This window comes from Rutidosis leptorrhynchoides, chromosome 3, assembly GCF_046630445.1.
Source record: "Rutidosis leptorrhynchoides isolate AG116_Rl617_1_P2 chromosome 3, CSIRO_AGI_Rlap_v1, whole genome shotgun sequence".
NCBI lineage: Eukaryota > Viridiplantae > Streptophyta > Magnoliopsida > Asterales > Asteraceae > Rutidosis > Rutidosis leptorrhynchoides.
In genome coordinates this window covers 537130779-537274957 of record NC_092335.1, presented here as the reverse complement: position 1 = coordinate 537274957, position 144179 = coordinate 537130779, and the positions used below count along the sequence as shown (strand labels likewise).

The following is a 144179-nucleotide window of genomic DNA, read 5'->3' as shown; positions in this document are numbered from 1 at the left end:
TATAGAGCAGCAGTAGTCCGAGAAGGGGGGTTTCCCCAGCTATTCTAAAGGGTTCTTCACCCTTTTGAGCATCAAGATTGAAGAAGGGATCATACGCTACGATAGGTACTCTCGGTTTCATTTATTTTAGTGATAAGATTATGAATTCCTATTGTTTCGATTGTATCGTTGTAACCTTCATTATTATGATTGGCTAAAGCCTTGTGTGTTTACTTTAATTTAAGATTTATGGTTTGGGATTGTTTTATCTTTTAATGTTATTTAAGTTACTATGATGTTTGATTGATTAAATTACCATGTCCAACCAAAAGAACCATAGTTATGCTAGTTTGGTACTTTCCTTCAATTACATAGATTGTTAACTACATGTGACACTAGCAACACAATCTATGCTTCAATACTTTTAGTAATCTAGACGGGTAAACATATACTTAATTGACGACTTTGCTATATGTTTAGATCGGTAATTGAATAAGTACTAGAACTACATAGTCATGAATTTACCTCAAGTGATTGTTGTAATTTAGGTTTTACGTGAGTTTAATCAGGTTGGGTCTAATTAATCTAATCAATCTAAATCAATTATGTTCTTCCATAGATCCATTGTTGTAAGTATCCATTTACTCTAGTTCAATTATACAAGTTATGAATTGGTTTATGTGAGTTTATCAATGTTCATGGCTAGTACTTCAACACCTAGTGATTTAGACATCTACATGTGAGTGTAGGATGGTAATTGAATGGTAACTAGATTTTACAATAGTGTAGTTTATTTAGAGTGATCTTAATAAACTAGGTTTTATGTGAATTCAACCAAGGAAGAGTCTTATTGATTAAACATAGGTAAAGAAGAACTAATGACAAGGTTTATGTGAATTTACTAAGTTTATAGTTCTCGGTTTATAGATATTGTGAGATTGATATGAACCATTTACTTGTAACTACAAAATAACGGGTTTAAGTATAAAAGAACAATCCTTATCATTTATCAAGAATTGAAGTAAACACCGCCTTCTCATCCTTGTTATTTATCTCATTTTATTTCCCGTTTGTTACTTAACAATTCTACAATTAAAACTCCCCTTTTTCTTAGAATAATTAACTGTTTTTGAAGTCCTTAAAACAAACTTCTCCCTGTGGATCGAACTGGTCAATTTACTTGCTAGTTACTACATGGTCGGGTTTTAGTTGCGTGTATTATGTGTTAATTATTAAGCATATTGTCTACATTTTAAAGGTTACGTCTTAACACATTAAATTTTTGGCGCCGCTGCCGGGGAGCGGTTTTGTTTAAAAGATTTTAATAGACTTTTAGTTATTCGATCCTTTCGTGGGAAGTTATTTTCACGAAAGTTACCTGCTTTATTTTTGTTTTTGTTTGTTTTGTTTTTCTTTTATGGTGTGATTGCAGCTAGGTTACAGGTATAATATGGCTGGGTATGATTATATAATTTCAGAAGCCATGTATGATGTCCAACAATCAGGTGAATCATCGGTTTTCATGGGTATGAATGATGATTGGTATATGGGTTCTTGGGAAGCTAGGGTTGAACCAAGAGGTGTTTATGAGACTTATAGAGGTTACTATATGCCCGAGGAGTGTGATGATAGTCTTATGTATCATTATACCCCTATGGACCAACCATGGGATTATTATGAAGATAGTAACTTATCCTAGGATTCATCTCAACAACACTTTCAAATTCAACAAGGAGAGGAGAGTCAGTCGAATTTAGAAGATGTAATTTTAGACTTCATGAGAAACGAGACTGATGTGACAACCCGGAAATTTCCAATCAAATTTAAACTTTAATCTTTATATGTTTCCGACACGATAAACAATATTTGTTAAGTTAAATTTCAATAATTTTAAACTATGTTCATACATTCATTCAACCTCGACCAAGTTCCAACGATTCACGAACCATTAAACGAATATGATTATATATGTATATGTGTATATATATTATAACTTGAAACGTAAACAAAATATTAGATTAAATACTTTATATGATTGTATCTGTTTCAAAATGTTTATCAATGGAATTAGAAGATAAGATCAAATGGTTGAATTATCAGATATATTGAATTACGATTACAAGTCTCTGTTGAAAGGCCCACGTTGATTTGAGAAATCTTTCCATTTTAACAATATTTGGAAAATGGTAAAGTGATTTATAAATAAGAACAAATTGTCAATCATTGAGAACTAGACAAAGGATAGTAGAAGATTGAATCTCATAAAGACTCGATTGATCTATTTAGTTTCAAACGTACAAAAATGTTTTCAGTTTAAAAACAACTTTATTATTAAAACGTATATAACTTTTATAAATATCTAGAACCACTTTTGATAACTCATTACTTAACTAGTATGATAAAGATAACGATATTTATATTTTATTTTATTAAATATATATAACGATTTAAATTAATATTATATATATTTATACGCGTATTATATGTACATAGTTTTATACTTTTACTATACTTAAACTTTACCTTTACTTTATTTTTACTTTACTTTAACTTTAATAATTCACTTTAATAATTCATACTTTAATAATTCACTTTAATAATTCATATTTTAATAATTCACTTTATAATTCATACTTTAATAATTCACTTTAATAATTCAAAAATCTATTATAAATAGAATTCAATAGGTTTCATTATTTCATAGAAACTTGAAAATATTTTTCTCTAAACTCTCTCAATCGATTTACATATATATATTTACTCCGTATTATTTCAAGATATTATTAGTATACATAAAATATTACGACGGAGTGCTGTCCGAGTGGTTTCGAAATTATTTTTCGAGTAGGATAGGATTAAGGAAATTATGGGTTATAGCTATGGAGGTGATTGAGTATGGTTCATGGGTATGCTCGCGAGGTCAATATAGTGTTTATCATTTCCGTTGCGTCTACGTACCTTTCCTGCAATATTGAATCTCAATATTGATACGTGAGTACTCATAATTTAACTTTTACATACTAATAGTGTATCCCTGACTAGTGCTCGAGTATTTAGGATTATGCATGCTTGTACTTTTGATATTGCCCTTAGACAGGTTATGTTGAATCTTGAATTATTTACACTTGCGGTTGAGATAAGGTATAAGATATGCATGTCCTTGGAAAGCTAGCGAAAAATTAAGAACTTTTCCTTTAGATATCGAATGGTTTCGATGAACGGATTAGAAGTTATAATCAATTGAATTTTCGATATTTTTATTAAAAATGATTATTATTATCGTCGTTTTTATCGTCGTTCTAGTTTTATCTTATTATTATCATTATTATTATCTTTATCAATAAAAGGGATTTATCATTAAAAATTGTTATTTTTTTTATTATTACTATCGTTATTATCGTTAAAGTTATAATTAGTATTATTATTATTATCCAATTATTATTATTATTATTATTATTATTATTATTATTATTATTGGTATTATTATTATTATTATCATTATTAATATATATATCATTATTTAAAAATGGTTATTGTTATTGTTATTATTATTATTACTATATTATCATTAAGATAATTATTAGTATTATTGTTAATAATGTTATAGTAACTATCATTATTAATATTAGTGTAATTAAAACAAATATTTGTAACACCTAATTATTTTGATTACTATTATTATCATTATTATGAACACGATATAAAAGACGATTAAAATCTATTAAACGAAACGATTAGGAAATAATGGGTAAGAGTATCATGATGAAATTAAAATATTATAAGATATTGATTTAGATAAAAATTATCGTTCTTATTATTTTTATCATTACTATTATTATTAAAAGTATCGTTAGTATTAAAACTATCATTTTAACAAAAATTATCATTTTAATAGAAATGTCATTGTTACTATAAAATATCATTATTATTATTATTTTAATTAGAATTATTATTTTAAAGATAATATTAAAAATTATCGTAAATATTAAAGATATCATAATTAGAATTATCGTTTTATCATAATGTCATCTTAGTAATTATAAATATTGATATTTTTATAATAATAATTATTATTACAAAATAATACAACTTATACTTACTATCATTATAGATATTATTTTATCAAATAAATATGTGATACAAACATATTTTACTACGTGTAATAACTTACTTTAATAATACCTATCATATTATCTTTATGATATTAAATGAACCCTATAAATTTTATTAGTTAATATATATAAAAGTATATTTTATTATATAAATTTAATATAAAATTTTATTTATTAATAAATAAATTATATTATTTACTCTAATAAATCTTTTAAAAATATTTTAAAAATATAAAACGACGATATTTAAACTATATATTAATCATGTATAGATTTTTGGAAATTATTTTGAGTCAAATTTACTTTTGTTGACTTTTGCATATTAGTCTCGAGCATTAGGATTGTGGTACACTATGACTTGACATAATTTGTTAGACAAATATTGACCAACACATAAATATATATAATTAATTTAGGTTCGTGAATCCGAGGCCAACCTTGCACTTGTTCAATGACGTTATATGTATTTTTACTACGAAATACAGTACGGTGAGTTTCATTTGCCTTTTTACCCTTTATATTTTTGGGACTGAGAATACATGCGTTTTTATAAATGTTTGACGAAATAGACACAAGTAATTGAAACTACATTCTATGGTTGAATTATCGAAATCGAATATGCCCCTTTTTATTAAAGTCTGGTAATCTAAGAATTAGGGAATAGACACCCTAATTGACGTGAATCCTAAAGATAGATCTATTGGGCCTAACAAACCCCATCCAAAGTACCAGATGCTTTAGTACTTCAAAATTTATATCATGTCCGAAGGAGGATCCCGGAATGATAGGGGATATTCTTATATGTATCTAGTTAATGTCGGTTACCAGGCGTTCACCATATGAATGATTATTTTTGTCTCTATGCATGGGACGTATATTTATGAGAACTGGAAATGAAATTCTTGTGGTCTATTAAAATGATGGAAATAAATGATTATGATAAACTAATGAACTCACCAACCTTTTGGTTGACACTTTAAAGCATGTTTATTCTCAGGTGTTAAAGAAATCTTCCGCTGTGCATTTGCTCATTTTAAAGATATTACTTGGAGTCTTTCATAGCATATTTCGAAGAACGTTGCATTCGAGTCATTGAGTTCATCAAAGATTATTATTAAATCAATTTATAGTTGGATAGTGGATATTATGAAATGGTATGCATACCTGTCAATTTTCGATGTAAAGAAAGTTTGTTTTTTAAAAACAAATGCAATGTTTGTAAAATGTATCATATAGAGGTCAAATACCTCGCAATGTAATCAACTATTTTGAATCGTTTATATTGTATATGAACGGGTCCTTTCAACTGAACGGAGCCAAAATTTACAAGAAATACTAGCAGGCCAACAAGAATCCATTGAGCGTTTACAGAGGACCATGAGCTGTCTACTCCAGCAAATTGAAGAAAAGGAGCCGGACACTTTTCTGGCTAATTCATTAGCTGATTCGAGGGGTAACACACAGATACCTGAGGTGGAGAGTGTTGAACCTACCATTATTATACCACCTACCACCCCAATTATGTCCACGTTTGCAATGCTTAATCCAGGAATTGATGAGGGGGAATTGCGGGCGATAGGTTGGTATTCATGGGATAGTGATGATGATGACGTTTTAACTACCGAGGTCGAAGAAATGGAGTCATCAAAGATCATCGACGATGAGGAGTCTAATATAGTGGAACCATTTGAGGAGTCACCTTCTCATGTGGAATTTGTATATCCTCACGAGGTTAGCACTTGGAATATATTAAAAGATGATCCATTTGGACATGATCCACCTGAAAGAATAAATTTTTTGCTGCAAGCCGCACTTAGGAAAGAGTCATGTGTTGACTCTCGGGTCAGGTATTCCTTTTTCAAGAAATTAAAAAAGGAATTATATGATATATTATATACCACCCGAGGGGTTAATGACTGGCTCACGTTACTTTTCGTGGAACTTTTTCCACTAATTTTACATGTCGTCCGATAAGTGTGGGGAAGAAAGACCCCATTAGGTATTAAAAGAAGGGGTCAAGTTGGGTGCACAACTCATTAATAAATATGCACCACATAAAATGAGTATTGTGCTATGTGCTGTAATTTTCAAAGACTGGCATGAAGTTCAGCAAAATACTTGCATGATGATTGGATTGTGATAGCGTTTAAGGAATGGATGATGTTCTTATCGTGACAGCCAATTCAGCGCCATCATCCCGTGATCTTCGGCCTAAAGCCTAGAAAGTATTAACTCTCTTTCATACTATTTGCCCTCTCGAATTTACAATTTTTCTGATTTCATGTAATGAGGGCATTACATGATCTTAAGTGTGGGGAAGGAGTAAATTCTTTCGGGTTTTACAAAAACATGGTTTAAAATGGCTTAAAATGTAGGTTTTACAAAAACATGGTTTAAAATGGCTTAAAATGTGAAAAAATTTTAACTTTATAAATTCATTTGCATGAATTTATTTTGTATAAAAGACTCAAGAAATAGTCAACTAAGGAAATGATCAACACGCTATATCACAAACTTCGCGCAAGGATTCTATGGTACTTTGTTGAATCGAAAACCAAATCCAATACTCATTGAATTAAGGAAGTCAAGTCTTCCAAAATGACGCTCTTGCTAACTTATGTTAGAAGATGTAGTCCAGAACAGCTGTAGGTTGATGAAAAATCTTGAAAAGTCATCTCTATCATCGGCTGGAAATCCACCTCACCTCAGCATCAAATAGGGTTTTTGGTGGTCAGACTTATCCTAACCATGAGATGGATCTGTCTCGTACAATGGGGGGGCGCAGTGCAAATTAGCTATTAAGACTAATGAATCTAATCCCCAGATGGATGATCTCCGTAAAGATCAACCGCATCTATGTTGACCGCATCTATGTTAAAACCAAATCCAATACTCATTGAATTAAGGAAGTCAAGTCTTCCAAAATGACGCACTTGCTAACTTATGTTAGAAGATGTAGTCTAGAACAGCTGTAGGTTGATGAAAAATCTTGAAAAGTCATCTCTATCATCGGCTGGAAATCCACCTCACCTCAGCATCAAACAGGGTTTTTGGTGGTCAGACTTATCCTAACCATGAGATGGATCTGTCTTGTACAATGGGGGGCACAGTGCAAATTAGCTATTAAGACTAATGAATCTAATCCCCAGATGGATGATCTCCGTAAAGATCAACCATATGCTATAACAAATTGAGGTGTGCAAACTCATGGTTCACTGATGATATTTGGACATGATATAGTTTCTTCTAAAACTTATGCTATTTTATGAACTATATTGTGTAAAACCATTTTTAGGACATCCGGTTACAAGTTCCATGATACTAAAATCATGGGGGCAAGTAGCTTGCTAAGCACCGACTGAGGCTTCGGTTTTCAGTTACCCTCAACCGGACTTTGAGGTTAAAACCGGAAAACTTGTTAGTGTAAAAACTAACATGACTATTTTTCAAAATATCAAAGGTTTTTCGCAAAGGTCCTAATTTCCCTAAGGATCCAAATTTTCAAGAAATGTGGACTTTAAAACCCACCTTTCGACTTTGGTGTGATTTCATTTCGTGTGTGTACTCAAAGTGTGTGTATTGCATTGTGAAATAAATAAAAGTGTGTGTACTCTAAAGTTGTGTGTATAATCAAAACGCGTGAGTTTGATTCGTGTGTGAAATAAAAAGTGTGAGTGTGTATAAATTGTGATTCGAGTGTGTTTTCATCAATGTGTGTTCACTATAGTAAATTTCAATTTCTTGTACGTCTTGCTTGAGGACAAGCAAGGTTTAAGTGTGGGGATTTGATAACGCCAAAATTATACATATTTGTTGTCATTATTTCGATCTGATTTTGTATCATTTTATATGTAATTGTTGTACTTATGTATTCTAATAAGTTAAAATATGTGTATAATCCATTACGAGTGTTGAAGCGAAGATTTATGGAAAATATTGCTGATTTTAGAAGATTCTGCGCACCTGCACTGTTTTGGCCATAACTCGGTCATACGAACTAGAAAAAGGGTGAATCCGGAGCCCAGACGTCTGTAACTCAGAGCTCTACAACATCATATTGAAAAATTATCAATAAACAGTACCAGATGCGGCGCATCTGCCTTAGATGCGGTGCATCTGAGGCCAAAAATGTCCCAAAAGTTTCAGATGCGGAGCATCAGACATCAACAAGGCCAGATGCGGCGCATCTCTTCCATATGCGGCGCATCTGAGGGCTTGCCGACAGTTTTAGATGCTTAAACGAGCTGGAATCCACCAAAAATAAAGAGATGCGTCGCATCACCTTTAGATGCGGTGCATCTGATAAATTCTGGCCAGATTGCTTCACTTTTGAGCCTATTTAAGGGAGCATTTGATTCATTCTTTCATACACCACAATATAGATCAGTAGTAGTCCGAGAAGGGGGGTTTCCCCAGCCATTCTAAAGGGTTCTTCACCCTTTTGAGCATCAAGATTGAAGAAGGGATCATACGCTACGATAGGTACTCTCGGTTTCATTTATTTTAGTGATAAGATTATGAATTCCTATTGTTTCGATTGTATCGTTGTAACCTTCATTATTATGATTGGCTAAAGCCTTGTGTGTTTACTTTAATGTAAGATTTATGGTTTGGGATTGTTTTATCTTTTAATGTTATTTAAGTTACTATGATGTTTGATTGATTAAATTACTATATCCAACCAAAAGAACCATAGTTATGCTAGTTTGGTACTTTCCTTCAATTACATAGATTGTTAACTACATGTGACACTAGGAACACAATCTATGCTTCAATACTTTTAGTAATCTAGACGGGTAAACATATACTTAATTGACGACTTTGCTATATGTTTAGATCGGTAATTGAATAAGTACTATAACTACATAGTCATGAATTTACCTCAAGTGATTGTTGTAATTTAGGTTTTACGTGAGTTTAATCGGGTTGGGTCTAATTAATCTAATCAATCTAAATCAATTATGTTCTTACATAGATCCATTGTTGTAAGTATCCATTTACTTTAGTTCAATTATACAAGTTATGAATTGGTTTATGTGAGTTTATCAATGTTCATGGCTAGTACTTCAACGCCTAGTGATTTAGACATCTACATGTGAGTGTAGGATGGTAATTGAATGGTAACTAGATTTTACAATAGTGTAGTTTATTTAGCGTGATCTTAATAAACTAGGTTTTATGTGAATTCAACCAAGGAAGAGTCTTATTGATTAAACATAGGTAAAGAAGAACTAATGACAAGGTTTATGTGAATTTACTAAGTTTATAGTTCTCAGTTTATAGATATTGTGAGATTGATATGAACCATTTACTTGTAACTACAAAATAACGGGTTTAAGTATAAAAGAACAATCCTTATCATTTATCAAGCATTGAAGTAAACACCGTCTTCTCATCCTTGTTATTTATCTCATTTTATTTCCCGTTTGTTACTTAACAATTCTACAATTAAAACTCCCCTTTTTCTTAGAATAATTAACTGTTTTTGAAGTCCTTAAAACAAACTTCTCCCTGTGGATCGAACTGGTCAATTTACTTGCTTGTTACTATATGATCGGGTTTTAGTTGCCTGTATTATGTGTTAATTATTAAGCATATTGTCTACATTTTAAAGGTTACGTCTTAACACATCACCATCCTTAACGGGCTGTCTAGGTAGGAGGATTCACCCGGCGTTGGTGAATATTTTTGAAGGTCGCGTGACGAATTGCGAATTGTTGGGATAATAATTCGCCGTTGACAGGATTCCAATCCAGAGATGGGTGGTCGTGTGCGGATCGATTGATGGGAAAGTTTGTGTTCCCCGTGTGATTATTTGGCAATACCAAAATTTCTTCGTTGAAGGAACAACCCGGTTGTGATGACTGTAAGAAGTACTCGTCGGAGGAGTGTGTCGATTGTCCCGTTGGTATCGACTTGTAAGATTGAGAATCACGGGTTTATTCGGGTGGAAAACAAATGTTTTCACATAAGCGAATGTGCGATCGTTGAGTGGTGCGTTTATGGACCATTGTAAGTACGGAGTTTAACGCGGCATGGATCCTTATCGATCTGGATTAATGCAAGACTTAGTTCACGGCGTAGTTGATCTAGTAGATCGCGTTGGGTGATATAGTTATGGATGTAGCTTGTTGCGAGTTTTAGTCGAAAGAACTTGAAGGGATAATGGTGTTTTCTGTATCTTGACGTTGAGTGTATGAGATACCGCCGGTTGCGGTAATGCTCGCTAGTGATTCTTAGCGTGTGGTGAAATCTTCGGATTAACAGGAGATATTATGAATGCTGAGCCTACTTGTGTTTCGTAGGATCGTAGGGCGTGGTCCTTATTGTATGTAAGGATTATTATAAATTGTTATGGACATCGGGTTTAGAGGTGTCGGAGGACCATAGAGGGTGGGTCCGGTTGGTTAAGTGACTAGGATTACGAGGACGTGATCGAATTTAAGTGGGGGAGAGTTGTAACACCCCATTTTCCTCGTACGTGGTCTAAAGGTACGCATTTTACCTTGTAAACGTTTAATATTAACCGCGAACGATTGTATATAGTTTAAATGTTAGAAAATGTATAAAATGGGTGACCAGGCCTCTTGTCGCGTTCTGAGGCAATATATCGCATTCGAACACGTCGCGATACGCGACAGGTCAAGCTGGAACGCGACGGCTAAAAATTCTTCGACTGTCCAAGTTATATTGTATTAAATTTGTTTGTCGCTTTTGGTGTCGCGGAACGCGACCGCTTGTCGCGAAACGCGACAGATGTCATTGTTTGATGTGACAACCCGAAAATTTTTGACCAAATTTAAACTTTATCTTTAAATGATTTAATGTTTTCGACACGATAAGCAAAGTCTGTAATGTTGAGTCACGAAAGTTTTGGAACTATATTCATGTAATCAATTATTCTTTGACTGTTCTCGAAGATTTACGAACAATATATATATAACTTAATGTGCATATATATATATATATATATATATATATATATATATATATATATATATATATATATATATATATATATATATATGATTTCAAGTTATTTAGTAAACGATAGTAACATTCGATTATTGATTCAATTGATATTTAGATAAGTTAACTAAAACGTTTAAGATGAACCAGTAAAACACTAATTTGCTACAGTATTTTCGAATTTCTACAGTACCTGAAAAGCTACAGTGTTTTCGAAAATCACTATTTGCTACAGTAAAAAAACTTTGCTACAGTAAACGCTATTTCAAAATAAAAATGTATATATGTATATGTATATACTACGAGACGATGATTTATAGAAGCAAATAACCAAAACACTTAATTGATTAAAGCTACACTTCGAGTGACATAGTTTATCAATGATTAAGTTTAATTTTTGATAAAGGTACACGTCGCGTAACGAAAAGTGCTAGTTTTTTAAGCATACGAAAATGCGTTCGAGAAACTGGAATCAGGACATAAGTCGAGTGACAACGTACGAGTCATCGGAACGAAAATTACAAGTCAACTATGCACGTGAATTTAATATAATATATAATTAATTATATAAATTAAATATATTATATATAATTAAATAATATGTCGACAAGAATAAAAACAAACGATTGTGAGCTGTAATTCGATCTCATGCGATTGCATGAGATTAACATATAAACTCCATGCGATTGCATGGAGTGTGATTTCAGGAGATGTCTATAAATTGAATTCGTTTCACTGGCTCGACACACACACTTACATCTATATTACTCCCTCTGTTATTCATATTATTATTATTATTATTATTATTATTATTATTATTATTATTATTATTATTATTATTATTATTATTAGTATTATTATTATTATTATTATTATTATTATTATTAAGATTAATATTATTATTAATCTTATGGTTAGGAGTATTATTATTAGTAGTATTATACATAAAATACTACGACGAGGTCATGAGCGAGTATTTTCAAAACAAGCTTTTCGAACGGGTTTAAACTAAGGAAATTATGGGTTATAGCTATGGAGGTTATGGGTATTACTTGGGGGTTATGACCATGAGTCAAAGGTCAAACCTAGTGTTTATCATCTCCGTTGCGTCTACGTACTTTTCTGCAATATTGAATCACAATATTGATACGTGAGCATTCATATATTATCTTTTATATATTAATAGTGTATACATGTCTAGTGCTCGAGTATATATGTTTATGCATGCTAGTATGCTAAATTTCGTCGTTAAACAGTTTATGATGAATTACGAATTAAATACATATATTACTAATAAAAGGTATATGATATGCATGTTTTTGAAAAGCTGGTGAAAAATCAATAACTTTTCATTTAGAAATCGCGAAATTTCGATGAACGAATTAAAAGATATGGGCAACTGAATTATGATCAACGTTAATTGGAATTGCTTTTGAATCTGAAATTAATATTTAAACAACTTGTCTATGAGATTGATAAATTGGAATTTTAGATATTACTAATCGAGTAAATGAATTTCTATATAAGGCACGTCTCGTTTTGTTGAACAACTGTCAAAATTGATTGTTTTATCATATTTTAAAGCCTTATAAAAAAACTATAGTTTAATTTTACAAGAATTGGGAAACTATGTGAAATGTTAAAATGTTTCGATTGCCCTGATCATTCAACTATAGTATTGAGTCAGATTGACTTTTTGAAACGACTTTTGATAAATTTTGTATGTCGATCTCGAGCATTAGGATTATGATACACTATGACCAGACCTAGCTTGATAAACATTTATTGACCAACATATGTTCTCTAGGTTGAGATCTACGGTTATTTGGTATTCTGAGTTTCGGTCACATTTCGGTGAACGACTTTATGTGCTGCTAAGGTGAGTTTCATTTGCTCCCTTTTTAATTGCTTTTGCAATATATATTTTTGGGCTGAGAATACATGCACTTTATTTTAAACGCAATGGATACAAGTACATACTAAATTCTACACTGAGTTTGAACCGAAAATCCCTTAGCTTTGGTAACTAGTAACTGCCAGTTATAAGAACTGGTGGGCGCGAGTAGTTGTATATGGATCCATAGGGCTTGACATCCCCGTCTGTTCCAGGTATAGAAACCCTAGCCTGAACTATAAAACAGACGTACACTATTTGAGTTTAGTACACGTTGGATTGCGTGTATTGTACATGTTAGTTGCATGTGTGTTAAAACAGGGGTACTTATTATACCGTTAAAGTTTAGTTACCAGGGTGCTCAATTTCGTAGAATATTTTGATAAACGTTTCTGGATGAAACAACTTAAATCTTGTGATCCACCTTTATATACAGATTATACGATACATTAAAACTATGAACTCACCAACCTTTGTGTTGACATTTATTAGCATGTTCATTCTCATGTTCCCTAGAAGTCTTCCCGAAATGTCCCGTTCTTATTGATTAAAAACGTTCCATATTAATTGATTTCGTTGCGAGGTTTTGACCTCTATATGAGACGTTTTTCAAAGACTGCATTCATTTTAAAACAAACCATAACCTTTATTTCATCAATAAAGGTTTAAAAAGCTTTACGTAGATTATCAAATAATGATAATCTAAAATATCCTGTTTACACACGACCATTACATAATGGTTTATAATACAAATATGTTACAACGAAATACGTTTCTTGAATGCAGTTTTTACACAATATCATACAAGCATGGACTCCAAATCTCGTCCTTATTTAAGTATGTGACAGCGAAAGCTCTTAATAATCACCTGAGAATAAACATGCTTAAAACGTCAACAAAAAAATGTTGGTGAGTTATAGGTTTAACCTATATATTATCAAATCATAATAATAGACCACAAGATTTCATATTTCAATACACATCCCATACATAGAGATAAAAATCATTCATATGGTGAACACCTGGTAACCGACATTAACAAGATGCATATATAAGAATATCCCCATCATTCCGGGACACCCTTCGGATATGATATAAATTTCGAAGTACTAAAGCATCCGGTACTTTGGATGGGGTTTGTTAGGCCTAATAGATCTATCTTTAGGATTCGCGTCAATTAGGGTGTCTGTTCCCTAATTCTTAGATTACCAGACTTAATAAAAAGAGGCATATTCGATTTCGATAATTCAACCATAGAATGTAGTTTCACGTACTTGTGTCTATTTTGTAAATCATTTATAAAATCTGCATGTATTCTCATCCCAAAAATATTAGATTTTAAAAGTGGGACTATAACTCACTTTCACAGATTTTTACTTCGTCGGGAAGTAAGACTTGGCCACTGGTTGATTCACGAACCTATAACAATATATACATATATATCAAAGTATGTTCAAAATATATTTACAACACTTTTAATATATTTTGATGTTTTAAGTTTATTAAGTCAGCTGTCCTCGTTAGTAACCTACAACTAGTTGTCCACAGTTAGATGTACAGAAATAAATCGATAAATATTATCTTGAATCAATCCACGACCCAGTGTATACGTATCTCAGTATTGATCACAACTCAAACTATATATATTTTGGAATCAACCTCAACCCTGTATAGCTAACTCCAACATTCACATATAGAGTGTCTATGGTTGTTCCGAAATATATATAGATGTGTCGACATGATAGGTCGAAACATTGTATACGTGTCTATGGTATCTCAAGATTACATAATATACAATACAAGTTGATTAAGTTATGGATGGAATAGATTTGTTACCAATTTTCACGTAGCTAAAATGAGAAAAAATTATCCAATCTTGTTTTACCCATAACTTCTTCATTTTAAATCCGTTTTGAGTGAATAAAATTGCTATGGTTTCATATTGAACTCTATTTTATGAATCTAAACAGAAAAATTATAGGTTTATAGTCGGAAAAATAAGTTACAAGTCATTTTTGTAAAGGTAGTCATTTCAGTCGAAAGAACGACGTCTAGATGACCATTTTAGAAAACATACTTCCACTTTGAGTTTAACCATAATTTTTGGATATAGTTTCATGTTCATAATAAAAATCATTTTCTCAGAATAACAACTTTTAAATCAAAGTTTATCATAGTTTTTAATTAACTAACCCAAAACAGCCCGTGATGTTACTACGACGGCGTAAATCCGGTTTTACGGTGTTTTTCGTGTTTTCAGGTTTTAAATCATTAAGTTAGCATATCATATAGATATAGAACATGTGTTTAGTTGATTTTAAAAGTCAAGTTAGAAGGATTAACTTTTGTTTGCGAACAAGTTTAGAATTAACTAAACTATGTTCTAGTGATTACAAGTTTAAGCCTTCGAATAAGATAGCTTTATATGTATGAATCGAATGATGTTATGAACATCATTACTACCTTACGTTCCTTGGATAAACCTACTGGAAAAGAGAAAAATGGATCTAGCTTCAACGGATCCTTGGATGGCTCGAAGTTCTTGAAGCAGAATCATGACACGAAAACAAGTTCAAGTAAGATCATTACTTGAAATAAGATTGTTATAGTTATAGAAATTGAACCAAAGTTTGAATATGATTATTACCTTGTATTAGAATGATAACCTACTGTAAGAAACAAAGATTTCTTGAGGTTGGATGATCACCTTACAAGATTGGAAGTGAGCTAGAAAACTTGAAAGTATTCTTGATTTTATGTAACTAGAACTTGTAGAATTTATGAAGAACACTTAGAACTTGAAGATAGAACTTGAGAGAGATCAATTATATGAATAAAATTGAAGAATGAAAGTGTTTGTAGGTGTTTTTGGTCTTTGGTGTATGGATTAGATATAAAGGATATGTAATTTTGTTTTCATGTAAATAAGTCATGAATGATTACTCACATTTTTGTAATTTTATGAGATATTTCATGCTAGTTGCCAAATGATGGTTCTAACATGTGTTAGGTGACTCACATGAGCTGCTAAGAGCTGATCATTGGACTGTATATACCAATAGTACATACATCTAAAATCTGTGTATTGTACGAGTACGAATACGGGTGCATATGAGTAGAATTGTTGATGAAACTGAACGAGGATGTAATTGTAAGCATTTTTGTTAAGTAGAAGTATTTTGATAAGTGTATTGAAGTCTTTCAAAAGTGTATAAATACATATTAAAACACTACATGTATATACATTTTAACTGAGTCGTTAAGTCATCGTTAGTCGTTACATGTAAGTGTTGTTTTGAAACCTTTAGGTTAACGATCTTGTTAAATGTTGTTAACCCAATGTTTATAATATCAAATGAGATTTTAAATTATTATATTATCATGATATTATCATGTATGAATATCTCTTAATATGGTATATATACATTAAATGTCTTTACAACGATAATCGTTACATATATGTCTCGTTTAAAAATCATTAAGTTAGTAGTCTTGTTTTTACATATGTAGTTCATTGTTAATATACTTAATGATATTTTTACTTATCATAGTATCATGTTAACTATATATATATATATATATATCCATATATATGTCATCATATAGTTTTTACAAGTTTTAACGTTCGTGAATCACCGGTCAACTTGGGTGGTCAATTGTCTATATGAAACATATTTCAATTAATCGAGTCATAACAAGTTTGATTGCTTAACATGTTGGAAAAATTTAATCATGTAAATATCAATCTCAATTAATATATATAAACATGGAAAAGTTCGGGTCACTACAGTACCTACCCGTTAAATAAATTTCGTCCCGAAATTTTAAGCTGTTGAAGGTGTTGACGAATCTTCTGGAAATAGATGCGGGTATTTCTTCTTCATCTGATCTTCACGCTCCCAGGTGAACTCGGGTCCTCTACGAGCATTCCATCGAACCTTAACAATTGGTATCTTGTTTTGCTTAAGTCTTTTAACCTCACGATCCATTATTTCGACGGGTTCTTCGATGAATTGAAGTTTTTCGTTGATTTGGATTTCATCTAACGGAATAGTGAGATCTTCTTTAGCAAAACATTTCTTCAAATTCGAGACGTGGAAAGTGTTATGTACAGCCGCGAGTTGTTGAGGTAACTCAAGTCGGTAAGCTACTGGTCCGACACGATCAATAATCTTGAATGGTCCAATATACCTTGGATTTAATTTCCCTCGTTTACCAAATCAAACAACGCCTTTCCAAGGTGCAACTTTAAGCATGACCATCTCTCCAATTTCAAATTCTATATCTTTTCTTCTAATGTCAGTGTAGCTCTTTTGTCGACTTTGGGCGGTTTTCAACCGTTGTTGAATTTGGATGATCTTCTCGGTAGTTTCTTGTATAATCTCCGGACCCGTAATCTATCTATCCCCCACTTCACTCCAACAAATCGGAGACCTGCACTTTCTACCATAAAGTGCTTCAAACGGCGCCATCTCAATGCTTGAATGGTAGCTGTTGTTGTAGGAAAATTCTGCTAACAGTAGATGTCGATCCCAACTGTTTCCGAAATCAATAACACATGCTCGTAGCATGTCTTCAAGCATTTGTATCGTCCTTTCACTCTGCCCATCAGTTTGTGGATGATAGGCAGTACTCATGTCTAGACGAGTTCCTAATGCTTGCTGTAATGTCTGCCAGAATCTTGAAATAAATCTGTCATCCCTATCAGAGATAATAGAGATTGGTATTCCATGTCTGGAGACGACTTCCTTCAAATACAGTCGTGCTAACTTCTCCATCTTGTCATCTTCTCTTATTGGCAGGAAGTGTGCTGATTTGGTGAGACGATCAACTATTACCCAAATAGTATCAAAACCACTTGCGGTCCTTGGCAATTTAGTGATGAAATCCATGGTAATGTTTTCCCATTTCCATTCCTGGATTTTGGGTTGTTGAAGTAGACCTGATGGTTTCTGATGCTCAGCTTTGACCTTAGAACACGTCAAACATTCTCCTACGTATTTAGCAACATCAGCTTTCATACCCGGCCACCAAAAATGTTTCTTGAGATCCTTGTACATCTTCCCCGTTCCAGGATGTATTGAGTATCTGGTTTTATGAGCTTCTCTAAGTACCATTTCTCTCATATCTCCAAATTTTGGTACCCAAATCCTTTCAGCCCTATACCGGGTTCCGTCTTCCCGAATATTAAGATGCTTCTCTGATCCTTTGGGTATTTCATCCTTTAAATTTCTCTTTTTTAAAACTCCTTGTTGCTCCTCCTTTATTTGAGTAGTAAGGTTATTATGAATCATTATATTCATAGATTTTACTCGAATGGGTTCTCTGTCCTTCCTGCTCAAGGCATCGGCTACCACATTTGCCTTCCCCGGGTGGTAACGAATCTCAAAGTCGTAATTATTCAATAATTCAATCCACCTACGCTGCCTCATATTCAGTTGTTTCTGATTAAATATGTGTTGAAGACTTTTGTGGTCGGTATATATAATACTTTTGACCCCATATAAGTAGTGCCTCCAAGTCTTTAATGCAAAAACAACTGCGCCTAATTCCAAATCATGCGTCGTATAATTTCGTTCATGAATCTTCAATTGTCTAGATGCATAAGCAATCACCTTCGTTCGTTGCATTAATACACAACCGAGACCTTGCTTTGATGCGTCACAATAAATCACAAAATCATCATTCCCTTCAGGCAATGACAATATAGGTGCCGTAGTTAGCTTTTTCTTCAATAACTGAAACGCTTTCTCTTGTTTATCATTCCATTCAAATTTCTTCCCTTTATGCGTTAATGCAGTCAAGGGTTTTGCTATTCTGGAAAAGTCTTGGATGAACCTTCTGTAGTAACCAGCTAGTCCTAAAAACTGGCGTATGTGTTTCGGAGTTTTCGGGGTTTCCCACTTTTCAACAGTTTCTATCTTTGCCGGATCCACCTTAATACCTTCTTTGTTCACTATGTGACCGAGGAATTGAACTTCTTCCAACCAAAATGCACACTTTGAAAACTTAGTGTACAATTCTTCCTTCCTCAATACTTTTAACACCTTTCTCAAATGTTCACCGTGTTCTTGGTCATTCTTTGAGTAAATAAGTATGTCATCAATGAAAATAATGACAAACTTGTCAAGGTATGGTCCACACACTCGGTTCATAAGGTCTATGAACACAGCTGGTGCATTAGTTAAACCAAATGACATGACCATAAACTCGTAATGACCGTAACGTGTTCTGAAAGCAGTCTTTGGAATATCATCTTCTTTCACCCGCATTTGATGATACCCGGAACGTAAGTCAATCTTTGAATAAACAGACGAGCCTTGTAGTTGATTAAATAAGTCGTCGATTCTCGGTAGTGGGTAGCGGTTCTTGATGGTAAGTTTGTTCAACTCTCGGTAGTCGATACACAACCTGAATGTACCATCTTTCTTCTTGACAAACAAAACAGGAGCTCCCCACGGTGATGTGCTTGGTCGAATGAAACCACGCTCTAAAAGTTCTTGTAATTGGCTTTGCAGTTCTTTCATCTCGTTGGGTGCGAGTCTGTAAGGAGCACGAGCTATTGGTGCAGCTCCTGGTACAAGATCTATTTGAAATTCAACGGATCGATGTGGGGGTAATCCCGGTAATTCTTTCGGAAATACATCGGGAAATTCTTTTGCAATGGGAACATCATTGATGCTCTTTTCTTCAGATTGTACTTTCTCGACGTGTGCTAGAACAGCATAGCAACCTTTTCTTATTAGTTTTTGTGCCTTCAAATTACTAATAAGATGTAGCTTCGTGTTGCCCTTTTCTCCGTACACCATTAAGGGTTTTCCTTTTTCTCGTATAATGCGAATTGCATTTTTGTAACAAACGATCTCTGCTTTCACTTCTTTCAACCAGTCCATACCGATTATCACATCAAAACTCCTTAACTCTACTGGTATCAAATCAATCTTAAATGTTTCGCTAACCAGTTTAATTTCTCGATTCCGACATATATTATCTGCTGAAATTAATTTACCATTTGCTAATTCGAGTAAAAATTTACTATCCAAAGGCGTCAATGGATAACTTAATTTAGCACAAAAATCTCTACTCATATAGCTTCTATCCGCACCCGAATCAAATAAAACGTAAGCAGATTTATTGTCAATAAGAAACGTACCCGTAACAAGCTCCGGGTCTTCCTGTGCCTCTGCCGCATTAATATTGAAAACTCTTCCGCGGCCTTGTCCATTCGTGTTCTCCTGGTTCGGGCAATTTCTAATAATGTGGCCCAGTTTTCCACATTTATAACAAACTACATTGGCATAACTTGCTCTGACACTACTTGCTCCGCCATTACTCGTTCCGACACCATTTGTTCCTTTCATTCTATTAACCCCTGGTCCGTAGACCTCACACTTCGCCGCGCTATGACCATTTCTTTTACACTTATTGCAAAATTTGGTGCAGAACCCCGAGTGATACTTTTCACACCTTTGGCATAGCTGCTTCTGATTGTTGTTGTTGCGGTTATTATTGTTGTTGGGATGATTGTTGTAGTTGCTGTTGTTGTTGTTGTTGTTGGGCCATTTGTTGTAGTTGCGATTGATGTTGCGATTGTTGGGATAATTATTGCGATTATTGTTGTAATTGCTGTTGTTGTTGTATTGGTGATTCTTATCACCGTTTTCCTCCCACTTTCTTTTGACTTGCTTCACATTAGCCTCTTCAGCCGTCTGTTCTTTAATTCTTTCCTCAATCTGGTTCACTAGTTTGTGAGCCATTCTACATGCCTGTTGTATGGAGGCGGGCTCGTGTGAACTTATATCTTCTTGGATTCTTTCCGGTAATCCTTTCACAAACGCGTCGATCTTCTCTTCCTCATCTTCGAATGCTCCCGGACACAATAGACACAATTCTGTGAATCGTCTTTCGTACGTGGTAATATCAAATCCTTGGGTTCGTAACCCTCTAAGTTCTGTCTTGAGCTTATTGACCTCGGTTCTGGGACGGTACTTCTCGTTCATCAAGTGCTTGAATGCTGACCACGGTAGTGCGTACGCATCGTCTTGTCCCACTTGCTCTATATAGTTATTCCACCATGTTAACGTAGAACCTGTGAAGGTATGCTTAGCGTACTTCACTTTTTCCTCTTCAGTACACTTACTTATGGCAAACACCGATTCGACCTTCTCGGTCCACCGTTTCAATCCGATCGGTCCTTCGGTTCCATCAAATTCCAAAGGTTTGCAGGCAGTGAATTCTTTGTAGATGCATCCTACACGATTTCCTGTACTGCTAGATCCAAGGTTATTGTTGGTATGTAGCGCAGCCTGTACTGCGGCTATGTTTGAAGCTAGAAAAGTACGGAATTCCTCATTTATAAAAGCTAATAGTATTTAGAAAAGTCAAATGGAACAAGTTAATCATACAGAATATTAAGAGTAGTTAATAGTATTTCGTAGCATAATATGAACTCATTTATAAAAACTTTTTCTTCATATTAGCATTTTATAAGTTTAAATTCGGGTAGTACCTACCCGTTAAGTTCATACTTAGTAGCTAATATACAATTCAACTACTACAATTCTATATGAAAAACTGATTATAATAATATTTCGCGTTCAAACTTTTATACAATATTTTACAAACTTACAATACCGCTTATTTTACATAAAGCATGAAATATAGCACACAATAACTTTGATACAAGATGGTTGTGAAGATAATTCTAGCTAGTACACAAGTCGTTCAGCAAAGGCAATAAAGACACGTAATTCATACGTCCAGAAACAAGTCATGCATTCTAGTTTTACTAGGATTACTTCCCATCCTTGGTCTTGTGGAACATAACCGTTATGGCCGTTGATAAGACAGCGTATTGTAACGTCGTCAAAGGGACGAGGGTTACGTAATGTCCAACAGTCCCGTAACAATCTAAAAACCTCATTTCTTACCCCAATTACCGACTCCGTCACTTGTGGGAACATTTTGTTTAATAGTTGTAGCCCGATGTTCTTGTTCTCACTTTGGTGAGAAGCAAACATTACTAATCCGTAAGCATAACATGCTTCTTTATGTTGCATGTTAGCCCGCTTTTTCTAAATCACGAAGTCCAATATTCGGATATATTGAGTCAAAATAATTTCTTAACCCATTGCGTAAAATAGCATTTGGGTTCCCCGTAATATATGCGTCAAAGTAAACACATCGTAACTTATGGATTTCCCAATGTGATATCCCCCATATTTCGAACGAAAGCCTTTTATAAACCAAGGCATTCTTGGAACGTTCTTCGAATATCTTACAAACTGATCTCGCCTTAAATAGTTGTGCCGAAGAATTCTGACCGACTCTAGACAAGATTTCATCAATCATGTCTCCGGGTAGGTCTCTTAAAATATTGGGTTGTCTATCCATTTTGTGTTTTTATACTGTAAAATAGACAAAAGTTAGATTCATAAAAAAAAATACTTATTAATACAAGCAATTTTAACATATATCATAAAGCATAAGCACACTATATTACATATATTACACCACACGAATACAACTATCTTATTCTGACTCGCTCGTTTCTTCTTCTTCGGTTTTGGTTCGTTTTGCTAAGTTTCTAGGGATATATGATGTTCCCCTAATACGAGCTGTCGTTTTCCACAACGGTTTAGAAAAACCTGGTGGTTTAGAGGTTCCCGGGTCATTGTTACAACTTAAGGGCTTCGGGGGTTGACGATACATATAAAGTTCATCGGGGTTGGAATTAAATTTCTCTATTTTTATGTCCTTTCCCTTATTATTTTCTTTTGCCTTTTTAAATTCAGTTGGGGTAATTTCTATAACATCATCGGAATTCTCGTCGGAATCCGATTCATCGGAGAATTGGTAATCCTCCCAATACTTTGCTTCCTTGGCGGAAACACCATTGACCATAATTAACTTTGGTCGGTTGGTTGAGGATTTTCTTTTACTTAACCGTTTTATTATTCCCCCACTGGTTCTATTTCTTCTTCCGGTTCCGATTCTTCTTCCGGTTCCGACTCTTCTTCTGGTTCCTCTTCGGGAACTTGTGAATCAGTCCACGAATCATTCCAATTTACATTTGACTCTTCATTATTATTAGGTGAGTCAATGGGACTTGTTCTAGAGGTAGACATCTATCACATAATATCAAACGCGTTAAGAGATTAATATACCACATAATATTCACATGTTAAAAATATATAGTTTCCAACAAAATTTGTTAAGCAATCATTTTTCAAGTAAACACGGTCGAAGTCCAGACTCACTAATGCATCCTAACAAACTCAATAAGACACACTAATGCAAAATTCTGGTTCTCTAAGACCAACGCTCTGATACCAACTGAAATGTCCCGTTCTTATTGATTAAAAACGTTCCATATTAATTGATTTCGTTGCGAGGTTTTGACCTCTATATGAGACGTTTTTCAAAGACTGCATTCATTTTAAAACAAACCATAACCTTTATTTCATCAATAAAGGTTTAAAAAGCTTTACGTAGATTATCAAATAATGATAATCTAAAATATCCTGTTTACACACGACCATTACATAATGGTTTATAATACAAATATGTTACAACGAAATACGTTTCTTGAATGCAGTTTTTACACAATATCATACAAGCATGGACTCCAAATCTCGTCCTTATTTAAGTATGCGACAGCGGAAGCTCTTAATAATCACCTGAGAATAAACATGCTTAAAACGTCAACAAAAAAATGTTGGTGAGTTATAGGCTTAACCTATATATTATCAAATCATAATAATAGACCACAAGATTTCATATTTCAATACACATCCCATACATAGAGATAAAAATCATTCATATGGTGAACACCTGGTAACCGACATTAACAAGATGCATATATAAGAATATCCCCATCATTCCGGGACACCCTTCGGATATGATATAAATTTCGAAGTACTAAAGCATCCGGTACTTTGGATGGGGTTTGTTAGGCCCAATAGATCTATCTTTAGGATTCGCTTCAATTAGGGTGTATGTTCCCTAATTCTTAGATTACCAGACTTAATAAAAAGGGGCATATTCGATTTCGATAATTCAACCATAAAATGTAGTTTCACGTACTTGTGTCTATTTTGTAAATCATTTATAAAACCTGCATGTATTCTCATCCCAAAAATATTAGATTTTAAAAGTGGGACTATAACTCACTTTCACAGATTTTTACTTCGTCGGAAAGTAAGACTTGGCCACTGGTTGATTCATGAACCTATAACAATATATACATATATATCAAAGTATGTTCAAAATATATTTACAACACTTTTAATATATTTTGATGTTTTAAGTTTATTAAGTCAGCTGTCCTCGTTAGTAACCTACAACTAGTTGTCCACAGTTAGATATACAGAAATAAATCGATAAATATTATCTTGAATCAATCCACGACCCAGTGTATACGTATCTCAGTATTGATCACAACTCAAACTATATATATTTTGGAATCAACCTCATCCCTGTATAGCTAACTCCAACATTCACATATAGAGTGTCTATGGTTGTTCCGAAATATATATAGATGTGTCGACATGATAGGTCGAAACATTGTATACGTGTCTATGGTATCTCAAGATTACATAATATACAATACAAGTTGATTAAGTTATGGATGGAATAGATTTGTTACCAATTTTCACGTAGCTAAAATGAGAAAAATTATCCAATCTTGTTTTACCCATAACTTCTTCATTTTAAATCCGTTTTGAGTGAATCAAATTGCTGTGGTTTCATATTGAACTCTATTTTATGAATCTAAACAGAAAAATTATAGGTTTATAGTCGGAAAAATAAGTTACAAGTCATTTTTGTAAAGGTAGTCATTTCAGTCGAAAGAACGACGTCTAGATGACCATTTTAGAAAACATACTTCCACTTTGAGTTTAACCATAATTTTTGGATATAGTTTCATGTTCATAATAAAAATCATTTTCTCAGAATAACAACTTTTAAATCAAAGTTTATCATAGTTTTTAATTAACTAACCCAAAACAGCCCGCGATGTTTGTAGTGACCCGAACTTTTCCATGTTTATATATATTAATTGAGATTGATATTTACATGATTAAATGTTTCCAACATGTTAAGCAATCAAACTTGTTAAGACTTGATTAATTGAAATATGTTTCATATAGACAATTGACCACCCAAGTTGACCGGTGATTCACGAACGTTAAAACTTGTAAAAACTATATGATGACATATATATGGATATATATATAGTTAACATGATACTATGATAAGTAAACATATCATTAAGTATATTAACAATGAACTACATATGTAAAAACAAGACTACTAACTTAATGATTTTTAAACGAGACATATATGTAACGATTATCGTTGTAAAGACATTTAATGTATATATATCATATTAAGATATATTCATACATGATAATATAATAATTTAAAATCTCATTTGATATTATAAACATTGGGTTAACAACATTTAACAAGATCGTTAACCTAAAGGTTTCAAAACAACACTTACATGTAACGACTAACGATGACTTAACGACTCAGTTAAAATGTATATACATGTAGTGTTTTAATATGTATTTATACACTTTTGAAAGACTTCAATACACTTATCAAAATACTTCTACTTAACAAAAATGCTTACAATTACATCCTCGTTCAGTTTCATCAACAATTCTACTCGTATGCACCCGTATTCGTACTCGTACAATACACAGCTTTTAGATGTATGTACTATTGGTATATACACTCCAATGATCAGCTCTTAGCAGCCCATGTGAGTCACCTAACACATGTGGGAACCATCATTTGGCAACTAGCATGAAATATCTCATAAAATTACAAAAATATGAGTAATCATTCATGACTTATTTACATGAAAACAAAATTACATATCCTTTATATCTAATCCATACACCAACGACCAAAAACACCTACAAACACTTTCATTCTTCAATTTTCTTCATCTAATTGATCTCTCTCAAGTTCTATCTTCAAGTTCTAAGTGTTCTTCATAAATTCCAAAAGTTCTAGTTTCATAAAATCAAGAATACTTTTAAGTTTGCTAGCTCACTTCCAATCTTGTAAGGTGATCATCCAACCTCAAGAAATCTTTGTTTCTTACAGTAGGTTATCATTCTAATACAAGGTAATAATCATATTCAAACTTTAGTTCAATTTCTATAACTATAACAATCTTATTTCAAGTGATGATCTTACTTGAACTTGTTTTCGTGTTATGATTCTGCTTCAAGAACTTTGAGCCATCCAAGGATCCATTGAAGCTAGATCCATTTTTCTCTTTTCCAGTAGGTTTATCCAAGGAACTTAAGGTAGTAATGATATTCATAATATCATTCAATTCATACATATAAAGCTATCTTATTCGAAGGTTTAAACTTGTAATCACTAGAACATAGTTTAGTTAATTCTAAACTTGTTCGCAAACAAAAGTTAATCCTTCTAACTTGACTTTTAAAATCAACTAAACACATGTTCTATATCTATATGATATGCTAACTTAATGATTTAAAACCTGAAAACACGAAAAACACCGTAAAACCGGATTTACGCCGTCGTAGTAACACCGCGGGCTGTTTTGGGTTAGTTAATTAAAAACTATGATAAACTTTGATTTTAAAGTTGTTATTCTGAGAAAATGATTTTTATTATGAACATGAAACTATATCCAAAAATTATGATTAAACTCAAAGTGGAAGTATGTTTTCTAAAATGGTCATCTAGACGTCGTTCTTTCGACTGAAATGACTACCTTTACAAAAACGACTTGTAACTTATTTTTCCGTCTATAAACCTATATTTTTCTGTTTAGATTCATAAAATAGAGTTCAATATGAAACCATAGCAATTTGATTCACTCAAAACGGATTTAAAATGAAGAAGTTATGGGTAAAACAAGATTGGATAATTTTTCTCATTTTAGCTACGTGAAAATTGGTAACAAATCTATTCCAACCATAACTTAATCAACTTGTATTGTATATTATGTAATCTTGAGATACCATAGACACGTATACAATGTTTCGACCTATCATGTCGACACATCTATATATATTTCGGAACAACCATAGACACTCTATATGTGAATGTTGGAGTTAGCTATACAGGGTTGAGGTTGATTCCAAAATATATATAGTTTGAGTTGTGATCAATACTGAGATACGTATACACTGGGTCGTGGATTGATTCAAGATAATATTTATCGATTTATTTCTGTACATCTAACTGTGGACAACTAGTTGTAGGTTACTAACGAGGACAGCTGACTTAATAAACTTAAAACATCAAAATATATTAAAAGTGTTGTAAATATATTTTGAACATACTTTGATATATATGTATATATTGTTATAGGTTCGTGAATCAACCAGTGGCCAAGTCTTACTTCCCGACGAAGTAAAAATCTGTGAAAGTGAGTTATAGTCCCACTTTTAAAATCTAATATTTTTGGGATGAGAATACATGCAGGTTTTATAAATGATTTACAAAATAGACACAAGTACGTGAAACTACATTCTATGGTTGAATTATCGAAATCGAATATGCCCCTTTTTATTAAGTCTGGTAATCTAAGAATTAGGGAACAAACACCCTAATTGACGCGAATCCTAAAGATAGATCTATTGGGCCTAACAAACCCCATCCAAAGTACCGGATGCTTTAGTACTTCGAAATTTATATCATATCCGAAGGGTGTCCCGGAATGATGGGGATATTCTTATATATGCATCTTGTTATTGTCGGTTACCAGGTGTTCACCATATGAATGATTTTTATCTCTATGTATGGGATGTGTATTGAAATATGAAATCTTGTGGTCTATTGTTACGATTTGATATATATAGGTTAAACCTATAACTCACCAACATTTTTGTTGACGTTTTAAGCATGTTTATTCTCAGGTGATTATTAAGAGCTTCCGCTGTCGCATACTTAAATAAGGACAAGATTTGGAGTCCATGCTTGTATTATATTGTGTAAAAACTGCATTCAAGAAACTTATTTTGTTGTAACATATTTGTATTGTAAACCATTATGTAATGGTCGTGTGTAAACAGGATATTTTAGATTATCATTATTTGATAATCTACGTAAAGCTTTTTAAACCTTTATTGATGAAATAAAGGTTATGGTTTGTTTAAAAATGAATGCAGTCTTTGAAAAACGTCTCATATAGAGGTCAAAACCTCGCAACGAAATCAATTAATATGGAACGTTTTTAATCAATAAGAACGGGACATTTCAGTTGGTATCAGAGCGTTGGTCTTAGAGAACCAGAATTTTGCATTAGTGTGTCTTATCGAGTTTGTTAGGATGCATTAGTGAGTCTGGACTTCGACCGTGTTTACTTGAAAAATGATTGCTTAACAAATTTTGTTGGAAACTATATATTTTTAACATGTGAATATTATGTGATATATTAATCTCTTAACGTGTTTGATATTATGTGATAGATGTCTACCTCTAGAACAAGTCTCATTGACTCACCTAATAATAATGAAGAGTCAAATGTAAATTGGAATGATTCGTGGACTGATTCACAAGTTCCCGAAGAGGAACCGGAAGAAGAGTCGGAACCGGAAGAAGAATCGGAACCGGAAGAAGAATCGGAACCGGATGAAGAAATAGAACCGGTGGGGGAAATAATAAAACGGTTAAGTAAAAGAAAATCCTCAACCAACCGACCAAGGTTAATTATGGTCAATGGTGTTTCCGCCAAGGAAGCAAAATATTGGGAGGATTACCAATTCTCCGATGAATCGGATTCCGACGAGAATTCCGATGATGTTATAGAAATTACCCCAACTGAATTTAAAAAGGCAAAAGAAAATAATAAGGGAAAGGGCATAAAAATAGAGAAATCTAATTCCAACCCCGATGAACTTTATATGTATCGTCAACCCCCGAAGTCCTTAAGTTGTAACAATGACCCGGGAACCTCTAAACCACCAGGTTTTTCTAAACCAATGTGGACAACGACGGCTCGTATTAGGGGAACATCATATATCCCTAGAAACTTGGCAAAACGAACCAAAACCGAAGAAGAAGAAACGAGCGAGTCGGAATAAGATAGTTGTATTCGTGTGGTGTAATATATGTAATATAGTGTTCTTATGCTTTATGATATATGTAAAAATTGCTTGTATTAATAAGTATTTTTTTTACGAAACTAACTCTTGTCTATTTTACAGTTTAAAAACACAAAATGGATAGACAACCCAATATTTTAAGAGACCTACCCGGAGACATGATTGATGAAATCTTGTCTAAAGTCGGCCAGAATTCTTCGGCACAACTATTTAAGGCGAGATCAGTTTGTAAGACATTCGAAGAACGTTCCAAGAATGTCTTGGTTTATAAGAGACTTTCGTTTGAAAGATGGGGGATATCACATTGGGAAACCCATAAGTTACGATGTGTTTACTTTGACGCATATATTGCGGGGAACCCAAATGCTATTTTACGCAACGGGTTAAGAAATTATTTTGACTCAATATATCCGAATATTGGACTTCGTGATTTAGAAAAAGCGGCTAACATGCAACATAAAGAAGCATGTTATGCTTACGGATTAGTAATGTTCGCTTCTCACCAAAGTGAGAACAAGAACATCGGGTTACAACTATTAAACAAAACGTTTCCACAAGTGACGGAGTCGGTAATTGGGGTAAGAAATGAGGTTTTTAGATTATTACGGGACTGTTGGACATTACGTAACCCTCGTCCCTTTGATGACGTTACAACACGCTGTCTTATCAACTGCCATAACGGTTATGTTGCACAAGACCAAGGATGGGAAGTAGTCCTAGTAAAACCAGAATGCATGACTTGTTTCTGGACGTATGAATTACGTGTCTTTATTGCCTTTGCCGAACGACTTGTGTACTAGCTAGAATTGTCTTCACAACTATCTTGTATCAAAGTTATTGTGTGCTATATTTCATGCTTTATGTAAAATAAGCGGTATTGTAAGTTTGTAAAATATTGTATAAAAGTTTGAACGCGAAATATTATTACAATCAGTTTTTCATATAGAATTGTAGTAGTTGAATTGTATATTAGCTACTAAGTATGAACTTAACGGGTAGGTACTACCCGAATTTAAACTTATAAAACGCTAATATGAAGAAAAAGCTTTTATAAATGAGTTCATATTATGCTACGAAATACTATTAACTACTCTTAATATTCTGTATGATTAACTTGTTCCATTTAACTATTTTGAAGGAAATGGCACCGACTACTCGACACACCGTGAATATGAATGAAGAGGAATTCCGTACTTTTCTAGCTTCAAACATAGCCGCAGTACAGGCTGCGCTACATACCAACAATAACCTTGGATCTAGCAGTACAGGAAATCGTGTAGGATGCACCTACAAAGAATTCACTGCCTGCAAACCTTTGGAATTTGATGGAACCGAAGGACCGATCGGATTGAAACGGTGGACCGAGAAGGTTGAATCGGTGTTTGCCATAAGTAAGTGTACTGAAGAGGACAAAGTGAAGTACGCTACGCATACCTTCACAGGTTCTGCGTTAACATGGTGGAATACCTATCTAGAGCAAGTGGGACAAGATGATGCGTACGCACTACCGTGGTCAGCATTCAAGCACTTGATCAACGAGAAGTACCGTCCCAGAACCGAGGTCAATAAGCTCAAGACAGAACTTAGAGGGTTACGAACCCAAGGATTTGATATTACCACGTACGAAAGACGATTCACAGAATTGTGCCTATTGTGTCCGGGAGCATTCGAAGATGAGGAAGAGAAGATCGACGCGTTTGTGAAAGGATTACCGGAAAGAATCCAAGAAGATATAAGTTCACACGAGCCCGCCTCCATACAACAGGCATGTAGAATGGCTCACAAACTAGTGAACCAGATTGAAGAAAGAATTAAAGAACAGACTGCTGAAGAGGCCAATGTGAAGCAAGTCAAAAGAAAGTGGGAGGAAAACGGTGATAAGAATCACCAATACAACAACAACAGTAATTACAACAATAATCGCAACAATTATCCCAACAATCGCAACATCAATCGCAACTACAACAAACGGCCCAACAACAACAACAACAACAACAACAACAGCAACTACAACAATCATCCCAACAACAATAATAACCGCAACAACAACAACAATCAGAAGCAGCTATGCCAAAGGTGTGAAAAGAATCACTCGGGGTTCTGCACCAAATTTTGCAACAAGTGTAAAAGAAATGGTCATAGCGCGGCGAAGTGTGAGGTCTACGGACCAGGGGCTAATAGAATGAAAGGAACAAATGGTGTCGGAACGAGTAATGGCGGAGCAAGTAGTGTCGGAGCAAGTTATGCCAATGTAATTTGTTATAAATGTGGGAAACCAGGCCACATTATTAGAAATTACCCGAACCAGGAGAACACGAATGGACAAGGCCGTGGAAGAGTTTTCAATATTAATGCGATAGAGGCACAGGAAGACCCGGAGCTTATTACGGGTACGTTTCTTATTGACAATAAATCTGCTTACGTTTTATTTGATTCGGGTGCGGATAGAAGCTATATGAGTAGAGATTTTTGTGCTAAATTAAGTTGTCCATTGACGCCTTTGGATAGTAAATTTTTACTCGAATTAGCAAATGGTAAATTAATTTCAGCAGATAATATATGTCGGAATCGAGAAATTAAACTGGTTAGCGAAACATTTAAGATTGATTTGATACCAGTAGAGTTAGGGAGTTTTGATGTGATAGTCGGTATGGACTGGTTGAAAGAAGTGAAAGCAGAGATCGTTTGTTACAAAAATGCAATTCGCATTATACGAGAAAAAGGAAAACCCTTAATGGTGTACGGAGAAAAGGGCAACACGAAGCTACATCTTATTAGTAATTTGAAGGCACAAAAACTAATAAGAAAAGGTTGCTATGCTGTTCTAGCACACGTCGAGAAAGTACAAACTGAAGAAAAGAGCATCAATGATGTTCCCATCGCAAAAGAATTTCCCGATGTATTTCCGAAAGAATTACCGGGATTACCCCCACATCGATCCGTTGAATTTCAAATAGATCTTGTACCAGGAGCTGCACCAATAGCTCGTGCTCCTTACAGACTCGCACCCAGCGAGATGAAAGAACTACAAAGCCAATTACAAGAACTTTTAGAGCGTGGTTTCATTCGACCAAGCACATCACCGTGGGGAGCTCCTGTTTTGTTTGTCAAGAAGAAAGATGGTACATTCAGGTTGTGTATCGACTACCGAGAGTTGAACAAACTTACCATCAAGAACCGCTACCCACTACCGAGAATCGATGACTTATTTGATCAACTACAAGGCTCGTCTGTTTATTCAAAGATTGACTTACGTTCCGGGTATCATCAAATGCGGGTGAAAGAAGATGATATTCCAAAGACTGCTTTCAGAACACGTTACGGTCATTACGAGTTTATGGTCATGCCGTTTGGTTTAACTAATGCACCAGCTGTGTTCATGGACCTTATGAACCGAGTGTGTGGACCATACCTTGACAAGTTTGTCATTGTTTTCATTGATGACATACTTATTTACTCAAAGAATGACCAAGAACACGGTGAACATTTGAGAAAGGTGTTAGAAGTATTGAGGAAGGAAGAATTGTACGCTAAGTTTTCAAAGTGTGCATTTTGGTTGGAAGAAGTTCAATTCCTCGGTCACATAGTGAACAAAGAAGGTATTAAGGTGGATCCGGCAAAGATAGAAACTGTTGAAAAGTGGGAAACCCCGAAAACTCCGAAACACATACGCCAGTTTTTAGGACTAGCTGGTTACTACAGAAGGTTCATCCAAGACTTTTCCAGAATAGCAAAACCCTTGACTGCATTAACGCATAAAGGGAAGAAATTTGAATGGAATGATGAACAAGAGAAAGCGTTTCAGTTATTGAAGAAAAAGCTAACTACGGCACCTATATTGTCATTGCCTGAAGGGAATGATGATTTTGTGATTTATTGTGATGCATCAAAGCAAGGTCTCGGTTGTGTATTAATGCAACGAATGAAGGTGATTGCTTATGCGTCTAGACAATTGAAGATTCACGAACAAAATTATACGACGCATGATTTGGAATTAGGCGCGGTTGTTTTTGCATTAAAGACTTGGAGGCACTACTTATATCGGGTCAAAAGTATTATATATACCGACCACAAAAGTCTTCAACACATATTTAATCAGAAACAACTGAATATGAGGCAGCGTAGGTGGATTGAATTATTGAATGATTACGACTTTGAGATTCGTTACCACCCGGGGAAGGCAAATGTGGTAGCCGATGCCTTGAGCAGGAAGGACAGAGAACCCATTCGAGTAAAATCTATGAATATAATGATTCATAATAACATTACTACTCAAATAAAGGAGGCGCAACAAGGAGTTTTAAAAGAGGGAAATTTAAAGGATGAAATATCCAAAGGATCGGAGAAGCATCTTAATATTCGGGAAGACGGAACCCGGTATAGGGCTGAAAGGATTTGGGTACCAAAATTTGGAGATATGAGAGAAATGGTACTTAGAGAAGCTCATAAAACCAGATACTCAATACATCCTGGAACGGGGAAGATGTACAAGGATCTCAAGAAACATTTTTGGTGGCCGGGTATGAAAGCCGATGTTGCTAAATACGTAGGAGAATGTTTGACGTGTTCTAAGGTCAAAGCTGAGCATCAGAAACCATCAGGTCTACTTCAACAACCCGAAATCCCGGAATGGAAATGGGAAAACATTACCATGGATTTCATCACTAAATTGCCAAGGACTGCAAGTGGTTTTGATACTATTTGGGTAATAGTTGATCGTCTCACCAAATCAGCACACTTCCTACCAATAAGAGAAGATGACAAGATGGAGAAGTTAGCACGACTGTATTTGAAGGAAGTCGTCTCCAGACATGGAATACCAATCTCTATTATCTCTGATAGGGATGGCAGATTTATTTCAAGATTCTGGCAGACATTACAGCAAGCATTAGGAACTCGTCTAGACATGAGTACTGCCTATCATCCACAAACTGATGGGCAGAGCGAAAGGACGATACAAACGCTTGAAGACATGCTACGAGCATGTGTTATTGATTTCGGAAACAGTTGGGATCGACATCTACCGTTAGCAGAATTTTCCTACAACAACAGCTACCATTCAAGCATTGAGATGGCGCCGTTTGAAGCACTTTATGGTAGAAAGTGCAGGTCTCCAATTTGTTGGAGTGAAGTGGGGGATAGACAGATTACGGGTCCGGAGATTATACAAGAAACTACCGAGAAGATCATCCAAATTCAACAACGGTTGAAAACCGCCCAAAGTCGACAAAAGAGCTACGCTGACATTAAAAGAAAAGATATAGAATTTGAAATTGGAGAGATGGTCATGCTTAAAGTTGCACCTTGGAAAGGCGTTGTTCGATTTGGTAAACGAGGGAAATTAAATCCAAGGTATATTGGACCATTCAAGATTATTGATCGTGTCGGACCAGTAGCTTACCGACTAGAGTTACCTCAACAACTCGTGGCTGTACATAACACTTTCCACGTCTCGAATTTAAAGAAATGTTTTGCTAAAGAAGATCTCACTATTCCGTTAGATGAAATCCAAATCAACGAAAAACTTCAATTCATCGAAGAACCCGTCGAAATAATGGATCGTGAGGTTAAAAGACTTAAGCAAAACAAGATACCAATTGTTAAGGTTCGATGGAATGCTCGTAGAGGACCCGAGTTCACCTGGGAGCGTGAAGATCAGATGAAGAAGAAATACCCGCATCTATTTCCAGAAGATTCGTCAACACCTTCAACAGCTTAAAATTTCGGGACGAAATTTATTTAACGGGTAGGTACTGTAGTGACCCGAACTTTTCCATGTTTATATATATTAATTGAGATTGATATTTACATGATTAAATGTTTCCAACATGTTAAGCAATCAAACTTGTTAAGACTTGATTAATTGAAATATGTTTCATATAGACAATTGACCACCCAAGTTGACCGGTGATTCACGAACGTTAAAACTTGTAAAAACTATATGATGACATATATATGGATATATATATAGTTAACATGATACTATGATAAGTAAACATATCATTAAGTATATTAACAATGAACTACATATGTAAAAACAAGACTACTAACTTAATGATTTTTAAACGAGACATATATGTAACGATTATCGTTGTAAAGACATTTAATGTATATATATCATATTAAGATATATTCATACATGATAATATCATGATAATATAATAATTTAAAATCTCATTTGATATTATAAACATTGGGTTAACAACATTTAACAAGATCGTTAACCTAAAGGTTTCAAAACAACACTTACATGTAACGACTAACGATGACTTAACGACTCAGTTAAAATGTATATACATGTAGTGTTTTAATATGTATTTATACACTTTTGAAAGACTTCAATACACTTATCAAAATACTTCTACTTAACAAAAATGCTTACAATTACATCCTCGTTCAGTTTCATCAACAATTCTACTCGTATGCACCCGTATTCGTACTCGTACAATACACAGCTTTTAGATGTATGTACTATTGGTATATACACTCCAATGATTAGCTCTTAGCAGCCCATGTGAGTCACCTAACACATGTGGGAACCATCATTTGGCAACTAGCATGAAATATCTCATAAAATTACAAAAATATGAGTAATCATTCATGACTTATTTACATGAAAACAAAATTACATATCCTTTATATCTAATCCATACACCAACGACCAAAAACACCTACAAACACTTTCATTCTTCAATTTTCTTCATCTAATTGATCTCTCTCAAGTTCTATCTTCAAGTTCTAAGTGTTCTTCATAAATTCCAAAAGTTCTAGTTTCATAAAATCAAGAATACTTTTAAGTTTGCTAGCTCACTTCCAATCTTGTAAGGTGATCATCCAACCTCAAGAAATCTTTGTTTCTTATAGTAGGTTATCATTCTAATACAAGGTAATAATCATATTCAAACTTTGGTTCAATTTCTATAACTATAACAATCTTATTTCAAGTGATGATCTTACTTGAACTTGTTTTCGTGTTATAATTCTGCTTCAAGAACTTCGAGCCATCCAAGGATCCATTGAAGCTAGATCCATTTTTCTCTTTTCCAGTAGGTTTATCCAAGGAACTTAAGGTAGTAATGATATTCATAATATCATTCGATTCATACATATAAAGCTATCTTATTCGAAGGTTTAAACTTGTAATCACTAGAACATAGTTTAGTTAATTCTAAACTTGTTCGCAAACAAAAGTTAATCCTTCTAACTTGACTTTTAAAATCAACTAAACACATGTTCTATATCTATATGATATGCTAACTTAATGATTTAAAACCTGAAAACACGAAAAACACCGTAAAACCGGATTTACGCCGTCGTAGTAACACCGCGGGCTGTTTTGGGTTAGTTAATTAAAAACTATGATAAACTTTGATTTTAAAGTTGTTATTCTGAGAAAATGATTTTTATTATGAACATGAAACTATATCCAAAAATTATGATTAAACTCAAAGTGGAAGTATGTTTTCTAAAATGGTCATCTAGACGTCGTTCTTTCGACTGAAATGACTACCTTTACAAAAACGACTTGTAACTTATTTTTCCGTCTATAAACCTATATTTTTCTGTTTAGATTCATAAAATAGAGTTCAATATGAAACCATAGCAATTTGATTCACTCAAAACGGATTTAAAATGAAGAAGTTATGGGTAAAACAAGATTAGATAATTTTTCTCATTTTAGCTACGTGAAAATTGGTAACAAATCTATTCCAACCATAACTTAATCAACTTGTATTGTATATTATGTAATCTTGAGATACCATAGACACGTATACAATGTTTCGACCTATCATGTCGACACATCTATATATATTTCGGAACAACCATAGACACTCTATATGTGAATGTTGGAGTTAGCTATACAGGGTTGAGGTTGATTCCAAAATATATATAGTTTGAGTTGTGATCAATACTGAGATACGTATACACTGGGTCGTGGATTGATTCAAGATAATATTTATCGATTTATTTCTGTACATCTAACTGTGGACAACTAGTTGTAGGTTACTAACGAGGACAGCTGACTTAATAAACTTAAAACATCAAAATATATTAAAAGTGTTGTAAATATATTTTGAACATACTTTGATATATATGTATATATTGTTATAGGTTCGTGAATCAACCAGTGGCCAAGTCTTACTTCCCGACGAAGTAAAAATCTGTGAAAGTGAGTTATAGTCCCACTTTTAAAATCTAATATTTTTGGGATGAGAATACATGCAGGTTTTATAAATGATTTACAAAATAGACACAAGTACGTGAAACTACATTCTATGGTTGAATTATCGAAATCGAATATGCCCCTTTTTATTAAGTCTGGTAATCTAAGAATTAGGGAACAAACACCCTAATTGACGCGAATCCTAAAGATAGATCTATTGGGCCTAACAAACCCCATCCAAAGTACCGGATGCTTTAGTACTTCGAAATTTATATCATATCCGAAGGGTGTCCCGGAATGATGGGGATATTCTTATATATGCATCTTGTTATTGTCGGTTACCAGGTGTTCACCATATGAATGATTTTTATCTCTATGTATGGGATGTGTATTGAAATATGAAATCTTGTGGTCTATTGTTACGATTTGATATATATAGGTTAAACCTATAACTCACCAACATTTTTGTTGACGTTTTAAGCATGTTTATTCTCAGGTGATTATTAAGAGCTTCCGCTGTCGCATACTTAAATAAGGACAAGATTTGGAGTCCATGCTTGTATTATATTGTGTAAAAACTGCATTCAAGAAACTTATTTTGTTGTAACATATTTGTATTGTAAACCATTATGTAATGGTCGTGTGTAAACAGGATATTTTAGATTATCATTATTTGATAATCTACGTAAAGCTTTTTAAACCTTTATTGATGAAATAAAGGTTATGGTTTGTTTAAAAATGAATGCAGTCTTTGAAAAACGTCTCATATAGAGGTCAAAACCTCGCAACGAAATCAATTAATATGGAACGTTTTTAATCAATAAGAACGGGACATTTCAATGTTACTACGACGGCGTAAATCCGGTTTTACGGTGTTTTTCGTGTTTCCAGGTTTTAAATCATTAAGTTAGCATATCATATAGATATAGAACATGTGTTTAGTTGATTTTAAAAGTCAAGTTAGAAGGATTAACTTTTGTTTGCGAACAAGTTTAGAATTAACTAAACTATGTTCTAGTGATTACAAGTTTAAACCTTCGAATAAGATAGCTTTATATGTATGAATCGAATGATGTTATGAACATCATTACTACCTTAAGTTCCTTGGATAAACCTACTGGAAAAGAGAAAAATGGATCTAGCTTCAACGGATCCTTGGATGGCTCGAAGTTCTTGAAGCAGAATCATGACACGAAAACAAGTTCAAGTAAGATCGTCACTTGAAATAGAATCATGACACGAAAACAAGTTCAAGTAAGATCATCACTTGAAATAAGATTGTTATAGTTATAGAAATTGAACCAAAGTTTGAATATGATTATTACCTTGTATTAGAATGATAACCTACTGTAAGAAACAAAGATTTCTTGAGGTTGGATGATCACCTTACAAGATTGGAAGTGAGCTAGCAAACTTGAAAGTATTCTTGATTTTATGTAACTAGAACTTGTAGAATTTATGAAGAACACTTAGAACTTGAAGATAGAACTTGAGAGAGATCAATTATATGAAGAAAATTGAAGAATGAAAGTGTTTGTTGGTGTTTTTGGTCTTTGGTGTATGGATTAGATATAAAGGATATGTAATTTTATTTTCATGTAAATAAGTCATGAATGATTACTCACATTTTTGTAATTTTATGAGATATTTCATGCTAGTTGCCAAATGATGGTTCCCACATGTGTTAGGTGACTCACATGGGCTGCTAAGAGCTGATCATTGGAGTGTATATACCAATAGTACATACATCTAAAAGCTGTGTATTGTACGAGTACGAATACGGGTGCATACGAGTAGAATTGTTGATGAAACTGAACGAGGATGTAATTGTAAGCATTTTTGTTAAGTAGAAGTATTTTGATAAGTGTATTGAAGTCTTTCAAAAGTGTATAAATACATATTAAAACACTACATGTATATACATTTTAACTGAGTCGTTAAGTCATCGTTAGTCGTTACATGTAAGTGTTGTTTTGAAACCTTTAGGTTAACGATCTTGTTAAATGTTGTTAACCCAATGTTTATAATATCAAATGAGATTTTAAATTATTATATTATCATGATATTATCATGTATGAATATCTCTTAATATGATATATATACATTAAATGTCTTTACAACGATAATCGTTACATATATGTCTCGTTTAAAAATCATTAAGTTAGTAGTCTTGTTTTTACATATGTAGTTCATTGTTAATATACTTAATGATATGTTTACTTATCATAGTATCATGTTAACTATATATATATCCATATATATGTCATCATATAGTTTTTACAAGTTTTAACGTTCGTGAATCACCGGTCAACTTGGGTGGTCAATTGTCTATATGAAACATATTTCAATTAATCAAGTCTTAACAAGTTTGATTGCTTAACATGTTGGAAACATTTAATCATGTAAATATCAATCTCAATTAATATATATAAACATGAAAAAGTTCGGGTCACTACACTTCCGCTGTTTGCTTATATGTTAGACAAGCTTTGTGCATGGAGTCATACATGCTTTATTCAAGAAAATGTTGCATTCACAAAACCATCATCATGTATCTATTTTGACTGCATTGTCAACGAAAGTATTATTGTAAACTATTATTTACGGTGATTGTCCATATGTAGAAATCATCATATGTCGAAAACCTTGGATTTAAATTTTCATTATGGTATACCTTTTCCAAAGAATGCAATGTTTATAAAACGTATCATATAGAGGTCAAATACCTCGCAATGAAGTCGATGAATGACGTATTCGTCCATATGGATTTGGAGCGATCGTCACATTTGACAATTTTGACCCGATTTAAATGGCATCTTTTGGGGGTATATTGGTCTTTTCACTTGTAGACGGTTTTAGATCTAGAAAACTGATACATGAGTTATTCTAACTCATTTATCACACCTCCAACTACACCACATTCAATTTAGAGAGAGAATAAGGTTTTAGTGAGAGAAAGCTCACTTTGGGGAAGAAGAAGGAATCTTGCCTAGGTCTGAGTTTTAAAGTTGTTCCCTACGTCTCTAGCTACGTCGTGATAGTGTTGGTAAGTCTTAACTCCGTGTTTTGAGTTTTAGTTAATTTATGGCTAGGGTTTGTTCATTTGAGACTTGTAAGACCCATTTGGGGGTTAAATGGATAAATTTGGGTTAAATTGATGTAAGGAAACCCTAATGGTTATAACCTAGGGTTTGGTAATGTAAATTGAGGTTTGGGAGTGTTAATTGTGTTGTTAGTTTCTAATACACTTGTAAAATGATGAAAATTGTTAAGGGTTTCAAGTTTGACCAAATTTGAAAGTCTAAGTGTTAAAATGGGTCAAATGGGTAATGGTTGACCTAATTGGGTGAAATAGGTATGAAATGCCCTAAGTTCGGGTTAGTTGGTGTTAGTAGACTTTAATCACTAGCTTTAGTGATTAATGATGAGTCTTGGCCTTTAATGGGCGGTTGTGGTGTAAATGAGTCATTTAATGCAAGCGGGTCATTAAATGCTCAAGTGATTAAATGTTGGTGACTAGTCCAACTAGTTTGTGTAATAAATGTGTACTTAATGAATTAGGTACTTGTTTTGGAGCTTACGGAAGTGTTTAATCACCACCGGCATGATAAGGTGAGTGGAATAATTATGCATGTATGTATGTAATGTATTTATTTGTCTGGACGGATATGTGTTGTCCGAGTTAGTGATATATGTCATTGTACACTAACGGTTTTTATGAACGGATATGTGTTGTCCGAGTTAGTGATATATGTCGTTATACACTAACGGATTTTATGAACCGATATGTGTTGTCCGAGTTATTGATATATGTCGTTGTACACTAACGGTTTTTATGAACGGATATGTGTTGTCCGAGTTAGTGATCTATGTCGTTGTACACTAACGAATTTTATGAACGGATATGTGTTGTCCAAGTTAGTGATATATGTCGTTGTACACTAACGGTTTCTATGAACGGATATGTGTTGTCGTTCCGCCAAGGGTTAGTGATATATGTTGTTGTACACTAACGGTTGTTATGAACACCGATGGGAAATTCGAGTATCATCCCTTTGTATGATTGGTTAACCATGGTTGTGTGAATTTTGTATTGGCATATTTAATTGTGAACTATATGCTATTGGTATTGCTAGCTTATTGTGAATTGGGGATATTAGTTTATGCATAATGTTTGCATGGTTGTCAAATTGCTAGCTTGTATGCGGTATTGTGTAAGTGATTGCAAGTAAGTAGGTTATATATGTATAATTATTGCATTCACTAAGCGTTAGCTTACCCCCTCTCATTGTTTACCTTTTTACAGGTATTGTGATTGTGAATCTAGCAAGTTGTTAGACGAGATGCGTAGGAGCGCTTGGGCTCGATGGGGTAGCTTTCGGATACGGATGTGGATTGAGGATTTGGTAGATCCTCGGGATTATGCTCTTGGTATCGGGTTGGGCTAATGTGTCTTAACCGTGGTGTTGAACAAATGTTTCGAGGTCGTATTGTTTGGTTGTGTCGAGTCAAACCTTGTATGTGAAATACATTCTCGTAAGGATGTATGATGTCATTTGTAAACCAAGAGTCGAGATAAAATGTTAACGTGTTATTATGATAAATTGTATACGGAACACTATTTTGAAATGGTTGTGTACTTGGATGCTATTGGGACCTAACAAAGAAAAAAAAATGTACTCCGTTTTTGATTAAACGGATTGGGGTTGTTACATCTGATACCACTTGTAACGACCCGACTTCGTTTCATAAAACTCGACATGGTTTTTTTTGTTTTTTTTTTTTTTTACATACAGCACCTGGCACGGAGTGCCATCAATTTGGCACGGCATGCCACTTTGATTCTGCCAATGCTTTCAAGCCATGGCACATAGTGCCATCAATCTGGCACAGCGTGCCACTTTGATTCTTCCAATGCTTTCGAGCCATGGCACGGAGAGCCATCAATCTGGCACGGCGTGCCACTTTAATTCTGCCTATTTTGCTTAAAGTTTTATATTCGTACACCACAATTAATACCCCCAAATCACAATTAAGGCAAACCAACCATATTACTTTGTTATAAATGTTGTACCAAATACATTTTCACAACAAAATAAGTTTTACGGCCTTAGGACCAATCTCCGCCCGTTTAACAAATTTGAATACAAGTTTCGACCCAATAAGTTTAAATACCAAACGACACTCGAGCATGGGTTTGGGATTAAACTACCTAAAAACTAGGTCGAACTTCAAAAGTAATCCTCTAGCATAATCAAACGGGGAGTTCGCTAGTCCAAACGTATACCCTTGCCTTTATCCACGCCAGAGCCTAAAAAGAGTAAACAATGACAGGGTAAGCAAAACGCTTAGTGAATGCAATAATTATACACATACATATATAACCTACTTACTTGCAATCACTTACACAATTACCGCATACACGCTAGCAATCTAATTAGCATACTATCGCAAAGTATAACGCTAAATCTCCAATACCACAAGCTAGCACAAACAATAGCATATAACCCGAGCAATATAATATGCTACACTACAACACATAACCATGGTTAACCAATCGCACAAGGGAAATGGTGCTCGCGAAAGACCATCGGTGTTCGTAACAACCGTTAGTACACTTAACACGTCGTACACTAACCTCACGGGTGGCATCTTAGCACGTCGATACTTCACCCCGGGTGGTGTCTTAACACGTCGACACTTCACCCATCATACTTTCCGGAGTAGTGTCTTAGCACGTCGACACTTCACCCCTCATACTTACCGAGTGGTGTCTTAACACGTCGACACTTCACTCATCACGTGAAATGTGGTGTCTTAACACGTCGACACTTCACATCTCACGCAACTCAAGTAAATACATTACATACATACACATATAATTATTCCACGCACCTTTTAACCGGAAAGTGAAAATAAGCAATTAAGCTCCTCAACCGTCAATGAAATCCACCTATTTCATTAACATAAATCAACACACATCTAAATAGAGCTTTCGACCCACCCAAATAGACACTTAGTGCAATTGTTCACCATTTGCACTCACAACGCCAATCTTAGGCCTAAACCACCAATAATCACTAAAGCTAGTGACCATGGATTTAAATCACCCAACTACACATCACTAGGTCATTAAATTCGTGCTAGTGTTCTTTTGACCTAAAAACCCATTTTGACCTAACAATGGGTCAAACACCAATCTTGCAAGTTTCACACCCCAAATCACCAGTTAGTCAATTTTATTAGTAAACTTTATCCAGTGTTAACTCATAACACTAACAATTTCATCAACTAACTCTAAATTACTAATATTAAGTTTATTACACTTTCACCCAAACCATAAACCCCCAATTTCACAAAAATCTAGGGTTTAGTTACTTGCAAGACCCAAATATGAACACTAACACAATTAATTCACAAAATCCGAGTTAGAGACTTACCACAACACTTGTAGAGGTGCTAGAAGGTAGAAACACGAAGGATTAAACCCGATCTAGCAAAAACCCACTTGGAAAGCTTCACAAATCTACTTTCTCTCTCTACTCTCTCTCTAAATGAAAGAGATGAAGATAAGGTTGGTGAATGGGGATAAATGAGGCCAAAATATGCTTTTAATGCTCCTATACTCGTTCTATTGTGAAATTACCAAAATGCCCTCGTCTAATTTTTAATTGAAATAAGGATTGCTGAATCAGGTGCTGGCACGGCGTGCCACAGTGCAAAATTCCCAAAATTTTATTATTTACACCGTGCGAGTTGTACTTTTGGTTTTCGGGTCTTACAAGTATGTGGAATTTGGTTCTATTCTATAATAACTTTGTGGTCTGGAAATTGATTAGTCCGGGACGGACTTTTTTTTTGTTTTTTTTTAACAGTAGTACGGGATTACCCAGGGGAGTTAACCACTCACGCGTTCATCTCTCGCAGTTGCATAACCCGCCTCCAACTGCTGCCCAGGAGGAAACCCGACCCAATCTGAGGGCATGGGCGGTAAAACCCCCTCCCCCACTGCCCCCGCAACGCGATATGCGGAAGGCACCCTTGGGTGGAATTCAAGGGTAAAGGGGTGTAGGTAAAATATATACGAAACTGAAACAATTAAACATATTATCACAAACATAATAGTCTAACAAAAAATATGTATAATAAATAATCATAATAAGAACGAAAAGATAGAAAGATCTAACTGATTTGAAGGTTGAACCGGGCTTGTGTTTGACACAATTCCCTTAAACAGATTCTTCGTCTGTTCTCAGGGTACACCGGTCCGAAGCAGCGTACTGCCAGACTTGAACACTTGCCTGAAAGATAATCGAACGGGGATACCTTTGTTGAGTTTGAGAGAATGGAACTACAATGTGCATATCATTAGTTATGTGCACGTATTCGTTGGTTTTTTGTATCTCACTTGTGCAAGAGCCAAAAGCTCCCTTATATAGCACAAAATATAACTCCAATCATTAAATCAATATTAAACTCACTTGTAACAGTCATAATTAAATCGATAGTTAAATTCATATTAACAACGAAACCGTTATAAATTCAAAAAGAATTCGTAACCAAAAACCATTATGACTGAATTTACTACAAGTATTGAATATCAAGATCAAACAACCAACCAACTGACTTTGAGATCTGATATCCCGTTCACACATTTTCACCTAATTTTCCAACAAGGGGCAACCGTGTGTATGTTGCACCCCTATGAACGAGTACATTAGCTCCCCCATAGAGGGTAAACCTCGAGTAATCAAGTCCTCTGAGCGCGAGACCCGATACCGGATGAATTGTGCATTATGCGCACCCTCTGGTCATACTCCCTTCCTGAATAGTTTGACATAGCCAGGAATCAAATCCGGGTGATTTTCTTCATTGGGCAACTCGGTGACCACTTAGGCAAGCCTGCGTACTCCGTATAAATACTTTCTAATTGTCAATGCATCAATCAATGTTACCATTCAAATGTTTAGAATTTTCATCATCTTTTTAAAACAAAACTAAAAATACCAATAGTATACATCAATTATGTACTACAGTAATTGAGTAATATGTCAAATGTTAAATCAATAAATATTGGGGAGCATCTTCATGGATGCCTTTAACACTTTTTTTTTTTTTTTTTTTTACGAGGAACCCCTACTACGAACGGGCACATTGGCCCCCCGCAGCGGGTAAACCCCGGGTAAACGGCAAGCCAACCCTCCACCGCTACCAGGTAAAGCATCCTCAGGCTATTGGTCTCTTAAATTCGCCCCAAGCGTGCCTTTAACACTTTACTTAACCCCTGTGGCTGATATTTTAGGATATTTAAGGTGATGTACAAACATACCCAACTAAGGAAGTAGTCTTTTAACTGGTGGTGGTAGCTGTAATATATACGCGGGGTTGCAAAAGACGTGAGACGGGGTCGAGACGGTCGGGTCCTAAAAAGGTCGAGACGTTCAAGACGGGGTAGAGACGGGGGTCGAGACGGGGGTCGACTAAAGTTGACTTTTAAATATATAAGTATAAAAATGCATATATGTACACATATTTTAAAGCTAAAAACTTCAATTGATTAATTTGTACCCATAATTGCTATCATCGTCAATTTAATACAAAAAATTCAAACTAAAATACGATATATTTCACCGATTTTACCGATTTTCTGACTTTTCTGAATTTTGACCGACTTTGACCCGATTTTTTTCAACTTTGACCCGAATTTTACAGTTGACTGTCATATTAGACGGTTTTCTTCGAGACGGGACGGGCTAGTCACCAAACCGTCGAGACGGGCGTCGCAACGGCTCGAGACGGGGTGTTTCGCAACAGAGTATACGCCTATAAAGTAGATTACTTGCTTTAACACACAATTTACATAATCTGTTTCATATTTATAGAAAACTAGAAATTTGGTCGTCCCGCTTCGCTGGGCGAAGTTGCATTATTGTTAGCGGGATAATGATCATTTATGTACATTAACAACATATAATAAATTTCTCTAAATAGTTAAAAATTTAAGATTATAAATTAACTAATATGTAAAACTCTTTTCTTACTAAAAAAACACATTTCAGTACCTCATTTATCCTTCCATTTTTAAATATATGTTTTAAAATGTTATACATACGAAAAAAAACCCACATATTAAAAACCATTGACAACCTCACTTACCACCCCCCCACTTGATCAAAACAACAATAAAAAAAAAAAAGAAAAAAAAAATATTAAAACGGCACCCATGGCCTTTGTTGTTATATATAGAGATAAATAATTAAACACATTATTATTATTCCTATATACTAATTGTCGCTCAAAAATATTATTCCTATACATCACCTTTTACGCTTCATATTGTCAAATGAACCCAAGATAAAATAAATATATAGAACCTCGTGTGCAAGGCCTGAATTGAAATTAAATTTCACATCAAGTCTAAAATTACAAAAATGCCCATCTGGCTAGGCTACAAAGCAACATGGGCACATGGCAATCATTGAACCTTCTGTTTTAAAGTGTTTCACTGTTATACACCGGTTATACATACATATAATTAAAAAAGTAAAAAGAGACGTAAGTAAACCTAATACCCACACGCGTCCATCAACTGTTGCTAAAAACGACATGCATTCACAAAAGTTTTAAACATGAAACGACAATCAGAACCCTTTGCTGATATGTATATGTATAATATATAATAATATAATTAATAGTAGTAGTTCTTATGATTTAAAAAGTGTTGAGAATCAATTCGTTATCATTTTCAAAAGCTTGAAAGTAAAATCAAGTACTGATACATAGTTTTCAAGGATGAAACTAATATGAACATACGGATTAATATTAATATCCAATCCATGGAAATTAAAGGCAGGATTTAAAATCCATATAAATTTGATTTTTCTATTTTCATAGCGTCTCAATTTTATTTTTATTTTATTTTTAAAAATTTTTCCTACTTATTGGCCGGAGGTCCACTCGGAAGCAATCTCTCTATCGTCGAATAGAGAGAGGGATGGCTTTCTCGGGTTTTCACTTTGGGTGGAGAAATGACTTGTCTTTATTCTCGGATAGGGAAATGATTGTCTACATCTCACCTCTCACTTGTGTGGTATTGGGTTTTGTTGTTGTTGTTGTGGATTAATATTAATATCCATAATAATAATAATTACTACAGTATTGTCTTACTATACAGTAGTTTTTAATTTGTTTTTAATTTTATTTATAGTATACAACAACTTTGATTTGACTATAAACAAATATTTGTGTTTCACTATCATTGTTTACAAAAAGAAAAACCACCAAATCATATCATTACCAGATTTAAAAATGACTAGCTTTTGTTATTAAGTAATATATCTTGAACATTATCCCGTTGTTAATTACAAAAGATATTTGCTTTTCAAAAAGAAAAAAAAAAAAAATTAAACATTAATTACGGAAAATGGAAAATGTGTGTCCACACTCCACATTGTATACAGATATCATAAATTACTTAACCCAATACCCTCCCATAAATAACTCACCTCCTTTTGGTGTATATATTCTCTCCACATATATCATTATGTTCTTGCTAAATATAGCTAAAGTTTAGATTTTTCTTGGTTTCCCACTAAAGAAATCTACCTTCCTTAAAAAAACAAACAGTATATAATTCAATTTCTTGAAAAAAAATCAAATTTTTATTACAAAATGGAGGTAAAGAAGCCAAGAATAGTGATAATTGGTGCAGGAATGGCAGGTTTAGCAGCTGCCAACAAGCTTTACACATCCAGTGGTTCAAAGGGGCTATTTGAGCTTTGTGTTATTGAAGGTGGGAATAGAATTGGAGGTAGGATTAACACTTCAGAATTTGGTGGTGATAGAATTGAAATGGGTGCTACTTGGATCCATGGTACTGAAGGTAGTCCGGTTTATAAAATAGCTCAGGAATCAAATTCCATGGACTCAGATAACCCATGGGAATGCATGGATGGGTTTCCTGATAATCCTATTACCATAGCTGAAAATGGATTTGTGTTGACTCCATCTTTAATTGATCCTATTTCGAATCTTTTCATGAATTTGATAGATTTGGCTCAAGGAAAAAAGAAAACAAATGGTGTTGGAACTGGGAATACTAGTTTTGGTTCTTTCCTTAAAAAAGGTCTTGAAGATTACTGGGAAGTGGAATCAAGAACCGAAAGCGAAGGAATAATCGGGAACGGGAATTGGAATAGGAAGTTGTTAGAAGAAGCAGTTTTTGCAATGCAAGAAAACAATCAAAGGGTTTATTCAGCTGCTAATGATTTGTTTAATCTTGATTATAAAGCAGAAAGCGAGTATGTTACGTGTCCCGGGGAAAATGTTACTATTGCCAAAGGATACTCCAGCGTCGTAGATTCGTTAGCTTCTAATTTACCATATGGGGTCATTCAGTTAGGCAAAAAAGTTTGTAAAATTGAGTGGCAGCCTAATAATGAAGTGGGAATTATAACAGAAAAAAGCGATCAAGATCGCATAAGACCGGTGATGTTACACTTTCATGATGGTACAACTCTATCAGCTGATCATGTTATTGTTACAGTTTCATTAGGTGTGCTCAAAGCAGGAATTCGTGATCCTAATGGTTCGGCTGCTATTCTTAAATTCGATCCTCCACTTCCAGATTACAAAATTGAAGCCATTTCAAGACTTGGGTATGGTGTTGTTAATAAGCTTTTCTTACAATTAAGTCCCGATTTTACCGAATTAGACCAATTTCCATTTTTACAGTTTGTATTCCACCAAAGTGATTCTGAAGCTAGGAACCCGAAAATACCATGGTGGATTAGGAGGACAGCTTCTATATCACCAATTTACAAGAAATCGAGAGTGTTGTTATCATGGTTTGCAGGAGACGAAGCACTTAAGCTCGAAACACTTCCAGATGAAGTGATTCTTGATCAAGTCTCCACAACTTTATCTACTTTTTTGTCGAATTCTTCAGAAGAATGTAATGGGGATGTGATGAAGAAGTTGTCAAAACTGAATCTTGTTAAGGTTTTGAAGACTCGGTGGGGGAAGGATCCACTTTTTTTGGGTTCATATAGTTATGTTGCAGTTGGGTCAAGCACTTGTGACATGGACAAATTAGCTGAGCCACTGACCAAAAGTGGTTCATACCCACTTCAAATCCTGTTTGCAGGGGAAGCAACACACAGAACTCATTTTTCTACAACTCATGGTGCTTATTTTAGTGGGATTAGAGAAGCTAATAGGCTTCTTGAACACTATCATTGTATGGATTCTTAGAATAACCTATTTTCATTTTAATCTTCATATTTGATTTTTGTTATTATCATCATTTTCTATAACGACCATCAGTGTCAATGTGGGTTTTGGATGTAATGAACTGAATTATCATAACAAAATTCATAGCTTTTGAGAAGAAAAAAAATATATATACGTTATATTTCCCTTGAACTAAAATCTTAAGAGCTTCGATTAAGCGTGTGACATTGCAATACAATAAGAATTTTTTTGTACCTCCTATTTGACAAAACAAAAATGTGTACACATTCTAAAGGTAAGGGAGTGTGTTTACCTCTTAATTGAATGGTTCAACGCTAAATTTTGAACCATTTAACATTCAGCCTGTTTTATATCTGACCTTTGAATGACATAAGTTGCTGAATGTTTCAACATTCAGTGCTAAATCATTGAAATTTAAGACACACTCTTAACCATTAAACGTCTAAATTTTTAAGTATATATTCCTCAAATCATATCCAGAAAACTTAACAAACAAGGATATTGAATTTTCTATTCATGTAACACATTAATAAGATAATTTTATTAAATTCATATCGTTCATCAAAAGTGATAATTAAATAACTTTTTTTTTCATTCAGAACAAAGTTTATTCAAAAACTCTGAATCAATCAATCATTCAGATTTTATAAATTATTAGGCGCTAAATCATTACCCTTAATTAAAAGGAGCCTAAAATCTGATGTATGTATTGATCCAAACCCATAGTTTTTTTCTGGTTGAAATAGTCTCACAGGTCCAACAGTCCATAAAAAATTATATATATGGGCTGGATCTTGATCACTTATTGGGCTTTTTAAAACAAAAAATAGGGTACTAGCCCACAAGTTCTAGAAAACTTAAAATCACCTCTCTCGTTGTTGACGAAGAAATGGAAAAAAAGTCGGCTCCGTCGCCGCCACCACCGTCAGCTCCTCCACAACCACCTAAGGAATCAGTTGTTCGTGGTTATAAATTTGTGTGGCGTATTCTTCTCATTTCTAATCTTGCTCTTGGAGGTTTGTTCACCTGTATCTCCATTTCACACCTTACCGTGTGTTTTTATATGCAGCTTACTTATACCTATATTCACTTTAACTTCATTACTTTTTAGTACGATTTGAGTAGAATTTAGTTTATTTGTGTGATCTGGATATAATTTCAGGGATTTTAACTTTGAGGTTTAATGGAGGTTGTGGTAAACTCAATTTTTTTGGAAGAATTAGACTTAGGGCATAGTTTTAGGGCTTAATGAAATTTTTTAGCATATATTGTTACAATACTGTACAAGCTTGCTTATATATTTAATGTTTTAGTAAGCAGAGTCTAGTAATAAATTTGTTTTAATTTCTGAGATTATTGGACAACACGAACGCGTTTTACATATTTTTCATGTTAGAAAGTTGAGCTGGACAGCATCTGTTAAGCAACGATGTTACGATTCTTCGTTTTGATGGATTAATCAATCATTTGTGTGAGCCATAAGATATTTATGGTCTTTATGATAAGCAATAAGTTCATCTGATATGAGAAGTTTAGTACTAATTCGTCGCCTATCATATGGCTAAAGGATACTGAATATTATGACTTGAGAAACTTGTTATTGTTTAGTTTCGAGCTTTTAATTTGTAACAATTATAGGCGCCTGGTGTATCTAGTTAGCTTACCTCGCTTATGCATGATTGAGTGTTGTTGCTGCTGTTGTTGTAAACTTGGCAGTCTTTGTCTTATACACATACTCTATTGTGACGTTACTAAGCTTTCAAATAGTAATAAATCTCGTGGATTCGTTAGAAGAGTATGTCCCGTTAACTTGAATGATTGTAATATTGCAGCTTACATATTTACAAGGCCGAGAAAGAAAGAAGCAGCGAAAAAAGATAAGAAACATAGTACTGAACATGTGTCTTCTCCCGAGATAAAACCCGTTCCAGATTCTAATGGAGCTCCCTTGGCCCCTAGCTATGAATCTGAGAAGATGCCAGCACCGAGTCCTGAAAATCAATGGTCAAAACCTTTTAAGTGGTAGTTAGAAAAAGATAGCATTTAGTTTTTCTATTTCTTGGCCCTGCTTACCAGAAGATTATGAGGAATGATATGTTGTATGAGGGTTTCTATGTATTTATCGTTTATTATGGAAATGCTTCGTTGACAATTATAAGGAATCTGTAGTGAAGCTGGTGGCTAAAGGTACATGAGTCTTGTTACAAGATTTGAAAAAAATAGAATGACTGTTGATTTATATTTTGATGAAAATCAATGGATTGTTTTGTGTTGTGTTTATATTTATCTTATCATGAATGCATTTTTTTTTTATTTTGTCAATTACTTTTAGTTGAGAGCCTAAAACCTGGAATGAGGATCAAATTTGACACAAAAACATATATCAGTTTCTTTGTTTATAGCGTTAATCTCCAAAGTCCACACTACGAAGGGCAGCGCGATTCTAATTGGTTTTTAACCTTTGTTTTAGTTTGTGATTCTAATTCTAACAGATATATTGGAGATGAATCATGAATGTAGGTTCTAATAGTCCTATATGATTTGTAGTTCGTGTTTGTAGGTGAATCTTCTAAATCACGAAACATGATTTCTAAGAATATACATCTAATAAAACTCATCACGTTAAACATTTATGTCTCACAATTTCATAAATATGATTAATTAAGATACACTCTAAACTTGTCTTATCCTAATACCAGTACCCTTTCCTATAATTTAATTTTCTACGAGTCATTCAAGCCACAACAACCACCTATGCAGTTAACCTGTAATTAGCTAACTCGTTAATGTTTTTGAAGATTGATCAAGCAATCACCGGTGATCCCTCGAACCCAATCATCAAACGCTCGGATCTCTTTATCTTCACCAATCATCTCGATGAAGCAATCGTTGCACGTGTTAACGTCCGTAGAGATTGCACTTACGTCCACATTTGCTTTAGGTATATCCTTTTTATCTATGCTTTCAATACTCGTCTTCACACCATCAATTGCATCTTCAAAGTTTTCTTGGCATTGAGAAAGGCATTCTCGCATTTGTTCCGATGTTTTCGGGTCTTGTAAACGTTTCTTCAGGACGGATTTGAACTCGCTTATTTTATGTTCAACGGCTTGTAATTGTTTGCTTGCAACTTTTGACCCCTGCTGGTTGTTTGTCACAACTTTTTCTTGTACACCAATTTCAGGTAGCGCGAGCTCAAGAAGCTCCGAGAGGGAGATTGGAGTGTCGTCGGATGATGGTCCACTGACAGGTGTAGGGGTACGGGTAGGGGTGGGGGCGGGGGTCGGGGTAGGGCTGGGGCCCGGGCTAGGTTTAAGGCCCGGGGCAGGGGATCGGGCTGCTTCACTACATATAAATATAAATACAAACAATAACAATGAAATAATAGTCAATGTTTGGGTTATGAAGGTCATTGTCTCTAATCTTTGTTTTGATTAGTTTGTGCTTATATAATAGAGACAATGTGAAAAAAGTTAATATTTATCTGGATGGGTAGGTTGGGTTAAGGGTTCTTTGAAGGAAAGGATTGGGAAACCATGTATATATTTTATATTTATAGATAGATAAGATATGGTTTCTATATATGGAATTTTCATGGTTGAGGGTTTGAGGTTAAGATTGTTTGATTAATTTCGTACCATCGAAAACAAGAAAAAAGAGAGACAACATTTGAAGTTACGGTGAATAATGTTCACTAAATGGTGACCTTTGGTTGGTGTCACAAATTAATGTAATCGGATACATACAACTGAATTAGCAGTTAAGATAATAAGGAATAGGTGACAAATGAATTATAAAGATTTTACCATATAAATAAATAAATAGTACAAACTATATAACTGGTTTCAAACGGATGTATTTTAACTTATTTTGTAGAAAAGCGCACTTATAGTGCTTTTCGTATGCAAAATAAACCCTCTAGTAGTTACAAATATCAATTTATTTTGTTTTGTAACCTCTTTTAAACACCCTCTAATCTAATTACAATGAACAACTTTAAGGTCACATTTTGGTGAAATATTTTTCAACAAGCTATACTTATCATCTTGTCTCTCCGCCACACCATCCTTCTCCACTAACACAGCCGCCACTATCCTTACATATCCACCACCTCCAGCCACCATATATGCCAACAACGCCGCCTTTGCAGGCATCATACTTGGATTACACGCTGCAGACTCCATATACGAACCCTTACACACATTCCCATCACAATCAATCAATGCGACCCCCGAACAGCGCATGGGTCTCCACAAACCCCTCCTCTCTTCACAAACCACATTGACACACATGTTTTATCTACATTTCCAGGGATAAAGTTTTCACCTTTTATTAAAGCTAATTCATTGTTATGTTTTCCGAGGATTAGTGGTGTTTCTTGATCTAATAAATCAAAAGGACGAAATACCTACACAAACATAAAGAAAATACAGGGTGCCTTTCTTTCACAAAATGAGTATTACATTAATATATCAAAATACAGCAGTAGCTCCTTTAAATTACACAACAATTAAATTTTAAATTTACAGGTTATAAAACCAAAAGCCACACATGAGGTTACCACAGCTACTGCTGAAGAATCGATCAATTGAATTGAATTGAATTGAATTTTTAAAGTCTTTTTCTTTCAAAATGGACCAAAAGAATGCCTATTTCACGGATGATGGAATCAATGAATCAACAATTAATGGGGGATGAATCGCATTATCTGGCCATATTTTGCTCCCATGACCAGACAACAATAATCACTACCGAACACATGTTTTCTTTTTTACACGTCATATTTCTTAGGTTGTCTCCAGTGAGCCAAACCTCTTGACAAGGAACCAAAAATGGAAATTTTGCTTTGGGCTGCTTTCCTAGCATATAAACGCTTGGCTGCCAAATCTGAAAACTTCTTACCCTTCTCCATTGTCCGTTCAATCTGATTTAAAAGGAAGAGATAAACCAATGTTTTAGTAAAAAAAATCACGTTGCATGTGTTTGTCGATAAGAAGAGCAACAAGATTACGAGTATAGAACATTAACGTGACCAGGGAAAAAGTAAGAGAGACAATAGTTAGAGAATTATTGTAAATCTCACCTTGTGTATTTTCCCATTCTTTAAATGGTATCGGATACCAGACCAGTTGATAGACTGAGAAAAATGGGAACGGATGGCTGATATTGGGTACAAAAAATTATCCACCACCATTGCAACAAACACCTGCTCATTGTTCAACCAGATCTCTTAGGGTCACTACTTAGTAAGCACTAATCGACCATATATATAATACTTTCAAGAGTTTTGCAAGAAAAGGCGGAACAAAAATAACTTTATAGGTCAAAATTACTTTGAGTCAGACAGTTTCAATCATGTTTTATCTCAAACAGATTGAATCAAAAAATCAAACTAGAAAGGGGAAAGTCTCAAACGGCTGCGCATACAACCTCCAAAATCATTATAATTATCATTTATTTAGAACATTATTATGATAAACACGCTTTAGTAACCACTATTAAGCCACTAACAATTGTGTGGCAAGATCGTCATAAAGATATAGTAATATTTTTTATGTAAGAAAAAGTCATAACAGCTTACCAAACACCAATTATAAGCACCAAGAGAAAGCGGAGGTGCCTCAGGAGACAACATGTTGCACAGCCGAACTTCTACTCTTGTTAAATTCCACATTGAAAGAAGTTCAATGGCAGTGCACATGACTAGGCAACCTACGAGTCTCAAGCCTATAAAACATAGTCAGAACATGTCGATAACAGAATCTACAGATTGGAAATTAAACTGATCTACTTATGTACAGCTAGTGTTAACTTATTTTTTATTTATAGCAAGCCAATTGGGTCAGATTTTAACATATATAGCGGACAGGTAACAAGCCCAATGACGAAAACAGGTGCAACAGGTTAAACTCACCGAAATGGAGAAATGTGTTCTTAATGCATGCAACTTCTTAAATCTTATACTCACAATTTAGATAGATTAGTAACTATATAGTTTTGTAACAGATTTTCACAGACTGACTATTTATTTAATAAATAAATAAAAGCTTCTTACAAGGTCAAAATCCAGTACAAAAATATTACTACAAGATTTTAGCCCCAACACATTTTGACCCATAACCCATCCTTTTCAGCCAGCCTATCCACCGCTAACAAAACTGTAATGCATTACTCATTGTTCTCACAGGATTTATTCATATGAAATATGAATACTGCACAATCATCAAGGTTGTAAAAGTCGCTAGTTGGGGACTAGTCGGTCGGAACCTTGTAGGGGCTAATCGGACAAGTCAAAGACTAATCGAATGTTGACCAACTTTGTCTTTTACTGTATTTGACCTACTTTAACTGATTTTGATAGATTTTCAGCGACTAAATTGGACTTTTGACAACTTTGACCGTATAAATCGGTCAAATCAAAGGCTAATCGGGGATTAGTCGGACTACTACAAATATCCAATTAGTCGGTCTAGTTTGGGAACTTATACAACCATGATAATCATGGAAGCCACAAAATACATAAAGGTGGCCAAGTACATGTACTAACATCTAAAACAGACAACGAAAGAGAGAATAACTTACCATTAGAGTTAAGAACATGTTCTTCGGCTAAATTATCCTTAAAATGAAATCTTAGTGCTGCTGCAACGTGAAACATGGCCATGATATACGGGGATACAAATCCCCAGGAGAGGTAGAAGTGCACAGAAAACAATGCCCGGTTCATTATCCAGTTTATATATGATGTGTAGGACTCCAAGACAAATGTTTGTTTTCTCAAGTAGTTCCAGTACCTGTATATACAAAACATACAGGAGATCAATTTAAGTAAATTAGGACTGTGCATCTTAAAGGGATGTTCGGATGTGTGTTTTAAAAGTGGTTATGTAGTATTTAATAATGAAAATCACAGTCAGCCACAAAACAGATTTGCAGAAGATAGTATTTGGATAAGCTTCAAAAATTTGAAGTAACAACAGTTTGATGTGTGAGTATTTGATGTTTTTTAATAAATTAGAAATTAACAGATTAAAAACAGAAAATAGTAACAGAAACATCAAATCATTAATAAAAAGATATTCGATTTCAAGATGAAGCTCAAATTCTCCCTTAAATCACTATTTTGTATCTACAATTGTTTAATTGGACCTTGAAAATGTAAGATCACTGGCAAGAGGATGAGGAAAAACTGCAACGGGAGGTGATGTGATTAGCCTTTTATGAGCACCTGAAAAAGGATACATATATGAGTGATTCAAGATGGCTAGACACAGCATGTAAAAATGCATGCTTTATTATGGGGAAAAAAAAACAAAATCATATAACATCTTCCTGGACAATGCTGGTTCATATATGCTAGAGATATGGATTTTAACAATAAATGATGACATCATATATACAGCTATTTGAGAGATCTAAAGTGTAAAATAACAGTAAATGATGACATCATATTATGCAGTCAATATATATGGAAAGAGATGTGGATTTTAAATCCTGTATATATTTCAGAGCCACAAGATTACACGACTCCTGCTCATAATATCAATAAGACAATAACTATATTACCAGCTATAGCAGCAAGAGTCATATCATCAGAGTATCCACCATCACGGAGTCCAGATACGACACCATGTTTGTCAGTTCTGAAGTCATCTGCGTGCATCTGCAAAGAAAATTTGTCAATATATACAATAATAGATTAATAAATCTATTGCAAGCAGAAACAATGAGGTTGAAAAGTTCTTGCCATCATACAGCCTCCCCAAAGAAAGAACGTCCTCCCACCAGTTGCAAACCCCATTGAACATGGCTGTAAAGAGAACAGTGTTAGAAGAATCGACAAAACTTGAGCAACATAATTACTTAAAAAGGTGAACAGTTAATATATTTGTAAAGCATGTTATTACAAAAAAAATGACGTAATGATGCTCTGTAATAATCTATCTGTAAATAGTGGAGGTGGCAAAATTTACAAGTCAGGTGGTACGGGTATGGTTTTGGATGAACATGTTTAGTACGGGTTGAAACAGGTCAGGTTAGATTGATCCACAAACACTTGTGTGTCAATTATTCAGAAAAAATAAAAACAACAATGTAATGCATGAACTGTGAATACAAAAAACAATATCATTTGTGATTAAGGTGTTGTATGCATAAAGAAAAAAAACTTTAGTCGCCTTTTTCCCCATCTGATGTGTATTGACCCATTTAAAGTGATGGTCAAGATTGCCACCTCCAGTACATATACATATTTAAATACATATGTAAAGCATAAAAGAAAGCTATAGTCCTGAAAGTATGTACCATGTGATACTCATAAATACAGTAGCTTCCCAAACTTCCAGATGGCAAATCAAGTGGGTAGCCTGTTTGGATAAATATCTGCATAAATTTTCTACCAGGTAAAGACGAATATAATTCGGTAGACAAAATGAATAAGATAATGGAATTTCAAGAACTAAGCACCATCTATCAGTAGATGGGAGGAATGTGCATTAACATAATTATACCTCAGGATTCTTTATCATCTCTGCAGTGAGGGCTCCAACTGATCCAGGATGCAGCCTAACATCATCATCCAGAAACAATACATACTTGCTGTCTTTACACATTTTCTCCACCCCAACCTGCCATTCAGAACATAGGACAGATTTTAGGTTATATAAGATGATATTGTTATGCACTTATAGAACAGCTTATGAACATATTCGTGCAAGCAGTCTCATCTGTCATAAGATCTAGCTTTTAGAGACTCAAATATCAAGGAATGCGGGCAAGAAAAATCAAATAAAAATATTGCAACATACCAGCTGATTATGAATCTTTTGACTACATGTCGTGGATGGGCCAGCTACAACTATTCTTGCATCAACATCATCCTGCACGTGTTTAAATAAGTAAGGTCAAGAGCAGTATCTAGTGAAGTTATAATTAATAGAAAAGCTCATACCTTTATTTCCAGAAAGATAAAGAAAAAATTAAAGTAAGAAGTACAACAGAATAACCACCGACTATACAAAAGAGTTGCACAATATTAAGCGTACCTTAAAATCTAGAAGTAAACGAGATACAGCATGATAAGCTGGGTCTTCAGTACTATCTACAATAAATAGGAACTCCAAGGGACCACCATATAGGGAAGTTAACTGCATGCATTAGTCCATATTCTCAAGTCTCAAGCACAGGAAATACAAATATATAAAGAGTTAGAAAGAAGGAAATATACCACACTTCAAAGTAAAAGAAAATAACAGTAAAATATAGTAGGAACCCAAAAGTGAACAATCAGTTAAAATATTCCAAACAATGTGATGATTGAAAATACATTGTAGGTAAGCAGTATCCTGCCCTGCTACCGCCTTTCTTAATAACTATGTCTAGTTTGAGATAGTGGAAGATATATTTAGTTAAATGCACATCCAAAAAAAGACCTTGGAAATATGCTGACAAGTTGAATCCTATTACATGATAATTACATAGTATGTGTTTTGTATGGAACCTGGGTTCTCCAGTTGTGCAGATTATGTTCTCCAAAACCTTTCAAGGGCATTACAACCGTGACCCCCGGCAATTGAACCTGTGTTGAATGTTCTAGATCATTTATATCATGACTAAGAAATGCAAAGTCATTGCCATCTTTCATGCTTTTCTTCATCTGTCTTATTTCTCTGTTTCTGCAAGAGATTACATATAGTGAGATTGTTTTTCGAGTGAGGTTTTATACAAATACAATGGCTCATCTAGCAAATGCCACATAAAGGATAGGATATGGACACCATTTTGGTACCTCACATAAGCTGCACCTGCCCATCCAGCAGCCAAAAGTAAGCATATTACGCACCCCTGCAACATGAATACTTCCTCATATTAACATGCATTATGCTAGTGTGACAAATGAACAGAGAAAACAAAAGAAAGAACAGCAAACTAAACTTCCAAAGAAACCTTAGTACAGAAATTAAATTTTGAAATTACACAAAAGTGCCCTAAGCAAAAATAATCTATAAATCAACAAGGAAGAAACACTCCTCCAAACACCACCATCACCATCCTATGGCTAACAAGCAATATTTAAAACATCAGGTAACATAGCATACTCAACTAGTGTGACTTTTACTGCGTGTATTCACTGTAATATTAAATTGAATTCATTTGTATTACGAAGTGTATAATTTACCTAACATATGCTAGTTAGCAGCATCACTATTACAAAAATATACTTCATTTTATTGTAATCAGCTAATACTTGCTCGCAACATTAAGTTAACATAAATAGAGCAGAAAATTTGATCATAAACATTATACATATCTGCGTGCAACTATTAATTATTTGAACATATTCATTACCAGATCCACACAAAAAATGTAAAACAAAAGAATAATTAAAAAAAAAAAATAGGGCACCTGGATCTGAACAAAAACAGCGAACGGACTACACAAAGCTCTGCTAGTTGAGAACAATAAGGAATCAAACGAAATAAAGGAAGAATTGATCTCCATGGAGAAGTAATAATAGATAAGAATGAGTGAGAGTAATGAAATCTGTAAGGATGAATTAAAATCAATGAATGCCGCAATTTCCGTTTGGAGAAATTAGGGCTAAAAATATATTAATAAATAATAAATTATAATTTATAATTTATAAATGTGTAGATATAGTTTTGTATGTATGTAAAGGTCAGCTTCTCTCTCAGATCGCTACAATCAACGAAGAAGAAGAAAGGAGAGTGATTGATGAGTGCCAGAGAGAGAGAGAGAGAGAGAAAAAAAAGTAAAAAAGTTGTGACCGCGTAATTTATATTTCAAAGGGACAGGGTGGGGATTACAAAACGGTATTCATATCATCCTTCTTTATCCATATTCTTTGTTTTTATGAAGACAAAATAATCAGATTTATACGTAATATATAAATGCATAAGTTTAATAAATAATAAATTTACAAAATCTATTAGCATCGCAGGTTCCGTCACGCAAACTATTCTATTACTTACTGAATAAGTTTTAATATAATTTTATTAAATTACGTTTACAATCATATGCCATTTGTATGTTTATGTTACTATATTATACGAAATACATTAAATAAGATAAATTTTATGTTTATATATTTATATATTCATATTTTATATTTATTTTATATTTATATTTATATACAGAGTATAATAAACAAAAGCAAAATTACATAATTAAGGAGGGAGAAACCAATGTTATATAGAAGAGGGGATGATGGTATTTAGAATATCCAACGAATCTTCCGTCGTCAATCATCATCGATACCATTTATAAATAATATACTCGTAATAATTTATAAATAATGAATTATACGGCGTATAGATTTATTAAAAAATAAATAAATATGTCATCCAATACATCTTTGTTTAGCAGTTTGTGTATTTTAAAGCGTATCTCAATCTCAATAATAATATAAAAAATAAAGGTGTTTATTTTATTTTATTTATTTATTTAAAAAAAAAACATAAACTTCTATAACCAATATATAACCAATAGAGATATTCATCGAAAACGTGAATCCTCTAAAACGTACAAAAATACAATGAAAAAACATAGGAGCTCGACTAAATGAATAACTTAACAAGAGCTCGAGACATTTTCAATAGGCGAACATACGTAGCTAATAAAAATAAAACAACAAAAACAAACTACACGCTACAAAAAGAGGGTAACTAATCGAGGCGTCAACGGAAGATTAGAAACTATCTTAAGCAAATCGAACTCAAATGTCTTTTATGAAGTCGGAGAATTAGTTTATTTCGACACCTTGTACCGACTTCTTTTTCTTTGTTATTTGGCTTAACCGTCACCGAGGTAGGATCATTGGAGTTGATAGGAATCCCTTCGTCATTTTCGGCAACCATATTATTCATCATCACGTCAAATGCCGTATAAGAAAAAGTCAACGAGATGGATTCTCTCGAACTCGTCCCCTTGACAAAGGGTTTCTTACCAATAATACGAAATAAATTCACTTTTAACTGTGCATTAAACACTTTTACTTTCCAATAATACTTAATACAATTGTAGTGTATCTATCAATTTTTAAGTGAAAATACATCATCCTTATAATTTCATGCTTTTCACCTCATTCCCCTGACCCTTGAGATGTGAAACATCACAACATAAAACACCACCATGTCATCATGCATGTCACGTACACATATTCGATATCTCGTAGCAGTAAAAGTATCTACTCAGTACACAGTTACAACACATGACTAATATGTTTGGAAGTGGAACACAAAGAAAGTAGATCCAGTCATCCAGTATGCTCATATTCATGTGCGCACGTGGGTTAGGCAACATCTTCATATTAATTCATGACTACTCACTACATTGAATACTTTTGTTTATGCTATAGCTAAACTTAGCCCCCAATCACGTCAATTGTTATACTAGTTATTTCGAATTTTTCTATAATAATAAAATAAAATGCTCTACATTATTGTTTGAACTTTTTGTATAATTTTTCTGTACGGCTCTATTGAGTCGACAGAAATCGTCGATTTATTGGCGACTTGACTGACTCTTAGAGCCTAAATTAAATTTCAGGCAGGATTTAAAACTCATAGAAATTTGATTCTATCATTTTCATGACGTCTATTATTATTTTTATTTTAGAATTTTTCATTTATTCATTTATTTTTTTAAAATATTTTTCCTCCTTAAAGGTCGGAGGTCCTCTCGAAAGCAATCTCTTTATCCGTCAAATAAAGAGAGGGATGACTTTCTCTACTCTTGAGAGTGTTTCACTCTCGGTGGAGAAATGACTTGTCTTTATTCTCGAATAAGGGAAGGATTCTCTACATTTCACCTCCCCGTACACCATTCATGTAGTATTGAATTTTCTTGTTGTTGTTGTAGTACTCCTATTTCTGAATCAATAAAACCGCTTCTAGAAGAAGAAGACCATACATACAATTAAGACCATTATTCGAGCCCATGTAGCTAACAAAACATGCTTTTTTGAACAGCGATTGGGATCACCTGAGGGGGACTAAACCAATCGTTGCGATCATCTCCCGTTTCGACTATATCAATGCAGCGATAATAACCCCGCCCCCATCGCTGTCCGGGAGGAAACCTTGAAACCGATCCAAAGGCACGACCAAGTAAAACCCCCTCCCCTTTACCCCCAAACGATATGGAAAAGGTGTCATGGGATGCTAATCTGGATTCCAAAAACAATGTTGTAAACATAACCATTACCATCCTCATTTATTATATAGAGAAGAAGTTTACAAGAAATGATGATCATTTAATGATGTCTGTTGAGTTCAAATATATGATAACATTCTTATATGGTTAAAAAGGGAATGTAGAGATGACGTCTTAAATAGATCACGATCAGAAAGAAATTTGAGCCACTCTTAGATATATACATACATGTCAGAATGATTACAAGTTGAACAAGTAAAAAGGGAATGTTCTTGTAAGTTACCAAACATTAAAAAAGAAGGTACGTACAGGAGCAGAGAACCTTGATAAATCGTAACTAAAACTTCTAATCTAAGCCAAAATATAAACCTATAATATAATAATACAGTTTAAGGCACCACCATTTTGTTGCTGAGTATGTATGTACAAGGAAGGAATATCACCCTAATAAGTACGTACTCTACTTCCAAACTTTGACAGTTCCATCTCGACTACTTGATAACAGTAGTCTCTGGTTCAGTTTCACAGAAGCCAATGAGAGTATAGAGTCACGGTGACAACCACCCGAGTCCGTGGCAGCAGCTGCAATAACCGCTTTTCCAGTTGGTCTAGTTGCCAAGGGTCGTCTTTTTGCTTCCTATTATCAACAAGTGAAGCTCATGTCACAGACTAAGTAAACACATTCACATTTCATACAATAAATAATAATAATTCAGATCTCTCGTTAACATATTAAACTGTATATCTTCTTTAACTCCTACAGCCAGCCTGGGTTGTAGCATTGATTAAGAACCAATCAATGCTCTGTTCATAACATACCTGCACGATTTGCACCCCGAAACTAGATTTGGTTTCATAAAATTCATCATTTCCAACTCCCTTAATAGATGGGCCACAGATGCAATAAGTTCGCTCAGGGCTGTATTGCAACAAAGAAAATGTCAATACTACTGATTAATAACAATGTTTGATGAGACAACAAAGGAATAACAAGAGAAATACAAGACCTGCAATGATCCCATCTACGAATTTTTAGGTCGGTCCCACCAGTTAGCAAATCTCCTCCAGGTAACGGCAACAGTGAACGTATTCCAGGTAAACGGGGAAGAGGTTCGTTCAGCTCATCTACTCTATACTTACTATTCACACTCCTCCTGGAATCGCCCTTACTACTTGTCTTGCTAGATGGTCTGGCCAACGCCCATGTGTGGTCAGATATTTCCGCATCATTCTCACTATTTGCAACCCTCAATACCTTTATTTACCATATTAAATATGAACAAATAATAAGCAAAAAAAAAAAAAAGGAAAAAGTTTAATGGAAATTTATAATGTTAAAGACGCACGTACCTGGTGACAACTCCCGTTTTCTGCATTCCACAGAGAAACTTCATTACACCCAGCTGCAACATAAACAAGTGGCCTGACAGTTGTAGATAATGAGGTACTTTGAGGAGGAACAAAAAGACACATATCCGATATAGGACACGCAACAGAATACTGCCACGAGTTAACCGGTATACCAAATCTAAGATCCCATAATGTAAGAACACCACGAGAAGATCCCGATACAAACCAATTCCCGCACGGGCTTGTCACAAGTGCCGACACATAACCCTCCTCGGGAGTCACTTTCGTATTCCACGAGTTTGAGTTTTCTCGCGTGTCACGTAAATGGATTCCACAGTTTTGGGTACTGTAAAGAACCATTTTACCATCGTCACCACTACCCGATGAGTAATTTAAAACGGTGATAATCGCACCTTCTTTAACGTCTACCATTTTTTCATCCACGAAACCGTTATATTTCTCTACAACAGTCCCGATTCCTCTTGATATGTAATCAACTGAAAACATATGAAGTTTGCCATCTGAAGCACCAACAACCACTTGAGTAGAAGATTGAAGCATTGTAGCGCAAAGTGCACGGCTTCCTTTTAAACCATACGTTAGTCTCGATCTAAACGATATGTCTTTTTCCAATTTCCTAGAATCCCATATTCTAACAGTGGAATCATCGGATGCAGTGACGAAAAAGCTATTGTCGGTTGAAACGGCTATGTCGTTGACAGCAGAACGGTGTTCTTGAAGGTGTGCGACTAACACACCACGAGGCCGCCACCCGGAATCGGGAATTACATGGGTCCCACCAAAAGATGGTAACACGGATGTGTCTGTAGGAGATGAGTTGTCATTCAGAGAATTTGAAATACCTAATTCTTGAAAATTGGTACTGATACGGGTCGTCTGATCTGGTTCCCGATCTTCAGACTCGTGTACAACTCTATGAAGCTGTGGAGGACTATTAACGGGATCCTTTTGAGTCGTCATGGATAATGAACTGGACCCGAAAGCATCCAATTGTAATGAAGATTCTGGTGGTGCAGATGATGCTTTTTTGTTATCATACTTGAAATAGTACAATGGTATACCTTCTGAAGATTTTTCGCCAACTAAGCTATTGGCCCCACTTATTTGTGGGGACATGAAACCCGAAAACTTCAACTTATCTGAAAATAAGGGATCCAAAATATCAACCGAACCAGAAAATGACTGCATAGTGCTGCTATTAACAGGCTTACGATCAGTCCACATCTTCATCTGATCCAACTCACGGACACCTTTCTGGTACACGTCATCAATTTCAGATTGTTTCGTTTGAGATGAATTGTACCATATCTTTCTTTGTCTTTCTAACATGTCTGAACTCTTGTTGTTTTCCAAGATTTGGTAGAATACTTGCCTTGAAACCGGCGGCTTCAAACATGAAAAAAGGGCGTTTTCGGAAGCTAAAGATGACGGCTGTCTACGTAGAAAAGGGCGTATAAGAGGGACAAGAAAAACATAGGAATCAACGGCGCCTAAAGTCTCACTACTTGCTGCAATGAACTTTACTGCCGACCTTCTTACCCATTGGCTTGGATAACACAACAAAGGAAACGCGTGTTCGATCATTTCAAGCAGGATTCGTTTTCTTAAAAAACCACTGGTACAAAGAATCGCCAAGCAATCTAACGCATTGACTATTACGCCCTCGGTTGAATCATCTAACGCCTGTTCAAGATACGGTAAAAGATACTCCTCAACACTTCGTTGACCAACAAAGAAGCAAACGTAAATTATCTGATGGTAAAAAACTGATCTTAACAGCTCATCTTGATCATTCAAAAAAGCAGGAAGGATAGGCAATAAAAAGTCATTACTCTGCCTTTGACCAAAAAACCAACAAAGATTACCGACATCTTGTAAAAGCGCTCTCCTAATATTTGGAGTTTGCTTCGGACCCATTACAAGTTCTTGAATAACCTCAGCTATTGATTTTCTCAACTGTGCCAGCTGTGCATCGTTTTTTCCGGTTATTTTTTGCGACTTCTGGTTTAAACTTAAATCATTTAAAACCCCTGCTTCTGTTAAGCTTATTGAATGAATTAGAAAACCATAAGCTGTTAATGCGAGTTTAGAAATATTGCTTGCGTAGCAGATTCGTACACTTTCTTCGGGATCATCGGGAAGCATTGAAAGCATTGGGAGAATATATTCGGGGAAGATTTTAGCATCACTCGGGGGAAAATCCCGAACCAACGGTAGGATGTCGCATAGAGTTTCTAAAGCAGCCGATCTAACGATTGCAGATGAATCCGACAACATTGCGATGACGTATGGAAGAACACGTTGTAACCGATCTTCATCGTCTATGTATAACGAACATGATTTTAGTAAAAGGACTGCACTTCTTCTTAGTTGAGGCATTTTGACGTTTCGTATACAAGAACAGAGGAGTGACGCGATTAAGACCATTCCTTCACAGCTTGTGTTATCCTGTGGTAAGGGTAAAAAGGGCATTCCAAATGTGTCTGACTGATTGTCATAGTCAGACATTAAAGAGGTTAAATCTTTCATTGTGATCTCTCTCAAAAATGGATGGTGATTTCTTTTGAATACATTGGAGATCGTTTGTAGTAGTTTCCCCTGTTTGTGATTTGAAGAATTTTCAGAAAGATGAACATCTTCAACTTTGTTGTTTAACATCTGTTTAAGTATTTCTGGGAAAGATAGCTGACACATGGCTACCTGTATGAAATAATTAACGAGTGGCTTAGAGTTCTATTCAGCTTGGTTAAATGACTAAATTGCCCATGGAAAAAAAGCTTGGATCTTTCTTACCCTAGAATCAGGAGTGATAGGATTTAGATTTGAATATAAATTATGCAGGAACGGAGAGAAGTAGCATGGAAGCACAACACCTGCATAGCTTTGCAGGTACCAGTCAGCAGAACAGCGAGAATCTGGATCGAGCTGAATCATATGAAGAATCATTTTGCGTATTCCTGAGTCTGGAATCTGCACCATATATATTTATGATAATTATTAATAAGGAATTATGTATGAGCAAATTTCCATTTAAAATAATCAGTTTAACTATAGCGGGCAATTTCAACCAAATCATGTTTCATCCCTAATGGGTCAAACATACAGATAATTGCTTACACAAAAACAAAACAAATGGGTCAAACGGTTCGACAGCGGAAAGTATCTCTCAAATGTAATAAAAACTCCTAAACCATCTACTCAAAATAATAACTTTTCATATTCTTAGTAATCACATCTGAATCATATATATGTTTTAAATATATGCATAGGCATACCGGAAGACTTGAACCTACTTCAGCCTTGTTGAGTGGAATGCCTTCTGCTGTGGGTTCTCAATCTATCCTTAATACCAGAACAGGTTCTTTACAAGAAAGAATTACTTCTACCGAAGAAGATTCCATGTATACATATATACAATATACAAATACATACATATATATTGTATATTGTCTATCGTAGTAATATCATAATCAGATTTTAATTTTGTATATTATCACCATTAATCTTTCTTTATTATCATTATCATGGTCTTTAATTTGTTAGCATTATTGTAGAACAGCACCTACTATAAATTGCAGATATTAAATATGACTAATTATATGGAGGAACTGGGTGTAGGTAAAGGGGATTCTAATAGAGATTTTTCAGATTTTTGATTGTCTTAAGGTCAACTGTAATTGCGATTGTATATGTTTATGTACCTATTTATAGATATTTATTATATATTCTATACTTAAATCTTATTTTGTCTATATCTTTATAGTTATACTATAATTATAAAAGATATTAGCTTTATTCTAGGGTAGAGGATTCATTGTCTACATCTCACCTCCCCGTAACTTATTTCCGTAGGATTGAGTATTGTTGTTGTTGGTTGTTGACACAAAAGGCTTTACCTAGTTTTTAAAAAAAATATATATATGTACAGATTCAATGTAACTACGGTAGTCAATAAATCAAATAAACAGATTGCTCAACTATCAATACATAGCGTAAACCAGAAAATTTAATATTACTAGAGTAAATGGCATAGCATTTACAAGAGCATGAAAAAAGAACAAATGAAGATAGCAAATGTGTACCTTCTCCAAATGTTGACTAGGATCAAACTGCCCCCTTCTATATGCAAGTAATTGTGATAGTTCAAAGAGGGGTTGACCCTCAAGGAAAAGTTCTGCAATGACACACCTAAAGCAGCAAGCAAATTAGCAAACTGTAATGGAAGAACACCTCATAACAAAGATTACTGGTTAAGTTGTACACGATGATTATAAATTTTCAGTTTAAAAGCATTGGGCATAATTTAAATGTTCAACAGGGATATCTACGTATGCATCGAAATTAGCTTCTCGCATTGAAAATGTAATATATATTTATACGAATAAAAAGAAAAGCTCACCCAACGGAAAAGATGTCCATAGATGGCCTTAGAGGTGCATCTTGTGCAACTTGAATCTCCCCTCCATGCTCATAAAATCTCTATACATTTAAGACAACGACAGAAAATTCTCATAAAATCTTTGTAAAAATTACAATGTTAGTTCTCTTCCAGTCAATACATAGCTAAGAACATATAATAGTTCAAGAAGAAAAGGAATATTGCCCTCTATGGAATTTGCAATGTCGTGACCTCATAAATACGATGTAGAGAAAGGATCGTTTATGAAGTCAAAAAAAAGGAGCTACTATAAAAAATAATGTAAAATGAAGAAGCAAACAAGATAGAAGAAAAGTAAATTCACCTCTGGAGCAAGATAGCAACGTCTCCTTCCTCCAGTGTCAAAGAAAAATGAGAAATCAGAGGGATCGTCATGAGGGATGTAGGTTGGCTTAAAAGATGCAAAATCAGCAAGATAAAGCCAATTCCAAGAAGTAACCAACACATTCTCACATTTGATATCACCTGCAGGGGTATCCATATTACATCAGGGACCACAGAAACTTAGTGTGTCATAATGGCAAGTTGGGCAAGATGGATAACAGGTAATCTATAGGTTGGCTCAATATGTGGCGGTTCTAGGGGAGCTGACCCATAGAAACTTTTCATTCTTTGTTAGAACATAAAAACCGACGTGTTAATATAATTACAAAACTACACTATTGCAATAATCCTCAAAAACTATTCAAACAAAGCACCGTCGAAGGCTTATGCATTTGAATACAGAGAAAATGACTTTTAACCCATTGGACCAGATTGACCAACTTGATATTTTTCCAATTTAGTTTATTACTTTAGCTTAACCCATTTAGTCTGTTAGAGATAACACATAACCCAAATCGACCAATTTGTACATGATTGAGTTGCAGTTTTCCAGTGGAAGAAATGATAGATAAGAGTTACATATAAATAAACACATAAAATCATTGAGCTCACCATGACAAACTCCATGGTCATGACTCTGTTTCACGGCATAAAGCAACTACACAACATCAAACGTTAGGAAACCTTGTCATTCTCTCGCGGTAACAGTCAAATTATTAATCTCAAGATAGAAATAAATAAGGTCAAACCTGAAAAGCCAACCATTTCTTCTCAACAAGGCTGAGGAAAGGCCGCGTACTCAGTCGATCATGAAGGTTGTTGAAGAAGTATTGTCTCAACAGGTAAGCAGCTTTATCAGTCTCGAGCCAAAACTGCAATATATTTTATTCTTTTTAAAGTTTATCTTGTAAATCATTCGCTAACTAAAGTTATGTAAACACCAGACATTTATTAGTCTAAGATACAATACACGTCATCATCTTCACAACAATAATATAATTCCAGATAACTGAATTCAAATGACTTGCTACACTCACATTAATTCATATTCATATATCATATAAACAATTGTAATTATATATCATACATACATATACAATCCAATGAATTAATAAACCTGAAACGGCCAAACATGAGGGTTCTCAATACGGCAAAAAATCTCACGAATCTGAGACAATCGTCGTTCATAATCACGAAGATCAATCGAATCGCCACGTTTGAAATACACCTTAACTAACACCAACCCTTCATCATGCTTACACTGTATGGATTTCAAAAATCGAGCTCTACCTAACACCTCTTTCAGTACTAAATTATAGGATGACGGTAAGTCGTGCAGGTAGTACTCCGTCGCTGATGCTTGCGTTGTTCGCGCGATCTTATTTCCCATGGTTTTAATCCAAAAGAATTAAAAATTTAACACATTCAATGCGAATTAGAGAAACGGTATTGAGAGTGAGTAAAATTTTACATATTCAGGTGTTAATTAAATTGGAAGATGTTAGGGTTTTGATCGATCGGAAGGAAGAAGATATTTGATAGTACGCGTGGTCGTTACTTCTATGGATTTACTAATTAAATTAAATTATAATTTATACGTAATTACTTGATTATTAATATTAATATATTATAGTATACAGTTTAGCCCTACAAATTCTAAATATTAATATTTTTAATATTTAATTTTAATTTTATTTTTAATAATTTTGATTTTAATATTGATTTCAAAGTAAAATATAATACACATTTTGATTTGTTAGAACTTATGATAGCTTAAATTTATATTTTATAAGCTTAAGCAAGTAGCATCGTTTGTATGACATAAGAACCCAAGTTTATGAAGAAAAAAAAGAAAAAAAACTTTGAAAAAATAATCTAGTTACAGTAGCTTATAAAAGTAAGCTCCTAAGCTTCCTAGCTTATAAAGTTAAAAATTATATTTTTAACCCCTATATAATTATCTATCATATATTTTGTTGTCTATTTTATTGAATTTATAACAATAAGTTTCAGCTTCAGCTACTTTTTATCAAGCAGTTACTAAAATACTCCGTATAAGTTTCAGCTTTAAAAATAAGCTACGGCTACCACCTCAAGCAATAAGTTCCTGCTTCAGCTATAAGCTACAACTCTAGCTGGTAACATTAAACACGCCCTTAAAATATGAATGGAAGTTAAGTAAAAACAAATTACTCCGTAATAATATAAACATACATGTGTTAAATTTTAATTGGTTAATCAAATATTCGACGGCACTATTCTTCCCGCCATGAATGTGACTAACGTCGTGTAGGCGTTACATCTGATGCCTTGATATAAGCGTTTTCCATCGTCACTTTTGTCCAACTGGGCTAACGCCCTCTCCATCACGCCCCATTGCGGGTAGTCTAATAGAAATTTAAAATGAACAATGTCTAGGGATGACAATGGACGCAAAAAATTCGAGATCTACAGATATCCGTACACGTGAGGGCGGGTTAGTTTTGAAAAGTTCACCCGTAGATTCGTATCAGGTAAAATCTTGTACACGTTGATGGGTCGCGGGCAGATGATAGGTTTATTAGACCTGTTGCGGGTAAAATTCAATATAAGTATCTGTAATACCCGTTCAAAAATCCGCGGGTATATCCACCAAATAATTCGTGAACCAACATACATATGCACTTAAATGAAGATTTATTATGCATTTAACCTTATAATTTCAATACAATATATTAATATTATTACCAACAAATGAAATCTTATTGAGTATACTCATTTGAAAAATCCACGTGTATGCCTGTTAGAAAAATCCACGAGTATACCTATAATAGTCGGTTTATTTTTCATGCATTAAGTGGACAGTTAACTTCTCAATGCATTTGAATTTATTTTTTTTCATTCTATAACTGAAATTCTTTATATGAAATCTTTTCAAATTTTCAAAAATTTTAAAAGTTCTTGGCTTCTTGATTTCTTACATTCCAACGTAAAACAAACAAAGTTTACTTTTCAAAACACAAAGTGTAACCTCAATCCTTATATATGAATCATCGCGGGTAAACCCATGACCGGTGGATATCCGCAGGTATAGGCATGGAGCTAAAAATAAACCTGACAATGAAGATCCGCGAGTTAACACGTTGACAAAAGTACTGCGCGTACGGATGATATATCTAATGGATCCGCGCTCACGATCCACTGGTGCTATCCCTAAATTGATATCAAAAAAAGTGATAACGTTTTATTGATAAAAGGTCAAACCGCGTAAAACCATCAAAAGCTTGCAAACCCATATATTCCAAGGAGATTTTAGCCTGCTTAAGGTGCGTTATATAAAATCAAATGATTAATAGTTTGAACGATTGAAATAACCTGAATGAGGTTGCTTCCATATGACAATAAACCGTTTGATAATAATTTTAAACAGACAATGTAAATGATTTACAATTACCTTATTAATCTTTGTCATGAATAAACTTTACAATATAGTTGTTTAATAAGTGTTCTTGATAAAATTTAAAATTAATATTACATAAATTTATGTGTTTGATGGTTAAAAGAGAATTTCAGCTCTCAGTAGTTTATAACTGAATATTGAACAATTTAACACCATATGTCATTCAAAGAATCAGGAAGTCTTCTTTTCTAACCTCTTTCAAAGACTCATCGACCACTTTTTTTCTCTCCATCGCTTTGAATGCGCGAATTCTCCTTTCGTTTACTTGAATGGAGTTTAAGATTTTGATGAAGCTATCGACATCACGAATCTCTTGAAACCTCACAAAGCCAAACCGTTGTCCACTCGACAATCTCTTCTTAGCTAGATACACGTCCCTAACTACACCATAGCAATGGGTTGTGATGGTAGGTCTTTTGTGGATGCAGTTACAGGTAATAAATCAATAAATCCGACCGTTCTTTTACCGACTAGTGATCGTTCTCTTCCCAACAAGGTATGCTCCATTGAAATAAAGGTTGATGATAAGTTTTTTATGTTCAACATTCCCGAGTCATTGAGAAATCACAACTTATTGTTTAGTTATAACAAAGATCAGTTTTCCTGGACTTTGGTAGAAGTGAATAACAAGCCCTTTGATGTCTTTGACGGAGATTGTCGGGTAAATGAGGCTGATTTGGAGATGAATGCTAAGGGGGCTACAAATCAGTTTGTTGGTCTTGATGCTTCTCATGGAATATGAAATGCCCCGTCCTAATCCATCCGGAAAAAGTCCACATCGATTACAAACGATTCACAATAGTTGATTACATCACGAGGTTCTTGACCTCTATATGATACATTTTACAAACATTGCATTCGTTTTGAAAAGACAAACTTCCTTACATCGAAAATTGACGATATGCATACCATTTCATAATATATCTAATTATAATTATCTTAATAATAATCTTGATGAACTCGACGACTCGAATGCAACGTCTTTTGAAATATGTCATGAATGACTCCAAGTAATATCTTTAAAGTGGGCAAATGCACAGCGAAAGATTTCTTTCATACCTGAGAATAAACATGCTTTAAAGTGTCAACCAAAAGGTTGATGAGTTCATTAGTTTAACATAAATAATCATTTCATGATTTTAATAGACCACAAGATTTCATATTTCCATTTCTCATAAACATACGTCCCATACATAGAGACAAAAATATCATTCATATGGATTGAACACCTGGTAATCGACATTCACAATATGCATATAAGAATATCCCCATCATTCCGGGATCCTCCATCGGACATGATATAAATTTTGAAGTACTAAAGCATCCGGTACTTTGGATGGGGCTTGTTGGGCCCGATAGATCAATCTTTAGAGTTCGCGTCAATTAGGGTGTCTGTTCCCTAATTCTTAGATTACCAGACTTAATAAAAAGGGCATATTCGATTAGATAATCCAACCATATAATGTAGTTTCGATTACTTGTGTCTATTTCGTAAAGCATTTATAAAAGCAGCGCATGTATTCTCAGTCCCAAAAATATATATTGCAAAAGCATTTAAAAAGGGAGCAAATGAAAACTCACCTAATGTATTTTGTAGTAAAAATACATATGACGACAGTAAACAAGTGTAGGGTTGGCCTCGGATTCACGAACATATATCATTTGTGGATATATTAACACACGTAATTGTAATCGATCAATTATATATATATTCTTGTTATTAATAATATATTTGTTATACTAAATGTTATTTATATAAATTTAATATATATAGTTTATATGTTTTATATAACTATTACTTATTATTAATAATAAAAACTATATACTAAGGTTTAATATATATTTATATATTAATTGATATAGCTAAACAAATATCTTTTTAATAATAATAATATAGCGTAATGTACTTTTATATAAAAGTATCTATTTATAATAATATTGATAGTTTTAGTGATAACAAAGTAATAATTTTATAAGAATGATAATAATGATATTAAGTTTAATAATAATACTAATGATTATATTAATAATAATAATGATAATATTTATAATACTACTTATTTACTAATAATAATAATAATATTCTTATTTATAACTATAATTCTAATAATATTAATGATAACTAGTAGTTGCATGTTAAAATTTATAATAATAAATACCTTAATAATGTTAATAATAATAATTATGGTTTTAATGCTTATAACTATGATAATAATAATAATATGTGTTATAATACTAATAATAACAATAATATTAATAACATTAATAATAATCATAGTAATAACATTAATGATAATAATAATAATAATAATAATAATATAAATGATAATCACAATTAATAATAATAATGATAATAATTATAATCATAATCATAATGATAATAATATACTAAAATGACAAGTTTACAACTAATAACAATATATGGTATTAATAATAATAAGTAATAACAATAATAATAACAATAATAATAATAATAAAAATAAAAATAATAATAAAAGAGTTATACCTCACTAAAATAGGTTTTAAACAAAAATATGCATTGAGCCGGGATCGAACTTGCGACCTCCCGGTCACACACAAACACCCATACCACTCGACCGTTTCTGTTTTTCTCAAACAAAATGGATTTCGTTTAATTAAAACCCGTATTAAACTTTCTCCCTTTTCTTCTTTGATCCACTTCAAATGACCAGAGATCTAATCCAGTTGATAACTAGTTTTATAGGATTTAGGATGTATACAAAAACGATTATTTATCGATTACATGAATTCACAACAGAAATTAAAACAACTGAGTTGAAACAGATAGTTTTTAAAGAACACGTTAACTCAAAATCAAATTCGAAATTGCAGAGTGTTTGAGACCTCGATCACAACATGAAAAATACTCTAAATCATACTTAGTACCTTTCTGAACCATTGTTTGCTCCAGAAACAACACAAAATGTTCGAATTTAATGATGAACACGTTCATTGACTTTTTAAAATAATAACTTTGACTGTCAAATTCTCACTCTATATAGAAAATTGAGTTTTGATAATTTGCAGATAGTTCAACTAAAATGTTCCTAACACAACTGCATTTTTAGTTTTTGGAAATCATTACGAATTCAAGATTTGAGTATAAAGGTATATATACGGAACAGAACCTGTTTTCTTCATCTGTTATTTCTTTTCTTTTTCGATTAATTCAACAGATAATATGTGGATGTATCTGATATTTGGTAATTGATAAGGATGTTGGAAGAATTGAATGGATTTAATCAAAAATAAGGGATAACCGATTGATAGCTATGTGTCGACATCTTCTCACGAGACTAATAGCAGATAGGAGAGAAAATAAAAAAAATAAAATAAAAAGCTGGTTACCAACTCACACATTATAGATCTGTTTCCATATATAACACTTTAATTTTAATAATTAAATAATTATATTAATAATAATAACATTATTATTATTATGATTAATAAACATACTAATAATTATAATAATATAAATGTATAAAGAATAACTAATTTCTGATAATAATAATATTTATAGAAATAATACAAAAAAAAAAAAATAATGCTAATAATGATGATATTTAAAAATGTCAATAATTAGTGGTAATATTCGTATTATCATTTATAAAATAAATATATTAATACAACTTAAAATAATAATAATAATCATAATGATAGTTAAATTCATAATTTACCTACTAATTATGATAACAATAATATCAGTGATATAACAATTTAAATGTATAAATTTTCATATCTCTATAATTTATATACTAAGACTAATAATATAACTAATATAGATATTAATATTAATAATAATAATGAGAGTAATAACAAAGTATAACAACTACCTTTTTACTTGTACTTACATACATTATCATTATATATTAGCAATTACATAATATTTAATAATCATTTATTATATTATATAATAACTTTTATTGATTCTTTATTATTTATAAATTTTATATATAATACAATATACATATAATAATAATTACTTATAGAAATCATATATTTAAATATAGGTTTATTCTAAGTATAACTTAATTATTTTATGTCCTACTTTACATTTTTAATTTTTAATGTTTAATTTATATCTTAAACTTTCAAATTATTATTTATATACTTTTATTTATATATGTATATATATATATATATATATATATATATATATATATATATATATATATATATATATATATATATATATATATATATATATATATATATACATATTTAGTTACAAATAATGGTTCGTGAATCGTCAGGAATGGTCAAATGGGCAAATGCATTCATGTAATATGTTCTAAAGTTTTCGAGACTCAACATTACAGACTTTGCTTATCGTGTTGAAAACATATAAAGATTAAGTTTAAATTTGGTCGGAAATTCCCAGGTCATCACAGTACCTACCCGTTAAAGAAATTTCGTCCCGAAATTTGAGTGAGGTCGTCATGGCTAACAATAAATATGTTTTCCTGACGAATATGTGCTGATAAATAGAGTTTTTATCATTATTGAATAATACAGATAAAATAATTCGATTATTCGAAGAGCACGAATGAAGCTATCACAAAAGAGTGAAATGAATAAATGAAGTTTCGTTTTAACTTTTGACGTTGCCTTAGTTGAATTTAGAAAAATAAGATGCGTCTTAGCTTTTGACGTTGTTTTGCTTGAATTCCGGAATTCAAGGAATTTGAAGAAAATCTTCGAAATCTAAAAGATTTGATTCTTCGGCGAGTAAGGAAAATAAGATCTCTATAATTAATGCGGAATCTGCCTTGATTTCTTTGTCTGGTATTTTCACTATAAATGAACTTCTTCCATTCCATTACTTTCACCATTCCTATACTTTCTTCCTCTATTCCTACTTCTAAAATATTGTGGAAATGCTCCATCCAGTTCTGATTCTTGATATTTTCCTATCTATGTATTTGTCATCCTTCTTTTCAATCTTCCACCAGAAAATCTGTTTATTTCTACTATTGCCTTGGGGAAATACTATTCTTAATTATACCGTGTCTTTATATTGCTATTCGTATTAATATCTATGGTTTGTAACTTCTGTGTTATTATTGGGTTTTATATCTTCCCTTATATTTCAATGTCCCTGTTTCTGTCTCTTATAATTATTGTCATCCACAGTTAATGCACTCACTTATTTACTGCGATTTATACCCCCTTTCTATTTCGGAGCTTCATGCTTTTGTTTACTTTTCGCAAGTAACGGGCCAGAATTCATAGGTATGGAGTTTCGAATTATCATAATATACAAGATAGAAAGGAAAGGTATTAGCACAATTTGTTTTGTCAAATTACCAGAAATTACGAAAAAGACAGAACCATCAAGAAGATATTTTCTTGATATGTTTAGAGGTTAAGTAGAATGAAAGAATCGTGTAACATGTCACATAATGATGGTATTGTGAATCACTACATTCCATTAGAAACTCAGCATGACTTAATGTAATATAATCACGTTGATCAAGTGTCATTATATTATACTAACTCATGCATCAGTTCCCAACATTACTTCAATAACATTCATATTTTAAGCTCGAAAGTTTATAGATTATAGAAACTAACAGTTTCTATATGATGTAACACTGATAGCACGAAGAGATTAATGATTTCAGATAAGAATAGTTATGAAAATATCTTCAGAAATATGAACTGATATTTATAATGAAGGATACGATGATATCTTGGAATTTCTAATATCGATGGATGATGAAGAAGATTTATCCGTAAAGGTTTAGATTCGGAAGCAAGGTATTAGCTAAAGATTTCATCAGGAACAGAATCATTTGGATTCTTTGAAGTCAAACTTATTCTTTGTGATTTGTCCACGGCTTCCTTCATAGTTTCGCATAATCCGCTTTTCGACACTAATTTTCTATTGAGTGTTTCCAATACAATGGTACACAGGAAGCACGAAGAGGTATATAATTTCGGACGAGAATATTTATGAAAATATCCTCAGAAATATTGAAGATATTGATGATGATATTTTGGAATTTCTAAGTTCGATGGTTGATGGAGAAAGATTTTTCGCAAGATTTTAACATGACTTCGGGGCAAGATATTCTCTAAAGATTTCAACGGATCCAGAATTATCTGGATTCTTTGAATATAGGGTATGGTCCTTGTATTTGTCCTTGGTCTCCTTCATAGATAGCTCAGTCTGTTTTTTAATAAAAAAAATTTTATCGAGCGTTCCCAACACTCCTTTCTTTTTCATCAAACTTTTGGTCGTTTAGACCATCTACCATTTTTTTGTTTCCTCTGCATTTAATGCTATGATATCTGAATCATCGGTTATTAATCCGAGGTGGTTTCAGGAAAATTGTGTTTTTAGATGATTAAACGCTGATGGTAATATGGTGGAATATGAAAGGTTCCCTGGTAACAATAAAAGAGCACGCGTATATATCAACGTTATAATAAGGTTGTTTTGTACAAAAGGTCGAAGTTGTCTTGCTGGAGCTGTGACAAAATTGGCTATTTTGAAGAAGAACTGCAAAGTTATTTTGGGTAATAATAACACTAAAGAATTTAGCACAGTTATGTATTGAACGTTTACTCAGTTTCCGAGAGTTTTTCAAGTGCATTACTATATGCATCAGTCTTTTCTTCCGTAAATGAAGTGCGGTTGGTTCATCCTCTCGATTGAGGTGTCTTCAAGAATCATGAAAGATTTGAACGCAGAATGTAATCGTGAAGATACAAATGATGTTGAAGACGAAATCAAGTGGCAACTTGAAGAATTGTTTAGTTTCATATGTTATAATCAATATTTTAATTCATTTTAATTATTCAATGTTGGTAGTCCTCGATTGATAGTCCACCGTTAGCGATTCAACAATTCATATATAATTTAATATATAATATTCGAATTAATTAATACGTATCGTGACCCGTATACGTCTCAGACTCGATCACAACTCAAAGTATATATATTATTTGAGAATCAAACTCAACCCTGTATAGAAAACTCGATCATTACTGCATATAGAGTGTATATGGTGATTCCAAATGATATATATAGATGCGTCGATATGATATGTCAAAACCTTGTATACGTGTCCCGATATTTAAAGTGCGTAAAATAAATAACAGAAAATTAAATAACGATAAATAAAGTGCGTAAAGTAAATAACGGAAATTTAATGACGATAAATAAAATTGCGAGAATGTAAATTGCGATAAAATAAATTGCGATAATTAAATTGCGATAAATAAAATGTAATACGGAATTAACAGTTAGCTAGGATTTTGTTAGCGTGGATTCTTAACAAAATTTCATAATGTTAATTAGTCTGTTTCTAATCAATTTTTATTGTGTCCATTATTTCTTCATTATGCCACTTGTTGGATTCTGGTAAGTTAAAATCCAAATATGAAATTGAATTTGAATGAAAATGGTTATTCTGTGGTGAACGGATTCGTATATCAGTAGACGTAAATAGGATAGTAAATGACTGTTGAATCAGATTCGAAGAATGTACAGTGTAACTTATTAATGCGAAATCTAAATATTCCTCGGGTATTACCTACCCGTTAAAATATTTTCACCATTAACAGTTTGTACAATAAAAATTTTAATTACAATCTTTATGAAAACATATATACATATATATTTTCTTCAGACGTAATTATGGATTTAATGAGTCAATATGATATTAAACTGATTTGGTTTACCATTAGAACTAGAATACATAATCTCTAAAATATTTAGAGATTACTTAATCGTCATGAAGAAAGAAGATAATCGATGTAGAACGATACGTAGAACAATGATTATACTCGAGGTACATAATGAGATGTTGAGGCATGGATTGTTAATGGTACTGGTGCTGTTACTGATGGTACTGTTGGTGCCGATGATGTTGCTGAAGCTGGTACATTTTGTACCATATTCTCCAGATTGATTACTCGAGCGCGAAGTTCGTTGACTTCTCCTATTATTCCAAGATGATTGTCGGTCAGAATAAGCAGATGAATAAGGTTCAGAATTGTGGATAGAATATAATCTTGTCGAGTTACTCTGGAAATAAGACTGAAAATGGTGTCTCAAACAGGTTCGCCGGTAAACGCTTCAGGTTCATTGTCAAGAGGTGAATTCGGTTGGTGGAAGGGATTGCCTTCTGCGCGTTTCCATTAATTAAGTCGACTACGAATGCATCAGATGAATTGGGGATGGTTGATTGATTGATTCATTCTGGTGACATTGCTTCCGGAGCTTAGTTGAATATCCATGTCGGAATAGCTATCGGAATAGTTATCGAAATCTGAGGGACTCGAACTGGTTGAGGGATTCATCTTGTACAATCAGATGAAGGATTTTCGATAAGAAATAGATTATAGGATGTAGATTAGTACCTTGCAATACATAGTTTACATATATGCATATATAATACTAAAATTCCATAAGTTACGGAGGAATCTACTGAAGCTGTCAGGTAAAGATAACAATAATAGATACGCTAAGATATGAATTTTGTCTATACACTATTCATGCAGTCAATACAATAAGATGTGTCTAGACTAAGAATAATAAGCAGGTAATTTACCAAGGATGATAAACAAATGATTTCTAACAAAAATGATAAGCAAAACTTTTGACATGCAGACACGGTCGAAGTCCAGACTCACTAATGCATCCTAACAACTTATCAGTTAGACACACTAATGCAGACCCGGTTCACTAAGACCACCGCTCTGATACCAACTGAAATGCCCCGTCCTAATCCATCAGAACAAAGTCCACATCGATTACAAAAGATTCACAATAGTTGATTGCATCGCTAGGTTCTTGACCTCTATATGATACATTTTACAAACATTGCATTCGTTTTGAAAAGACAAACTTCCTTACATCGAAAATTGACGATATGCATACCATTTCATAATATATCTAATTATAATTATCTTAATAATAATCTTGATGAACTCGACGACTCGAATGCAACGTCTTTTGAAATATGTCATGAATGACTCCAAGTAATATCTTTAAAGTGAGCAAATGCACAGCGGAAGATTTCTTTCATACCTGAGAATAAACATGCTTTAAAGTGTCAACCAAAAGGTTGGTGAGTTCATTAGTTTAACATAAATAATCATTTCATGATTTTAATAGACCACAAGATTTCATATTTCCATTTCTCATAAACATACGTCCCATACATAGAGACAAAAATATCATTCATATGGATTGAACACCTGGTAATCGACATTCACAATATGCATATAAGAATATCCCCATCATTCCGGGATCCTCCATCGGACATGATATAAATTTTGAAGTACTGAAGCATCCGGTACTTTGGATGGGGCTTGTTGGGCCCGATAGATCTATCTTTAGAGTTCGCGTCAATTAAGGTGTCTGTTCCCTAATTCTTAGATTACCAGACTTAATAAAAAGGGCATATTCGATTAGATAATCCAACCATAGAATGTAGTTTCGATTACTTGTGTCTATTTCGTAAAGCATTTATAAAAGCAGCGCATGTATTCTCAGTCCCAAAAATATATATTGCAAAAGCATTTAAAAGGGGAGCAAATGAAAACTCACCTAATGTATTTTGTAGTAAAAATACATATGACGACAGTAAACAAGTGTAGGGTTGGCCTCGGATTCATGAACCTATATCATTTGTGGATATATTAACACACGTAATCGTAATCGATCAATTATATATATATTCTTGTTATTAATAATATATTTGTTATACTAAATGTTATTTATATAAATTTAATATATATAGTTTATATGTTTTATATAACTATTACTTATTATTAATAATAAAAACTATATACTAAGGTTTAATATATATTTATATATTAATTGATATAGCTAAACAAATATCTTTTTAATAATAATAATATAGCGTAATGTACTTTTATATAAAAGTATCTATTTATGATAATATTGATAGTTTTAGTGATAACAAAGTAATAATTTTATAAGAATGATAATAATGATAATAAGTTTAATAATAATACTAATGATTATATTAATAATAATAATGATAATATTTATAATACTACTTATTTACTAATAATAATAATAATAATAATATTCTTATTTATAACTATAATTCTAATAATATTAATGATAACTAGTAGTTGCATGTTAAAATTTATAATAATAAATACCTTAATAATGTTAATAATAATAATTATGGTTTTAATGCTTATAACTATGATAATAATAATAATATGTGTTATAATACTAATAATAACAATAATATTAATAACAATAATAATAATCATAGTAATAACATTAATGATAATAATAATAATATAAATGATAATCACAATTAATAATAATAATGATAATAATTATAATCATAATCATAATGATAATAATATACTAAAATGACAAGTTTACAACTAATAACAATATATGGTATTAATAATAATAAGTAATAACAATAATAATAACAATAATAATAATAATAATAATAATAATAATAATAATAATAATAATAATAATAATAATAATAATAATAATAATAAAAATAAAAAATAATAATAAAAGAGTTATACCTCACTAAAATAGGTTTTAAACAAAAATATGCATTGAGCCGGGCTCGAACTCGCGACCTCCCGGTCACACACAAACACCCATACCACTCGACCGTTTCTGTTTTTCTCAAACAAAATGGATTTCGTTTAATTAAAACTCGTAATTAACTTTCTCCCTTTTCTTCTTCGATCCACTTCAAATGACCAGAGATCTAATCCAGTTGATAACTAGTTTTATAGGATTTAGGATGTATACAAAAACGATTATTTATCAATTACATGAATTCACAACAGAAATTAAAACAACTGAGTTGAAACAGATAGTTTTTAAAGAACACGTTAACTCAAAATCAAATTCGAAATTGCAGAGTGTTTGAGACCTCGATCACAACATGAAAAATACTCTAAATCATACTTAGTACCTTTCTGAACCATTGTTTGCTCCAGAAACAACACAAAATGTTCGAATTTAATGATGAACACGTTCATTGACTTTTTAAAATAATAACTTTGACTGTCAAATTCTCACTCTATATAGAAAATTGAGTTTTGATAATTTGCAGATAGTTCAACTAAAATGTTCCTAACACAACTGCATTTTTAGTTTTTGGAAATCATTACGAATTCAAGATTTGAGTATAAAGGTATATATACGGAACAGAACCTGTTTTCTTCATCTGTTATTTCTTTTCTTTTTCGATTAATTCAACAGATAATATGTGGATGTATCTGATATTTGGTAATTGATAAGGATGTTGGAAGAATTGAATGGATTTAATCAAAAATAAGGGATAACCGATTGATAGCTATGTGTCGACATCTTCTCACGAGACTAATAGCAGATAGGAGAGAAAATAAAAATAAAATAAAATAAAAAGCTGGTTACCATCTCACGCATTATAGATCTGTTTCCATATATAACACTTTAATTTTAATAATTAAATAATTATATTAATAATAATAACATTATTATTATTATTATTATTATTATTAAACATACTAATAATTATAATAATATAAATGTATAAAGTGTAACACCCCGCTTTTCCGTACACGCTTAAAGGGTCGTGCGAGACTTAAGGTTGGAGTTTAGGCGTGTATTAGAGTGAGCGTTTGGGTTGTATAGTTGTGGAAACCTCGGAATTGTGTTAACTAGTCGAAGGGGCCTGTTGCAGCCCAATGTCGCGCCGCGACAAGTGGGTCCGCGCCGCGGCCCACAAAGCAACTCCAGATCAGAAATCAACTTAAACAGGATGATTTTCCTAGTGCATCGTCGCGCCGCGACGAGTAGTGCCGCGCCGCGGCAGACCTGCAGGTCAGGTCCCGGATTTTATTTAAATTAAAGGATTTTGAGGGGCAAAATAGTAAATGGACGTATAGATCAGATGGGTGCATTAAATCTGGTCCACTAGTTCATTTATTCATTTTCCTTTTTCATTTTCTTTCAATTTCTCTCCCAAAACTCTAACACCCATTTGGATTCAAGGTGAGATTGGGAGAGGAAGGATTGAGGGTTGATCTTTGGAGCAAGTGTTAAAGTTGTTCCTTGTGACTCTAGCTACGTGGTGATAGTCTCGGTAAGTTCTAACTCTAAGTTTCGAGTTTTAATTGATTATGGCTAGGGTTTTGGTTAATAGAAGCTTGTATGACCCATTTGGGAGTAAAATGGGTGAATTTGGGTTAGGTTGTTGTAATGAAACCCTAATGGCCATAACCTAGGGTTTTGGTCTTGTAATTGTGAGTTTGAAAGTGTTAATGATATTGTAAGCATTAAACACTTGTTAGAATTGAAAGAGATGTCATTTGGGTCAAGAATGTGCTAGTTGACCTAGTTTGGGTAAAATGGGTGTAAATTACCCTAGGTGGATGTCAATTGAGGCTAGTAGACTTCAATGCACTAATGTTGGTAATTAAAGTCGAGTCTTGGCCATTAAGAGGGCGGTTGTGGTGTGGTTGGGTCATTTAATGCGAAATTGAGTCATTAAATGCCCAAGTAAATGTAATGTGGTTAATTCCACTAGTTTATGTATTGAATTGGTACTTAATGTATTAGGTACTTGGCTTTGAAGTTTGGAAGCGATTATTCATCATCCTTGCGTCAAGGTGAGTGGAATAATTATGCGTGAACGTATATAATGTATTTATTTGTGTGGTGTGAATGTGGAAGTGTCGCGGTGTTCAAGACACCACATTCTAGGTAACGAGTAGTATTGTCGCGGTGTTTAAGACACTACTCATTGTGTGATTGACTTGTGGTATTGTCGCGGTGTTTAAGACACCACAAGGTCATGAGAGTGGAAGTGTCGCGGTGTTCAAGACACCACTCATTGTATTGAACGAAGTGTGGATTCGTCGCGGTGTTTAAGACGCCACATTGTTGTAAGGGTGAGTTAGTCGCGGTGTTTAAGACATCACCCGGGGGACTAGTGATTACGCGGTGTATAAGTAACACTAGTGGATGTTATGAACTCCAACGGACTTACATGTACCGTTCTCTTGTAAACTTGGTTAACCATGGTTGTGCGAATTGTGCTTAGCATATTATATTGTGAACTATATGCTATTAGTGTTGCTAGCTTAATGTGGAACGTGGGTAGTAGTTTATGCATGATCGATTGCATGCTGTTGAATTGCTAGCTTGTATGTGGTATTGTGTAATTGTATGCAAGTAAGTAGATTATATATGATCATGTATAATTATTGCATTCACTAAGCGTTAGCTTACCCCTCGCGTTGTTTATCTTTTTAGTTGCAGGTGAGGATAAAGGGAAGGGGATTGTTGGACACTAGGTGTCTTTGACGATGTGCTTGTAGGAGCTTTTGGAAGTTGACCACCTTTTTGGGTAGTTTAGTCCCAAACCATGCTCGTTGGGTCGTTTGGTTTATAAACTATCATTGTATTCGGTCAAACTTGTATTAACTTAATTAATGGCCTTTGTGCCTTTTGTAAACATTGGAAATGGTTGTACGTTTTAATGGAACTTGTGATTTGGTCTACATATTTAATTGGCGCATAAATGTGTATATATATATAAAAAAAAAATTTTATCGTACGGAGTACGGGTTGGGTTGTTTCAAGTGGTATCAGAGCGTGGTCTAAGGGATTTAGGTGACTTGAGATAGGCGCCTAGACTTAGACTTTTGTGTGTGCATTGTGCGGGACTTGTAGGACTTTGGGTCGGACCGGGACTTGGTTAGTACATAGGTTCATGTGAACTAATCATGTGTTATTTGTTCATGTTGTGTAGCAAGCATCGAGCGAAATGAACGTTGTACTAGCGAGTTAACGCGACGTGCTCGCGTAGTAATGATTAGCTACCCTTACTACGGGTGCAAATCGTGTCAAACAAGCGATGTACGACGATTGTCGAGCGAGATGGAGTGGTATGGTGTATAGGTATATATGTGTCATGTCTTTAGTTTCGTTGTTTAATCTTTTCCGTTTTATAGAATGAAGATGAGAAACGGACACGACACCGATATTGGGGGCACGAGCGAGGACCCCGAGTTCACGGCCAAGGTTGAGGCCATCTTTCAACGCCAAAAGGCGGAGTTTCGCGAAGATGTTAAGAAGATGTTTATCGAGACGATTGACGAACAAGTCGTCGCTTTGGTTAAGGAGCAAATTAAGATTGCTCTTCAAGAAGAAAATGGGGGAAGGCGTGACTTTTTCTTCAAGAACTTTAGGGATGCTCAACCTCCTACTTTTGAGGGCGATCGGGACCCACTCAAGAGTGCCCGATTCATCTCTGATATGGAGGGGGCCTTCCGTACTTGTGAGTGTCCACCCGACAAGAAGACTAGGTATGGTTGTAGCATGTTAAGGGGTGACGCGAAATTGTGGTGGGATGCTAAGATCCAACTCTATGGTGAAGAACAATGTATGGACTTCACTTGGGAGGAATTTAGAGCGGAGTTCTTCGATGAGTACCGAACTTCGGCCGATCTTACAAGACTTAAGGACGAGCTACGTACTTTGAGGCAAGGGTCGATGGACTTGAACACTCTCAAATCCGTGTTCTTGTCCAAGACGCAATTTTGCCCGGAGTATGTCGGGAATGATAAAATGTTGAAAGAAGATTTCTATCGAACCTTGAATGATAGTTATCAAGAAAAGATTAGCGTAAACGTGGTGAAGAGCTTCGATGAGTTGTTTAATATGGCGAAAGGGTTCGAGGCACTTGTGATGAGGAAAAGTAGCCTTACCTTGGGTAAGAAGAAGTTTGAAGCTACTAGCCAATCGAATTTTTCTAGCAAGAAGTTTAAGAAGGGCTCCGAGAGTGTGGGGAGCGTGAAGAAAGGTGCTTCGGGGGACTTCCCCTATTCTTGTCATAATTGTGGGCGAAGGGGGCATATGGCCCGAGATTGCACCAAACCATCTTCTACTACAAAGTTCACTTGTTACAATTGTGGGAAGGAAGGACACAAGAAGACCGAGTGTCCCGAGTTGCGTAATGATAATGCTAAGCGGATAGAGAAGGCAGCGGGTACGGCTAGGGGTCGTAACTACTTGATGTCTAATGAAGAAGCTAAACAATCCAATGAAGTCGTTTCAGGTACTTTCATGGTTAATTCTAATCCGGCTCGGATACTTTTTGATAGTGGTGCTAATTTGTCTTTCGTATCTCCAAGATTTGTGCCTAAGTTAAATAAACCGCTAGTAAAGTTGAGTCGTCCGGTAGAAGTTGAAATAGCGGATGGCAAGACGGCGCTAGTGGTTGATGTGTGTAAAAATTGCAATGTTGTGTTTGGCGCCGAAAGTTTCGAAATTGATCTTATTCCGATGACTTTGGGTGATTTTGATGTAGTCGTTGGTATGGATTGGCTCGATCGTTATAGAGCCGATATTGCATGCCACGACAAGTTTATTCGTGTAAAGACCCCAAGTGGGGGAGAGATGATTATTCATGGTGACAAACGAAGGAGATCGGTGCCGATATGCACTTTTGCTCGGGCACGACGTCACGTTATTACCGGTGGTATGGCTTTCCTTGCTCATGTTGTCGACACTCGTAATGAGCCACCACCTATTCGTGAAATTCCGGTAGTTAATGAGTTTGAAGATGTCTTTCCGGATGGGTTACCGGGTGTTCCGGCGGAAAGACAAGTAGAATTTCGCATCGAGTTGGTTCCGGGGGCTACCCCCATTGCTAAAACTCCTTATCGTTTAGCACCAACGGAGATGCAAGAGTTATTGAATCAAATTCAAGAATTGCTCGAGAAGGGTTTTATCCGACCGAGTGCTTCGCCATGGGGCGCTCCGGTCTTATTTGTGAAGAAGAAAGACGGTAGTATGCGTATGTGCATTGATTACCGTGAGTTGAATAAAGTGACGATCAAGAATCGTTATCCACTACCTAGGATCGACGATTTGTTTGATCAACTTCAAGGCGCAACGTATTTCTCTAAGATCGACCTACGGTCCGGCTATCACCAAATGCGGGTCCGTGAGGAAGATATTGAGAAAACGGCTTTCCGAACGCGTTACGGGCATTATGAATTTGTAGTTATGCCCTTCGGTCTTACGAATGCACCGGCGGCATTCATGGATCTTATGAACCGGGTGTGCCAACCTATGTTGGACAAGTCGGTTATTGTGTTCATTGACGACATACTAGTCTACTCGAAAAGTATGCACGAACATGAACGTCACTTGCGTGAAGTTTTGAAGACGCTAAGAAAAGAGAAGTTGTATGCAAAGTTCTCTAAATGTGAATTTTGGCTAAGGGAGGTTCAATTCCTTGGTCACATTGTGAACGAAAGCGGTATCCAAGTGGATCCGGGGAAGATTGAGACGGTGAAGAGTTGGGGACGACCGACTACGCCCACGGAGATCCGAAGTTTTCTCGGATTGGCCGGTTATTATCGTCGGTTTATCCAAGACTTTTCTAAGATTGCTTCTCCATTAACAAAGTTGACGAGGAAGAGTGCTAAATTCAATTGGGAAAACGAGCAAGAAATTGCTTTTCAATTATTGAAAGAGAAGTTGTGTCAAGCTCCGGTGTTAGTGTTACCGGAAGGCGTCGAAGACATGGTGGTTTATTGTGATGCTTCCTTAAATGGGCTCGGGTGCGTTCTTATGCAAAGGGGTAAAGTCATTGCTTATGCCTCTCGGCAATTAAAGGATCACGAAACGAGGTACCCGACTCATGATCTTGAAATGGCGGCGGTTGTGCATGCATTGAAAATTTGGCGCCACTACTTGTATGGTGTCAAGTGTACGATATATTCGGATCATAAGAATTTGAAACACCTTTTTACTCAAAGGGATTTGAATTATCGTCAACGTAGATGGATGGATGTGGTGAAAGATTATGATTGTGAGATACTTTACCATCCGGGTAAGGCGAATGTGGTCGCGGATGCGTTAAGTCGAAAGACTCAACATCCGGCGATACGTATAACATCGTTACGTTTGATTATCACTAACGACTTTCTTGAAAAGATGGGTGAAGACCAAATAGAGGCTTATGTTCACGATAAGCACACGGAACGAATTGTGGGCCAATCGGAGTTTATTACTATGGGTCCGCGGGGTTTGTTGTCCTTTCAAGGAAGGGTGTGGGTGCCTAAGACGGGTGATTACCGGCGAGTGCTACTTGATGAAGCACATAAGTCCAAATATTCCATTCATCCGGGTGCAACGAAAATGTACTATGATTTGAAGAAAGATTATTGGTGGCCCGGCATGAAACGTGATGTGGTTAAGTATGTTGAACAATGCGTCACGTGCTTGCAAGTCAAAGCCGAGCACCAAAAGCCTTACGGTAAGTTACAACCATTGGAAGTCCCGAAATGGAAATGGGAGCACATTACCATGGACTTTATTACCAAGTTACCGAAGACGGCGCGAACCCAATACGATACGATTTGGGTGATTGTTGATAGGTTGACGAAAAGTACCTTGTTTCTTCCCATTAAAGAAGCAATATCGTCGGAGGCCTTGGCTAAGTTGTTTATCAAGGAAGTGGTATCGCGGCATGGCGTTCCTATATCTATTATTTCGGATCGAGATACCCGTTTTACATCTCGATTTTGGGAAAAGTTTCATGAAGATATGGGTACACAATTAAAGTTGAGCACGGCGTATCATCCTCAAACGGACGGTCAAACCGAGCGTACGAATCAAACTTTGGAAGATATGCTACGGGCGTGCATCATTGATTTTGGTGGTAGTTGGGATGAGCATTTACCTTTGGTGGAATTCTCATACAATAATAGTTTTCATACTAGTATCGGGATGCCACCTTACGAGATGCTTTATGGCCGAAGGTGTCGAACTCCCATTTGTTGGGGAGAAGTGGGTCAACGAGAAATCGGAAGTTCCGATTTGGTTTTGGAGACGAATAGTAAAATTGAAATGATTCGGGCTCGACTTAAAGCGGCGCAAGATAGACAAAAGTCTTATGCCGATAAAGGTAGAAGAACGATTGAGTTTCAAGAAGGTGATATGGTGATGCTTAAGGTTTCTCCATGGAAGGGTGTGATTCGGTTTAGGAAGCGAGGAAAGTTAGCTCCTCGGTTTATTGGTCCTTTCAAGGTATTGGCACGTGTTGGGGAGGTTGCTTATCGATTAGAGTTACCCGAAGAACTTGCGGGAATTCATAATACGTTCCATGTTTCCCATCTTCGCAAGTGTCTTGTGGATGACTCGACTTGGGTGCCATTGGATGAGATTACTTTGAATAACAAGTTAGAGTATGCGGAAGAACCGGTTGCAATCCTTGATGAAAAGGTTAAGATGTTACGGAACAAGGAAGTTAGAACCTTCAAAGTGCAATGGCGACATCGAAAGGGTTCCGAGTTTACATGGGAATCCGAAGAGTTTGTTTTGGCTTATCTTCCGGCTTGTCATGCGGCTTGGATCGCGAGGACGCGCTCCGATCTAAGTGGGGGAGAGTTGTAACACCCCGCTTTTCCGTACACGCTTAAAGGGTCGTGCGAGACTTAAGGTTGGAGTTTAGGCGTGTATTAGAGTGAGCGTTTGGGTTGTATAGTTGTGGAAACCTCGGAATTGTGTTAACTAGTCGAAGGGGCCTGTTGCAGCCCAATGTCGCGCCGCGACAAGTGGGTCCGCGCCGCGGCCCACAAAGCAACTCCAGATCAGAAATCAACTTAAACAGGATGATTTTCCTAGTGCATCGTCGCGCCGCGACGAGTAGTGCCGCGCCGCGGCAGACCTGCAGGTCAGGTCCCGGATTTTATTTAAATTAAAGGATTTTGAGGGGCAAAATAGTAAATGGACGTATAGATCAGATGGGTGCATTAAATCTGGTCCACTAGTTCATTTATTCATTTTCCTTTTTCATTTTCTTTCAATTTCTCTCCCAAAACTCTAACACCCATTTGGATTTAAGGTGAGATTGGGAGAGGAAGGATTGAGGGTTGATCTTTGGAGCAAGTGTTAAAGTTGTTCCTTGTGACTCTAGCTACGTGGTGATAGTCTCGGTAAGTTCTAACTCTAAGTTTCGAGTTTTAATTGATTATGGCTAGGGTTTTGGTTAATAGAAGCTTGTATGACCCATTTGGGAGTAAAATGGGTGAATTTGGGTTAGGTTGTTGTAATGAAACCCTAATGGCCATAACCTAGGGTTTTGGTCTTGTAATTGTGAGTTTGAAAGTGTTAATGATATTGTAAGCATTAAACACTTGTTAGAATTGAAAGAGATGTCATTTGGGTCAAGAATGTGCTAGTTGACCTAGTTTGGGTAAAATGGGTGTAAATTACCCTAGGTGGATGTCAATTGAGGCTAGTAGACTTCAATGCACTAATGTTGGTAATTAAAGTCGAGTCTTGGCCATTAAGAGGGCGGTTGTGGTGTGGTTGGGTCATTTAATGCGAAATTGAGTCATTAAATGCCCAAGTAAATGTAATGTGGTTAATTCCACTAGTTTATGTATTGAATTGGTACTTAATGTATTAGGTACTTGGCTTTGAAGTTTGGAAGCGATTATTCATCATCCTTGCGTCAAGGTGAGTGGAATAATTATGCGTGAACGTATATAATGTATTTATTTGTGTGGTGTGAATGTGGAAGTGTCGCGGTGTTCAAGACACCACATTCTAGGTAACGAGTAGTATTGTCGCGGTGTTTAAGACACTACTCATTGTGTGATTGACTTGTGGTATTGTCGCGGTGTTTAAGACACCACAAGGTCATGAGAGTGGAAGTGTCGCGGTGTTCAAGACACCACTCATTGTATTGAACGAAGTGTGGATTCGTCGCGGTGTTTAAGACGCCACATTGTTGTAAGGGTGAGTTAGTCGCGGTGTTTAAGACATCACCCGGGGGACTAGTGATTACGCGGTGTATAAGTAACACTAGTGGATGTTATGAACTCCAACGGACTTACATGTACCGTTCTCTTGTAAACTTGGTTAACCATGGTTGTGCGAATTGTGCTTAGCATATTATATTGTGAACTATATGCTATTAGTGTTGCTAGCTTAATGTGGAACGTGGGTAGTAGTTTATGCATGATCGATTGCATGCTGTTGAATTGCTAGCTTGTATGTGGTATTGTGTAATTGTATGCAAGTAAGTAGATTATATATGATCATGTATAATTATTGCATTCACTAAGCGTTAGCTTACCCCTCGCGTTGTTTATCTTTTTAGTTGCAGGTGAGGATAAAGGGAAGGGGATTGTTGGACACTAGGTGTCTTTGACGATGTGCTTGTAGGAGCTTTTGGAAGTTGACCACCTTTTTGGGTAGTTTAGTCCCAAACCATGCTCGTTGGGTCGTTTGGTTTATAAACTATCATTGTATTCGGTCAAACTTGTATTAACTTAATTAATGGCCTTTGTGCCTTTTGTAAACATTGGAAATGGTTGTACGTTTTAATGGAACTTGTGATTTGGTCTACATATTTAATTGGCGCATAAGTGTGTATATATATATAAAAAAAAAAATTTATCGTACGGAGTACGGGTTGGGTTGTTTCATAAAGAATAACTAATTTCTGATAATAATAATATTTATAGAAATAATACAAAAAAAAATAATGCTAATAATGATGATATTTAAAAATGTCAATAATTAGTGGTAATATTCATATTATCATTTATAAAATAAATATATTAATACAACTTAAAATAATAATAATCATAATGATAGTTAAATTCATAATTTACCTACTAATTATGATTATGATAACAATAATATAAGTGATATAACAATTTAAATGTATAAATTTTCATATCTCTATAATTTATATACTAAGACTAATAATATAACTAATATAGATATTAATATTAATAATAATAATGAGAGTAATAACAAAGTATAACAACTACCTTTTTACTTGTACTTACATACATTATCATTATATATTATCAATTACATAATATTTAATAATCATTTATTATATTATATAATAACTTTTATCGATTCTTTTTTATTTATAAATTTTATATATAATACAATTTACATATAATAATAATTACTCATAGAAATCATATATTTAAATATAGGTTTATTCTAAGTATAACTTAATTATTTTATGTCATACTTTACATTTTTAATTTTTAATGTTTAATTTATATCTTATACTTTCAAATTATTATTTATATACTTTTATTTATATATGTGTGTATATATATATATATATACATATTTAGTTACAAACAATGGTTCGTGAATCGTCGGGAATGGTCAAATGGGCAAATGCATTCATGTAATCTGTTATAAAGTTTTCGAGACTCAACATTACAGACTTTGCTTATCGTGTTGAAAACATATAAAGATTAAGTTTAAATTTGGTCAGAAATTCCCGGGTCATCACAGAATATCCGGCGTACCATCAAATAACTTTAACAATAGCCATCACGAAAAACCTGGGATGGTCGAGAATTTAGAGTCGTCGGTACTTACTCCGGCGAAGGATGACATCGGCGGTACAGTTCCTCCGACCAATGTATCGTGTGGTAGTGCGAAGGTTGAGGATGCCCAAGAGTCTCCTATCGATTCATGTGCAAGTTTATCGAGTTCCAAAGATGGGTTTTCACTTTCCGAGGTTGAGGATGGGAGGAGCAAAAAGGACGCACAGGTACCTGATGTTTGTGAGAATCTAAAAAGTCAAGATAGAGCTTCTTTTTCAGAACCTAATCCACGCGTGACCTTTGATTGTTCTAATTATAGGTCTAATAACCAAACTGAGGTTATGAATTTGTTTGGGTCCAATAAGACAACTAGGCCCTTAAGTGATAATGGACTAAAGCGTGGTAGTGTTGATTTTCAAGGGCCTAAAGGTAATGGGGGGTCTAGTGATTTAATTGATGAACAATTGGATAATACTGCAGTTACTCGCTTTCGAAATAAAAAGAGAAAAATGCCACAGTTAATTAAACATCATTTTGTTAAATATGTATATGGGAAAAAACATTTAAAGCGTAGAAAATGTCGTGACGAACGTAAGTGGTATGAAAGGACATTTCTCGTTGAATTGATGATGGACTTGGACGGCGACGATGATAATTGTTCATGCTCGGATGATGATGATTGTTCATGCTCGGATGGTGATGATTGTTCAAGCTCGGATGATGATGATGATTGTTCAGCCTCGGATTCGAAAACGTAGAAGTTTTGGGTTGTCTCTCGGGCTTATTCGTTATTTGGATCGGAAATATTCGCACTTTTTTCGAGTTTTGTTCCCTTTTGTGTTTAGTTTATTCGGATGGCTTATACTCGTTTTGGTAGGGGTTTTATCGAGGGTTCTTTAGTTCGTGGTGTCTTGTTATTTCGTGTTGGTTGGCTACGTCGAGTCTTTTTGTAAGTCGTGTCTTTTTCGTCGTTTGTTCTTGTATTCTCTAGCTTCTTGCTAGATTTTTATTTTAATTATAATTTACTTGCCTTTCGAAAAAAAAAAACACCATATGTCATTCAGATGCCAGAAACGAACGCTTTGAATGTTGAATGATTTAGCGTTGAACGTTGAACCATTCAACTAAAAGGTAAACAATCGCCTTTACTTATTAATGACCTTATTTGAATTTGAATTACTTATGAATGGATAAACATAATATAATATTACTATAGGAGTTCATCAAAAAGATAAAACCACTAAAACATACAAATATCAAAAAACATTCGTGACAAACAAACTGACCAACCTAACGCAAGTTCACTACCACGAAACTACGACGAATATACGAACTAAATAACAACACGTAACTTAAAACCAACAAAAACCGAGAAGAGGGTGACCAATCTACACTATCGAAAAATTTTAAATCATCTTAACCATAAAAGCATCACACGAATAGAACCAATCGGTATCTAATCAAATATCTTTGGTGGACTCGTCGAATTTTTCTTTCTCGGCCCCTTGAACACGTTTTCCCCTCTTTTGCTTTTATACTTTAACCTAGATTATGGGTTGATGATTAGAATTTATGAGGCTAACCTTGACATCAATGTCCTCCATACCCTTCATCATTTAATCAAATGTCCCGAATGTTTCCTCGGACATTGGAAATTTTTCTTTAGCTTTATTGAATTTTGCCATTTTGGGGCAATGAGAGCAAAATCACCTGGATTCGAGGTCCCTACCGCATAGCTCTCAATCACAAATTCTACATCTACAACCGAGTGTTGCATAGAACTAACAACACTACCACCCTCGATCCCCATGTCTCCTTGTAAACCCGTAGCAAGACCCGTGTTCGAAGACGACCCAACAATCGTCCCATTACATAGACCAAAATCATCCTCCTCTAAGATCGAAACCGAATCAAACTCCGACAATGAAGTTGGAAATACCCTTACTAAAATGTCCTTATAAATTAAGAGGTCTTGGGAGGTTTGAACCAACGGGGATTCAATCGGCAACATGGTTTGAACCAACGGGGATCCTTCTCTTATAAAAGTCGTTAAACAAACTTAATAGATGAACAAATCATACTGTACAATTTTACACGACAACGTAAGAGTAGCAATTTTTTACTGTAAATCATAGTATTTGATTCGATATTCGATTATTATATGGTGACAAATGCACAGAGCATACGTGGGGAACAGACATACCTTTCTTTTCTGAATTATACACCGGATTTAAGACACCTTACTTCATTTCCACTTTATAAACCCATTTCAAATCCGTTTCTTTATTTTATGTTTTAAAATCTATCACTTTGTACTGTTCCTTGCAAATATTGTACCTTTTTTTGCTGACACCCATTTACCCACATACACTCTTCCTCCTCCTCTGTTTTGTCACCATTATCGAGTTCCAAAACACACTCTCTATGTGAAAGAGAAACAAATATAGACGTTACAAGATGTATCTATAGCTTACATCTGTGTATTCTTTACTTTAACTTTGTGTTTTGTTGGGATAGTGTGTGTGAAACAGAGGTGTTGAATCAAGAATGGCAAGAGGGTTTAGATTGATTTTTGCTGCTTCTCTGCTTCTTATGATTCTCGGTATGTTTATTTATATACTATGCACATTAGGTATATGTGTTTAAACCAAAAAAATTCTTTAAAGTTTTGAGCTTTTTCAACTATGTATTGATCTGAATTTATGCTGTTAGTATATCTGTTAAATGTGTTCATTATGATGATTTCTAGTTTTAAATGTGCATATAAGGGCCTATATATGTTGACTTGATTTACATTTTATAGTTGGAGATAAAGATCCCCCCTTTAATGTTTTCAGTTGTAGGTAGTAAAGTAGTTACAACTGTCCAATTACTGGTTATTTTAAGGGTCAAAATAAGCAGATTTCAAGTAACTACTTGCAGTATAAGAAATTATGTAGACAAATGCAGCTTTTAGTTACTGGTATTCGAATGATTAATATACCTCCAAACACCCCTTTAAATGCTTATAGCCTTCGTATGTTTTATCAATTTCTTAAATGTTGTAAAACATTCTTTTGTTTCTTATGATTGTGTTCTTTTGTTTCTTTTGATTGTGTTCTTGTATATGCTTCTGAATCTTGTTAAATGTGTTCGTTTTAATTCAAAGGAATATGTAACGGAAGCACAATTGGGATCTGCTATGGAAGAAATGCAGATGATCTACCAACACCAGATAAAGCAGTAGACCTCATTAAAAACCAAAACATCAATTACGTTCGAATATATGATTCCAACATCCAAGTCCTAAAAGCCTTTGCTAACACCGGAATCGAGCTCATGATTGGAATCCCAAATTCTGACCTTTTACCATTTTCCCAGTTCCAATCAAACGCTGACACCTGGCTCAGAAACAGCATCCTCCCATACTATCCTGCCACCAAAATCACTTACATAACTGTTGGTGCAGAAGTCACCGAAGCTGCTGATAACGCCTCGTCAATGGTTGTTCCCGCCATGACAAATGTCTATAACGCCCTTAAAAAAGCGGGGTTGCATCGAAAGATTAAAGTGTCGACAACCCATTCTTTAGGTGTTTTATCTCGTTCATACCCTCCTTCAGCAGGTGCTTTTAGCAGTAAACATGCAGGTTTCTTGAAACCATTACTTGAGTTTCTTGCTGAAAAGCAATCACCTTTTTTGGTCAACATTTACCCGTATTACGCGTACCGAGATTCATCCAGTAACGTTTCTTTAGATTACGCTCTTTTCGAGTCATCATCCGAAGTTATCGATCCAAACACGGGTTTGCTCTACATGAACATGTTCGATGCACAGATCGATTCGATTTACTATGCACTCTTGGGTTTAAACTTCAAAACCATTAAAGTCATGGTCACCGAAACAGGATGGCCTTCTAAAGGCTCCCCTAAAGAAACTGCTGCAACACCTGAAAACGCACAAACTTACAACACAAATTTAATTCGCCACGTCATCAATAATACGGGTACGCCAGCTAAGCCTGGAGAGGAGCTTGACATCTACATCTTCTCTTTGTTTAATGAGAACCGAAAACCTGGTTTAGACTCAGAAAGGAACTGGGGTTTATATTATCCGGATCAAACGAGCGTTTATAATGTTGATTTTACGGGAAAGGGTACGGTGGACGTGAACACTGGCGGGAATTTGACTAACAACGCAAACGGGACTTCATGGTGTATCGCTTCTGCTAATGCTTCAGAGTCAGATTTAAGAAACGGGTTGGATTGGGCTTGTAGTTCGGGAAATGTGGATTGTTCGCCAATTCAACCGAGCCAGCCGTGTTTTCAGCCTGATAGCATAGTCTCACATGCTTCTTATGCTTTTAATAGTTATTATCAGCAAAATGGAGCTACTGATATTGCTTGTAGCTTTGGAGGAGCGGGTGTCAAAACGAACCAGAATCCAAGTAAGCATACTTCTCTTTTCCTGTGTTTTATACTTGGCACATACTGAAATATTGGGTCAAAACAGGTGGTTAAACATAATGGGTTGGGTAACGGGTCAAAAACGGGTTTGGATCAGAAAGTTCGCAATGGTTACATGGATTACTTTTAACATTGATCTTTTTTATGCACAGGTTATGACAATTGCTTGTACATGACTGCTGGGTACGTAAAACCACCAAAAACTATCTAAAACGTAGTATATACTATATTATTTTTATATTATTCTACATATAACTTCAATTAGTCGCTTTTGTCATCTAAAGTTTACTGTAAAATTTCACAGGAACAAGATAGCTGCTCCAAGTAACGTAACTGCAAATGCAAAAGTACCTTCTTCTTCAGGACAAAGACAGTTTTCATTCCCAAGTTGCTATTGTTGTCTAGTCGTAATTGTTTTTGTGATAATCCAATCCCTTTGAAATATTTGAAAGCATGTCTAAAGAGACTGCGTTTTGGTATGTATTTTGGGTAGTTTGTAACCTCTTCCCTAGTTTTGTATTATAAGGGTAGTATGGTATGGTAGCCAATGGTTGTAAACATGTTCCATCAGTGCATCAAATGTGAAACTTGGCATGTTTATTTATCTTTTTGCTGTGCCGAAGCTCTGAGTTTTGTAGGGTATGGTTTGTTAAAACTTGGTTCAAATGTTAGGAAGATATTGCAATTCAATTTTCCTAAATATTATTTTGAGACAATTTGGGTAATTTTAAGATTATTAATAGAGAAAAGAGAAGGGAAACAAAACATACACAATCAAAGATATGGTGATTATAGCATTTCAAATATCCACCAAAACAACTCAAAAAACTAAACAAGTATCACACTTAATCATCACATCAAGATAACACCATCAAAAGCGGTTCATCAATCTCCATATATCTCACACCTTAATCGTCGTATCATTATCCTGCAACCATTTTGAAAATAGTGATCGGTAAGTTACATAGCAGAAATGAGACTTTTGTCCAGCATAAAGGTGGCAAAACAGGCATGCCAAGCAACAGTTTCATTGTGGATTCTTAGATTAAAAAGAGATATAGGAAAGTTAATGCATATATAGATTGGAACAGGGAGTACATACCAAAGCATATTAAAAGCCCTGATCGAGGAGATAGTCACCAAGCCTTTCGACAATCATGTTACACTGGCCAGGAGTCATCGGCTCATCGTATATGCCAAAGATTATAGCCATTCCAGTTTTCTTAACAGTAACGCCTCCAGGTCCCTGTTACCAAAACAATATTCAAAATGTGGCAACTGAATTCACAAACAGAGCAAAAGCTATCCAATGTAAACAGCTAAGCATATAAACCTAACTTTAAGTAATAAAACAGGTCGCAACAAGTTTGGCGTATTTTACACAAATTTTTGGTATTATTTTCTATATAACTAGTATGTTAAACAAGATTAAAATCCATCTTACTTCAATATTTATCCATCATTCATGGAGCAGTTCCAACTGATGTTTCAATGATGAACGGGTGATAACAGAATGAGGAAGCAAAATATTTTAACATCGGAAAAATATCTGAATATCACAAACACTCAGACTTCTCCAACTATAATAGGCTTTCAGTTGGACACATTAAGAGAGAACGAAAAGTGAAAAACCATACTTTGTAAGAATGAGCAATTTCGGACAAGTTATAGAATGTAAATGCTAAAAAACCAATCATTCTCAGCACAAGGCTTGCCCCTTTCAATACACATAGCCTTTTTCATAATCCAAAGGAGTTGCAACAAACAGACGCTTACAAGGGTAAGAAAAGTTATTTACTTTAAACAATACGAACACTTGTACAGACGTTAAACTATAGACACTTATCAAAGCAACAACGGTGTAAATTCAATACCTTTTTTCCACGAATAACAGCTCCAGCCTCGCCTTGAATGACCATATACTTGGCCCCGCCGAGGTGTAAACCAGTAGGAGCAAGTGAGCCAGGCTCTTTGAAGTCATTAATAATTGCGGTTATTTCCTCTGGCTTCACCTGTTGCATCAGCAAAAAGGATAGATGTTAGTTTAACAAAGAGTGTGAATTACACAGGCAGATATAGCCTTATAAACTCATTTGAGAGATAATATTCATATTACAATGGTGATGGACACACTGCTAGATTTGAAAGACAAATAATCAAGAATTATTTCCTCAGAAGCAATAAAAGAAATATCCAGGGGATGTTACTTTAACAGATCCCATTTCAATGTATATTTATTCTTAAAACGATTTAATTTGACCAGCCACATACATACACATACACTACTTAGTTTCCTTTGCTCTTCTCGTGTTTCAAGTTGACATACACTCAACTTAGATTTAAAAAAAATCTACCATCACCGATAAATATGTAAACACTCCAAATTATACCGCAACAATACCGATTGTTAATCCACTCTGCCATCCCTAGCTCATTATCGGATTATCCACCATACTTATAATTCTCAAACCACAAACATCAGGAAATTTTTCATATAGATATAATTATATCGTCATGCATTTCACCGAGTAACAATTTCATCACTCAATACTTTGTCATTTGTCCAATGCTTCACACAAATAAATTAATTCACCCTTTTCATATCTATCTATTAGTCACAAATAAATTATTTCACCCTTCAGATTAAGATCAAATCCAACAATCAGGTCGATATCCAACTATTAATCATGAAACCTCCATACTAGCATTTATTTGATATCCTAGAGCTCGTAAGCACATCATGCAAATTAATAACTACTACAAGTTTAATAATCAGCACTATACAATGATTACGACCAGCGCATCATCAATCGCTAATCTATGTTAACAAATCAACATATCGAAGCACAATGATTAAGCTAAAAAATTAATGAATCTAAATCGAACCATATCAATAAGTATACAGATCAGATCCGAAACATAATCAACTATTAACAGAGTTCAACGAATCAATTGAAGTAAAAATTTGATCAAATGAGCAAACGAATGAATAAAAGTAGGTGAAAATGTAAGGTTAACAGGAATTGAAGGACCTGAGGGAAATTAGCTGACTGAGCCCAAATACTGCCGTCATGACCGATGATAGCGGCGGCAGAGAGGTGATTGCCTTCGATGTCGCACATCAAGTGATCATCAACGTACGCTTGCCACGACATGTTAGTATCCGATTACTAATCTTGATATCTCACAGAATTTAGGGGAAAATTTGATTTGGGTGTGTGTTGTTGCCGTTGAATGCGCCACAGGAATAGTTTGAGTTGGATAGGTATAAAATTTTGTGTGTATACCGTGGAAACAACGAAAATGTGGTGTGGAATTATCAATTTCCAAATATAATATATAATATTAAATATTATTAATATAAATAAAATAAATATTAAATATTTATTTATTTATTTATTTATTTATTTATTTATTTTTATTTTTATTTACAAGCTAATACGCACCGAATTTAATGCCATATTACTTTTGATTAATGTCGTTTACCACCATGTGCTCACACCTAATTTTATTTCATATTTTACTACATACAACAATGATTAAGCTTCTAACGTTTTTGAGTTTTATGCTTATGTTATTTTTCTTAACATCGATTGGGATCACTCGAGGGGACTAAACCACCTGTTGCGATCATATCCCGTTTCGACTATGCCGATGCAGCGATAACAACCCCGCCCTCATCGCTGCCCGGGAGAAAACCTTGAAACCGATCCAAGAGCACGACCAAGTAACCCCCCTCAACGATATAGGAAAGGTACCATATGTGGATATTTCATGGCAGTGATGGAATTGTGTTTTTAATATGTAGCCAATGGGGGTCGAACTCCTGACATCCCCTAAAGGAGACAGACCACCAACCGCTGGACCACATCACTTAAAACACATAAATGATTTCATACTTCTAATTTTTCATATATTATTTTATAAATATATACCACTCCATCCCACCACAACTGTTTATATATACCATTTTGGATGTTCCATTTCAGGTATCTACTTTGTATTTCAATCAATTTGAAAATACTTTTTTGGAGAGACAAGCCAAAAGATGTTTGAGTAGAGAATGAAGTTAATGTAATTTTTTCTAAAACCGTGTGGAAAAAAAAAGATAAGTGGACACTTATAATGGGACAAAGGTAATAATTCTTCCGTTTTATTAGATTGAATTTCGATGTTAATGTTCACCGAATCAAAGCGCGGTCCCATTTTTTTGCTATATATATATATATATATATTAATTATATATATATATAATATAAATAAATATATTAATATCAACCCGGCTCGGTTCAATTCTTGCTTATTGAAGGTAAAACCTCCATCACAAACTTGTTTTACAGAGTCAGAGATCGAACCCGTAACATCCGACCATGTCCAATACTCAAGGTGTTGTGATTGAACCAATGGTCCTCAAATTGATTCCTCTAACTCAATCTTAATCATTTATTTGTGTCATCTTGGTTGTAGATTGTCATAAAATATCATCATTCTCTAAAAATCGCGAAAGGGTCTTTAACTAGTTAATATTAGTAATATAAGCATAAATATAGATATAGATATATAATCAAGGGATGTAATGAGAACTAATTTAGTGGAGAGTGTTAGGAATGAAGCACGTGAGCCCTAACAAGACTAGTGAAATGTCCCGTTCATATTGATTATAAACTTTCCATATTAATTGATTTCGTTGCGAGGTTTTGACCTCTATATGAGACGTTTTTCAAAGACTGCATTCGATTTTAAAACAAAGCATAACCTTTAATTTATCGTTAAAGGTTTAAAAATGATAATCAAAAGTATAGCATATTCACACGACCATTACATAATGGTTTACAATAATATTACACAACAACATATGTCTTCGAATGCAGTTTTCAAACAATATTATACAAACATGGACTCCAAATCTTGTCCTTATGTAACATCCATGTTACATCCGTCCCACATCAGTTGGAGAGGGGAACGAAGCATGCCTTATAAGGGTGTGGAGACCTTTCATAGCATGACGCGTTTTGGGACCACAAGCGCAGCAGATCTCATGAGAACTCTGCAGTTAAGCGTGCTCAGGCGAGAGCACTACCAGGATGGGTGACCTCCTGGGAAAGTGCTCGTCGTGTGTGGTTGCCAAGAAAAATTCGTGCGCCTACGGGCAAAGCGGACAATATCATGCTACGGGGAACGTTTACCTGGGATGTTACAGATGGTATCAGAGCCAGGCCTCGGACCAAACGTGCACAGCGAGGACGCTGTGTCCCATTAGGGGGGAGGATTGTAACATCCATGTTACATCCGTCCCACATCAGTTGGAGAGGGGAACGAAGCATGCCTTATAAAGGTGTGGAGACCTTTCCTAGCATGACGCGTTTTGGGACCACAAGCGCAGCAGATCTCATGAGAACTCTGCAGTTAAGCGTGCTCAGGCGAGAGCACTACCAGGATGGGTGACCTCCTGGGAAAATGCTCGTCGTGTGTGGTTGCCAAGAAAAATCCGTGCGCCTACGGGCAAAGCGGACAATATCATGCTACGGGGAACGTTTACCTGGGAAAGGCGTCATTCGTTTTGGTAAACGAAGCAAACTAAGTCCGCGTTTTGTTGGACCTTTCAAGATTACTGAGAGAATTGGTCCCGTGGCGTATCAATTAGAACTACCTGCTGAGCTTAGTAGAGTACACGACGTATTTCACATCTCGAACCTGAAAAAGTGTCTTGCTGATGACCCACTTGTTATTCCTTTGGATGATCTCCGCATTGATGATAAAATGAACTTCATCGAAGAACCTATTGAAGTTATGGATCGTGAGATTAAACGCTTGAAACAAAGCAACATTCCCATTGTTAAGATCCGTTGGAATTCACGACGTGGCCCCGAGTATACCTGGGAACGTGAAGACCAAATGAAACGGAAATATCCCCACCTCTTCTCAACCGCCGATGCATCCGAGAAGTCTACTTGAAACTTCGGGACGAAGTTTTCTTTAACGAGGAGGTACTATAACAACCCTCACATTTTCATACTTGAATTGACTAATTTGCCTATAGGGTTGTTATCCATACGTAATATATAATTAAATTCGACGTTGATCAAATATTTATTTTTAGTCGACACGTTCTGTTAACTAAAGTTTACACTAATTATATAAAATAACTTTAGTTAATATTAATGCGTATTATATTTAAAACTATATGTAACATAATTATTAATTAAATGATAAGTTATTTTAATCATTATATATATTTTTAGCTTATAAAAAAAATAAAAAAAAAAGAAATAAGATTTTTTTATAAATTAAATAATGAGCCCATGAATTTTGACTAAATATTTTCAAAAACAAAAACTTATTAAAAACATTTTTAACATGTTTTTATTATTTTGTCAAAATTGGCACATTTATTTTATTATTTTTTTTCTTTTCACCAACCATTTTTTACCTATAAATATATGGCTCCTCATTCATTTTTTCTTGCCAAACACAAAAACTTAAGTTATTCTCTCAAAACCTTGAAGAAAATTTGAGGTACTTTCTATTTTTATTAAAATTTTTCAATATTGTCATTTATATTTATATTTATATTTATTGTATATTCTTTGTAAAATTCGAAATTAATTATGTTTATATGTTATAATTAGTATTATAAGTGTTATGATGCATAAAAATAATTTTGATAATTTATGGAATATTATTTATAATTAAATACGAATTATGTAGTGTTTAAACATAAAAACAATGTAAAATTCGTAATAAATACTTTTAACCAAAAATAAAATATATATCATTTTTTTTTGAGTTTTTAAAACTTATATAGATCTGAAAAAAATTATAAAAATAATTACTTGGGTCGAATTGGTATTTATTATATAATTAAACTCTATTATTATGTAATTCGAAGGTAAATTAAGAATAAATATAAAATAATAAAAAAATATTTTTTTAAATATTTTTCTACAGGTTATTAGACTGATAGAAACTTATAAAAATTATAAAAATAATTATTTGGGTCTATTTAGTAATTATGTAGAATTAAAATTGTTTTGTGAATACATTAAGGGTAAAAACAAAAATAAATATAAAAATATAATAAAAATATTTTCTTAAATTTTTCTACTAATCTATATGATTAACTAAGACTATAAAAATTATGTATGTAATTTTTAGATATTTAATTTATTATTTAGACATTTTTGAATAATGTTCGATTAATAAAACACTATTATTTTTGAAGTAATTTAGGTATTTATTTAAAGGTAATTATATTTAATATATATAAGACATACTAAGGTATAATAACTAAATATTAAATAATACTTAGGTTATATTATCACATATATAATTATTAAGTACATTAATAATTCGTTGTGTGTATACACCTAAAGTGAAGTTTAATCAAAGATAATGTATAATTCATGTGAACTTCATCGCTACTCACGGTCGTAAGTGAATGATGTCTAGGTTGCCATTTATGGGTAAGCTTGTGGATCTCGAATGCCATGACTTAGATTCTGGTCAAGAGTCCTGGGCCCCCGGTTACATCTGGTCATTCCTGACTTATTTTATAGCAACGAAGTTTGAGTAAAGTTGTACAACGTCTTGCTAAAGATTAACCCGAACTTTCTAAAATTGGAAAATTACTATAAGTGGAAACTTTCCATAAATAGTAACCTTCCGAGAATGGAAATTCTTTAGTGAACCATTACTATCAATATAGTACTATATACTATTGTCTGTTAGGCAATGTCTTATCATACGTTCTATCTCTAGGTTGAGATCTCGGTCACGTCCTTCCGTTCAATTCTTTCGTGGAATACTCTTTTGTGCTACTAAGGTGATTTTCATAGCCCCACTTTTACTGTTTACTTAACTATTTATAACTTTTGGGGTGAGACACATGATTGCTTTATAACTGTTTTACACTTAGACACAAGTACTAAATTGTTAACTATGCTGTCATGCTTTGATTCATGCTAAATCCCTACCGTAATATCGTCAATTGCTACGTTTAAATGCAAACTTAATTGTTGTGAGTAGGCCTATTTGTAAGACCCTAATATTTATTATACGGAAGTGTAATTATGCTACATAAAGTGCAGGAAGCATTGTGTAATTAAAAAAAGCTCAGATTCTGCCCAGACATGGGTGCGCGCCGCGCACGAGCCCTGCGACAGAATTCTGTTTTTTCTATTTTGGGTTTAATGAGGGGCTTTTTGGTCTTTTCACTTGAGGCCGGATGTGAAGCCATATCAGCTGGTTACATTCAATTTTGGATCACATTTCACATCCATTAACACTCTCAAATCATTCTAGAGAGAGAGGGAGATTTCTAGAGAGAGATTTGGGGTTTTGGAGAAGAAGGAGCTTGAATTGATCAATGTCTCGGGTTTTAAAGTTGTTCACCTCGTTCCTAGCTACGTTTTGGTGGTTGTGGTAAGTTCTAACTCCGAATTTCATTGTTTGATTTTGATAATCAAGTTAGGGTTTGAACTTAAATTGATGAGAAACCCATTTAAACTCTTGGAGTGAGTTTAGTGATGCTAGTAATCGGGTTTGTTGTTATTGTTGGTGGATTTTAGGTTGGTGAACTAATTGGCCATGATTAGGACTTGAAATTGGGTTTAATCACTTAAGTTAGTGATTATGGAAGTATTGAAACCCATTTAGGGTTATTTGGTTGACTAGTTTTGACTTTGGGTCAAAATTAGGGTTTAGTGATGATTATGACCCAATTGGCGATTTAATGAGGTTTATAAACTTAAAATGGATTAAGTTGAAGTATAAAACCGAGTTAAAGGTGTTTTGGTGTCAAAACTTGTAAATGGTGAGATTTTGACCTTTTGGGTCAAAATTAGGGTTTATGGGCAATTTGGAGATTTGTAAGTGTTTAACACTTGTGTTCGTGTTTAATTGGCGTGTTAGGACCATTCTCACTTGTGTTAGTGATTATTGGTTAATTTTGGGCGCTGTTTGTACTTGGAAGTGCATTTTGATCGAATTTGCACTAAGTGTCAAATTGGGTTGGTTTGTAAATCCAATCTAAGTGTGTTGTTGAATTTGTGATAATGGAATAGGTACTTTCCATTGGCGAGTTGCGGTTTACTTGGAAGCATTCATCAAGGCGACAAGGTGAGTGTTAATATCCTATGTGCATATGTATGTGTAGGATGGGTGCGGGTCGGGTGAAGTGGATTTCGGTCATAGAGCTCACTTCACATATAGGTGGATTCGATGGACTTTGGTATGAGTCCAATTGGCACGGTTGTGCGTTTGGTTGACCTCCTTTTGGCGAGGTGTACACTTGTGTGTACGTTATCACATGTATTGTGATGTGGTTATGGATAACTCCGATGTGGTGGATTTTATAATCCCGTGACCGTGGGTTTGAGTTGGAGAAGTGAATCACGTGTAGTTCGGATTCACGATGACGCGTGTAGTTCGGTCATCTTATCAAAATGAATCTCGTGTAGTTCGAATTCATGGTGACTCGTGTAGTTCGGTCATCTTATTGAGGTAGTAATCTCGTGTGGTTTCGGATTACTAAGGCTCGTGTAGTTCGGCCAACCTCGATGTTGTGAAGATAGTAATCTCGTGTGATTTCGGATTACTAAGGCTCGTGTAGTTCGGCCAATCTTCATTGTGGTATTTGGTTCTCGGTATTGGGTTAAGGTGTTAACCTTGTTCGTTTATATTGTTATATATTAATGTATTGTTGTGTTGTAGCTAACCCTCCGGGTGTAGCTATTTGGCGTGGTTCACATCGTCGTTGGTGAACTTATAATTGTTGTTGTATCTTTAGCTCGTTGCTTAGAGATCGTACGGTATGCTTAATGTAGTGCCTTATATATGGATGCTTCGGTATGCGGTATTTGTTATTTCGTGGCGTGTCCATTTTATGCATATATATGTATGTAGTATATTATCATTCACTAAGCGTTAGCTTACCCTCTCGTTGTTGACTCTTTTTATAGATTGCATGCGGATGGTGGCTCGGGTAAGCGCGAGGATTAGTGGACTTGCATAGTTGCTTTAGAAGATCTTGCTTTTGGATTGATTAGGATTGGGTAGCGTATCCCCAATCGCCATGCTCGGTCTTTATTTTGTGTTAAAATCATGTGGTCGAAAACTTGTATTTTGTACGAAAGTCGTAAAACGGCCGATGTGGGCCCGGTCTCGTAAAACTCATTTTATTATTGGAACGTGTTAGTTTTAACTAATATAAATTGTTGTGAAAAGCGTTTGGTCTAAAAGTGTCGGGAAGTCGAAGATCTTTTCGCGAAAAATGGACATTTTGATCAGAACTGTCTCAGGCCTTGTGCGCGCCGCGCACAGGCAGTGGTGCGCGCCGCGCACCCTTCTGTCCAGTTTAAATTTTTTTTTATTTCGCCTTTTTGGTTGGTTAACGGGTTGGGTTGTTACAAGTGGTATCAGAGCATGGTCTAAGGGATTTAGGTGACTTGAGATAGGTGCCTAGACTTAGACTTGTGTGTGTGCTTAATTGTTGCGGGACTTGTAGGATTACGGGTCGAAATGAGTTATAGTTAGTGCCTTGATTGTAGGTAGACTAACGTTTATATTAGTAATGCGGATATTATTAATATATTATTTGTGTTGTGGTGTAATTCTCGCGTGTGTTTATATCGCGTAGAATTCTGTTTGTGTTTGTTTATATCATCGAACGAGGCGGTTGTTGTACTAACGAGTTGATGCGGCGTGTATGCGTAATAAGGACTTGCAAACCTTATTACGGGTGCAAATCGTGTCTAACAAGTGATGTACGACGAGTGTTTAGCAAGATGGGCCGGTGTTGTGTGTATGGTTTTATACGTTCGTGATCTAATCACTTTGCATTCCTTAGAATGGCGACGGGAAGTGGGATCGAGACGAACGATTTGGAGTTTAACGCTAGAGTTGCGGCCGCCTTTGCGGAGAAAATGAGTGCGTTTCGAGAAGAAATGGATAGGAAGTATTCCGAACTTCAAAGTAGTAGCGAAAATGGAGCGTTGTCTTAAGAGCTTCATGAGGACTAAACCCCCGATGTACGACGGAAAGCCAGATCCTTTGATAAGCACAACTTGGATTTCGAACGTCGAAGGGTGTTTCCTACTATTGATTGCCCTCCTGAGAGAAAGACGAGACTCGCTACGAGTTTGTTTTGGGGTAGGGCAAGGGATTGGTTGGATGGTAAGATTGATCTTGTCGGTGGCGAGACGTTTATGGCTTTATCGTGGGACGACTTTAAGGAGGAATTCTTCGAGGAGTTCCGAACTTCGGCCGATTTGTGGGAATTGCGTAATGAGTTGCGAAATTTGCGACAAGGATCTATGGATTTGAGTACTCTCAAGACGACCTTTATGGGGAAGGCTCGTTTTTGTCCGGAGTATTTGGGAAATGATCGTTTGTTGATGGGGGATTTCTATCGGACCTTGAATGATGACTTGAAAAGTAAAATTAGTCGGGGTCAAGTGAAATCGTTTTCGGAATTATTCGACTTGGCTAGAGGTTTCGAGTCGTATTCACGATCGAAAAAGGGTGAACCTTCAAGTGAGCGAAGGGTCGTTTCTTATGGTGCTCCGAGAAAGAGGGCTAAGGGTCCGAGTGTAAGCACGGGTGGTACGCGAACGGGTATGTCGGATTCTAGTGCGGCTAGATGTTACAATTGTGGCGTGAGGGGTCACAAGTCTTGGGAATGTTCGGTACCAAAGGGTGATGGTATGGTGTGCTTCAATTGCCAAAAAGAAGGACATCGTAAGTCGAAATGTCCCAAGTTAGCGGGGACGGGTGCGGCAGGGAGACGTTAAGGTACGTTTCAATTTAATAAATATGTCTTTTGATTATTTATTAAGTGCCGTTTGAGTTTGTGTAGTATGCCTTTTGTTGTGCATGTTATTGTTGTGGGTGACGTTCCTAAAGGAAGTACCATATGTTGATGTTTGATTGACGGGCAAAGGGCGTAAGACTTGGTGCAACCAAGCATTCCTTAGTATTTGGGAAATGTTTCTACCAAACCATGGAAGTGGGTTTTGGTGTTCGATTGTTAAGCGTGTGTTCGCTTTCGTGTTGAAGTTGATGAACCATGAGGTTCGTTGGGTGGATTGGAACCCAAAAAAGATCGAGTGTTTGATCTCGATGTATGTTGGTAAAGGAGTCTACGTGACGCGACATTAGGTGCCTCTTTTATACCTACTAGCGTGGTGTTCGACTCCGATTATGTTGCGGTACACTTTTCGTTCAAAGTGTTTAAGGATTGGTTAAAATCCTTCGTGTGCTCAAGGTTGGAGCAAGATGTAGTGATGGGTCGTGTGAGCCCAAATTGTTGGTAAAGTCTACCTGTGGTAGCATTGTGCGGTTGTAAGAGTTGTGATATTGGGACGTGGTTCCAAGCGGGGGAGTTACACTCCCGCACGAGGAAGATTTAGTGTGATATTTCGGATGATGTTTTTGGTAGATCCGGAAATTTGGTCGAGACCTAGTTTGGATCGATTTGTAGTAGAGTGCAATTTCGGTTAACTTGTACTTATGATATTGGATTCGTAAATTATCACCGAGGTGGTAAGTTGGTGAATCTCGTTGGGAGATAATGGACGTGTTTGGCGAGCAAGGTGAAATCCTTCGGTTAAGGGAGGTGTGTGTCGGGTTCTCTTTTGGAGAATTATTGTTCGGTACCTATGTTTGATATAGGTGGTTCTTGCTCGATTATGGATGGTTAGTGGTCCGCTAGGGTTCACTGTAGTGTAGCAGAGCGCGATGTTGCACGACTCGGTGATTGAGGCCGAAAGTGCGTATGTGATAGATGAAGCATGACCTTCGGGGTCCGCTGACTTCATCATGGGAGTACGTGATTGGTGGAGCATGACTTTCGGGGTCCTCTGACTTCATCATGAGCGTGGTGTTATATCGGTGAAGCATGATCTTCGGGTCCGCTGACTTCATTCGGTGTTGAGATTGGTGAAGCATGATCTTCGGGTCCGATGACTTCATCATGGTTGTGGATCGCGTGTGTTTTCGGATTCACGATGACGCGTGTAGTTCGGTCATCTTATCGGAATGAATCTCGTGTAGTTCGGATTCATGGTGACTCGTGTAGTTCGGTCATCTTATTGAGGTAGTAATCTCGTGTGGTTTCGGATTACTAAGGCTCGTGTAGTTCGGCCAACCTCGATGTTGTGGAAGTGAATCTCGTGTATTTCGGATTCACAAATGACTCGTGTGGTTTCGGTCATTGTGTGGAGGAGTGAGTCTCGTGTAGTTCGGATTCACAAATGACTCGTGTAGTTCGGTCATTCCTCTGGGATAGTGACTCTCGAGTAGTTCGGATTCACTATGGCGCATGTAGTTCGGCCATTCCCGTTTGTTGTTGTAGTGAAGGTAGTGAGTCGCGTGTAGTTCGGATTCACTAAGGCGCGTGTGTTTTCGGCCAGCCTTCGTGTGTTGCGTGATCCGTCGGTTGTTTTATACACCGATGGTGGGGTCGTAAGGGCCGGGATGTTTGATCTATTGGTTGTTTTATACACCAATGGTGGGGTCGTAAGGACCGTGTTGTTTGATCTATCGGTTGTTTGATACACTGATGGTGGGGTCGTGAGGACCATGTTGTATGTTTAGTGATGCGTTAGCCGTGTTTCGCTCACATGTTTGTTACGGGTGTGACGATGGTTGATTTCGTACACCTTGGGTTTTGCGTTTCCATAGTCGTTTTGGGCGCTATCGGTTCTAGCCGTTGGATTATGATGTTACGGTAGTTGCGTATTGGTCGTATGGCGCACTACAAGGGATGTTTAGTGATTGGTGTAATCCGTAAGGGTTCGTTTGGTTCGGTCTTCATCGTTTGGGTTGTTGACCTTAGGTTGAGACTTGGTTGCTTTTAGTGTTGTACTCGGTAAGGGTACGCTAAGGGATTGATATCTCGGTACGAGATTGGTTGATTTTTTCCGATGTTAGGGAATGAGCATGGTTTTAGTGCTCGGATTGGTGGATTTGATAAATCGCGGGTGACGATTTAGTTTTTAAAGGCGATTCATTGGGAAGAATTGCCTAGGAAGGTCGGTTGGGACTTATGTTTGAGGACCGTGGAGTGTGGTCCGTTTGGTTAAGTGACGAGGATCACGAGGACGTGATCGATTCTAAGTGGGGGAGAGTTGTAAGACCCTAATATTTATTATACGGAAGTGTAATTATGCTACATAAAGTGCAGGAAGCATTGTGTAATTAAACAAAGCTTAGATTCTGCCCAGACATGGGTGCGCGCCGCGCACGAGCCCAGCGACAGAATTCTGTTTTTTCTATTTTGGGTTTAATGAGGGGCTTTTTGGTCTTTTCACTTGAGGCCGGATGTGAAGCCATATCAGCTGGTTAGATTCAATTTTGGATCACATTTCACATCCATTAACACTCTCAAATCATTCTAGAGAGAGAGGGAGATTTCTAGAGAGAGATTTGGGGTTTTGGAGAAGAAGGAGCTTGAATTGATCAAAGTCTCAGGTTTTAAAGTTGTTCACCTCGTTCCTAGCTACGTTTTGGTGGTTGTGGTAAGTTCTAACTCCGAATTTTTTGATTTTGATACTCAAGTTAGGGTTTGAACTTAAATTGATGAGAAACCCATTTAAACTCTTGGAGTGAGTTTAGTGATGCTAGTAATCGGGTTTGTTGTTATTGTTGGTGGATTTTGGGTTGGTGAATTAATTGGCCATGATTAGGACTTGAAATTGGGTTTAATCACTTAAGTTAGTGATTATGGAAGTATTGAAACCCATTTAGGGTTATTTGGTTGACTAGTTTTGACTTTGGGTCAAAATTAGGGTTTAGTGATGATTATGACCCAATTGGCGATTTAATGAGGTTTATAAACTTAAAATGGATTAAGTTGAAGTATAAAACCGAGTTAAAGGTGTTTTGGTGTCAAAACTTGTAAATGGTGAGATTTTGACCTTTTGGGTCAAAATTAGGGTTTATGGGCAATTTGGAGATTTGTAAGTGTTTAACACTTGTGTTCGGGTTTAATTGGCGTGTTAGGACCATTCTCACTTGTGTTAGTGATTATTGGTTAATTTTGGGCGCAGTTTGTACTTGGAAGTGCATTTGGGTCGAATTTGCACTAAGTGTCAAATTGGGTTGGTTTGTAAATCCAATCTAAGTGTGTTGTTGAATTTGTGATAATGGAATAGGTACTTTCCATTGGCGAGTTGCGGTTTACTTGGAAGCATTCATCAAGGCGACAAGGTGAGTGTTAATATCCTATGTGCATATGTATGTGTAGGATGGGTGCGGGTCGGGAGAAGTGGATTTCGGTCATAGAGCTCACTTCACATATAGGTGGATTCGATGGACTTTGGAATGAGTCCAATTGGCACGGTTGTGCATTTGGTTGACCTCCTTTTGGCGAGGTGTACACTTGTGTGTACGTTATCACATGTATTGTGATGTGGTTGTGGATAACCCCAATGTGGTGGATTTTATAATCCCGTGACCGTGGGTTTGAGTTGGAGAAGTGAATCACGTGTAGTTCGGATTCACGATGACGCGTGTAGTTCGGTCATCTTATCAAAATGAATCTCGCGTAGTTCGGATTCATGGTGACTCGTGTAGTTCGGTCATCTTATTGAGGTAGTAATCTCGTGTGGTTTCGGATTACTAAGGCTCGTGTAGTTCGGCCAACCTCGATGTTGTGAAGATAGTAATCTCGTGTGGTTTCGGATTACTAAGGCTCGTGTAGTTCGGCCAATCTTCATTGTGGTATTTGGTTCTCGGTATTGGGTTAAGGTGTTAACCTTGTTCGTTTATATTGTTATATATTAATGTATTGTTGTGTTGTAGCTAACCCTCCGGATGTAGCTATTTGGCGTGGTTCACATCGTCGTTGGTGAACTTATAATTGTTGTTGTATCTTTAGCTCGTTGCTTAGAGATCGTACGGTATGCTTAATGTAGTGCCTTATATATGGATGCTTCGGTATGCGGTATTTGTTATTTCGTGGCGTGTCCATTTTATGCATATATATGTATGTAGTATATTATCATTCACTAAGCGTTAGCTTACCCTCTCGTTGTTGACTCTTTTTATAGATTGCATGCGGATGGTGGCTCGGGTAAGCGCGAGGATTAGAGGACTTGCATAGTTGCTTTAGAAGATCTTGCTTTTGGATTGATTAGGATTGGGTAGCGTATCCCCAATCGCCATGCTCGGTCTTTATTTTGTGTTAAAATCATGTGGTCGAAAACTTGTATTTTGTACGAAAGTCGTAAAACGACCGATGTGGGTCCGGTCTCGTAAAACTCATTTTATTATTGGAACGTGTTAGTTTTAACTAATATAAATTGTTGTGAAAAGCGTTTGGTCTAAAAGTGTCGGGAAGTCGAAGATCTTTTCGCGAAAAATGGACATTTTGATCAGAACTGTCTCAGGCCTTGTGCGCGCCGCGCACAGGCAGTGGTGCGCGCCGCGCACCCTCCTGTCCAGTTTAAATTTTTTTTTTTATTCCGCCTTTTTGGTTGGTTAACGGGTTGGGTTGTTACACTATTGAGAGTAACGTCTCTAACCATTCGACCGTTGGTCTTTGGTTATATAATAATGATTCCACGACACTGACAGTACAAGATGTCATAGGGTAAATTGTTTAGTATCGATATTACAAACTGCAGCAACACTTTTAGATTGATATATCTATATTGATCAACTTTAAACTAAATCTTGCGGTCTAAAACTTTGGATATTATTTATAAACCTATGAATTTCACTCAACCTTTTTGGTTGACACTTTAAGCGTGTTTTGTCTCAGGTGATGATTGAGCTAGCTGCTACTTGCTACTAGATGATTGATGTATGCTTTGCTGCTTGCATGGAGTCCATCATTCATATTTATCATTTTGTTTAAGACATTTTCCATTTACTGTACTCTTATGATGTAAAACTTTGAATAATGCTTCCGCTGTTTATTTAATAAATAAAACGTCTCATTTAGAGTTGTTCTCGCTTATACAACTGTGTTATGATATGATTGGTCACAATTACTGATAATGCTAAAAACGAACATATATTTCATAGCATTATTCCTCAAGAAAGACAAGCTTTTAGTTGCAATTGTTCTATTTACAAGTGATATTCGTTTAAATAATAAAAGGTGAAGACAAAAGACAGATTCGACGAATTGAAGACGCAAACGACCAAAAAGCTCAAAAGTACAAAAGACAATAAAAAAGGTTTCAATTATTGACAAGAAACGTCTCGAAATTACAAGAGTACAAGATTCAAAATGCAAAGTACAAGATATTAAATTGTACGCAAGGACGTTCGAAAATCCGGAACCGGGACATGAGTCAACTCTCAACGCTCGACGCAACGGACTAAAAATTACAAGTTAACTATGTATATAAATATAATATAATATATAATTAATTATATTAATTATATATATATATTATATTTATAAATAAATCGTCGGCAAGAAAGACTCCAAAAGCTGGTGAGCTGTATTTTCAATCTCCGCGACTCGCGGAGTTTGAAGGCCAAAAATGCCGCGAGTCGCGGAGCCCCAAGTTTTGAAAGTCCCTATAAAAGCAACCGAATTCTGAGCATTTTTAATCCATCATATATCCATCTCTCTATCTATATCGTATATATTTATATTTTAATTTTAATTTTAATTTTAATCCTAATAATAAGGGTATGTTAGCGAATATTGTAAGGGTGTAAGTCGAAATTTTGTCCGTGTAACGCTACGCTATTTTTAATCATTGTAAGTTATGTTCAACCTTTTTACATTAATGTCTCGTAGCTAAGTTATTATTATGCTTATTTAATCCGAAGTAATCATGATGTTGGGCTAATTACTAAAATTGGGTAATTGGGCTTTGTACCATAATTGGGGTTTGGATAAAAGAACGACACTTGTGGAAATTAGACTATGGGCTATTAATGGGTTTTATATTAACTAAACAATACCTTGTTAATTTAATATACAAACTTATAATTCGACGTATTTATATATAACCACATACGCTTTACTGGGTACGGTGGGCGGGATATCTATAAATACCAATAATTATTCATTTTACCGGATACGGAACTGGATTAATAGTTAATAGACTTGTTGAAACAGGGGTGAATTACATTCAAGGGTAATTGGTGTAATTGTTAACAAAGTAGTAAAACCTTGGTTTACACGCAGTCGATAACCTGGTGTATTCATTAAACAAAGTATTAAAACCTTGTTACAATTCGAATCCCCAATTATTTGGAATATTTGACTTCGGGAATAAGAATAATTCGACGAAGGCTTTCGCTCTTTATATTTATGACTGATGGACTATTATGGACAAAATCCGTATGGACATATTAAATAATCCAGGACAAAGGACAATTAACCCATGGGCATAAAACTAAAATCAACACGTCAAACATCATGATTACGGAAGTTTAAATAAGCATAATTCTTTTATTTCATATTTAATTTCCTTTATTTTATATTTAATTGCACTTCTAATTATCGCATTTTTATTGTTATTGTATTTAATTGCACTTTTAATTATCGTACTTTTTAATTATCGCAAGTTTATTTTATCGCACTTTTATTATTCGCAATTTCATTATCATTATTTACTTTACGCTTTAATTTAAGTCTTGTATTTATTTTTAATAACTTACATTTGGTTTTAACTGCGACTAAAGTTTTAAAATCGACAAACCGGTCATTAAACGGTAAAAACCCCCCTTTATAATAATAATATTACTTATATATATATTTGTATTTTTATAAAAGTAAACTAATATAGCGTTAAGCTTTGTTTAAAAAAGATTCCCTGTGGAACGAACCGGACTTACTAAAAACTACACTACTGTACGATTAGGTACACTGCCTATAAGTGTTGTAGCAAGGTTTAAGTATATCCATTCTATAAATAAATAAATATCTTGTGTAAAATTGTATCGTATTTAATAGTATTTCCTTGTAAACTTTAATAGTATTTTATACCCCTTAGCTTTGACATCAAGTTATTTTTGGCGCCGCTGCCGGGGAATCTCTTAAAAGCCGGAAGCGCAACGCTAATAAAAAAAAAAGATTTTTAGTTTACTTTTATTAAAATTCGTTTTTATAAAAATACGTTTTAAATATTCGAAAATATAAAAAGAAAAACAAAAATATAAATATTTTTAGGAGTTTGATAAATATTTAAGTTTTATAAAGTTTCTTTAGTTTGTAAAAATATAAGTTTTATTTAATTTATTTTATAAATATATTTTATAAATATAAAAACCGAAAAAAATAAAATATATATATAAATCTAGTTTTACGATTTTTATTTATAAAATTATAAAGTAATTCTATTTTTATTTTAGTTTTTAAATATAAGTTTTTATTATATATAAATTTTAGATTATAAAACAGAAAAATTTAAAACAGAAAATAAAAAATAAAAAAAAATAAAAAAGAAAAACGCGTCGAATATTTAAACCTGTCAGCTGAATTCTGGAACCCCGCGACTCGCGGGGTTTGCTGTTTAAAATACCGCGACTCGCGGAGCTTTTTCTGACACGCCTGCCAGAAACCCTAACTGCAATTAATACGGAGTAATAATTATTATTATTAATTAATTAAGATTTAGGTTTTTAATTAAATTAATATTTAATTTTAATCATTTAGTTATATTAAGTTTTAATTAGTTTTATTTATATATTTAAATTAATACTTTTATAAAATAATATAAAAATAATAATTTTATAAAAATTGTACTTTTTACAACTTTTTGTATATTTTTATATTTTGTCCATTTTTAATTGTTTTAGCGTAAAATTTGTATTTTTAGCTCATATTTAGTTTTGAACTTAGTTTTTGCCATAGTTATTTTTACTTCTAGATTTTTAGGCTTTGCCGTAGAATTCCTTAAGTGCTTTTTCTTTAGACTAAGATTTAGGTACTTTAGAATTTTGCGACGCCTTTTTAAGTTTTAGTTTCTTTTTAAGTTATTTCCATTTGGGATATAGTTTTTCCTGTAAGCTTTAATATTTTTAGACGACTTTTACCTATGTATCAATTATCATTCCAATTAGTAATCTCAATTTGCGATTATAATTTTAAGTTAGTTGTAGTAATAAGGTTAGGTTAGTCAAGTATTTTTAAGTTTTATAAGTTTCTTTTATTTTTCCGTCACCTTTTATTTTTCAACCATTTTTCTTTTTTGACCTTTTTCGACGAGCTCTTTTTCTTTCTTATTTCTCGCTATTCTAGTTTTTAGGACATAGATTTTTATTCTACTTCTTATCTAAATTTCTTAAAATTACGAATTTTTTTTTAAGTGGTTAAATTGATAGACATCAAAATTTTCTGGTTCGTAGTAATAGTTGGATTTTTACGTGGACCGGGTTATTGGAGCTAAACAGTCCTCAATTATATTGAGACCAAACGAATCCTGCCCCTCTGCTGCATCTTTTGGCTATTCGAAACGTGGGCAAAATCAGAAAAGTCTATTGATTGGATAACTTATTATAATTTTTCTTTCCTTTTAAAAACTAATAGGATATTCAGTGAATCCACCGAGCAAGACGTTCACCACCTTTTGTACGTTCACCACCTGTAACTAGATCAAGACATTTAGCAAATATTACCGCCGTTGATTTTTCTTTAGAATCGTCATCCAGTCAACCAAGTACTTCAGTTCAAATTTCCGATAATCCATTTTTTGAACCCGACCTCACAATTGAGAATCCGGAGAATATTCAGGAAAGGTTCGTAGATCCTGAACCATTAAACTTTCCTCCGGAACCACCAATCATTCAAACAGAGATTGTTGAGGAACGAACCATTAAATCAGAATCCTCTAGTGATTCAGATTCAACAAATTCAATTATGGAGAATCTGGAACCTTTAAGTATGGAAGACCGAATGAGAGCTAAACGCACTGGCCAAGGTCACGCAATTACTCATCCAGACATTAATGCGCCAGATTATGAAATCAAAGGACAAATTCTACACATGGTGACTAATCAATGGCAATTTAGTGGTGCGCCGAAGGAAGATCCAAATGAACATTTACGTACCTTTAATAGGATCTGCACACTATTTAAAATCCGAGAAGTGGAGGATGAACAGATATATCTCATGTTATTTCCCTGGACTTTAAAGGGAGAAGCCAAAGATTGGTTGGAATCGTTACCTGAAGGGGCGATCGATACATGGGACGTTTTAGTTGACAAATTTCTTAAACAATTCTTTCCGGCATCTAAAGCCGTAAGACTTCAAGCAGAAATTGTTATGTTCACACAGAAACCGAATGAAACTCTATATGAGGCGTGGACTAGATATGGAAAGTTATTAAGAGGATGTCCGCAACATGGTTTAGACACCTGTCAAATAGTACAAATATTCTACCAAGGATGCGACATCACTACAAGGAAAGACATAGATATAGCAGCTGGTGGTTCTATTATGAAGAAAACCGAAACTGATGCTTACAAAATTATTGATAACACTGCTTCCCACTCACATGAGTGGCACCAAGAAAAAGACATAGTTAGATCATCTAAAGCAGCTAGAGCCGATTCTAGCCATGACTTAGATTCCATTTCCGCAAATATAGATGCTGTGGAGAGACGAATGGAAAAGATGACTAAGGATATTCACTCAATACGAATTAGTTGTGAGCAGTGTGGAGGACCGCATTTGACAAAAGATTGTCTCAGTATTGAATTAACAATGGAACAAAGAGAGAATATTTCATACATAAACCAAAGGCCTGGAAATAATTATCAGAATAATTATCAACCGCCAAGACCAATTTACAATCTAAACCAGAATTATAACCGAAATATTCCATACAACAACCAACAAGGTCCTAGCAATCAACAAGTATCCAATAATACTTACAACCAGCAAAGACCTAATTTTCAAAACAAACCACCACAACAAACCGATGATAAAAAGCCGAATTTAGAAGATATGATGACGAAGCTAGTTGAAACTCAAACGCAGTTTTTCACATCTCAAAAACAAACCAATGAACAAAATGCTCAAGCATTTAGAAATCAACAAGCTTCTATTCAAAATCTGGAACAAGAAGTAAGTAACCTAGCAAGGTTAATAGGTGAAAGAAAACCGGGAAGTCTACCTAGTGATACAAATGCTAACCCCCGGAATGAAACAGCTAAAGCTATTACCACAAGAAGTGGTACAACACTTAAACCACCTGAAATACCTTTAACTTCTGATGAAGCTATTCCTGCTCCACAAGAACCACAACCTGATCAAGATAAGAAAAAAGAACCGGTAGTTGAAAAGGTTAATGAAGATAACACAGTTAAGGCTAAACCTTATGTTAAACCATACCAACCACCACTTCCTTACCCAAGTAAAATGAAGAAAGAGAAACTTGAAGCCGAGCAATCCAAATTCTTGGATATGTTTAAACAGATAAATGTAAATCTTCCTTTCATTGATGTGATTTCAGGAATGCCTAGATATGCTAAATTCTTGAAAGATCTAATCTCAAATAGAAAGAAAATGGAAGAACTCTCGGCTGTTACTATGAATGCTAATTGTTCAGCAGTGCTGTTGAATAAGATACCAGAAAAATTATCTGATCCAGGAAGTTTCACAATTCCATGTTTTCTGGGTAGTCTTAGTTCAATAGAAGCATTAGCAGATTTAGGTGCAAGTATAAATCTAATGCCGTATTCACTATACGCTAAACTAGACCTTGGAGAATTGAAACCAACCAGAATAAGCATACAACTAGCCGATAGATCAATAAAATATCCTAGAGGGATAATGAAGAACATGCTAGTTAAAGTTGGTACTTTAGTATTTCCAGTAGATTTTGTTGTTTTGGACATGGAAGAAGATTCTCAAGTTCCTCTCATATTAGGAAGACCATTCTTAAACACGGCTAAAGCAATGATAGACGTGTTCGGTAAGAAACTAACCCTAAGTATAGAGGATGAGAGTGTTACATTTTCAGTTGATAGAGCAATGCAATAACCGCAATCTGCAGATGATACATGCTATTATATTCAAACTATAGATGCACATGCAGAATTATTAGAAGAATTTCCAGAATTACAAGGAACAGGAGAATGTTCTTTAGGAGAAGGTAATGAACAAATTGATGAAGCTGAAATGTTAGCTACACTTATAGCTAATGGATATGAACCAACAACAGAAGAAATTCAAATGCTAAAAGAAGAAGACATATATCGATACAAATCATCGATAGAAGAACCTCTGAAATTAGAGTTAAAGCCACTTCCAAACCATTTAGAATACGCTTATTTACATGGTGAATCTGAATTACCTGTAATAATATCGTCTTCTCTTACTAAAAATGAGAAATCACAACTCATTTCTGTGTTGAAAGCCCATAAACCAGCCATTGCATGGAAGATTCATGATATTAAAGGAATAAGTCCTTCGTATTGCACACATAAAATCCTTATGGAAGAAGGTCATAAAACGTATGTGCAACGCCAACGAAGACTAAATCCTAATATGCAAGATGTAGTTAAGAAAGAGATTATTAAACTGCTAGATGCAGGTTTAATTTATCCAATCTCTGATAGTCCATGGGTAAGCCCAGTTCAATGCGTGCCTAAGAAGGGTGGCATGACTGTCATTACAAATGAGAAAAATGAGCTTATTCCTACTAGGACTGTAACAGGATGGCGTGTATGTATTGATTATAGAAAATTAAATGACGCCACTAGAAAAGATCACTTTCCCTTACCTTTCATTGATCAAATGTTGGAAAGATTAGCCGAAAATAGTTACTATTGTTTTCTAGATGGATTTTCCGGATATTTTCAAATTCCAATAGCACCCGAAGATCAAGAGAAAACCACATTCACGTGCCCTTATGGTACTTTTGCTTACAAACGCATGCCATTTGGACTTTGCAACGTCCCTGCAACCTTTCAAAGGTGTATGATGGCGATTTTTCATGACATGATAGAAGAATGCATGGAAGTATTCATGGATGACTTTTCAGTCTTCGGTGATACATTTGAATCATGTCTAGTTAATCTTGAACGAATGCTTATTAGATGCAAACAATCAAATCTAGTTCTTAATTGGGAGAAATGCCATTTCATGGTTAAAGAAGGCATCGTTCTTGGACATAAAATTTCAAAAGAAGGAATTGAAGTGGATAGAGCTAAAGTAGATGTAATTGCTAAACTTCCACATCCCACCAATGTTAGAGGAGTTAGGAGTTTTCTAGGGCATGCCGGTTTTTACCGACGTTTCATAAAAGATTTTTCTAAAATTGCCACTCCTATGAATAAACTCCTAGAAAAGGATGCTCCATTCATCTTTTTCGATGAGTGTATCAAATCTTTTAATATTCTTAAAGAGAAACTCACTAATGCGCCGATCATGATAACACCAAATTGGAATCTACCATTTGAACTAATGTGTGATGCAAGTGATTTTGCAATGGGAGCCGTTTTAGGACAAAGGATTGAAAAACGATTTCAACCTATATATTATGCTAGTAAGACGTTACAAGGAGCACAAACGAACTATACAACTACTGAAAAAGAACTCCTTGCTATTGTCTTTGCTTTTGACAAATTTCGATCATATCTCGTTCTAGCAAAAACGGTGGTCTATACCGACCATTCTGCTCTTAGATACCTATTTTCAAAACAAGATGCTAAACCAAGATTAATCCGTTGGATCTTACTCTTACAAGAGTTTGATATTGAAATCCGAGATAAAAGAGGAGCAGAAAATCTCGCCGCTGATCATCTTTCTCGTCTTGAAAATCCCGAATTAGAAGTTCTAAATGAATCGGCCATACAAGACAACTTTCCTGATGAATATCTATTTAAGATAGATTATAAAGAAATTCCATGGTTTGCAGACTATGCAAACTATTTAGTATGTGGATTCCTTGAAAAAGGATTATCGTACCAAAGACGAAAGAAATTCTTCAGTGATATAAAACACTATTTTTGGGAAGATCCACATCTGTTTAAAAGTTGTCCCGATGGAATAATACGCCGATGTGTATTTGGAGATGAAGCTAGTAAAATATTAAACCATTGTCACACAGGACCAACAGGAGGGCATTATGGGCCTCAACTAACAGCAAGAAAAGTTTATGATGCTGGATTCTATTGGCCTACAATTTACAAAGACGCACACCTTCTTTGCAAATCCTGTGATGCTTGTCAAAGGGCCGGAAAAATAAGTCAACGTGATGAAATGCCACAAAATGTCATCTAAGTATGTGAAGTATTTGACATTTGGGGTATTGACTTTTTGGGTCCATTTCCAAAATCTCATAATAATCTATATATACTCGTAGCCATTGATTATGTATCTAAATGGGCGGAAGCACAAGCTCTCCCAACTAACGATGCACGAGTTGTAGTCAATTTTTTAAAACATCTTTTTGCAAGGTTTGGAATACCGAAAGCTTTAATAAGTGATCGGGGTACTCATTTCTGTAATAATCAACTTGAGAAAGTTCTTAAAAGATATGGAGTAACGCATAAAATCTCCACCGCATATCATCCACAAACAAGTGGATAAGTTGAAAATACCAACCGAGCTTTAAAACGTATTCTAGAGAAAACCGTAGGATCAAATCCGAAGGAATGGTCCATTAAATTGGAGGATGCACTCTGGGCTTTTAGAACAGCCTACAAAACTCCAATTGGAATCACACCTTTTAGACTTGTTTATGGAAAAGCATGTCATCTTCCAGTAGAAATTGAACACAAAGCATTTTGGGCTTTGAAAACATGTAATCTTGATTTACATGAAACCGGACGTCTACGATTAAGTCAACTAAACGAATTAGAAGAATTAAGGCATGAAGCATACGAAAATTCGTTAATCTATAAAGAAAGAACGAAGAAATGGCATGATAAAAGAATCAGAAGTTCAAAAGAATTTAAAGAAGGAGACAGAGTTCTTCTTTTCAATTCACGATTCAAGCTATTTCCTGGAAAATTGAAATCAAGATGGTCTGGACCATTCATAGTCAAAAGAGTTTTCCCATACGGAATAATAGAATTAATAAATTCAAATGGAATTGAATTTAAAGTTAATGGTCACAGAGTTAAACATTACATACATGGTCCGATGGAAGTTGACAATGAAGTTAATCATAATTTCACCACCCAAGAAAACCTTCAAAATGAAAACATAAATATGTTATCAACAACATATGAAAAATCAAAACTGGAATATAGGAAGGATTCAAATTTGAGTGATGAAGAAGAATTCCTATACAAACCTCCCATTCCAAGAAACGAAGAAAAATGTGAACAAGAAATTCAAATAGAAATGAAAGAATCAAGGAAAGAACACCCGAAAAAAGTTTACAAACCAACTCGACTTACTAAAGTAGGAGACCCGGGTGAATTTATCATTTCTTGCTTACTTAATGATGGTGCTGTATATAATGGACTCGCAGATTTAGGAGCAAGTGCAAATATTATGCCTCTTTCCTTATACAAAAGATTAGGCATGGGTAAATTAAAACCAACCAAAATAGGTGTTCAATCATTTGACCAAACCATTAAACACCCGGTTGGAATAGCAAATAATTTACTTGTTAACGTGGGAAGTTTGACCTTTGTTGCAAACTTCATAGTGATTAATATGGAGGAAAACCTTGATGTTCCTCTAATTCTAGGTCGTCCATTTTTAGCAACCACCGAGGCATTCATTGATGTAAGAGAAGGTAGAATGACACTTAGGGATGGTGATACATCGATCACCTTTGTGAACCGAAAGTTTAGATCTCCACAAACCAAAACTGTTAGGCCAATAAAAACGCATAAGTGTGGGGAAGATGAAGAAACACTTAATGATGATCCAATCACAAAGAATGCCGTTGATGATACGAAATTAGATGAACCCATTTTTAACAGTTCAACGAAGAAACTTTATAAACGGATTCACGATGCTAAGATTAACGGAAACTTTAAGTTATATAACCAATTAATATCCAATTTATCGTCAAAAGAAAAGGCAATGTTAGTTGAATTTGTGAAAGTTACGGAGGAAATCAACAAATGGATTGAAGTAAAAGTCAAAGATATACAAGTTGTTGATGATTCAATTGAAAATAATGTTAATCACAATTTCGATACCACAGCTAACTAAATGTGGGGAGAATCAAGTCTTTAAAGGATAATATGTATTTCTGTTAGAGTTAGATTGTCTGTTTTCGTGTAGTTCTCGAAAATGGAACCCGAATGGTCTTTCCCTAGCAGACCCTAAAGAACTAGTCTTCTCCCCCCATTCTGAATTTTTATTTTTTTTAGGAAATGAAGACTGCCTGTGAACTAAACCATGGTCTAATGCTACACGCGTTGATCACTAAACGTAATAATGACACACTTTCGAGCGAAATAGTATCAGTAATCAGAGAAAGAATGGACGGAGTTAGAAAAGAATCCAGATGCGAAGATAATAAGTTACAATTTGGTAAAGGAAAATCAAAATTCGCAGCGAAAAGAAGAGCACGACACCTAGAAAGATGTCACAATTGCGGAAAATGGTCACATGGAGGTAAATGTTCAAATAATCAAACCTATTCAAATACCGAATTTGTTACTTTATGCAGAGACGGACCGTTCATATGTTTAGAAGAAAAGACACTGAATGCTCGAGGTTACGCCTATGTAGCCATGGAAAACCAATTAAACCGACTATCTTATGAATGGGATAGATCATATAACTAAGAAATCTATTTCACAGGTAAGTCTGTACAGTTTTTATTTTATTTTTTATTTTATTTTTAACCTTTTGATAATAAACGCTAATTTGTTCGCTATAAAGTATTAAATTGGTATTGAATAAAATTAGGTTTGGCGACCGAAATTATTGATATCATACAAAAATTTATTACATCACTGCGAAATTTAACGTTTATTCTTAAGGTATAAATATCTTTAATTAATCAACCAAAAATATTTCAAAAATTCGTCATGAGTTAAATTAGGTCTTGGAACCAAAATTACTTTACCGAAAAGAGGGGCCCATATTTTTGATAATATTTGATTGATTAAAGTGGGATAAAAAGCCAAAAAGATTTTTAATTTTATTTTTACTATGTTTTTAAAATTAATATATAAATCTTAAATTAATATTGTAAACTTTGTAAAAACAATATATTTAAAATTGTAAATATTTGAAAAATTAATATAAGTTTGGTGTGAATTTATAATATGAATTTTTAAATTAAGTTTGGTGTAATTTTTTAATTTTTTTAAAAAAAAATATGAATTTTTAATTTTATGCATTTCAAGTTGTAAGTTTGGTGTGAATTTTTAATATTAATTTTGAATTTATATTTAAATTGTGTGAATTTAAAAACAAAAATTTACTTTATCTCATTAAGTTAAAAATATGATTTTTAAAATTCGTCGTAAGTTGAAGACTAGGTCTTTAAACCGAAATTGCTTTACCCGAGGGAGGGACGAGAACTTTTATTATCATTATTTTTAATCTTATTAAATTAAAGTATGCCAAAAACATTAAAAAACCCAAAAATCTTAGCTTTTAAAACAATCGCTACAAAAAGACAAATTTTAAAATTTTGTCGAAGGACGGACTAGGACATCGATCCGAAACGACCTCGTCCTAAATAACAAGGGAAACAAAATTTTAAAATTAATTACTTAATTGTTTTAATTAATATAAGATGTTAAAAAAAAAAAAAAAGCAAACTCCGCGACTCGCGGAGTTTGAAGCCTTAAACACCGCGACTCGCGGAGGGATGAAATTACAGAAAAAATAATAAAACAGCCGAACTGATCAGTCCCAACACACCACACCAAAAATACTGAAAAAACACTGCGAAAAACCCGAAAAAAATCGAAAAAAAACCCCCAAAATCACAATTTTTAACCGTTAATCATCAAATCTTTTACTAAAATCATGTTGAGAAGGATGCTATCTAGGAATTACTCAAGAAAAACGGTAAATTTCTACACCTAAACACCATTTAATCCGAAATTTGGTGTTCTTGAGCAATTTTTTCCCCCAATTTGATTTTGATGCTTTTTAGTGTAATTAGGCTTAAATTGTTTATGTATTATGCTTGTATAACCTAGATTGATGCTGTTTAACATGATTAGAAGCCTTAAACTTCAAATTTTGAGTAATCTAGGGTTTGTGTTCTTGAGCAAATTTGGGGCTTTTTGATATAAACAGGTTATGGCCGATTTTTGTCATGAATTGTTGCTAAATTAAGTAGTGTAACATGTTTAGGTAGTTAAATGATCCAAACTTTGAGCCTAAACATGATTTTGAGAATTAAAGTGGACTTTTTCAAGTCTAAAAATTCATGAACTTGATTTTTGAAAGATAATGCCATTTGAAACTTGTTTAATTGCTAGTAATGATTATTTTGACATGTTATTTGAGTTGAATGCTTATGAACTTGGCGAACATTTTCGTATATGCTTATTTGAAAAAGTGTAGATTTGATAAAAATGTGAAAATGAGCTTAAGTTTGATATAAATTGATCATGTCATTGTAATTATTTTGATTGATGATTTTGTTGACACTAATGCATATTTGGATGCACAAAAATTGTGTTTGATGTGTTTTGCAGACTGAAAGGGGTGAATCTTCATCCCAAGCTCGCAATGCTCCTGCTGAGAATGCGGAACAACAGGAGGTGGATAACTACTACAAGCAAGATATACCTCATCCAGTCATGACCTTTTCTGATATGCACTTGGAAGATTTGCACCCGAACCTGAGATTTGACAGACTTTGGATAGATTATCCAAAATACCAAAGGGGTTTGCATACTCTTCATTCTAAGGTTGTTGAGGTACCGAGGGTCATAGAATGGGGACCCTTAGAAGCTGTAGAATTGGCCGGGCCAATTAGGGAATTACTTGTACAGAGGTATGGTAATTCTACTTTTAATGACTGGGTACGTTTATTCACCATGCGTAGACCTGTATATAAAGTATGGTGTGAAGAATTGTTGTGTAGTATAGAGTTGAATGATCGGGTAGCTAGTTTAACCGATCGATCTTTTATTAGATTTTTGTTAGGAGGTTTGATGCATCACATGTGTTTACTAGACATGGCTCAGGCTTTATGTATATATACGCCTGAGGAGTTAGCATCTGCCGATTGTAGAGGATTGATACTAAATGGTAGAAAGATAGATGAAAATTTTGATATACACGGTGTGTGGAGTCAAATGACAAGCCATCACCGTTTCAAAGGGGGAAATTACTCTTATTTGGATATAGATAGAGCAGAATTAAGAGTGATTCATAGGTTTTTAGCTAATTCGATTACACAAAGGGGTAAGAACAAGGAAAAGGTAAATGAACAGGATTTGTTTTACCATATGTGTATTCGAGACCCACAAAGCGCTGTAAGTATACCTTATTGTGTGGGTTATTATTTATCAGCTATGGTTAGGGGGATGAGACCGCATAGCATAATAGGAGGTGGTATTTTTATTACTTTGATTGCTGAATATCTCGGTGTGGATATAAGTCGGAGGGGATTATTAGTCGAAGAACCAGAACCCCGCGATACTATAGGTTTAAATGTATACCATGGTGCGAAAGTTTTGAAGAGGCGAAATAACGCCGCAGTACAATACCATGGTAGACATCCACAGGTTGAGAGAAACCAACAGCAAGGTAATGTAGGAGGGGGAAATGAGATGCAAGAAATGCAAAGGTTTATAGCTTCACAGGAGTACGAAAATGCTAGACAGAGAGCATTTGAAGATTGGCAAGTTCATCAGAACCAAATCATAGCTCATTGCCAACATATAGGTAGAAACTATATTCCTACACCGAAACCCATCTTCCCTCCCTGGTCTATAGAGATGCAACCACCGTATCCTACGTATAACCCTGCCGAAGCATTCTATAGCACCTATGGTTATGCTTGGAACCCCTATTGGTACCAGTATCATCCCTAGTCTACTTAGTTTTTTTTTTATTTTGTAATTTGTAATGTTGATACGTTTAATACTTATGTTAATATTGTAATAGTTTTTATAATTTTCTAACTTTTATTCTTAGATTTTAATAATTTTTGAATGTGGGGTAATATTCCAAACTTCAAAAATATGTATATATATTTGCAGTTTATCTTATGTACAGAACAGGGTAAAACAACGCATTTTCAAAGACTGGCATTAAGTTCAGCAAAAGCAACTAATTTTGACGACAAGATGCAAAATATATGTGAAATAACAACAAGACGGAATGAACAAATGATGTGCACCATTTATCATTCAGCAAACAAACGCCAATATATTTGGAAACTTTGGTAAAAATTTAATCATTTTCACACAAATCACCCTCAATAATTTAAATTGTTACTGATTTCTTGCAAATGAGGGCATTGCAAGATCTGAAGTGTGGGAAGGGGTTAAATTCTTTCGGATTTTAAAATTTTTACTTTATACACTTGGTTACCATTAAAAATACTAGTAAAGCAGTAGTTGTATTAGAATCTAGTGCTCTCTGATAATAAAGAACAGCCCTAGTCTTATATACTGACTACCCAATTCTAGCAAAAATTTTACAAAATTTTCAATTAAATGAACTCAAAATCATGTTTATACATATTTATAAACGATAAAACTAGGTGTTAACACCGAAATTATTGTTACCTCGGAAAGGACATAAATTGAGAAACAAACCAAAATGTTAAAATTCATTTAAAATGGAATAGAGGACGATAAAAAGGAAAATAAAAGCCAAGTGTGGGAAAATTTACCAAGTTATCTTAAACATATGTCACATATATCTGTAACAAATAACTGAAAATACTTTTGCTTTGGACTAAACTAAACTGTTTTACCCGATGAAAGAAAAGAAGAGATGGATCTACACGATGAATCAATTCCATCATTAAAAGGAAGTAAAGTCTTCCGAAAAAGAAACGCGCTTCTTGATTTAAGTCAGGAAGTTGTCGTCCAGACCAGCTGTAGGTTGACGAAAAATCTAGAAAAGTCATCACTAAAATCAGCAGGAAATCCACGGACCTCAGCATTAAACAGGGTCGCCAAGTGGTCAGATTTATCCTAACCATGAGAAGGATTTATCTCGTAAAATGGGGGGGGCACCATGTAAATTAGCTTGATAAGACTAATGAATCAGATCCCCAGAAAGGATAATCTCCTTAAAAGATCAAAAATCAGCTTTTAAGCCTGATATAACTCAATCCTTGAGATTGACCTTAAAGATTGAGAATTACAAACTCATGGAATTCAATGATATCTAAACTCGAGCTTGAACGAGAAAATATTTTGATCAAAACTATAAACCGATTTGTTTTCTGAAAACCCATTTTCAATGCGTTCATTACCATTGAACGTGAAATCCTAGGAATTCACCTGGAATTCATTAGGTCATCTGAACTAAATCGGGTGTCAACCGTAAGAACGGTGGTTGCATAGCATGGTCAAAGACAGGACCTTGTGCCAGACCGAAAAATTATAAGGGTGAGCTTTACTATTGCTCCTACCAAGGATAGTAATTGCGTCCGACACGTTATAGACCATAATTAAAAGCATGTCAGGGGACATTGCCTTAACAGTTGCTTGTTCAACGCTTTCCTTTACAACCGGACGGTAGTTTACCGAAAGGTAATATACGGGATAAGTAAACTGGACGTGTTGCTTTCCAAATACAAGGTTAGCAAGTGGGTGACACAAAACCATAAGTTTTGAGCTAAAATTTTCAAATCTGAAACCCACCAAACCCACAAAAATATTTTGCAAACACCGGTAAAGGGTTATTCCTGAAAACTTATCTAGGGTAAAAACTAGATTTAATTTTCAAAAGATCAAATGTTTTCATAAAGATCCAATTTCCTTAATGGATCTAAATTTTTATAGTCATGTGGGACTGTAAACCATATCGTTACTACCATTGTTTATACCACCGTATAGAAATCACTGATGTACAAAGTGTGAAGAATAAAGAAGTGATTCTAGTATTTCAAGACGATATTGCTTGAGGACAAGCAACGCTTAAGTGTGGGAATATTTGATAATGCTAAAAACGAACATATATTTCATAGCATTATTCCTCAAGAAAGACAAGCTTTTAGTTGCAATTGTTCTATTTACAAGTGATATTCGTTTAAATAATAAAAGGTGAAGACAAAAGACAGATTCGACGAATTGAAGACGTAAACGACCAAAAAGCTCAAAAGTACAAAAGACAATAAAAAAGGTTCCAATTATTGACAAGAAACGTCTCGAAATTACAAGAGTACAAGATTCAAAACGCAAAGTACAAGATATTAAATTGTACGCAAGGACGTTCGAAAATCCGGAACCGGGACATGAGTCAACTCTCAACGCTCGACGCAACGGACTAAAAATTACAAGTTAACTATGTATATAAATATAATATAATATATAATTAATTATATTAATTATATATATATTATATTTATAAATAAATCGTCGGCAAGAAAGACTCCAAAAGCTGGTGAGCTGTATTTTCAATCTCCTCGACTCGCGGAGTTTGAAGGCCAAAAATGCCGCGAGTCGCGGAGCCCCAAGTTTTGAAAGTCCCTATAAAAGCAACCGAATTCTGAGCATTTTTAATCCATCATATATCCATCTCTCTATCTATATCGTATATATTTATATTTTAATTTTAATTTTAATTTTAATCCTAATAATAAGGGTATGTTAGCGAATATTGTAAGGGTGTAAGTCGAAATTCTGTCCGTGTAACGCTACGCTATTTTTAATCATTGTAAGTTATGTTCAACCTTTTTACATTAATGTCTCGTAGCTAAGTTATTATTATGCTTATTTAATCCGAAGTAATCATGATGTTGGGCTAATTACTAAAATTGGGTAATTGGGCTTTGTACCATAATTGGGGTTTGGATAAAAGAACGACACTTGTGGAAATTAGACTATGGGCTATTAATGGGTTTTATATTAACTAAACAATACCTTGTTAATTTAATATACAAACTTATAATTCGACGTATTTATATATAACCACATACGCTTTACTGGGTACGGTGGGCGGGATATCTATAAATACCAATAATTATTCATTTTACCGGATACGGAACTGGATTAATAGTTAATAGACTTGTCGAAACAGGGGTGAATTACATTCAAGGGTAATTGGTGTAATTGTTAACAAAGTAGTAAAACCTTGGTTTACACGCAGTCGATAACCTGGTGTATTCATTAAACAAAGTATTAAAACCTTGTTACAATTCGAATCCCCAATTAGTTGGAATATTTGACTTCGGGAATAAGAATAATTTGACGAAGGCTTTCGCTCTTTATATTTATGACTGATGGACTATTATGGACAAAATCCGTATGGACATATTAAATAATCCAGGACAAAGGACAATTAACCCATGGGCATAAAACTAAAATCAACACGTCAAACATCATGATTACGGAAGTTTAAATAAGCATAATTCTTTTATTTCATATTTAATTTCCTTTATTTTATATTTAATTGCACTTCTAATTATCGCATTTTTATTGTTATTGTATTTAATTGCACTTTTAATTATCGTACTTTTTAATTATCGCAAGTTTATTTTATCGCACTTTTATTATTCGCAATTTCATTATCATTATTTACTTTACGCTTTAATTTAAGTCTTGTATTTATTTTTAATATTTTACATTTGGTTTTAACTGCGACTAAAGTTTTAAAATCGACAAACCGGTCATTAAACGGTAAAAACCCCCCTTTATAATAATAATATTACTTATATATATATTTGTATTTTTATAAAAGTAAACTAATATAGCGTTAAGCTTTGTTTAAAAAAGATTCCCTGTGGAACGAACCGGACTTACTAAAAACTACACTACTGTACGATTAGGTACACTGCCTATAAGTGTTGTAGCAAGGTTTAAGTATATCCATTCTATAAATAAATAAATATCTTGTGTAAAATTGTATCGTATTTAATAGTATTTCCTTGTAAACTTTAATAGTATTTTATACCCCTTAGCTTTGACATCAATTACCCCTGGTCCATTTTGGGGGTGTGACACCTTAATTTAGTATGCAACAGCGGAAGCTCTTAACAATTACCTGAGAATAAACATGCTTAAAACGTCAACAAAAATGTTGGTGAGTTATAGGTTTAGCCTATATATTTATCAATTCGTATTAATAGACCACAAGATTTCATATTTCCATTTCTTGTAAACAGCATGCATGCATAAAAATCATTCATATGGTGAACACCTGGTAACCGACATTAACAAGATGCATATAAGAATATCCCCTATCATTCTGGGACATCCATCGGACATGATAAAACAACATCTAAGTACTAAAGCATCCGCAACCATGGATGGGGTTCGTTAGGCCCAATAGATCTATTTTTAGGATTCGCATCAATTAGTAGATCGGTTTACTAATTCTTAGGCTACCAAGCAAAAGGGGCATATTCGGCTTGGATCATTCACCCATATAATGTAGTTTCAATTACTTGTGTCTATTTCGTAAAACATTTATAAAACTGCATGTATTCTCATCCCAAAAATATTAGATTTTAAAAGTGGGACTATAACTCACTTTCACAGATTTTTACTTCGTCGGGAAGTAAGACTTGGCCACTGGTCGATTCACGAACCTATAACAAATATGTACATATATATCAAAGTGTGTTCAAAATATATTTACAACATTTTTAATACGTTTTACTGTTTTAAGTTTATTAAGTCAGCTGTCCTCGTTAGTAACCTACAACTAGTTGTCCACAGTTAGATGTACAGAAATAAATCGATATATATTATCTTGAATCAATCCACGATCCAGTGTATACACGTCTCAGGCTAGATCACAACTCAAAGTATATATATTTTTGGAATCAACCTCAACCCTGTATAGCTAACTCCAACATTACTGCATATAGAGTGTCTATGATTGTTCCAAATAATATATATACATGGGTCGATATGATATGTCAAAACATTTGCATACGTGTCTATGGTATCCCAAGATTACATAATATATTAGAATACATGTATAATACAATATGAGTTAGCTAGGATATGATTAATATAGATTTGTTACCAATTTTCACGTAGTTACAACAAGCAAAAATATCTACTCTTGTTTTACCCATAACTTCTTCGTTTTAAATCCGTTTTAAGTGATTCAAGTTGCTATGGTTTCATATTGAACTTAAGTTTATGAATCTAAACAGAAAAAAATATAAGTTTATAGTTGATAATGCTAAAAACGAACATATATTTCATAGCATTATTCCTCAAGAAAGACAAGCTTTTAGTTGCAATTGTTCTATTTACAAGAGATATTCGTTTAAATAATAAAAGGTGAAGACAAAAGACAGATTCTACGAATTGAAGACGCAAACGACCAAAAAGCTCAAAAGTACAAAAGACAATCAAAAAGGTTCCAATTATTGATAAGAAACGTCTCGAAATTACAAGAGTACAAGATTCAAAACGCAAAGTACAAAATATAAAATTGTACGCAAGGACGTTCGAAAATCCGGAACCGGGACTAGAGTCAACTCTTAACGCTCGACGCAACGGACTAAAAATTACAAGTTAACTATGTATATAAATATAATATAATATATAATTAATTATATTAATTATATATATATTATATATATATATTAAAAACCGTCGGCAGAGAAAACTCCAAGGACTGAGCTGTAAAATTAACCTCCGCGACTCGCGGAGTTTGAAGGGGATTTTGCCGCGAGTCGCGGAGCCCCAAAATTCAACTCTGGCTATAAAGCAAACCGAATTCTGATCAAATTTCATATTCAATATCTATCTCTCTCTCAATATATACGTAATATATATATATAATTTATATTTTAATTTTAATTTTAATTTTAAATCCTAATAATAAGGGTATGTTAGCGAATGTTGTAAGGGTGTAAGTCGAAATTCTGTCCGTGTAACGCTACGCTATTTTTAATCATTGTAAGTTATGTTCAACCTTTTTACATTAATGTCTCGTAGCTAAGTTATTATTATGCTTATTTAAAACGAAGTAATCATGATGTTGGGCTAATTACTAAAATTGGGTAATTGGGCTTTGTACCATAATTGGGGTTTGGACAAAAGAACGACACTTGTGGAAATTAGACTATGGGCTATTAATGGGCTTTATATTTGTTTAACTAAATGAAAGTTTGTTAATGTTAATATAAAGATTTACAATTGGGCGTCCCTATAAATTACCATATACACTCGATCGGACACGATGGGCGGGGTATTTATATGTACGAATAATCGTTCATTTAACCGGACACGGGAATGGATTAATAGCCACTAGAATAATTAAAACAGGGGTGAAATTACATTCAAGGGTAATTGGTGTAATTGTTAACAAAGTAGTAAAACCTTGGTTTACACGCAGTCGATAACCTGGTGTATTCATTAAACAAAGTATTAAAACCTTGTTACAATTCGAATCCCCAATTAGTTGGAATATTTAACTTCGGGTATAATAATAATTTGATGAGGACACTCGCACTTTATATTTATGACTGATGGACTGTTATGGACAAAAACCAGACGGACATATTAAATAATCCAGGACAAAGGACAATTAACCCATGGGCATAAAACTAAAATCAACACGTCAAACATCATGATTACGGAAGTTTAAATAAGCATAATTCTTTTATTTCATATTTAATTTCCTTTATTTTATATTTAATTGCACTTCTAATTATCGCACTTTTATTTATTGTTATTTAATCGCACTTTTAATTATCGTACTTTTTAATTATCGCAATTTTATTTTATCGCATTTTTATTATTCGCAATTTCATTATCGTTATTTACTTTACGCTTTAATTTAAGTCTTGTATTTATTTTATATTTTACATTAGGTTTTAACTGCGACTAAAGTCTTAAAATCGACAAACCGGTCATTAAACGGTAAAAACCCCCCTTTATAATAATAATATTACTTATATATATATTTGTATTTTTAATAAAAGTAAACTAATATAGCGTTGAGCTTTGTTTAAAGATTTCCCTGTGGAACGAACCGGACTTACTAAAAACTACACTACTGTACGATTAGGTACACTGCCTATAAGTGTTGTAGCAAGGTTTAAGTATATCCATTCTATAAATAAATAAATATCTTGTGTAAAATTGTATCGTATTTAATAGTTTTTCCTAGTAAAATATAAACTATTTTATATACACCTCGCATGACATCAAGTATTTTTGGCGCCGCTGCCGGGGAACACTCTTAAACGCCGGAAGCGCAACGCTAATATAAAAAAAAAAAAAAGATTTTTAGTTACTTTTATTAAAAGTCGTTTTTGTAAAAATACGTTTTAAAAAAATTCGAAAAATATAAAAAGAAAAACAAAAATATAAGCATTTTTAAGATTTTGTTAAATATTTAAGTTTTATAAGTTTCTTTATCTTTATTTTAGTTTATAATAATATAAATTTTATTAAACATCTTTTATTTATAAAAAAACAGAAAACAGAAAATAAATAAAAAAAAAAAAACGCGTCGAATATTGAAAGCTGTCAACTGAATTTCTGAACCCCGCGACTCGCGGGGTTTTCTTCAATAAATGCCGCGACTCGCGGAGCCTCTCTGACAGGCAACAAAGAACCCTAATCCTGCATTAATTACGGGTTATTTTTAATTATTATTATTATTTAAACCTAATTATTATTATTATTATTATTAGTTTTATTTTTATTTTTACTTTTTATTTAATTTATGTATTTAGTATTAATTAGTTTTATTAAATTGTAAAATTAGTAGTTTTATTAAATAAATAATATAAAAATAAAATTTTTATAAAAATTGTACTTTTTACAACTTTTTGTATATTTTTATATTTTGTCCCTTTTTAATCGTTGTAGCGTAATATTTGTATTTTTAGCTCATTTTTAATTTTAAACTTAGTTTTTGCTATAGTTATTTTTACTCCTAGATTTTTAGGCTTTGCCGTAGAATTCCTTAAGTGCTTTTTCTTTAAGACTAAGATTTAGGTGCTTTAGAATTTTGCGACGCCTTTTTAAGTTTTAGTTTGTTTTTAAGTTATTTCCATTTGGGATTTAGTTTTTCCTGTAAGCTTTAATATTTTTAGACCTTTTACTATGTACCAATTATCATTCCAATTAGTAATTTCAATTTGCGATTATAATTTTAAGTTAGTTGTAGTAATAAGGTTAGGTTAGTAAACTATTTTTAAGTTTTTATAAGTTTCTTTTATTTTTCCGTCACCTTTTATTTTTCAACCATTTTTCGTTTTTCGACCTTTTTCGACGAACTCTTTTTCTCTCTTATTTCTCGCCATTCTAGTTTTTAGGACTTAGAATTTTTTCTACTTCTTATCTAAATTTCTTAAAATTACGAAAATTTATTTTAAGTGGTTAAATTGATAGACATCAAAATTTTCTGGTTCGTAGTAATAGTTGGATTTGTACGTGGACCGGGTTATTGGAGCCAAACAGTCCTCAATTATATTGAGACCAAACGAATCCTGCCCCTCTGCTGCATCTTTTGGCTATTCGAAACGTGGGCAAAATCAGAAAAGTTTATTGATTGGATAACTTATTATAATTTTTCTTTCCTTTTTAAAACTAATAGGATATTCAGTGAATGCACCGAGCAAGACGTTCACCACCTTTTGTACGTTCACCACCTGTAACTAGATCAAGACATTTAGCAAATATAACCGCCGTTGATTTTTCTTTAGAATCGTCATCTAGTCAACCAAGTACTTCAGTTCAAATTTCCAATAATCCATTTTTTGAACCCAACCTCACAATTGAGAATCCAGAAAATATTCAGGAACGGTTCATAGATCCTGAACCATTAAACTTTCCTCCGGAGCCACCAATCATTCAAACAGAGATTGTTGAGGAACGAACTATTAAATCAGAATCATCCAGTGATACCGATTCAACAAATTCAATTATGGAGAATCTGGAACCTTTAAGTATGGAAGACCGAATGAGAGCTAAACGCACTGGCCAAGGTCACGCAATTACTCATCCAGACATTAATGCGCCAGATTATGAAATCAAAGGACAAATTCTACACATGGTGACTAATCAATGCCAATTTAGTGGTGCGTCGAAGGAAGATCCAAATGAACATCTACGTACCTTTAATAGGATCTGCACACTATTTAAAATACGAGAAGTGGAGGATGAACAGATATATCTCATGTTATTTCCCTGGACTTTAAAGGGAGAAGCCAAAGATTGGTTGGAATCGTTACCTGAAGGGGCGATTGATACATGGGATGTTTTAATTGACAAATTTCTTAAACAATTCTTTCCTGCATCTAAAGCCGTAAGACTTCAAGCAGAAATTGTTACGTTCACACAGAAACCAAATGAAACTCTATATGAGGCGTGGACAAGATATGGAAAGTTATTAAGAGGATGTCCGCAACATGGTTTAGACACCTGTCAAATAGTACAAATATTCTATCGAGGATGTGACATCACTACAAGGAAAGACATAGATATAGCAGCTGGTGGTTCTATTATGAAGAAAACAGAAACTGATGCTTACAAAATTATTGATAACACTGCTTCCCACTCACATGAGTGGCACCAAGAAAAAGATATCATTAGATCATCTAAAGCAGCTAGAGCCGATTCTAGCCATGACTTAGATTCCATTTCCGCAAAGATAGATGCTTTCGAGAGATGAATGGAAAAGATGACTAAAGATATTCACTCAATACGAATTAGTTGTGAGCAGTGTGGAGGACCACATTTGACAAAAGATTGTCTCAGTATTGAATTAACAATGGAACAAAGAGAGAATATTTCATACATAAACCAAAGGCCTGGAAATAATTATCAGAATAATTATCAACCGCCAAGACCGATTTACAATCAAAACCAGAATTATAACCGAAATATTCCATACAACAACCAACAAGGTCCTAGCAATCAACAAGTATCCAATAATACTTACAATCAGCAAAGACCGAATTTTCAAAACATACCACCACAACAAACCGATGATAAAAAGCCGAATTTAGAAGATATGATGACGAAGCTAGTTGAAACTCAAACGCAGTTTTTCACATCTCAGAAACAAACCAATGAACAAAATGCTCAAGCATTTAGGAATCAACAAGCTTCGATTCAAAATTTGGAACAAGAAGTAAGTAACCTAGCAAGGTTAATAGGTGAAAGAAAACCGGGAAGTCTACCTAGTGATACAAATGCTAACCCCCGGAATGAAACAGCTAAAGCCATTACCACAAGAAGTGGTACAACACTTAAACCACCTGAAATACCTGTAACTTCTGATGAAACTATTCCTACTCAACAAGAACCACAACCTGATCAAGATAAGGAAAAAGAACCGGTAGTTGAAAAGGTTAATGAAGATAACACAGTTAAGGCTAAACCTTATGTTAAACCATACCAACCACCACTTCCTTACCCGAGTAAAATGAAGAAAGAAAAACTTGAAGCCGAGCAATCCAAATTCTTGGATATGTTTAAACAGATAAATGTAAATCTTCCTTTCATTGATGTGATTTCAGGAATGCCTAGATATGCTAAATTCTTGAAAGATCTAATCACGAATAGAAAGAAAATGGAAGAACTCTCGGCTGTTACTATGAATGCTAATTGTTCAGCAGTGCTGTTGAATAAGATACCAGAAAAACTATCTGATCCAGGAAGTTTCACAATTCCATGTTTTCTGGGTAGTCTTAGTTCAATAGAAGCATTGGCAGACTTAGGTGCTAGTATAAATCTAATGCCGTATTCACTATACGCTAAACTAGACCTTGGAGAATTGAAACCAACCAGAATAAGCATACAACTAGCCGATAGATCAATAAAATATCCTAGAGGGATAATGGAGAACATGCTAGTTAAAGTTGGTACTTTAGTATTTCCAGTAGATTTTGTTGTTTTGGACATGGAAGAAGATTCTCAAGTTCCTCTCATATTAGGAAGACCATTCTTAAACACGGCTAAAGCAATGATAGACGTGTTCGGTAAGAAATTGACCCTAAGTATAGAGGATGAGAGTGTTACCTTTTCAGTTGATAGAGCAATGCAACAACCACAATCTGCAGATGATACATGTTATTATATTCAAACTATAGATGCACATGCAGAATTATTAGAAGAATTTCCAGAATTACAAGGAACAGGAGAATGTTCTTTAGGAGAAGGTAATGAACCAATTGATGAAGCTGAAATGTTAGCTACACTTATAGCTAATGGATATGAACCAACAACAGAAGAAATTCAAATGCTAAAAGAAGAAGACAGATATCGATATAAATCATCGATAGAAGAACCTCCGAAATTAGAATTAAAGCCACTTCCAAACCATTTGGAATACGCTTATTTACATGGTGAATCTGAATTACCTGTAATAATATCGTCTTCTCTTACTGAAAATGAAAAATCACAACTCATTTCTGTGTTGAAAGCTCATAAACCAGCCATTGCATGGAAGATTCATGATATTAAAGGAATAAGTCCTTCGTATTGCACACATAAAATCCTTATGGAAGAAGGTCATAAAACGTATGTGCAACGTCAACGAAGACTAAATCCTAATATGCAAGATGTAGTTAAGAAAGAGATTATTAAACTGCTAGATGCAGGTTTGATATATCCAATCTCTGATAGTCCATGGGTAAGCCCAGTTCAATGCGTGCCTAAGAAGGGTGGCATGACTGTCATTACAAATGAGAAAAATGAGCTTATTCCTACTAGGACTGTAACAGGATGGCGTGTATGTATTGATTATAGAAAATTAAATGACGCCACCAGAAAAGATCACTTTCCCTTACCTTTCATAGATCAAATGTTGGAAAGATTAGCCGGAAATAGTTACTATTGTTTTCTAGATGGATTTTCCGGATATTTTCAAATTCCAATAGCACCCGAGGATCAAGAGAAAACCACATTCACATGCCCTTATGGTACTTTTGCTTACAAACGCATGCCATTTGGACTTTGTAACGCCCCTGCAACCTTTCAAAGGTGTATGATGGCGATTTTTCATGACATGATAGAAGAATGCATGGAAGTATTCATGGATGACTTTTCGGTCTTCGGTGATACATTTAAATCATGTCTAGTTAATCTGGAACGAATGCTAATTAGATGCGAAAAATCAAATCTAGTACTTAATTGGGAGAAATGCCATTTCATGGTTAAAGAAGGCATCGTTCTTGGACATAAAATTTCAAAAGAAGGAATTGAAGTGGATAGAGCTAAAGTAGATGTAATTGCTAAACTTCCACATCCCACCAATGTTAGAGGAGTTAGGAGTTTTCTAGGGCATGCCGGTTTTTACCGACGTTTCATAAAAGATTTTTCTAAAATTGCCACTCCTATGAATAAACTCCTAGAAAAGGATGCGCCATTCATCTTTTCAGATGAATGTATCAAATCTTTTAATATTCTTAAAGAAAAACTCACTAATGCGCCGATCATGATAACACCAAATTGGAATCTACCATTTGAACTAATGTGCGATGCAAGTGATTTTGCAATGGGAGCCGTTTTAGGACAAAGGATTGAAAAACGATTTCAACCTATATATTATGCTAGTAAGACATTACAAGGAGCACAAACGAACTATACAACTACTGAAAAAGAACTCCTTGCTATTGTCTTTGCTTTTGACAAATTTCGATCATATCTCGTTCTAGCAAAAATGGTGGTCTATACCGACCATTCTGCTCTTAGATACCTATTTTCAAAACAAGATGCTAAACCAAGATTAATCCGTTGGATCTTACTCTTACAAGAGTTTGATATTGAAATCCGAGATAAAAGAGGAGCAGAAAATCTCGTCGCTGATCATCTTTCTCGTCTTGAAAATCCCGAATTAGAAGTTCTGAATGAATCAGCCATACAAGACAACTTTCCTGATGAATATCTATTGAAGATAGATTATAAAGAAATCCCATGGTTTGCAGACTATGCAAACTACCTAGTTTGTGGATTCCTTGAAAAAGGATTATCGTACCAAAGACGAAAGAAATTCTTCAGTGATATAAAACACTATTTCTGGGAAGATCCACATCTGTTTAAAAGTTGTCCCGATGGAATAATACACCGATGTGTATTTGGAGATGAAGCTAGTAAAATTTTAAACCATTGTCACACAGGATCAACAGGAGGGCATTATGGGCCTCAACTAACAGCAAGAAAAGTTTATGAAGCTGGATTCTATTGGCCTACAATTTACAAAGACGCACACCTTCTTTGCAAATCCTGTGATGCTTGTCAAAGGGCCGGAAAAATAAGTCAACGTGATGAAATGCCACAAAATGTCATCCAAGTATGTGAAGTATTTGACATTTGGGGTATTGACTTTATGGGTCCATTTCCAAAATCTAATAATAATCTATATATACTTGTAGCCATTGATTATGTATCTAAATGGGCGGAAGCACAAGCTCTCCCAACTAATGATGCACGAGTTGTAGTCAACTTTTTAAAACGTCTTTTTGCAAGGTTTGGAACACCGAAAGCTTTAATAAGTGATCGGGGTACTCATTTCTGTAATAATCAACTTGAGAAAGTTCTTAAAAGATATGGAGTAACTCATAAAATCTCCACCGCATATCATCCACAAACAAGTGGACAAGTTGAAAATACCAACCGAGCTTTAAAACGTATTCTAGAGAAAACCGTAGGATCAAATCCAAAGGAATGGTCCATTAAATTGGAGGATGCACTCTGGGCTTTTAGAACAGCCTACAAAACTCCAATTGGAACCACACCTTTTAGACTTGTTTATGGAAAAGCATGTCATCTTCCAGTAGAAATTGAACACAAAGCATTTTGGGCTTTGAAAACATGTAATCTTGATTTACATGAAGCCGGACGTCTACGATTAAGTCAACTAAACGAATTAGAAGAATTAAGACATGAAGCATACGAAAATTCGTTAATCTATAAAGAAAGAACGAAGAAATGGCATGATAAAAGAATCAGAAGTTCAAAAGAATTTAAAGAAGGAGACAGAGTTCTTCTTTTCAATTCACGATTCAAGCTATTTCCTGGAAAATTGAAATCAAGATGGTCTGGACCATTCATAGTCAAAAGAGTTTTCCCATACGGAATGATAGAATTGATAAATTCAAATGGGATGGAATTTAAAGTTAATGGTCATAGAGTTAAACATTACATACATGGTCCGATGGAAGTCGACAACGAAGTTAATCACAATTTCAACACCACAGCTAACTAAGTGTGGGGAGAACCAAGTCTTTAAAGGATAATATGTATTTCTGTTAGAGTTAGATTGTCTGTTTTCGTGTAGTTCTCGAAAATGGAACCCGAATGGTCTTTCCCTAGCAGACCCTAAAGAACTAGTCTTCTCCCCCCATTCTGAATTTTTATTTTTTTTTAGGTTTTTACGAAATGAAGACTGCCTGTGAACTAAACCATGGTCTAATGCTACACGCTTTGATCACTAAACGTAATAATGACAAACTACTGAGCGAATTAGTATCAGTAATCAGAGAAAGAATGGACGGAGTTAGAAAAGAATCCAGATGCGAAGATAATAAGTTACAATTTGGTAAAGGAAAATCAAAATCCGCAGCGAAAATAAGAGCACGACACCTAGAAAGATGTCACAAATGCGGAAAATGGTCACATGGAGGTAAATGTTCAAATAATCAAACCTATTCAAATACCGAATTTGTTACTTTATGCAGAGACGGACCGTTCATATGTTTAGAAGAAAAGACACTGAATGCTCGAGGTTACGCCTATGTAGCCATGGAAAATCAATTAAACCGACTATCTTATGAATGGAATAGATCATATAACTAAGAAATCTATTTCACAGGTATGTCTGTACAGTTTTTATTTTTATTTTTATTTTTAACCTTTTGATAATAAACGCTAATTTGTTCGCTAAAAAGTATTAAATTGGTATTAAATAAAATTAGGTTTGGCGACCGAAATTATTGATATCATTCAAAAATTTATTACATCACTGCGAAATTTAACGTTTATTCTTAAGGTATAAATATCTTTAATCAATCAACCCAAAATATTTCAAAAATTCGTCATGGGTTAAATTAGGTTTTGGAACCGAAATTACTTTACCGAAAAGAGGGGCGCATATTTTTGATAATATTTGATTGATTAAAGTGGGATAAAAAGACAAAAAGATTTTTAATTTTATTTTTACCATGTTTTTAATCTTAATATTTAA

General features: G+C 34.4%; 6 protein-coding genes across 7 annotated transcripts; 3 read left to right on the top strand and 3 right to left on the bottom strand.

Annotated features, from left to right (window-relative positions):
- The first annotated feature begins 47745 nt into the window (after positions 1–47745).
- Positions 47746–49576, top strand: LOC139898445 (probable polyamine oxidase 5). Its single transcript, XM_071881174.1, has one exon. The coding sequence runs from the start codon at positions 47896–47898 to the stop codon at positions 49474–49476; it is 1581 nt and encodes a 526-aa protein (XP_071737275.1). The 5' UTR covers positions 47746–47895; the 3' UTR covers positions 49477–49576.
- A 762-nt stretch (positions 49577–50338) lies between these two features.
- LOC139898444 (uncharacterized) lies at positions 50339–51718 on the top strand. The gene is made up of 2 exons (XM_071881173.1): positions 50339–50492; positions 51309–51718. The coding sequence occupies exons 1-2, from the start codon at positions 50366–50368 to the stop codon at positions 51500–51502; spliced, it is 321 nt and encodes a 106-aa protein (XP_071737274.1). The 5' UTR covers positions 50339–50365; the 3' UTR covers positions 51503–51718.
- Positions 51719–53912: 2194 nt separating this feature from the next.
- Positions 53913–60079, bottom strand: LOC139898442 (uncharacterized). The gene is made up of 14 exons (XM_071881172.1): positions 59881–60079; positions 59264–59319; positions 58976–59150; positions 58521–58622; positions 58284–58355; positions 57987–58103; positions 57781–57858; positions 57224–57286; positions 57043–57139; positions 56626–56704; positions 56059–56270; positions 55058–55203; positions 54560–54682; positions 53913–54400 (listed from the first exon to the last, which is right to left on the bottom strand). The coding sequence occupies exons 1-14, from the start codon at positions 59974–59976 to the stop codon at positions 54248–54250; spliced, it is 1569 nt and encodes a 522-aa protein (XP_071737273.1). The 5' UTR covers positions 59977–60079; the 3' UTR covers positions 53913–54247.
- Positions 60080–62868: 2789 nt separating this feature from the next.
- Positions 62869–70337, bottom strand: LOC139902902 (serine/threonine-protein kinase VPS15). 2 transcript variants are annotated; one of them, XM_071885590.1, is made up of 11 exons: positions 69900–70337; positions 69532–69654; positions 69395–69440; positions 68763–68923; positions 68420–68499; positions 68103–68208; positions 66814–66990; positions 64000–66720; positions 63657–63904; positions 63469–63568; positions 62869–63286 (listed from the first exon to the last, which is right to left on the bottom strand). In XM_071885590.1, exons 1-11 carry the CDS (start codon positions 70170–70172, stop codon positions 63110–63112), a joined length of 4212 nt encoding a protein of 1403 aa, XP_071741691.1. In that variant the 5' UTR covers positions 70173–70337; the 3' UTR covers positions 62869–63109. The 2 variants fall into 2 exon arrangements, with proteins under 2 accessions (XP_071741691.1, XP_071741690.1); XM_071885589.1 differs by lacking the exon at positions 69900–70337.
- A 25560-nt stretch (positions 70338–95897) lies between these two features.
- On the top strand, positions 95898–98616 carry LOC139898441 (glucan endo-1,3-beta-glucosidase 13-like). The gene is made up of 4 exons (XM_071881171.1): positions 95898–96186; positions 96733–98010; positions 98182–98212; positions 98334–98616. Exons 1-4 carry the CDS (start codon positions 96132–96134, stop codon positions 98467–98469), a joined length of 1500 nt encoding a protein of 499 aa, XP_071737272.1. The 5' UTR covers positions 95898–96131; the 3' UTR covers positions 98470–98616.
- A 135-nt stretch (positions 98617–98751) lies between these two features.
- On the bottom strand, positions 98752–101329 carry LOC139898440 (profilin-2-like). Its single transcript, XM_071881170.1, has 4 exons — positions 101062–101329; positions 99904–100041; positions 99132–99275; positions 98752–98957 (listed from the first exon to the last, which is right to left on the bottom strand). The coding sequence occupies exons 1-3, from the start codon at positions 101182–101184 to the stop codon at positions 99141–99143; spliced, it is 396 nt and encodes a 131-aa protein (XP_071737271.1). The 5' UTR covers positions 101185–101329; the 3' UTR covers positions 98752–98957; positions 99132–99140.
- Between the last annotated feature and the right edge of the window lie 42850 nt (positions 101330–144179).

What these genes read in the sequence shown, in the direction of transcription:
- LOC139898445 (XM_071881174.1), top strand. Translation starts at nt 47,896, where the DNA reads ATGGAGGTAAAGAAGCCAAGAATAGTGATAATTGGTGCAGGAATGGCA.
- LOC139898444 (XM_071881173.1), top strand. Translation starts at nt 50,366, where the DNA reads ATGGAAAAAAAGTCGGCTCCGTCGCCGCCACCACCGTCAGCTCCTCCA. An exon ending in TTCTAATCTTGCTCTTGGAG is followed by an intron (nt 50,493 to 51,308) that starts GTTTGTTCACCT and finishes GTAATATTGCAG; the next exon opens with CTTACATATTTACAAGGCCG.
- LOC139898442 (XM_071881172.1), bottom strand. Translation starts at nt 59,976, where the DNA reads ATGGAGATCAATTCTTCCTTTATTTCGTTTGATTCCTTATTGTTCTCA. An exon ending in GACTCTTGCTGCTATAGCTG is followed by an intron (nt 56,705 to 57,042) that starts GTAATATAGTTA and finishes ATCCTTTTTCAG; the next exon opens with GTGCTCATAAAAGGCTAATC. An exon ending in AGAATGGGAAAATACACAAG is followed by an intron (nt 54,401 to 54,559) that starts GTGAGATTTACA and finishes CTTTTAAATCAG; the next exon opens with ATTGAACGGACAATGGAGAA.
- LOC139902902 (XM_071885590.1), bottom strand. Translation starts at nt 70,172, where the DNA reads ATGGGAAATAAGATCGCGCGAACAACGCAAGCATCAGCGACGGAGTAC. An exon ending in ATGGACATCTTTTCCGTTGG is followed by an intron (nt 68,209 to 68,419) that starts GTGAGCTTTTCT and finishes TTGCTGCTTTAG; the next exon opens with GTGTGTCATTGCAGAACTTT. An exon ending in CGTAGATGGGATCATTGCAG is followed by an intron (nt 63,569 to 63,656) that starts GTCTTGTATTTC and finishes GTTGCAATACAG; the next exon opens with CCCTGAGCGAACTTATTGCA.
- LOC139898441 (XM_071881171.1), top strand. Translation starts at nt 96,132, where the DNA reads ATGGCAAGAGGGTTTAGATTGATTTTTGCTGCTTCTCTGCTTCTTATG. An exon ending in CAAAACGAACCAGAATCCAA is followed by an intron (nt 98,011 to 98,181) that starts GTAAGCATACTT and finishes TTTTATGCACAG; the next exon opens with GTTATGACAATTGCTTGTAC. An exon ending in TGCTTGTACATGACTGCTGG is followed by an intron (nt 98,213 to 98,333) that starts GTACGTAAAACC and finishes AAAATTTCACAG; the next exon opens with GAACAAGATAGCTGCTCCAA.
- LOC139898440 (XM_071881170.1), bottom strand. Translation starts at nt 101,184, where the DNA reads ATGTCGTGGCAAGCGTACGTTGATGATCACTTGATGTGCGACATCGAA. An exon ending in AGTCAGCTAATTTCCCTCAG is followed by an intron (nt 100,042 to 101,061) that starts GTCCTTCAATTC and finishes CTGATGCAACAG; the next exon opens with GTGAAGCCAGAGGAAATAAC. An exon ending in CTGTTATTCGTGGAAAAAAG is followed by an intron (nt 99,276 to 99,903) that starts GTATTGAATTTA and finishes TTTTGGTAACAG; the next exon opens with GGACCTGGAGGCGTTACTGT.